General features: G+C 49.6%; 6 protein-coding genes across 8 annotated transcripts; 3 read left to right on the top strand and 3 right to left on the bottom strand.

Moving 5' to 3' along the window:
• The first annotated feature begins 16,241 nt into the window (after positions 1-16,241).
• Positions 16,242-25,300, top strand: THEMIS2 (thymocyte selection associated family member 2). Its single transcript, XM_086626252.1, has 5 exons — positions 16,242-16,335; positions 22,253-22,393; positions 22,493-22,693; positions 23,380-24,510; positions 25,206-25,300. Exons 1-5 carry the CDS (start codon positions 16,242-16,244, stop codon positions 25,298-25,300), a joined length of 1,662 nt encoding a protein of 553 aa, XP_086482378.1.
• A 3,997-nt stretch (positions 25,301-29,297) lies between these two features.
• RPA2 (replication protein A2) lies at positions 29,298-34,010 on the bottom strand. Its single transcript, XM_086626159.1, has 9 exons — positions 33,995-34,010; positions 33,727-33,839; positions 33,545-33,646; positions 33,345-33,458; positions 32,452-32,526; positions 31,688-31,801; positions 30,828-30,938; positions 30,551-30,645; positions 29,298-29,906 (listed from the first exon to the last, which is right to left on the bottom strand). The coding sequence occupies exons 1-9, from the start codon at positions 34,008-34,010 to the stop codon at positions 29,822-29,824; spliced, it is 825 nt and encodes a 274-aa protein (XP_086482285.1). The 3' UTR covers positions 29,298-29,821.
• A 439-nt stretch (positions 34,011-34,449) lies between these two features.
• Positions 34,450-40,509, top strand: SMPDL3B (sphingomyelin phosphodiesterase acid like 3B). Its single transcript, XM_086625884.1, has 8 exons — positions 34,450-34,513; positions 34,629-34,842; positions 36,407-36,504; positions 37,071-37,214; positions 37,808-37,980; positions 38,131-38,311; positions 38,914-39,047; positions 40,114-40,509. The coding sequence occupies exons 1-8, from the start codon at positions 34,450-34,452 to the stop codon at positions 40,507-40,509; spliced, it is 1,404 nt and encodes a 467-aa protein (XP_086482010.1).
• A 1,694-nt stretch (positions 40,510-42,203) lies between these two features.
• XKR8 (XK related 8) lies at positions 42,204-45,165 on the top strand. The gene is made up of 3 exons (XM_086626192.1): positions 42,204-42,505; positions 43,229-43,425; positions 44,216-45,165. The coding sequence occupies exons 1-3, from the start codon at positions 42,210-42,212 to the stop codon at positions 44,953-44,955; spliced, it is 1,233 nt and encodes a 410-aa protein (XP_086482318.1). The 5' UTR covers positions 42,204-42,209; the 3' UTR covers positions 44,956-45,165.
• Positions 45,166-49,943: 4,778 nt separating this feature from the next.
• On the bottom strand, positions 49,944-115,172 carry EYA3 (EYA transcriptional coactivator and phosphatase 3). 3 transcript variants are annotated; one of them, XM_086625951.1, is made up of 18 exons: positions 115,129-115,172; positions 87,185-87,277; positions 80,254-80,297; positions 77,599-77,678; positions 74,864-74,930; positions 73,917-74,059; positions 68,632-68,769; positions 63,997-64,079; positions 61,646-61,829; positions 59,363-59,502; positions 57,439-57,522; positions 56,779-56,868; positions 54,975-55,033; positions 53,918-54,078; positions 52,242-52,356; positions 51,676-51,797; positions 51,307-51,407; positions 49,944-50,506 (listed from the first exon to the last, which is right to left on the bottom strand). In XM_086625951.1, exons 2-18 carry the CDS (start codon positions 87,215-87,217, stop codon positions 50,426-50,428), a joined length of 1,725 nt encoding a protein of 574 aa, XP_086482077.1. In that variant the 5' UTR covers positions 87,218-87,277; positions 115,129-115,172; the 3' UTR covers positions 49,944-50,425. The 3 variants fall into 3 exon arrangements, with proteins under 3 accessions (XP_086482077.1, XP_086482075.1, XP_086482076.1); XM_086625949.1 differs by lacking the exons at positions 68,632-68,769; positions 115,129-115,172 and having other exon boundaries at positions 87,185-87,266; XM_086625950.1 differs by lacking the exons at positions 68,632-68,769; positions 73,917-74,059; positions 74,864-74,930; positions 115,129-115,172 and having other exon boundaries at positions 87,185-87,266.
• Positions 115,173-117,565: 2,393 nt separating this feature from the next.
• PTAFR (platelet activating factor receptor) lies at positions 117,566-123,322 on the bottom strand. The gene is made up of 2 exons (XM_009986611.2): positions 123,172-123,322; positions 117,566-119,404 (listed from the first exon to the last, which is right to left on the bottom strand). The coding sequence occupies exon 2, from the start codon at positions 119,344-119,346 to the stop codon at positions 118,285-118,287; it is 1,062 nt and encodes a 353-aa protein (XP_009984913.1). The 5' UTR covers positions 119,347-119,404; positions 123,172-123,322; the 3' UTR covers positions 117,566-118,284.
• Positions 123,323-140,008: the final 16,686 nt, after the last annotated feature.

Raw genomic sequence — 140,008 nt, 5'->3', positions numbered from 1 at the left:
AATCTAAGCGTTGTGTTATATCAGCCACATAAGCAGAATCGGTGACCAAATTCAAAGGTACCTGCGAGAACCGTTGAAAGGCCATGGCAACAGCCCTCAGTTCAACCAACTGGGCTGAGCCTGACTCATGGCCTTCCAGCACCTGCCACTCAGATTCCTCCTTCCAGGTAACAATAGCTTTCCCAGTTTTCCCAGACCCATCAGTGAAGACAGTGGGTCCTTGTACTGGCACTCGGCTATTTTTTGGCCGCAAGGTAAAGCTTGTCGATCTTGCCAATTGCAGCAATTTATGGCTAGGCAGATGATATGCAATTTGTCCTGAGAAATTTTCCAGCGCACTTTGGAGAGGAGCACTGTTAGTAAGGCTCCACTCAAAGTATTCCTGCTGTACTGGCAGAACAATTATTGCAGGATCTGCTGCCACCAATTGTAGACAGCGCTGACAGCATTTGATTATCAGACAAGCAATTAATTCAAATAATGTAGATGCTGTCTTTTTTGGTTGGTGCGGCAAAAAGACCCATTCCAGAATATGCAAGGGGTCAGACCACTGTTTGTTCCATTGGCCAATGATACCTGTAGGATGAGAATCTGGAGTGGTAATAAAAACGGTAATATCAATGGAGGGATCTATTCGGTAAACCTGACGAGCAGAAATGGCCTGTTGAACCTCCTCTAGTGCCCGTCGCGCTTCAGGAGTCAATTTTCGAGGTGAATTCAACTCAGGGTCCCCCTTTAAAATATTGAAGAGCGGCGCAAGTTGCGCCGTGGTTAGCCCTAGATAGGGACGTAACCAATTGATGACGCCCAACAGTTTCTGAGCGTCATTCAAGGTCTTAATAGAACTCGAGAATTGCACCTCTTGGTGTTGTATAGTTTGGTCCAAAATTTTGACTCCTAAATATCTCCAAGGAGGATGCTGTTGAACTTTCTCCGGAGCCACTTGCAATCCATAAGAATGCAGAGCAGTGAGTAGCCGAGGCTGTATCTTCAGCAGCTCGTCCTGGGTGGATGCTGCTACCAGGATATCATCCATGTAATGGTAGCAGTATGCTTCAGGGAACTGCTTACGGATTCCGGACAAAGCTTGAGCAACGTACCATTGACAGATAGTCGGGCTGTTCTTCATGCCCTGAGGTAGGACCTTCCATTGATATCTCTTTGCAGGTTCAGCGTTGTTAACCGCAGGTACAGTAAAGGCAAATTTTGGTTTGTCATTAGGATGTAAGGGGATCGTGAAAAAACAGTCCTTCAAGTCAATGATCAAGATTTCCCACCCTGCTGGAATCATGGTGGGTGAGGGCATACCAGGCTGCAATGCCCCCATGCTTTCCATTACTGCATTGATTTTTCGGAGATCTTGTAGCAATCTCCATTTTCCTGATTTCTTCTTAATTACGAAGACAGGCGTATTCCAGGGACTGGTAGAAGGTTCAAGGTGTCCCTGTTGTAATTGTTCCTTAACTAGTTGATGAAGGGCGACTAATTTTTCTTTTGGTAGGGGCCACTGGGGTTGCCAGATGGGTTTGTTTGCTAACCATCGCAAAGGCAACGTAGGATATTGTGCGCCCTTCAGTACAGTGGCCCCCATCAAAAATTTGTCCCGATACGTACTCCCCAGGCTGCCAAGACATCTCGCCCCCAGAGGTTGAGTGGAGCTGTAGTGACATAGGGCCGAATTGTAGCTGTTTGACCCTCTGCGTTCTTTACCACCACAGGTCGTTCGCTTCGATAACTCTGTGTGGTTCCTCCCAGTCCTGCAATGGCTGACCCTGCGGGGGCTAAAGGCCATGTAGGAGGCCATGCGGAGAAGGAGACGATTGTCACATCAGCCCCTGTGTCAATCAAACCTCGGAGCTGAATCCTGGACGGCTGGGCATCTGGCAGTATTAAGGTGCAAGTCATCTGTGGCTTTTGGCTGGAGATATCCGCAGTCCAGTAAACTTGCGGAAGTCCTGTGGAACCAAAACCACCACCTTCACGACTCTGTCGTTTTGCCTTAGGGACACTTGATTTGAAGGGTACAAGTTGAGCGATCCGAGTCTTTTCCGGTATTGTGACAGGGGGGGTGGGCGTGGAAATCATCGCACAGATTTGTCCTGTGAAGTCAGCGTCAATAACTCCTGGGTGAACAAAGATCCCTTGAATGGTGGTACTAGATCTTCCCACCAATAATGCACTTAGCCCATGTCCTAGAGGCCCAAATGCATCCAAGGGAACCTTATAGACCCGACAGGATTCTAAGACGACTGTTGTTGCGGTGCATACATCCACCCCGGCTGATCCCTGGGTGCTGGCTGAAAGCTGGCTGAGTAAGCCTGGGTTGGTATCATGCCCTGGGGAAACATTTCTGTCTGAGCGCACATCCCCATTGCGCTCCTGGGGAAGTTTCCCGAACAAGTCAGGGGTCGGCCATTGGCATGGTATAACGATTCACAATATCTTGCAGAATGGCCTGGCTTATCACATCTGATGCAGCGAGCAGGTCTCCTGTTATCCTTGTTTCTTCTTTGTCTCGTCTGTCTTTGTCTATTGTCCCTCTTAGGTTGTCTTTTCGGTTCCGGGTCAGCATTTTTGGGTTGCATAGGCCGTAGAATTGTGGCCAGAGCAGACTTATAGCTTTCAGATTCTAGCTTAGAGCATGCTTCGATCATTTCTGTTAGTGTAGGCTCCCCTGGCATGGAATTTATGATTTTTCTACATTCTTCATTGGCATTGTCTTTTGCCAGCTGCTTACATAGTAGTTGTCTCAGGTTTTCATCTTCGACCTGTTTTTCGAGGGCTGCAGCAACTTTCTCTACGAAAGATAAAAAGTGTTCTTTCTGCCCCTGATAAATCTTCACATACCGTGTTTTTGGAGCAGCCATATCTATGCCCTTTAATAGAGCTCCCACGCCGATCTTTTGGGCTTGCTCAAGAACTTGGGGGTGCCATGTAGCTTGAAAATCAGGGTCAGCGAAAGCATTGGCTCCCAGTAGAGCATCTGCTGGAGCTCCGTATCTGGGGTCAGTTGGGGGTAATTGCATATTTCCGGCTGCAGCTCTCTCAGCCATTCTTCTCCAATTGGCCTCAAAGACCGTATATTGTACTGGTTGAAATAATACCTGACCTAGATGTTTAATGTCGAATGGGGAGAGTAGGTCAGTATTTAATATCCTGATGATCTGCATGACCTGAGGAGAGTCTAAACCATATTGTGCTACCTTGGTTTGCAGGTCTTGGACTACCTTCCAGGCGATGGTTTCATGTTTGTCAATTTGACCTGAGTTAGGAAGCGCCTTTTGTACTGGGAAGGCTTGGATAAGATCCTCTGTTCGTTCATTACTTCCCTGAACAATCTGCTCAGACCCCTTTTCAGGCAACCCAACTTTTTCTATTAGATCCCAGTCGCCAGCCTCCAGAGCCCGCCTCTTGACTTCTTCCCAGAACCGTTTTGAATTTTTTGGGCGCACAGTCACCTTGCATTCGGGAAGCGTCCAGGGACAGTTGTGGGCTGGCCATGTTTGTTGTTGTCTGACTGTCGCCACGGCTTCCTGCAGTGATGAAACATTATCAGGCAGGGGTGTGTCCAATGGCTTCTGACAGGATGCAGACGCTGGGCCAACGGGTCGTGTAAAGGCGGAGGCTGTGGCCGGTTGTGGAACAGTCCATGGAGATGCAGTCTGGGTTGCGGAAACTTGTGTCGGCACCACTGTCTGTGAAGGTGCCACTGCTGTTGTCAGTGGCATGCTTGGCGCCACTTCCGGGGTCGTTGCTGGGCCGGTTGGAACGGCCAGCCCAGGTTGTCCCGGTACAGATTCGGCAGCAATAACCTGCCGCAACATTTCCATCAATGCCGTTAGTTGTTGCGACATTCCTTGCAAACCTGCCATAACCTGCTGTATTATGAAATGCGTTGTTCGGGGTTGCTCCATTTGTGCCCGTGGCAGATAGCCGGGCGCTATGGGTGATGCCGCAGGACATGAGGTTGCAGTAAACCAGGGTGCCATGCCTGGGAACTGTCCTTGTGGTGCCTGGTCTGGTTGAGGGGCCAATGGCGGAGCAGTAGGAAGAACACATTCTGCTGTAATGGCTGAAGTAGCTGGTTGAGATGCAGAAGAAGGGGAGGCTGTTGGGGCGAAGGGTGGGGGACGCTCCGATGCTTTGTCTTGTCCGGAGGAGCATTCCCGCAAAAAATCACAAGGAGGACACTTGGGTTGGACATAATCTCGCAGGGAGGGGTAAAGCTTCTGTGCAGTCCCCACAACTTTCTCCATATCTGAGGACAGCGGGGGCACAACTGGTGCACTACCCGTGGTCAGTCCCCTTTCAGATAATTCATCGTCCCCTTCAGAAACTTCACTTGTGGATTCATCAGAATCTGGCAATACTTTTTCCTTCCTTTCTACCGTCCATGTCTGCATTACATCATATACAGTTCCCCAAATACGTAGCAGACCAGTCAGGTTCTTTCATCCAAATACTGTTTCATAGATTAGCTTATCCCCTAGCTGCTTCCACGCTTCAGAGCTAAAGGGGGTGTTGAGGTCAGTCAGGCATTCATGCTCTGCCGCCCAATCTAACAGCTCACAGAGAGCTTCATCACTTATTTTAGCCCCTGCGACTGTCATTGCAGGTTTGAGAATGGAAAACATCATGCTTTCTTTTGTGGAGCTTTGTCCCATCATTCTAATTTGCAGTTCGTCCCTTGGAGCCCCGTGTACGGAAGCACGTACCTTCAGATCTTAGTTGCGGCTGGATCACGTCGGGGTCACCAGTTGTCGCAGCTGGAAGTCTTCAGGCGGCTCCAAGCAGACCAATGTTCTAATGCGAAGGCTTTAGGCTCTACTCTAAGGAAGACCCACACTCCTCTAAGGCTCAGGAGAAAATGCCTCACCCTTAGAAGTAAACACCCTGCCTTAAATAGTCAGGAGTCACATGGTTTGCTAGATGGGTCAAGGCTATTGGTCACTTGACCATCCATCTCCCAGAGTGATTGGCTGAATGCTACAGCACCTGTTTCAAGGTAACTTTCCCAGTGTAACGAGCCACAGGTGTTTTAGTTAACCTGCATAGGGAAAGAACCTTCACAGGATGCTGCAGCAGCCAAAAGATTTCTCCACATTTTCACACTTTCTGTTGAGCTTTTTACCTGTAACCTTTACTATGTCGTAAATTAAATGCAGATTTTGCCAGTTGGGAGAGTGTGTGTTCGTTCCCAGTCTACACTTCTGCAGTTGGGACTGTACATTCTTTTGTGGCTTCCTGAAGGGTTTCTGCCGTGACAAAGTGCAGCTGTCACTGCAGGTCTTGTTCTTAGGGGCTGGCTCAGGCTGCAGCTCTTAAAGCTGCTCCAGCTTCTTTGCTTGTGACCTGCTTTGCTGCCTTGTGCTGCTGTGCATTGCGTTTTTGTGCACAAGGGTGACATTTCACAGCTGATTTTGAACAGCAGTAGCCTTTGTTTTCTGAGTGAAGTTTTGTCTGGTTCTAGCATAATCTTATCTCTGCAAAAGTTATACGTTAGAGCCCAACTTTGCTCTTTTCATCGCCAGCTTGCTGCTCCTGGCATACAGAGTGGCCTTCAGCAGTCTCAATGCACCGTCCTTTGTCACACGGCGTCTTTGCAGCTTGTCCTCGGCTCACTGGGGAGAGCTGTATTGAAAAACAGTGAACTGGGACCTGGTTAAAGGTCCCTGCAGTGCAGAGTTGAGAGGGATTCCCAAATTTTGCTGAATTCCGTAATATTTAAGCTATAGATGAGTGTTTCTTCTCAATTGAGCAATATCCTTTAAGCAGCTGGGGCAGGTAGATTTTCATTCCCATGTGTCAGCAGAAGACAATCTTCACAATTCATACGGAAGCTGCTGATCTGCCGTAGGTAGAAAAGGTTGGTACAGGTTAAGTAGTTAATTTTGTGGTCTGACATTTTAACTGTCGGTGTGGTTAGCAGTTAATTTCTGGTATTAAAGGAAGTATTAAAAAGGAGTCAGCTTGTGTGATAATCTGAAGCACTCTCTGCGATGTGGAATGCGGAAATGGGAATGAAGAAGTGGAGAAGAATTTGCAGCTGAACAAATTGAGCTGAAAAATAATGGCAGTGTTTTCCAGGAACATCCGTCCTTGCAGCGTTGGAGTTTGTCATTGTAACCCCTCTTCTCTCTTTTGGTTTTGAAATACAAGAGCGTGGCGCCCAGCTGGCGTCCCAAGAGCTGGCAATGACTGACACTATTCCCAGTGTGCTGTACAGTAAGATACCGGTGTGTTAGACCTGTGACAGCACGTCTGAGAGAGCGACTGTTCTTGGAGTGTGGGATAGTTTGATGGGGGGGGTGTTCTGGCGGCAGGGGAGGGGATTTGCTCCCTGTGCCACCAGATCTGAGTCCCATCCCCCGCGGGGGGTTGAGCCAAATCGGCGCCTCTGCGAATGGCCCTATTTAAGTTGGGACAAAGGGGCGGGAGGACGGTCTTTTCGCGGTCTTTTGCCCAGGGGCGAGGAGAGGGGCGGGGGCCGCTGCCCTCGCTCCCGGCTCCCGGCCGGCGCCACGTGCTCAGGATGGCGCCGGGGGAGCCGCACGGGGGGCTCGGGAAGCGCCCCGCTCCCGGGGTGCCGCCGGGCCGAGCTCCCCCAGAGAGGGTTAAGAGCTGAGGGAAAACAGCCACAGCGACCCGGTCAGTCAGGATGGAGCGGGAGGAGCTGTGCTGGGGCTGAGGTTTCCCTCGCAATCGGTGTGAAGATGGCGGGCGGCCCCCTGCAGCCAGGGTGTGCTCGGCGGGGCAGAGACCCACTCGCGGCCCGTGGAGAAACCCACGTCGGGGAAGGGATGCCTGAGCCCAGGAGAGGCCGTGGAGCAGGGGATGCGCGACCAGGTACTGTTGATAATGGGCAGGGGATGCACGGCGGGGTCGTGGGGGCATCTGGAGTCCGTGGGACGCCCCACGCCGACGCGAGTGGCAGCAGCTCCCTGAGGGGCCAAGACTGGTAAAGCCCGAACTGGTGCGATCCATGGGGAAGGATGGCAATCCTGCGGGCAGGACTGTTATAGGCTAATTTCAATAGTTTGGCGAGAAAATGATTCTCAACAGCCAATAACTGTAAAATTAATAGTTAAAATTTATTTAGGGCAAGCAAGCAAACAGCGCTGGGTGCGCTGGGAGTCTCCGCTCCACCAAGACGCCCCCCCGCCGTGGCAGTTTTCTTGTATTTATACAAACACACTCATAGCCCCCCCCCCCAACGTCAGTCTCTCCCAGGAAATCATTTCCATAGTCCCCGCCTCAGGATCCGCCTCAGGCTCCTCCTCGACACACCTCCTGGTGGTCGTGGGCAGGGGTCTTCAGGATGAAGGCCGGAGGTCTTCCTCACTGTGTACTTTTCACCTCTTCCCTAAAATCCCTGCTTTGGCTGAGCTTGCAGAGCCAAACTGGTTCCAGCCTGGTCTGTCCTTGAGTGGACATCTGGTCGCCTTGCCTGTCACTATCTGAAGACAAATGTCAGTTTTTATTAGCCCTTATCTTTCCTACACGGGCCAGTTTCTGTGCATCCCTTCCTCCCTGCAGAGGTGTGAGACGTGAGTCCCAGCCTTGCCGGAGTCCGTCTGATCTGTCTTGGCTTTTCCCACCAGCCTCCTCCTGGGCAGCTCGTATTTTACAGCAGGGACCAGCACTTTACAACTTCTAACATTTTACAGCAATAAACCATACAACAGTTAATGTGACAGTGAGTATTTAAACGATAATTGGTTAGTATTTAATATTTAAACAATAACTAATATTTATCTTAGCTAGTTCCTGAGAGATGGTGGTTTCTATTTGATTGGCAAATTCTAATATATTACTTATTACAGGACTTAACGCTGGAAAAGTTTGGGGACTTTTTCCTCGTGAGTAGGGGATCCACCGAAGCAAGGGAAAAATGGTGTAAGGACTCCTCCTCCTTTGAGAAAGGAGCGGCAGGAACATCATGGATGAACTGACCTGCACCCCCCATTCCCTGTGCCCCTGCGCCGCCGGGGGGAGGTAGAGCCGGGAACGAAAGGAAATAGGGGGTAGGGAGGTGTTGTTTTAAGATCTGGCCTTGTTTTCTCTTTCTCCTCTCAAGTAACCGGTTTCGTTCCCTTATGTCTCCTGTTAAGTAACTCTTAATAAATTGTTTTGTTTTATGAAGAAAGCCTCAGTCCTGTTTTGCCCGGGAGCGTGGTTGGTGGGTGCTCCCTCTCGGTTTTTGTCTCGACCCTCAGTCGAAAAACCACGACAGAGTGGAGGTGCCTTCTCCCTGGGGCCTTTCAGGAGAGCAGGAATAGCTTCCAGCGCAGAACAGGTGAGTGTGCCAGCTGAAGTATGCGCTCGTGCAACCATACCAAGTGCTTCAGAACACTCTGTGGCATGGGGCAACACTACAGTAGAGGGCTGGGCTGGAAGACATGGTCTAGGACAAGCCAAAGAACTGGAGCTATGTCATGGCTATTGCTGAACTCGGAGGTCAGATGCTGTTTAAGATGTTTTTTTCAAAAGCAGTTTAATACAATTGGGTAATTTGTAGGTTCTTTGAACTCAAAACTCTGTCTTAATCTAGCAGGGCTAGGTAAAGGGGAAAAAAGTTTTTGCTTTTGCTTCTGCTCAACACCAGGAACAGCTCCTCCTTTGTATGAGCGATGTGGCATCACTGGGACCTACCTGCTTGGTGCAGGGGACGGGAAAGCTGGTGCAAAACAGAGAGCATGAAGATTCTGGCAAGTTCAGGATAGGCAGCTGTGTGTTTTGAGTCACAGTTTCTAAATTAGCCTTCCCTGAAGGCCTGTAACCACAAGCAGTAGGAGGTATCTCACATGCTGGTATCACCTCAGTGCCTGAGACCAACCATGGTGTCCCCCTGCCTCCCTCAGAGGTCCCGGCTGCTCCACAAAAGCAACAGCTTTCCAGCCCGTTGATGGTTGCTTTGGTGTTTCTTTTGCTGCTGAGGAATTTCTCAGAACTCATGTCCTCTTCAGAGAAGCTTTAATGGAGAAGCATCTAAAAAGCCCAAATCTTTGCTGTCCGCCCTCTTGCACGGAGCTGTCTGTCTTGTCCTATGTCCTGGCGTACCTCTGCGAAAAGTTTCAGTCACGTTTGCAGAATGGTAGAGGAGGGACTCTTAAAAACTAGAGCTTAAGTACTGCTCTGGTGAGCCTAACACATCTCGCCGTGGCCCGAGCTGTTTACTGTCCTCTTGCAAAGACCCCTGCTGGGGAGCTGCCTGCGTGCGTGCTGGCCTTTGAAGGTCTGGCCAGTAGTACTGGACTGACCCAGCAGCTCTGGTCGTGGCTGGCCACAGAGGCTTTTCTGACTTGTATCTTGGCTGCAATGGGTCATTTCCTGCCTGAGGTTCTCCATCTGCTTCTAGATCTGTCAAAGAGGCCTTTCCATGCTTGAGCCTGGAGGAACTGGAAGCAGCGTTTCTCCTGGTGGATGAGCAATGGTGTGTTTATGCCCGTGTCACCCGAGGGCAAGTCCTTTTTGAAATGCACAACCAGTTTTCACAGAATCACAGAATGTCAGGGATTGGAAGGGACCTCAAAGGATCATCTAGTCCAATCCCCCTGCCGGAGCAGGACCGCCTAGATCAGATCACACCAGAACGCGTCCAGGCAGGTTTGGAACATCTCCAGAGAAGGAGACTCCACAGCCTCTCTGGGCAGCCTGTTCCAGTGTTCTGCTACCCTTACTGGGAAGAAGTTCTTCCTCATGTTTAAGCGGAACCTCCTGTGTTCCAGCTTATTTCCATTTCCCCTTGTCCTATCCCTGGATGCCACTGAGAAGAGCCTGGCTCCATTCTCATGACAGTCACCCTTTCCATATTCATAAACATTAATGAGCTCCCCCCTCAGTCTCCTCCAAGCTAAAGAGACCCAGCTTCCTCAGCCTTTCCAGTTTTCTCCAGTGTCTTTGTAAAAGTACTGGTTTTATAACTCGAAGAGCTGGCAGGAGCTCCTTCTCCATTAACCTCTCCCATAGAGGCTTACCAGGGCGCTCAGTTACTTTGATAACAGTTTGGGGGTTCAGTGAAGATGAGGAAAAGGCTGGAAAGGGGCTGTTTAAGCAGTGGTTCCACTGCCTGCTTCAGCTCGGCTTCCTCTGGCTCTGACAATTCTTTCTTGTTGACAGATCAAAGGTTTGTGGTCTGCTGCAGGGAGCATTACAGACCTTCACGGTGAGGATGCTTCAGGCTGAGACACCAGTTTTCCTGGTATCCTGGCAGCTGATGTGGTCCCCTGGCTTGCCATGTCTCCTGTGCTCGCCTGTCGGGGGCCTTGCTTGTGGGATCACAGCTGCTCCTGCTTGGGGAGCTCTGACCTCCCGCATGATGTACCTTCAGGCCCCCAGCTGTAGCCACCCTGCAGCAAAGTTTAGGACTCTGAGATGACTTGGGAACTGCCTAAAATCCGTGGAAGGTCCAGTTGTCTGGCTGATGCCCTGCAAGGCAATTCCTTTACGCAATATTTATGTTTCCCCAGTTAAGTCTGGACACCAGAAGAGCAGGCAGACAACTTTCTTTACCGTAGCTCTCAGGATTGGTGTGATTTTTGTCCCCCTGACCTGAGGTTGGCCTGTTCAAGGCTTATTCCTGGCTTCTCCATGGAAGCTTTTTTCTGTCCTACAGCACAGGGATCATCTGCCTGTCCCCGAATGCCTCTGCTTCTGTGTTTCTGCGTCACTTACCCTTTCTTCCAGTGATGCCACGTGAAGAAAATGGAGACTTAAACCCTACAGGCAGGAGGACTGGTGCAATGAAGGGTGCTGAAAGCTAAACATCTTGCCTGTCCGAGCCCAGGAATGCTGTCCAGAGGCCACGGTAACAGCTGAAACGGGCAGAGTAGGAAAATGAGTGTCACAAGCCCAGGTGAGAAGTTTGAAGACTAGGAATAAGTGGTAATAAAACCTCTGACGTCAAGTGCAACAGAATGATACCCAGTGGGTGAGAACAGGAAACCAGTTGTGCGTTTTCCCAGTAGCTCTATCCACCAGCTGTCACCTGAGCAGTGGGGACATGACAACATCGTTGTGTCTCCCTGAGCACGTCGGTGGGGAGTCCAGCGGGGACTGGAGGAGCAGTAGGGCAGCCTGCAGCCCTGCGCACGTCGGTGGGTCAGTGGAGGGTGTCCCGTGCCCCCAGGGGCTGCCCTGAAGGCAGAGCGCCCGGTTGGCGGCTGTTCCAGGGCACATCCTGAAGCATCGTTCAGGGCACAGCATAGCAGAGGGGTTTACCCAGGGCTCAGGGTTTCAGTAGCACCAGGAACTGTCACCTCCACCTGATACCAAGTACCACCCGTGGCAAGCAGCAGGGAGGTAGCTTACAGCGTGCTTGGAATCGTTTCAAGACAAATGCAGGACTCTGGGTACGATCAACCAGTCCTGACTGGAGAAGACAGAACCACGAGCTCAGTGACCATGACTGCACTGTAGAGCTTATCTGTCTCCTGGCAGCACCAGCTGCCAAAAAGCTCTTTGCAGAGCATGGACCGGCTGCGAATGCTCCTGCTCTGACTAGTGGCAGTTGCTAGCCACCAGTTTTTCTTCATTTGGTATCACTGGGCCCATCTGTTAGAAAGCTTTTATGTTTTTCTTGTTATCTCTTAACAACTTTATCTCAGTTACTCAGTATGCAGAATACAACTCGTTGTGCTAAGACACAGGCTTTACAGTTGCTGCCGAACAGAATCCTGGTCAAGACCATCACTCGTACCTAGTTCAGCATTTGAATTTCTGCAAACCATTTCCAGCAGACTTTTCACCTCTATTTGTCCATGATGTTAACAAGGAGTGTCTTCTGCTCTGCTGGGGCAAATGCACAATGGGAGGGGGAAAAAAGCAATTGCATCGTTCCTTGGCTCACTGCACGGGGCAGAAAGTGGCAACTTCCTCTGATGCAATTTCCCTGTTCCTGCTGCTGTCCATCCTCACCCGTGTTAGAGCCTCAGCAGGGTAAGAAACAAAACCACTGTGGGTCCTGGCTCGCCCAGCACCCTCTGATGTGCTCCGTGGTGATACATCATTGCTTGAAGAAGGAGGGGATCCCTTTGCAGGGAGATACTGTCTCAGCTGGGTCCTGTGTCGGGCACTGACCCCGGAGAACGTACGGACAGATGATGCTGGTCAGCCCTAGCACAGGGCTGGGTGGTGAATGGCCGGGAGGTGCCTGTGAGCTTTGACAGGTGAGTATGGACAGTGTCATCAAGGCGCTGTAGATGACCCTGCAGTGCCATCAGGGGCCTCTGCTACTGACCTTCCTTCTTTCTTGGCCTTTCTGCTGCACAGCTCCTCTGACCTTGGCAATGAGCTGGCTCCTTCCAGGGCTGAGCAGTTTTATCACTTGGTGCTCTGATTTCTTTTGCTGCACGTGCTGCTGAGTTGGAGCATCTCTACGTACTGCCCTGCTGTCACAGGTGACCCCTCTGAAATTAAAACTGGGGAGGTGGAGACGGTGCTCAGAGAGGACCCTGAGTCCAGGGGCTGTGTGCCTGGAGTCAGCCTCAGCCATCCCAATGTCAGGCCCCGGGTGGCCGATGTGGAAATATCTGCTCTGGGGACAAAATGGTCTTTCGTCAGCACCTGCAGAACGCTGGCTGGCTGTGGGGAAGTGAGGGCTGTTCCTGGAAGGGACTGGGCTGGTTTTGGTTAGTGTGTGAAATAAAGCTGCAGCTCTCGGCACGCTGTGGTGGGTGCCCTGTCCCTCCCTCGCTGGCGGAGCGGGCGAGTGCACGCCCGGCTGGTGGCAAGCAGGAGGAAGTGAAAACGCTCCACTCTGTTCAGCTCAGGGCTTTGACTGTGTGTGGGATGATGGAGCCCTGAGGGGTTGGCTGCCTTTTCCTCCTCCAACTGCTCTGTTGTTCCTGGAGGCATCCCAGACCTCACGGGTGTTACACATGCTTCTGGCGAGCTGCAAAGCAACAACCTCCTTCACCCAGCCCTGATGACATCGGGCTTGAGGCTCAGCCACCAGGAGAGGGTAGCAGGTATGGTTGGCCCCAGAGCCCCTTGGCCCGTAGTCAGCTGTCTTGAACATGGCCCTGCCTCTCCTCACTCCCCTTTCCTTGCAGCTTTTCTCCATCCCTGAGGACATGCTGCTTTCTACTTGGCTCTGACTCACTGTGGCCAAGCCCTGGCTCCTTGCTGCTGGAGCTCAGCAGTCTGGAGACCTGCTCCTAGAAGCCTCTTTCAGGCAAGAGCCAGTGAGCTGACCATTGTTGCTGTCCACGGCCATGCTCATTGTAGCTGTGTCCAGGGCTTGGACCGCCTCCATGACCCCTTTTATTTTTCCCAACTTCCCGTGGAGATTTGCACACTGGGTCCTCAGATGCCCTTTCTTTCACAGCCATGCTCTGCAGCTGGGGTAGCAGCATCCCCCTTGAGGGTGTTTCCCCATAGCGCTCACCTGCCCTGGGAGTCAGGGGCTGCTGAACCAGCAGCACCCAGCAACATCCCAGCAACGTGCCAACGAGCAGAGCTCCGGGGAGCTGCACTAGCGCTGTGCCTTTGCTCTGTGCCAGCTCTTCCCAGTGTTAGCACGTCCCTCGGAGCAAACCTCAGCAAAGAGCGGTCTGCGCTCTCTTCTCCAGCCACAACCAGCTTCTTACATGCTGAACCATGGGCTGCTGAGCTGTCCAGTTTAGGCCACTGTATGTTGCTGGTTCCTGAAGTGACCTTTTCTTTTTAGACGTATTTTTCTGTGACTGATTTTTAAACTAATTCCTTCTGTTCCTTGTTCCCTTCCCGTTTTCCCCAGACTGGTAGCAAAGCACAGGTATGCAGGGGTGACTGTGGCCAGGCTCTTCTGGTTTTAGCTAGACAAGCACATCAGCTGGGGAAAACCTCATTCTCTTCCTGCAGCTGCAAACTTATGTCTCAGTGGTACCAAAATCCACGCTCTGCTTTGCCAGGCATGTCCACCACAACCACAGTCACCTCTTCCCTGCAGCCCTGCCATCAGGGTTTCAGGCTGTCTAGGTGCATCGCTGGTTCTTTAGGGCCTGTTTGGGAATGGAGGGACAGATACTTGGCGTGCAGAGACATTTGCTGTTGGCTCTTCCACTTACCCTGTGATTTCCAGAGCAATACATCTGTTCACCTCCTCCCTGGACTCTGACTTAGGGCAGCAAAACAATCCCAGAGGGACAAGCTCTGCAGGTTTGGGGGCTTCTCTATACTATATTGAGAGTTTCCTGACTTCCCGTAGTTAGTCTGGTCCTGCCCTTCAGGGACATTGTTTGGTACAATAAAATACACTTTCTTCCCAGCTGTTGGTACAAAGGATATTTCTCCTAGGCACTGTGTCCCATTCCCATTTCATGCTGATAAAGCTGATGGCATCTAAACTTCTGCTGCTTGGGCTCTTCTACCCACTTCAGCTTCACTCCTCTAGTCCCACATGGGATGTGTGCCGCTGCCCAGCTGTGACTCTTGCAGTGTCCCATCAGCATGGGCTCAGCACCTGCACACCTTCTGTGGTCGTGCTGAGCTTGCCTGCCTGGCTGGGACAGCCTGGCCCCTCCAAAGCGGGGCTGATACACGGCACTTCCCATATATTTTCCCCCATATCCTCAGTCTTAAATGTGCAACACCACACCTGTGTTCTTGCTGTGAACAGGGCAAACCATGGGCAGGACTAAGACCAGATCATGGCTGACAGATCAAGGGAAGGTATCCGTGCTGCCTGGCTGCACTGGGAATAGCAGACCCAGTGTTGAACCCTGAGTTCAGCAAGAAGGATGTAGGAGAGGGACCACCAAAGGGCAACCAAGATGGTCATGGGGCTGAGCACACAACCTGTGAGGAGTGTTTGTGGGAGCTGGGCCGGTTTTGTCTGGTGATGAGGAGGAAAAGGGCAATCAAACAGCAGTCCACAACTGCTTGAAGTACAGTTTTGCTGATAATGGAGCTGAATTCTTCCCAGCCATGGCAGACATGGTAGTAAGGGCCAACGGCCACATCCATAGCTTGGGAGATGCAGGCTGGGCATTAGGAAAACATCTCCTCTGGGAGGGTGGTGCAGTCCTTTCACCAGAGAGGTGGAAGATCTCCATCCTCGTAGGTTGTCAAGACCTTGACACATCTGACTTGCTCTGGTGCCAAGGACAGTCCAGCTCCAAGTGTCAGTTTGGCCTGAAATCCTCTAGCCATCCCTGCTGCTATGACTCCCTGCGTGGCGAGCTGAAATCGCCCTGCGCAGGGAATCGGGATGCACCAGCATGCTCTGTCCCTCAGATTGCTTCGTACTGAATAACGGGAAACCCAAATTCCCATTAAGTGCAGCTGGAGTCAAAGCAGCAAGGCCTTTTTTTCTGCACCATGTACTTAAAAATAATTTTCTCCAAGTTTCATTTCTACATTAAGCCCATCCTGTTCCTAGCCCGCAGCTTCGGCTTGGTTCCTAGGGCAAGTTCAAGGAAAATCGTCACAAAGATGAAGCTCCTCAGGAGCAGCAGCTCTCAGAACTGCCCTGTCCACCTTGACGGTCTGTGGGGGTGGCAGCTGCGGGGACCATGTTCGGCTGCTTTGGTGAAGGACAAGCCCCATCTCGCGTGAGCATGAGGCGGGTGCTGCTGCCTGTCCTGGAGCTGTGGGAATTTGGCTCTGCGTTTCCCACGGCTGGCACTGCCGTGCAGTCCAGGCTCACGGGCTGCCCTCTCCTCCGCACGCTGAGCCACGAGTCGGGGTGTGGGATGGCTGTGCCAGGGGCAAGTAGGGTCTGACAGCCCAGAGGTGAGCGGGATGGAGGTGCCTGTGTGCTCGTAAGGGGTGAGGGCTGTCTGGACACAACTCCTCCCTTTCTCTGGCGTGGTCCACCAGGACCTGTCCTTTGCTCCACAGCACCTTTGCTCTGCCTGGCCCCAGCCGCCGAGGGGTAGGGCAGGCTGGTGCATGGGAGATGTGTGATGGGGACAGCCTGGGTGGGACAGGTGGGGGCATCGGTCCAGCCAGGACCACACCACGGCAGAGCTGGGGGTTCCAAGCCACCCTCAGCACCAGCAGCACCACCAGGGCTGGGACTGGGGGACACCAAGCCGTGATGGGTGATAAGGGCCAGGAAGAGGCTCGTCCCAGCAGCGCATGGGTCACTCTGTGCAGGCTGGAGAGCTGCCAGCAGTGCGGGTCTATGGACAGAGAGGGAACCTACCACTGTGAGAAGCAGAAGTGAAAGGCAGGCAGAAGTGAAAGCAGAGCCCAGAGCTGCTTCCCACACAGTTCCCCTCTCTGCAGAGTGCCCCAAAGCGCCCAGCAGTACGGCCATGGAGCCCCTCTCCTTCCAGGAATACATCTGCTCCCTGGACCCTGCCACCCTGCCCCGCATCCTCAGGATTTGCTCTGGTGTCTACTTCCAAGGTGAGTGCTGGGTGCCCACTGCCTGCAAAGGGTGCCCCAAGGCTGTGCCACCTCCTCCCCACTGTGCCACTGCAGCCCAGGCTCCCTCCTCCTGCCTTGAAGGTGGCTGGTCCCCTGCTGCTGGGGTGCCCATGCCCAGGGAGAGGCACAGGTCCTTGTGCCACCAACAGACACTGGTGCCTATGGCACAGCTGCCTGCAAAAAACTTTCTCTTCTACACCCAGTGCCCACCCAGCTGAGTGCCCCCGTGCATTCAGTCGTGCTACTGGGAAAGTGGTGGGGCACCAAAAACCATCCAAGCTGGTTCTCCATGCACAGCTCTCGTCCCAACCAGTGAATCACCTGCTGACGGTGGATCTGGCAGGGATGGAGCCACACGCCCAGTGGCTGGAGGAAGGTGGGATGGATTTGCTCCTGGTACCTGTGCAAGGCATCCAGAAAGGGTGCAGAGAGCAGCTTGATCTGAGCTCTCGGCATCCTCCTGGGCTGTGTCCCTGGAGACATCTTAGGTCGAGGAGAAGCCTTGACGAACATGGCTTCCTCAGCTGGTGGCAATGATGGTGGTGAAACGGAGCCAGAAATTCGCAAATACCTTTGCTGGATTTCTGGGGCTCCTCAAAAAGCTGGGAATGCACAGCAGGATCCTGGCAGCACCGATGTGGCAATTACCATCAGGACTTATAGGATTTGTACCATTTGTTGAGGTTACGCTGGCTTTTAAAGAGCAGGAGAAGTGGTTGGGGTGGTCTCGCTTTGCTTCTCTGTAGCTCAGTTGGGGTGGATGTTTAGCTTTCCCAAGGACTTCTGCTGGCCTTGGTAACATCTTAACATGGCTAAACAAGTGAGAACGCTGCTGCTCCAACTGCAGCAGTCGATTTGTTCAGCAGCTGCTGGTAGTGGTGGTGAGGTAGTTGTAGTTGGTGCTTTCTGCTTCGTATAACAAGGTGTTTGTTACGAGTTCATCCCAGGGAGGGAGAGCGTTGGGGCTGCACTGAAGGCTTGGTGGCAGCTCAATGAATGCAGAGATTGAAGGGCAGACAGGGGCATTGCTGGTGTTGGAGGGTTCATCATGAGGTGCCAAGCCAGAGGAGCTCCTGCTCCAGGAAAGGCTTCAGCTCCAGGAAAGGCTTCAGCTCCAGGAAAGGCACATCTACCTCATCCCTTCGCAGCATGATCAAGCACTGAATCTTTCCTGCTGCATTGCTCGTCTGAGTTACATCGGTTCAGCCTCCAGCCCTTCCCACCGTGCTCTTCTGCACTGCTTTTCTCCTCTGTTATGACCCCTGCACAGCTGCCCCTGCTGGAATCTTTCCAGGGCATGGGCTCTACAAGCTTCCAGGTGTTCCTGATTCCTTAGAAATAAACATCAGCCCAACAACGACCCCTCAACCGTCCTCCTGGGTGGGTGTTCCCGTGGCTGCTGAATGGTGCTGGATCTCACTGACAGATCAGAGTGCACTGGGGATCGATCAGCGTTGCACCCTGCAGATGTGCCATCCTGCACTGACGATGTTTCTCCAACACTTCTGCATTTCCTGCCATTACAGACAATCTTGTTACTTCTGGGGTTTTGTCAGCAAAAATTTTGATGAGTCCCCAAAATGTTAATCAAAACGGCTGCTGCTCTCGGTCCCTTCCTGGGCTCCTCTCCCAGCCACGTGCTCCTCACCTCCTCTGCATTCTTGGTCCTGTTTAATGTTGGAAAACTACTCTGGCTTGGTGGGGACCTGGCCCACGTGTGTCTGTGTGTCAGTGCCAGGCGAGGGGCCAGCGGTGCCACATGTGCACGGAGTTAACAAGGTCTCTGCACCCGGGGGGTGGCGGGTCTCTGTGCACGGGCCGTGCAGCCCGGCTGTGGGCTTCCTCACTCCAGATCATGCCCTCGCCGCTGTCGGTGTGCCAGAGCACAGGAGGGCTGGAGGAGGGGACCGGGGCTTGCACAACACACAACGCTTTATGAAACTTCCTAGCTTTCATCCACCTCTTCCTGTGGTGGTTTTTTCACACTTATTTTCACTTCGAGGCCACGAGTCAGCCCCCTTCCCGCTGCCGCAGGGACCTCAGCACAGCTGGCCCAGCAGAGGGGCCCCCACCATGTACGTGGGGTTTGCCAGTAGCACACGGCCTGACCACCTGCGCTGGGATTCACTGCATCACCGAGACGGCCAGGGACCTCTCGGGATCATCCCGGCCAAACCCCAGCTCCGGCAGGGAGACACACAGGTCTATGGGGCTGGATGAGGTCTACCCAAGGGCACTGAGGGAGCTGGTGAAAGTGCTCACCAGGCCACTTTCCTTCATTTATCAGCAGTCCTGGCTAACCAGGGAGGTCCCGGTTGACCAGAGGTTAGAAAATGTGACTCCCATCTACAAGAAGGGCTGGAAGGAGGATCTGGGGAACTACAGGACGATTGTCTGAGGTTCAACAAGGCCAAGTTCCATGTCCTGCACTGGGGTCACAACCACCCCACCCAACGCTACAGGCTGGGGGAAGAGTAGCTGGAAAGCTGCCTGGTGGAAAAGGACCTGGGGATGCATCGTGGTTTATCCCAGTCCGCAGCTGAACACCACACAGCCACTCGCTCTCCCTCCCCCACCCATGGGGAAAGGGGAAGAGAATTGAAGGGAAAGGGAAGGAGACTTGTGGGTAAACGTAAAGTAATAATATGTGAATATATATGCGTATTATGATAATAAGATGTACAAACAAGGGGTGCAGGGTGTAATTGCTCACCACTTGGTGGCCAATGCCTGTCTTGTCCCAGCAAGTGATCCCGAAAGAGATAAATCCCCACAGCATCATCTCGGAAAAGCGAAAGGCCCGAAAAGAGAGTGAGAGAGAGAGAGAGAGAACACTCTGAGAGTCCAAGAGAGGCCTTGGGAGAGAGTTTCCAGAAGAGCAAAAGCACTTTTTCCCAGTCAACCCTCATCTGTATACTGGGCATGACGCTGCATGATACGGAACACTCCCTTGGCCAATTTGCCCCTCAGTTCTCAGTCTCAGTTCAAATCCTAAGGGCAGTTGTGGACCCCCCATCCCAGCCATGCCCCCCCAGCCTGTTGTGTTCCTGCACACCGGCAAAACACGGGAAGCTGAAAGGTCCTTGATGTCTCACCACCAACTGTAAACGTCAACATTCTTCTCATAAGGAATCTCGGACTGAGACCAAAACACAGAGCTCTTCCAGCTGCTAAAAAGAAAAACTAACTCTGTCCTAGTGAAAACCAGGACGGGGTGTTGGTCGACAGCCAGCTGAGTATGAGCCAGCAGTGTGGCCAGGTGGCCAAGAAGGCCAATAGCATCCTGGCTTGTATCAGCAATAGTGTGACCAGCAGGACCAGGGCAGTGATCGCTCCCCTGTACTGGGCACTGGTGAGGCTGCACCTCAAATACTGTGCTGAGTTTTGGGCCCCTCACTACAAGAAGGACATTGAGGAGCTGGAACGTGTCCAGAGAAGGGCAATGGAGCTGGTGAAGGGTCTGGAGCACAAGTGTTACGAGGAGCAGCTGAGGGAACTGGGGCTGCTCAGCCTGGAGAAAAGGAGGCTGAGGGGAGACCTTCTCACTCTCTACAACTACCTGAAAGGAGGTTGTAGCAAGGTGGGGGTTGGTCTCTTCTCCCAAGTAACCGATGATAGAACAAGAGGAAACACCCTCAAATTGCACGAGAGGAGTTTTAGATTGGATTTTAGGAAGAATTTCTTCACCGAAAGGGTTGTCAAGCATTGGAACAGGCTGCCCAGAGAAGTGGTGGAGTCACCATCCCTGGAGGTGTTTAAAAGATGTGTAGACGTGGCGTTAGGGACATGGTTTAGTGGTGGACTTGGCAGTGCTAGATTAACAGTTGGACTTGATGATCTTCAAGGTCTTTTCCAACCTAAATGATTCTAGGGTTCTATGATCTCCATAACCTCTCTGGGCAACCTGTCCCAGTCCTTGAGCACAGTAAAAAAGCGGTTTCTTACGTTCAGAGGAAGTTTCATGTGTTCCAGTTTGTGCCCATTGCCTCTGGTCTTGGTACTGGGCGCCACTGAGAAGAGCATGGCTTTGCATCCTCCCTTCAGATATTTGCATACGTTGATGATATTCCCCCCAAGATTTGTCTTCTCCAGTTTGAACAGTCCCAGCTCTCAGCCTTTCCTCACAGGAGAGATGCTCCAGTCTCTTCATCATCCTTGTTTGGGAGACAGCACTCCAGATGTGGCCTCACCAGCGCTGAGCAGAGGGCAAGGATCACCTCCCTCGACCTGCTGGCAGTGCTTTGCCTAATGCAGCCCAGGACACCATTCACCTTCTTTGCAGCAAGGGCATGTTGTTAGCTCACGTTCAACCTGGTGTCCACCAGAACCTCCAGGTTCTTTTCTGCCGAGCTACTTTCCAGCTGGGTGGCCCCCAGCGCGTGCTGGTGCATGGGATTGTTCCTTCCCTGGGCTAGGACTTTGCATGTCTCCGTGTTGAACTGCATGAGGTTCCTGTTAGCTCGTTTCTCCAGCCTGTCCAGGTCTCACTGGTTGGCAGCACGACCCTCTGGCATATCAGCCTCTCCTCCCGTTTTGTGTCATTTACACACTCACTGCGGGTGCACTCTGCCCCGTCAGCCAGATCATTAATCAGTAAGTTAAACAAGATTGGACCCAGCATTGATACATGGGGCATACCAGTGGTGACTGGCCTCCAACTCTACTTGCTGCCACTGATCACCACTCTTTGGGCCCAGAGGTTCAGCCAGGTTTCAGTCCACCCCAGTGTCTGCTCATCCAGACCATTCTTCATCAGCTTCTCTATGAGGATGTGATGGGATGTAGTGCCAAAAGCCTTACTGAAGTCAAGGTAAACAATCCTCATTGCCCTCCCCTCGCCCACCAAGCCCAGCACCTCGTTGAAGGAGGTGATCAGGTTGGATAAGCGTGATTTCCTCACACTGACTAATCCCAATCACCTTTTCATCCCTCATGTGTCTGGTAATGGTTTCCAGAATTACCTGCTCCAGCGCTTTCCCAGGGTTTGAGAGGAGCATGAGAGGCCTGTAGGTCCCTCTCTTGAACGTCAGAAGATAAGAATGGCATTTGCTTTTTTTCTCTGTCTTCAGGAACTTCTCTCGATTGCCCATGACTTCTCAAAGATCATAGAGAATGGCCTCACAAAGCCCAGCACTCATAGGTGCATCCTGACATGGGCTGAATCTGTTGAGGGATCTGTATCTCCACTCTGTTTAGATAGAGAGTGGCCTTCTTCCACCAAGGGTAGGTCTTCCTTGCTCCAGACTTTTCCCCTGGTGTCAGGGGGATTCCTGGTCAGAGCTGTAAAGACCGAGGTCAAGAAGGTGTTGAGCACATCAGCCTTTGCTGTGTCCTTTGTCACCAGGTCCACTGCCCCATTCAGCAGCAGATCTGCATTTTCCCCAGTCTTGCCTTTGCTGTTGATGTACTCGTAGAAGCCTTTCTTGTTGCCCTTCACATCTCCCAACAGATTCAGCTCCAGGCAGGCTTTGGCTTTGCTAACCCTGTCCCTGCATGCTAAACCATGTCTCTGTGCTCCTTCTCAGCCAACTGCCCCTGCTGCCGCCTCTCATGCACCTCCGTTGCATGTTTGAGTCCAGTCAGGAGCTCCCAAGTGTTGGACAGGAGCACCAGCCACCTGCAGGTATTCCGAGGAGGCAGTAAAGGACGGGTTACAGAGGGTGCTGAGGCTCCGGAACAGGTTGCCCAGAGAAGCTGTGAATGCCCCATCCCGGGAAGCGTTCAAGGTCAGGTTGGACTTGGAGCAACCTGATCTGGTGAAAGACGTCCCTGCCCATGGCAGGGGAGTTGGACCAAACAATCTTTGAAGGCCCCTTCTGACCCAAACCATTCTGTGATTCCATGAAACGCCAGTAGAGACATTTTCTTTATGGAAATCTCCCTCCCCACCCTGCAGGGTCCGTGTACGAGATCTCAGGCAACGAATGCTGCTTGTCGACGGGCGACCTGCTGAAAGTCATGGCTGTGGCACTGCAGAAGGCCGTTTGTGAGGACACAGAGACAGGGCAGACAACGGAGCTGCCACTGACCTTTAAGGGTGAGCGCAGCTGCACTGCCCCGGCCCACATCCCACGGGTGCCCTCCTGCCAGGGAAGAGCTTTGCGGCCCCCGTGGGCTCAGCCTCCTTGTCCCACAGGTCTTTTTCAGCCTGCCCCAGCCCGGGGCACGTACCCAGCACCACGGGGGCCCTTCGCGGAGGGTGGCAGGCAGCGGGGCCTGACCCTGCGCCAGGTGCTGCAGCGGAGGGACAGCCCGCCGCAGCCCATGCTGTGCCCTGCCATCGGCCCCCGCGCCGTGCTCCTGCACCCCGTCTACGAGGTGCAGGCCGCCATGCACCGTGAGTCCGGGCAGGGCCGGTGGGGAGGGGATGCTGCGGGATTCAGGGCAGGAATGCTGCGGGGTCAGGGTGGAGATGCTGCAGGATTCAGGGCAGGAATGCTGCGGGGTTGGGTCAAGGACGCTGCAGAGGCAGGGCAGGGGTGCTGTGGGGCTGGAGGGCAGTGCTGGGGGATCAGGGCAGGGGTGTTGCAGGGCTGGGATAGGGTGCTGTGTGGCTGGGATGGGGTGCTGTGGGGCTGGGATGGGGTGCTGCAAGACTGGGATGGGGGTGCTGCGGGGCTGGGATGGGGGTGCTGCGGGGCTATGATGGGGTGCTGCAGGGCTAGGATAAGGTGCTGTGGGGCTGGGATGGGGTGCTGCAGGACTGGGATAGGGTGCTGTGGGGCTGGGATGGGGTGCTGTGGGGCTGGGATGGGGTGCTGCAGGGCTGGGATGGGGTGCTCCAGGACTGGGATGGGGTACTGTGGGGCTGGGATGGGGGTGCTGCAGGACTGGGATGGGGTGCTCCAGGACTGGGATGGGGTACTGTGGGGCCGGGATGGGGGTGCTGCAGGACTGGGAGCCTACACCAGTTTGGCGCCGGACGCTGATGCACGGGGTGTGGGGGACACGCGGGGGGGGTCCTCTCCCAGGCGGGGCCGGGGCCGGGCCGAGCGCGGGGTGAGGGCAGCCGTGCCCCCGCAGTGCGCCGGGACGTGGTGAAGATCCCCTCCACGCTGGAGGTGGACGTGGCGGACGTCACGGAGGAGGCGGAGGACGCCCGCTTCGCGCGGCCGCTGCTGCTGAGCGAGGTGCTGGCCATGGCGGCGGCGCTGCCGGCGCAGGCGGAGATCCTGGAGGCTCCCCCCGGCCCCGCCGTCTTCCAGAGCGCCTGGGAGCGGCGGCTGCGGCGGGGGCAGCGGCTGCAGCTGCACGGCTGCGCGGGCGCCTGGCGGGTGCTGGCCTCGGCGCCGGGCGGCGGCCGCTTCTTCCTGCTCTCCAGCGCCTACGAGGGCCGGTTCCGCCGGCGGCCCCGGCGCTTCGCGGGGGTGCGGGAGCTGGCGGCGGGGCTGCGGCCGGGGCGGCGGCTGCGCGTGCTGGTGACGCAGGACTGCGAGGGCGGCGCGCACGGCGCGCTCCCGCTCGGCGCGCTCCCGCTGGGCGCGGGAGACCGGCTGGAGGCGCGGGGGCTGCAGGGGGACGGCCCCGGGGCGCGGCTGCTGTGCCGCCGCCGCGGCGGGGAGGAGGAGGAGGAGGAGGGCGAGGAGCTGCTGCTGCCGCTGGACCTGGGGGGCGGCTTCATGGAGGAGGCGTGCGACAGCGCCAAGTACGCGCTGGCGGAGCTGCTGGAGCGGTGCCCGCTGCCCTGCGAGGTGCGGGTGGTGGTGCCGGACCCGCGGCTGGAGCGGGACGCGCTGGGCGCGCTGCCCGCCCTGCGGCTGGAGGCGCGCCTGGAGCAGCCCTTCGTGGTGGGCAGCTTCTGCGAGGAGCCGGAGGAAGGCTTCGAGATCCCGCCGCGGTGGCTGGACTTCCCGCTCCTGCTCAGCGAGGCGCCCGCCCGCCCCGCCGCCCCCCGCACCCACCGCTCCCGCGTGGAGGAGCTGACCGAGGCTTTCTACTACCGTCTGCTGGCGCAGCTGCCCGGCAGCGCGGCCCCGCCGCCCCCGCGGCCCCCCAAGCCGGCGCGGGCACGGACGGGCCGTCGGGGAGGGCACCCCCCAGCCTCCGGGTCCCCGGACTCCGACTGCCCAGCGCCGAGCGCCCGCCTGGCTCCTCCGCTGCCGGCCGCGCCCCGGCCGAGCGCTCCCGGCCAGCGGGGACCCCCCGAGGATGCAGGTGAGGCCGCCGGTGCATCCCACGGCCCGGCCCCTTCGCGCTGCCCTGGCGGGAGGATGGCCCCCAGCAGCGTTAGCGGGTCGTGCCCAGCTGGGGTTGCCGGTGGCCACCGCCTCCCCAGGGCTGTGCTCACCGGGGCTCGGGGCAGGGGTGCTGGGCTGGGGGCACCGGCACCCCCTACAAGCCCCCACGGGGGCTGCAATGCCTCATCCCCTCGTCCCAGATGTAGGGAGGGACCCATGAGGGGGACGGATGGTGGTGCTTCCTCATCCCCTTGTGCCACATGCGGGAGGAACCATGGAGGGGGCTGCACTACCCCCTTGTCCTGCATGGAGAGGGTGACACATGGGGAGGCCACTCCACCTGCTTGTCCCATATGGGGACCATGGCATAGGGGAAGCAAGGCTTGACCTCAGGGGTGATGGCGTGGTGAACATCATCTGCCATCAAACACCTCCCCACCCGCCCCAGATCACAGGGACCCGTGGCCCCAGGGGCTGGTTGGTGTCCGCAGTGGCAGAGCAGCTGCCACCGCCCCACGAGAGGCCCTTCTGCCCCCACCCCCTCGGTGCCTGCCATGTCGGGTGCAGCTCAGGGCAGGGAGGTGGGGAGGGCAGACTGGGACATCCCCCGGGGGTTCTGCCACGGTCCGTGGAGGTGCAAGTCCACAGGCAGTGCTCTCTCTTCCCTTCCAGGCACGGAGAGCGACAGCGCTGAGCACGATTACGAAACTGTTGATGACAATGTTCAAAAGACAATTCGCAAAATGCAGGCAGTTTTTCCTTTCTAGCCCTCTGGTTTCTAGAAGCCATCCAGCCTCCAAATACTCTGAGGCCTTACGTGACAGTGGTTACTTGCAGAGGCTAAATCTAGCTGAAACCAGGACAACAGTGCACCCTCCAACTGCCTCGATCCTGCAGAAAGGTGCCCGCTTTCCCTGGAGGCAGCTGCCCATGTGCCGTCAGGACAGCCCCCAGCACAGAATAAATCCCCCTGTTGTGCTGTGGGCTGTGTCCTCAGCTCTCACACATGGGACTCTCCAACAGCACCGGACCAGCACGCGGCTGGGTGGCCACCAAGATACCACTGAGATGCCAGCCCAGGCCCTGGGACACGGATCTGACTCTGCTCCGCTGCATTACCGCAGCATCTAGGCTGGGATTACGAGCGCTTCCAGATGGAGATGCTTCGGGGCCAGCGCGTCCAGACACTGCTTGGCACATGGGGTGGGATGGGGTTAGGAGGAGACATGACAAGGAGCTTCACACAGTGCAGTCAACGCCCCGGCTGGGGCTCAGCCCTCCGAGTGACACATTTTTGCACATCAGAAACCCACTTTCACAAGGCCAAAGCTGCATTTTTCTCAAGCACAGCCAAACTCACTTATCACTCTGGCCTGTTTTCTCACCAAGGGTGCAGAAACATGTAAAAATATTGCAGCCTAAAGTTTTGCTGACATTCTCATCTGGTTTTAACTGCACTTGCAACTGGGAGCAATGTCTGTCCTGGAGCTCCATGGCCTCTTGCTTGCAAGCATGCTTGTTGAACTCTTGCAGAGTCTTGGCGCCTACAAAGGCCCCTGCTGCACTTGTGGCATTGGATGCAAAAAATGACCTGAAAACCAAACAAGGACCAAAGGTCGACTCTTTTTTCGCGGAAGTTTGGCAAAGCCCTGGGAAAGTGACAGAGACAAAGATCTCATAGTGCAGATGTGCCTTAACAGAGGAGAGCTCTCGAGGGGAGAGCTTTACACCAAAACCAAGCAGGTGTTTCACTCCTGCATCACATACTGCGCTCCTCTTTCAAATCAAAGCTGGAAAATAAATTTTAAATTTCACTGAAGATGGAACTGTTGGGTACTTTTTCCCCTCTCTCAGTGAAGAGTAGGTTTGGGTTCAGTTTTTCAGTTCATGTCGTTGCTCACTCAGCGCCTAGGGCAGCGTCCCAACGCTGCAGAAGGATGACAGGATCTCATTCATTCGAGCCTGGCTCGAGCCTAGCTTGGGTTTGGGCTGGTGTTCTCTGGCTCTGGTTCTGCCCTGGCATTTACACTCGATATTGCCACTGTCTCCTCAAATCACTATTGCTGCTGAGGTCCTTTCACGCAACACTCACCCCAGGAGGGAGAACACAGCTCCCACCTGCAAACAGGCGCTCGCCATTCGTTAACAGCACCTAAATCGTGGTGTCAGTGTCACATTGTGATATGATGTCAGGTCAATGGAGGACAGAGAGAGGGACTACCACGAGTCCTTCTCAGTCTGACCAGTCTCCAGTTTTCCAATACAGACGAGACCCGTGTACCCAACCCGCCTGCCGCACCCCAGTTAAGGGGAAGGGGGGTCACCTTGAACCCTTTACAATGTGACCGGTCCGTCAGGCTCACGCTGACAGTGTCACTGGGACAGATCCCTCTGGGCAGCCCGCTGAGTCGGAGGGTGTTCGTCTGACCTGCTCAGGGACCCTCACAGGCAGTGCACCGGGCCAAAGCCCTTCTATCCCCAGTATCAATTGTCAAAATTTCCGGTCAAAATTTCCGGAAACTTATGTTTATAGCAGATAAATTTTATTACATATATTGACAGGATACAGATTCGAAGACAGCGGTGATAGGGACTGACTGCGAAACCAGAACTGATTCAATATAAACCCAGAACTGCTCAGTGACAATACTCAACAGCCGCAAGGTGTTAGTAGCTAATCGTGCGTAACACAGAGCTCTGACCCACAGGTGTCCCTGTGGGGGGGGAAGGGAGGTCCAGCCCATCGACTGATCCCAGATGTTCCGATGGAGGGCTTCCCCCAACACCCCCTTTCTCCTAAGCCATTTTTATAATTTTAGACGAGGCTCGAGTGACTAGTCATACATACCTTTGTCAGGATTGGTGTAAATTTTCCTTGCTTTGATTTAAAGGTATAGGCTAGAAGAATTCCAGAGTGCATGCTCAGTGAGGGGTGGTTGCAGCCCAGAGGTGGGTAGCTTTTGGGATGGAGGTGTGTTTTGGTATGATAGTGACATTATAATGAGCAAAGTTCAGCTTCAGGACACAATTTCACCATCATTGCTGAGGCAGTAGTTGCGATCCATCTTTCTTGATGCTAACTATGCGGTTATCTTCACCGGACATTCTTTGTTCCTCATAACAGGGATGAGCTGCAGTACCTCCGTACCACTCTGTTCCCCATTTCAAGGATATTGCACATTCCGTTCGACCAGATGCAGGCCTTGTCCATTCCAAGTGCATTCCGTTCCTGGGAGCAGCAACTGTCTCACCTCAAAGCTGCTCTAATATTACAGCTTGTGTTAAGATGTAAGCTGAACTTTGGGGGATTGTAAGCATTCTGAGTTTGGATTTCACTGTTAGTTCACAGATAGTTTTAAATGCAAACTTTCTGTGAAGCAGCCAACACTCTGTCCCCTAAGACCTGTTCCAAATTGTCTCTCCATCCAGACAACAGCAGATGCTCCTGGATGCTTTGAAGATCAAGCAGCAAATGGAGAGTAGGCAAAGACTGAAACTCCCTCCTTGGCCAACGAGTTTTTCCTCTCCAGTCACACCACAAGTGTTTTGTCCAGTTGCACAACTCCTCTCTTAACTGCAAGCAATTGCATTCATCTTCCCTTCCCAAAATCATCAGGGATTTTCTTCCTAACCTGCACGCCTCCTGTAAAAGGGAAATGACAGCACTTTTGGCTTCTAGATCCTGGGAGTTCACCTCTTAGACATTTATAGCACAGTTGAGCCCCAGAGGTGCACCGTGGGCCAAAGCTGCGCCACTCTCTGCACCTGAGCACATCAGCAGGGTTTGCCCCAGCATTAAGCCAGAAGCAGAAGTCCTGGGCCCAGCAACCTGCCCCACAGATGTGCAAAGAACCACTTTTTCAAAGCCAGGTCCCTTCACCAGTCCCTAGCAACAAAAACCCGATGACTGGCAGCTCCTGTGGCACCCAGAGTCAACCAGCTCATGAGCCCACCAGCATCAGCCCTGGCTGCACAGGGTGCTTTTCCAGCAGGCTGCTGGGAACTCAGCAGGCAGCAAAGGACAGGTCAGCACAGCACAGCAGGCTCTCATCTGCACATGTTCACCACCACATCCATGGTTCCTCCTATGAGGACAGCTACACACCTTGGGACTTCACCGGGTCATGGTGAAAAAGGCTCCTAAATATTTATGAACTCCTGAAACGCTCCCATTAGCAAATGCAAAACAATTCCCAGAAGGTGGTTTTCAGCTTTGTGTTTTATGTAACAGGAAATATATAACAGCTAAGAGGACAGAAACACGCTGAAGGAACTGGCCTCAGCATGCTGCCTCCTGGAACAATGCAGGACTGTGCAGAGAAACACGAGATGCAAATCTTCTACCTCCACCCAGATATATCAGCAGTATCAACCCTGCTCTTTCCTAATTTAGTGTTTTCCTCTGTTACACTTTAAGAATAGTTTAAAAAAGAAAAACTTCTTCCACATGATGTAATTCATTCTGAGCTTCAGCTACTTTTGGTGGCAGAAATGATCCTGGGTGTATGTGCAACACTGATACAACATGTAGCTTCCTCCAGTAGTACAACTATTTAATTTCTTAGTATCCAGACGTTCATTTCAGTTTGACCTTTCAAAGCAATTTCCTGCAAAAGCTAAGGAAAAAATAAGCATAATTAAAGAAACTCTGAAAGGATGGGCTGTGCTTTTACCCACATGATTAAGTTCTGTCAACACAGATGTTCTTCTTCAGGGCAGAAGAAAAGCCTCTAGAGCCACACAACGCAGGCAAGATTACCCAAGTTAAAGTTTTATTGGAAACATCCAAAAGCTCTAGTAACAAGATCAGCTCATAGTACAAAAACCAGATTTAAATGTGTAAACTAAACCAATTAAAAATGTATTCATCATGATTGTACATTAATGGAATATTACTTTTGGAATACTACCCACTTTGTGAATGAAATGGAATGAAAGCTGAGTTAGGAGAAACAGCAACAGAAACAAAAGACAATCTGTCCTGAACAAGACCAAAAAGAGGTGGTTCTAACACAGGCATCCTCTAAGGAGACAAAATCAAACTGGACGCTCTGAAGCTTGGAGTTGTTCAGTTTTCCTGTGTCAGTCATGTGGCATATAATCGAGACCAGTTAACAGAATCCTACACGTTCTGCTTGTCCTTGAATTCCAAGGAGGCCCTTGTGGAGTAACTGAGGCTCTCACAGGCTAGAAAGAGTAAAGATCACCTCCCGTGTCACAAAGCTCGGCAGGATAACTCGGTACACGGAAAAGCATTTGCTTTGAACTAAATCCATCTGGAAGTAACCTCACTCAGCATCCGTTGACTTATAGTGATCGTCGTCCACAGTGGAGTAGATGTGTCCCTCACTGCTAAGGAACTCAACAGCTTGCCTTTGAAGGAAAAAAATAGAAAAAAGGAAGCAAGAACTAGTTAGCAATTATCAACCCCCTTCTCTCAGGGATATCCTGTTTATAGACTCCATCCCTACTGTTCCCTTCTGGCACCACCCGCCAAGGGAAGCTCTTGGTGGCTCTATCCTGTTAGAGTTTAAGTGCTGCTCCACCAGCCAGTAGGTACAGAAGGTTTCTCCACAGCTATGGCAGTATGCTCCCCAGCAGCTCTTAGACTGCCTGCCACAGAGGGGAAGGCCACCACGTCTCAGGTAACAGTGCTGACAACTCTGCTTCCAAGGGGACAGAACACGGAAAAATAATGGATGTTATTCACTGTCTTTAGAGAAAATACTTGTGAGGCACTGCAGTACTCCCAGGTACCTACTGCTTTGCTACCGAACTGCTAACAGCTTGTTTTGAAAAGAGGGAACGAAGCATTTTATCGCCCCTTCAACTGGCTCATTCGAAGTGGCTGAAAACTTCAAAAGCTCTGGCTCACTACCGCATCCTACTGGAATATCTGGAATTACTAGCGCTGTCGAACAAGTAAGGATCTGGACTTGCCCACTATTTTCCTCTGTGTTCTTTTATCAGACTCCAGGACAGACTGCCTGGATTTCCAGAACATCCTACACACTTACTTGATTGTTGACATGCTCATATTGTGGAGCTGAAGTTTCAGCTCTTGGAGACTCATACCTTCTGGGACAGGGCAGTTTTTGATCAAGTTCAGCACCTGGAAAAGCAAGAACGACCAGAAGTAGGCAGCTAAGCTTCTCCATCAACGAGAAACAGCAAGGTCAAGGAAGAACCATCCGTCTTCCAAGAGTAACTGAGCTTGCATTCCTGTGTCCTACACCACACCACAGCAGCATCTGCTGTGGCCGCTGTGTTCCTGGAGAAGCTGCTTGCACCCACCTGACTCTGATGCACTGAGAGTCCATTCACTGGCAGGCTGCTCCCTCTTCCATAGTCCCCCATGTCACCAATCCCAGTGGAGGAAAACGACTGGGGCACTCTTGATGCTGACTGCAATTATGAATAAAATTGCTGCAGTTACACAGGCTGCCGCAAGCCCACGGCATTAAAGACTCAGAGAAATAATAATAAAAAATAGACTCCCAAAAGAAACTGCTGGAAATGGACTGCAACACAACCTCTCTCCAAGGAAGCCAGGATTCCAGTTACACCTTCACTGTAGCCCTCCAACAGCTTCAAGCTTTCCAGCCCCACAACTGGTGAACAATTAGATGATCCGAGGGCTGGAACATCTCTGCTATGAAGACAGGCTGGGAGAGTTGGGGCTGTTCAGCCTGGAGAAGAGAAGGCTCCAGGGTGATCTTATTGCAGCTTTCCAGTACCTAAAGGGGCTACAGGAAAGCTGGAGAGGGGCTTTGGACAACAGTGTGTAGTGACAGGACAAGGGGCAATGGGTTTAAACTGAAAGAGGGGAGATTTAGATTAGATATAAGGAAGAAATTTTTCACTCTGAGGGTGGTGAGGCACTGGCACAGGTTGCCCAGAGAAGTTGTGGCTGCCCCATCCCTGGAAGCGTTCAAGGCCAGGTTGGATGAGGCTTTGAGCAACCTGGTGTAGTGGAGGGTGTCCCTGCCCATGGCAGGGGGGTTGGAACTGGATGATCTTTGAGGTCCCTTTCAACCCAAACCATTCTATTCTATTCTATTAAAATTTCCCCAACGAACCCCAAGGTCTCTCATTGGGAGATAACCAGTAGCCCAGGAAGGGTCAAGATGAAATCAAGATCTTCAAGTACATACCATAAGATTTTTTCTGAGGATCATATGCGCATTGACAATCTCTAGTATGTGTGTGGTGAACTCATTCATGTTTTCCAGAGGCATGATCTTAAATGCCACCAAGCTTTTCTTATTCTTTCAGAGAGAAAAAAAAAAAAGCAAAGAAAAAAATTGACATCATAGCCACAGGAACATGCTTAACAACCAATCCAACCATTCTTTCCAGTGGGCAGGGAGCTTATCTGCACATAACTAGTGCAAAATTTTCTGACCTATGATTTTAAACATGATTTTGCAAGATGCCGCAGCCAGGGTAACTTCTATTTCTAACCAGCTGGTAATTAATTGCACTTTACTTTAACACATGTACCATTATTTGAATATTTACTCACATATTTAGTTACAATATTTAGTTATGAGGCAACCACATCACATCATGTGCTACAAGACACGTCCCATTAACCAGAACCCCATCTAAGCTCTGCAGCACGAACACTGGAGAACCTGGTGGCCAGTACTCTATTCTGCTGAAAACAATGCCCTGATGAAAAGTGGCATTTTAAAATGGGTCCTCTGTCCTGTGCATTGAGGAACAACTCAAGTGTTATTAAATACAGCTCTGGCAAAAACATTTGAGGATTTGCTCCCGGGAAAGGGCGAGCACAGACCGTAATGAAGTGGATATTCCGAAGGGAGCCCAGCTAACACTGTGCCAGATCACCAATCCCTCATGCTGCTGACCCAGCCTTACGGCTTCGAATTGGACACAGGTAACGTGATCTTACCTGGAAAGATCGAAGATGACCAGCTACTTCCACATAAGTTCCCGGAGGTACCACAACATTCTCGCCACCTGCCTCCTAATAGAGAGGAAAAGGAGAAAGGAATTGCTGATTCACACTTCCATTTCTCCATTATCACGATAAGTGACTTTGGCAAGGCAGCTTATCTCAAGCGAACACAAACAGCATGCATGCCTATGTCTAGTAAAGGCAGTTAGGTAAACATAACTGTAAATGAAAAATGGAGAAAAAAATTGCTCATTTGAAACACTGTACACGACAGCAGTCAAAGCCAGTCGCCTGCTTCGCTGTCTCTGTCCACATCCGAGGGATTTGCATAGATTAACAAGAGGAAAAAACCTTCAAATAATGAGTGTCTTAATTACTCTCCCAAAGTTTTCAACTGAACTCAGCAGTTTGCCTTCCAGTATGTGTTGCGGTAACATGGGATAGCTTTAAAGGCCTGCTATACCAGCAGTGAAAATTACCAGCACTTCGGGAGGCACACATCAGAAAACAAGACAATATTCATCAGTACACGTTTGCCTCCATCGCTGAGCCACACAGGAACGTCTCTGTTCACTCCCTCTCCTTGCATTTCCACACAGAGGTGCTGACCATGCCCCTCCCCGTTCAGCCATGAAGTCAACAGTTGAGCTTCAGCAGCTGAAGTGACAGATTCCAAGTGACTCGGTGTAGAACCACAGACAAATTACAAACAGGGCAGAGTCAGGTGCAGCACTGCTGATCTCTGCGACAGCAGCATCTCCCTTGGCTTGCAGAGGCGTGAATGTCTTAAAACGCTGTTCAGAACAGCCACTTTTTGATGAGTTCTCTCTCTCCACTGCTCCCAAAAGCTTTTAAAGCAGCATGTTCATAAGGAATCTGGTGCTTACATCAGTATCGACCCACTGCCTGACATCCATCGGGGCCGCCGTCATGTCATCCACTTTGTAGAGAATGTTGGTCGGTGCTTTCTCGGCGTGCCGAATTATGCCCATGATGGTGACCTGCGTTGGAAGAGGGAGGCCTTTACCCGGGATGGCCTTTGTTTCACGCGCGGCCTTCCCGCCGGCCGCCCTGCCCCGGCGCCCACCTGGGAGATCTCCACGTCGTGGATGCGGAAGGTCTCGTCGACCTGCTCGGCTGCCAGCAGCTGCGACACGGTGCAGGGCACGATGTTCTGCGAGCGCATCCGCTGCGGGGGACGGCGGGGCTGTCAGCGCCGCGGGGAGCGGCCCCGCGCCCCGCCCAGCCGCCGCCCCGCTCCCGGCCTACCTGCTTCTTCTCCGCCGCGGTGCCGGCGGGGGAGCCGAAGCCGCCCGGAGACTGCACGTAGCCGCCCGCGGGCGCCGAGGTGCCCACGGTGCCATACCCGCCGTCGAAGGTACCTGGAGGGGGACAGGGAGAGCCCGTGAGCCGGTGGCGGTAACGCGCCCCCCGCCCCCGCCGCCCCGGTCATCATGGTGCGCGGCGGCGGTCTCAGGCCCCCCCGCCCCCGGGCGCCCCGCGCTGCCCCCGGTGCCGCCCCCGGCCCGGCCCGCACCGTGCCCGCTCCACATGGCGCCGCCCGACCCTTCTGCGCCCGCCGGCCCGCGCGCGCCGCCGCAACTGCCTAATCCGTGAGCGCCGCTCCGCCGGCCGGCAGCCAATCGCGACACTCCGTCTTCCAGCTTCTTCCAATAGGAGGAGGCCCTGGCGAGGCGGCCGGCGCCATTTTGAGTGCGGGCGCTGCCCGGACGCGCTCAGATGCGTGTGGCTCTAGGGGAGGCGGGGCGAGGGGAGGTGGGGCGGGGCGGCTGGGCTGGGCTGGGCTGGGCTGGGCTGGGCTGGGCTGGGCTGGGCTCGGCTCGGCTCGGCTCGGCTCGGCTCGGCTCGGCTCCGCTCGGCTCCGCTCGGCTCGGCCCGGCTCGGCTCCGCTCGGCTCCGCTCGGCTCCGCTCGGCTCGGCTCCGCTCGGCTCGGCCCGGCCCGGCTCAGCTCGGCTCGGCTCCTGGCCGCTATGCAGCCCGTGGCGCAGCCCGTCCTGCTCCTCCTGCTCTGCCCGCTGGCCGCGGCCCTGCCAGGTAAGGGCTGGCAGCGCACCCCGCTCGCCGGCCGGGCGGGGGGACCCGAGCGATGCCCGGCGGCAGCTCCGCGCCCCCCGCCCCGCTGAGCCTCGTCGCCTCCCGGCGGGTGTAGGGCGCTTCTGGCACGTCACCGACCTCCACTGGGACCCCGACTACGACGCGGCGGCGGGTGCCGGGCAGGTGTGCCCCTCGGGCGGCTCCCGCGCCGTGCCCGCCGCCGGGCCCTGGGGCAGCTACCTCTGCGACGCGCCCTGGCGCCTGCTCGTCTCCGCAGCCCGCGCCATGGCGAACATCCTGCCGCGGCCGGACTTCGTCCTCTGGACCGGGTGAGGATGGGCCGGGAGCCGCTGCGCAGCGGCGGTCGGACGGGCTCTGACCCGCGCCCTGTCGGGGCTCCCCTCGGATCGCCGCCCTGTGCCCCCGCTGCCGTCCCGCGGACCGTGTGTGCCTCTGCAGCGGGAGCCGCTCCGGGGGGAGACGTGCCGAACAGGGCAGGGGGGGCTCGGGGGCTGCGTGCTGCTCCAAGCAGTGCCGGGTTCGGTGGGAGAAGGGGCGGCTGGAGGCCGTGGGGAGCGGGGGGGACCGGGGCTTGCTGGGGGGTAAGAGGAGACGGGAGATACGGATGAGATGTGGATGTGAGGGAGAGCGTGTCCGTGAGGAGGCCTCTCGGCACCAGCGACAGGTTCCCAGCAAGCCCCAGCAGCGAGAAGCAGGTAAGGAAAGGATCATCATTCACCGTCCTTCCTGTTCTTGCCAGTTGTTGCCAGCCCCGTCTGACTTGGCACAAATCCTGGGTGCCTGAAACGCTCGGGGGAGCAGGACGTGTTTGCACCAAGTTCTGCCTGTTACGAGGCAGTGGGAGGAGAGCATTGCTAAACAGGCTCGTGGCATTTCTTCAAACCATAAAGAGGCACCTGGGAGACTTGTCTGAAAAACAGGCGGTTTTGCTTTAGAAGTATGAAGAACATCCCCAAATTGAGCATGTTTTCTCCTAGTATGGTCTCCAGAAGCAGGTACCCTATTCTGCAGGAGGCCTCAATAGCAATTATAAGCAGTAAAAGCTTTATTTTGCGTAGTTATTGTAAGTGCGTATGTCCTCTTGTAATGTTTGCTTTTTTCCTAACAGTGCAACATCGACCTGTGGTTTGCTGTCACCTCCAGTCCCAGTTGGCAGGGCTGTTGCCTGCCCCCGTGTTTTCATTTTCTATCTCTGCGGATCATTGATCCTGCTTAGAAGTGGTTATTGGTCCTTATGACTGTGTGTTGATTTTTCTTTTTCCTTCAAACTGTTTACCCCAGTTCTTTGGCATAATTCTGAATTTTGATCTTCCTCTTCAATGGTCTTATTGACAGTCCAGCATCATCTACAAATGCTGGAAGCACGTAAGTGGAAACACAGAAGTGTGTGTTTGCTGTGTTTTGGGAGGCAGACCTTAACGATCACTGCCTTACTGGCGGCATTCCTTTGTTTCATTTTCATGAGAGTTGTTATCCTGCTGTTCCAACAGCCGTGCAGACAGCTTTGCTTCACTATTGCTGATCAGATGTTGACCTGAGATTGCAAAATGCTGTTCCTTGCAATATTTCCAGTCAACTTTAGTGTCTATTAAATGCACTGAGGCAGTGAGCCTCGACTTCCTGTGCTTCTGTATAGGTTTTTCAAGGCAGAATAAAGTAGAGCCTGTTTTCACTTTGAGCAATTCCTTGAAAACTCCTTTAGTGCTCTGAACAGTCAACATAGCACTGGTTCCTGCCCCCAAAAGCTTCAACTTTATCTTTATTTTCTAGGAGACACAAAGAGAAGTAAGCAAGTTTCTCTGCCTTGCTTCTCGTTTTAAACACATGCCCTATTAGTCACAGACAGTGACTGTGCTGCTTTTATTTTTCTAGAGATGATACTCCTCATGTCCCCAATGAGAAGCTTGGAGAAGAAAAGGTTCTGCACATCATAGAAAATCTGACTTCTCTGATAAAGGAGACATTTCCAGGTAGGATTTGACAGGATGAGAAGGGGAGAGGGGCACAGAGCCTCGTGGGAAGAGCTTACTGGTGTGGAGAAACGAGGGCACTGGGAAGGGGAAAGGCACAGAAGGACTGTATTTTTGGGAGTTGTTTGTCTTCTTTGTAGTTGTGTATGGTATGAGGCGTGTCTGAATTGAGGTGTCTGATGCACACTCATTGTTTCATGTTATCTCACTCAGAAGAGAGGAAAAGAAACGTTTCTGTAATTAGTCATTAAGACAGAAAAGGCTGCAAGATTTCCTCACACTTAATCCTGGTCAGCAGTGGGGGAAGGAGTCTTACTGATGGCAAAAGCTCTCTGAGTCATCTATAAAGCCGTGGCTCTGGGGTGGCTTGTCCTGAGGAGGGATGGTTTTGAGTGTTGCACCCCCAGTCAGTGCAGCCACCTAGCTGTGGGGTGGATGATTCACTTTTGCAAAGCTCTCAAGCCATGCTGTTCTTTCCAAGCCTGTGAGTGCTTCAGGAAGCTTTAGTGCTGAGGAGCTCTGAAGCAAGCACGGATTCCTCTGTGTCTCCTTTTCGCTGTCGTTAGATACTAAAGTCTACGCGGCGATGGGCAATCATGACTTCCACCCCAAGAATCAGTTTCCGGGGAAGGAGCACAGGATCTACAACCGAACGGCTGAACTGTGGCGTCCCTGGCTGAATGATACTTCCATTCCTCTTTTCAGAGCAGGTATGGCACCACTGGCTCACGCTGGCAGCACTCTGGGGAGATGGGTGTGGTTAGGAGAACACCACCAACGGTTTTCCCTGCTTCTATGCTCAGAGCAACAGTATTTGTAGAGTATTGCAGAGGAAGGGTCCAATTTAATGCTGATTTCTGGCCCTGAGTTCTCCTGCTTGTGAGAAAAGAAATTTCTTTATGCTTTAGTCAGTCCTGCTTTCCTTGAGCTACTGGAAAGTGTCCCTACAGCGAATGCAGAGTGGTGAGCTTCAGTGGAAGAAAAAAGATCTTTTAAGAAAGCTGCTGTGCAGGCCAGCACTGGCTCTCCAGAGCTGCCCAGCTCCTGGTGCTGCACACTGTCCCCGTGCAGGGTCTCCCTTCACCTTGAGAGGCAGAAGCACGACAAGAGGCACACGGGGGAAGAGTCGCTCCAAATCCCCATCCTGGAGCAGTCGGAGCACTGCTGGCACCTTGTCCAGACCGTGACTCTGCTGTGGCCCATGCCAAGGGGAGCTGAGAGGGATGAAAACAAAGGGATCTGGGGTCACAGCAACCAGCGTGACCAGACCTCCAGCTTTTTTCCTGACGGTTGTGTTTTTCAGGAGCTTTCTACAGCGAGAAGCTGCCCAGCCCAAGTACGAGGGGGCGAATGGTTGTCCTCAATACCAATCTGTACTATGACCAGAACAATGAGACAGCTGGTGAGGAAGATCCTGGAGGGCAGTTCCAGTGGCTGGAAGAAACACTGACCAACGCCTCTAGAGCAAATGAAATGGTATTAAAAGAAATGAATAGACAAACTTTGTAGAGGGCTTCTCCCAGCCTGGAAGCTCTTCTCGCTCCTGCTCTCCCCTCTGTGCAGTCCCGGCAAGCCAGTGCTCTTGGGAAGCGTGGGCTTTGTTCAGTGCAGCTCTCGCTTTTGTAGGTCTATATTGTCGGGCACATCCCTCCTGGCTTCTTTGAGAAGAAACGAGGCAAGCCGTGGTTCCGGAGTGGGTTTAATGAACGATACTTGAAAATCGTGCAGAAGCACCACGGAGTGATTGCAGCCCAGTTTTTTGGGCACCATCACACGGACAGCTTTCGGATGTTTTACAGCGATACAGGTACTGGTTCTGGCCACCCAGGCATTTGTGTGATAGCTCTTCCAACCTCCAGAAAATTACTGTTGAGGAGAGTTTTCAGTGGCTGTTAGCTGAATGCAGCTGAGAAGCCAAAAAAGGCTTGTAAAATGCCTTGGTCAACAAGAAACAACAGTGCTTCTGATCTCTACCCTCAGCCTGTAGCTCCAGCCCTTCTTGCTGTTTACCCTCAAATGTTGTTGTTTCCCCTCAGTGCCTCGCACCTTCTTGCCTTCTCCCTCTTGGTGGGTTTTGGGCATCAGCTGAGACACAGGGGAGCGATGACGAATCTTTGCAGTGGGGTTACAGGCAGTGCGCTGGGTTTCCTTTGCTGAGGGTGGTTCTCCTGTTCACTCCCTACAAAAGTCTTCGACAGCAGTGGAAAGCCTGTTCTCAGCTGCAGCAGCCCCACGTTCAGTCCCTGATGCTGTTCAATGTGCTGATCTTTGTGTGTGCTGGTGTAACTCAGCAGGTGACAAAGCTGCTGTTTGCAGTGTCGTGGGTTCCTGGGGTGTCACTGCAATGCAGACAGCGTGTGGTACAAGCCAGGGTCTCCCGTTCATGGGATGTTTTGCCTTTCTGTGAAGGTTCTCCAATCAATGTCATGTTCCTGGCCCCTGGAGTGACTCCGTGGAAAACAACATTACCTGGAGTGAACAATGGAGCAAACAACCCTGGGATTCGAGTGATCGACTATGATCCAGACACCCTTCAAGTGCTGGTAGGGATCCTTGTGTGCTGCACACTGCAGTTTTAGAAAGGTGCTTTATTCCTCCATCCAGTTTTAAGAGGCAGGACTATAGGAGCCAAGCAGGCCTGTAGGAGAGGACCTCAGGCAAGTTGTTTCAGCCTCATGGCTAGCACAAAGATTTAGTAAGCGTGTCAGTGAGAAAGGCAGGGCGACCGCCATCAGCTGGCTCAGGCCTTCTGCTGGGACGAGTTCCCCAGGGAAGAGTAGGACATGTTGTCGTGTTCTTCATGTCTTCAGCTGGTCTCCTTTGACACTTGCTTTACTACCCAGGTAATGTGGATTGCAGAACTTCCTTTTGGGGGCTGACAGACCTGTCAACCCCCCTCCAAAAACTTTTAAACAACTGGAAAATTGTTTGGGTCCCTCTGCTTGATAAATTGATCCATTTGTAATGGATCTGGAGTCAGGTTCCATTTTCTCTGTCTCTTATTTGCAGAGAGGTAGGGGTTGGGGTGTTTGTGCCTCTCGTGGTAAAGCAGCTCTTTAGATGCTCTGTGTGCGTGTTTGTAGCATGAGAAACTGATGTTAAAATACACTGTGGCAGGCTGGGGAGCTACTGAAGCAGAGAGAAAAAGGGCAAGACACTGACAACAGAAGTTGTGAAAAACTTCATTCTTTAGTTTCTTCACAGTTGAGAAAATAACGTCGCTCCGTAAGTATCCAGCCCTTGCTTCTGCCAGCGGACAGCGGAGATAGTAAATCACGGTGGTTTTGAAGCAGGCTGGGCTCAAAATTCCTGATATTTGGAGACAAAAGCCAAGCAGAGAAAAGCAATCTCTTCATCCCTTATGAAACAGGACACTTTTGTGAGGAGGTCTGGAGGCTCTCACCGGAGATGTCTGTCCCCAGCAAGCACCTGTCGGGCGGCAGCTCGCCCTGGCTGGGCAGGGAGATGCACTGCCTGCGGAATACACGTGTCCGTGGTGCTGCACAGCAGCGGCTGGGAGAAGGGGTTGATGGCATCCTAGCCATCAAGTTTCTCTCAAGGGCTGATCCTTTCCTGATCTGTCCTTGCTCTGGTTTTCTTTCCCTGCAGGATATGATTACTTACTACTTGAACCTAACTCATGCCAACATGATGGCCTCAACGTGGGAAAGAGAGGTCCCAACGTGGGAGGAAGAGTACAGGCTGACAGAAGCCTTTCAAGTCCCCGATGGCTCTGCGCGCTCCATGGGCGCGGTGCTGGAGAGAATATCGACGGACCCGCACTATCTGCAGCGGTACTACGAGTTTAACTCCGTCAGGTACGACCTGGCCCTGTGCGAGGAGGCCTGCCGCATCGACCACGTTTGTGCCATCAGGGAAGTGGATTTTACAAACTACCACGAGTGCGTTAAGACCAGCAGCTCTGCCCCTGCTGTCATCAGTGTTTGGCTTTTCTTGTTCTGCTTGCTCTTGGGACTTTGGAGTCCCCAGTGCACGCTGGGATGACAGAGCAAGCAAGAAATGGAGAGAGCACAGGTTCACCAGACAGATGATTCAGCAGTTGTTAATGATTTTGGCATTGGCCGCTTGCTCAGACCAAGGCCAAATCAGTGGCTTTTACTAAAAGCTCTACCATGTTGATTTGAAATCTTCTAGAAAAGCTGGATGTATCAGGGAAGGGCAGTGATTGCTGCAAAGTCTTTTGTGCCAGACTGACTTCCATCCGGGAGTCTTGTCTCCTGCTCTGACTTCTGAGGTAGTCTCACAGATGAGATGAAGACCAGGCCTTCCTGTGGACTTTAACTTGCCATGGACGAGAGCTGTGAGCTTCCACGTGTTCCCACGGAGTCTGTGGCTAGGTGGGTTCCTGATGTCAGTGCACACTGCTCTTCTGGTAAGACCACACATCTGGTGGCCTGGGAGGTCTTGGTTTTGGTGGCCTCGTACAGCAGCAGCCTCACATTTGACTGCCTGGGGTTAGTTCTTCCTTTGACAGTGTGTGAACTTCAAGTTTGGGCCGTGAGTTTCACGTGTCAGTGCCCAAGATGAGGCTCTTGGGTAAGAAGCTTGATAATGTTTTTTTTTAAATTTTATTTATTTTTTTCCCTCAAATTGCTGCTCATAAACAGCTCTTCCCTTCTGTGCTCTCTTAACTTGCATCCACTTAGTTTCTTCCTTCAGCTGGGCCTTGCCCCTGACTGCTTGGGCGTCAAGAAACGCTCAACGCTTTGGTGGTTACCAGCCTTGGGCTTTGCTAGATTCTCCGAGAGCCTCGAGAGAACCAGTACAAAGTGGTGTTACTGGGCCCTTTAGGTACGGGTGAATGCGGTGCAGAAAAAATATTTGTTTTCTGTACAAGGCGGCTCTGAGCTCCCAGGGGTCTGCTGAGCACAGAGCAGGAGCTCGCGGGGCCGTGAGGTGTCACACTGGGAACATGGAGCCTGAGCCTGCCCTGGGTCAGTGCCGGCTCCGGTAGCTCCTGTGGGTCATCTGCGTGCTGCCCGGGGACCGGGCTGCCCCTGGAGCAGGCTGCCAGTGGACTGGGCTGCCAGAAGGGCACGGGGTGCTTCCAGCTGGCGCTGGGGCAGCCGGTTCGGTGCAGGAGCTGGGTGACAGCCGGGGCCCTCCTGCTGCCCAGTGCCCCCAGCTCCGCACCGGAGCTCCCCAGAGCCAGGGCGGGTGGCGATGGTTGGGTGTTCGGGCTTTGCCGTGTCCCGGAACCTTCCCGTTTGCACCAGCGTTGCGCTGGTGCCAGTGCCGGTGTCCGGCAGCCGCGGTGCGGGAGCGGGCGGAGCCAGAGGTTCGAAAGGGTGCGGGAAAACGGCGGCGGTGCGCGCGGGTGCACGCGCCGAGGCGGCGGTGGGCGGCACGGACGGGGCGTGAGCCGGGCGGGGCGGGCGGCGGCGGCGGCTTCCCGGGACGGGACGGGACGGGACGGGAGCGCCGCGGGCCCCTTCCCGAGGCGCGGGCGGGCGCGGTGCGGGGAGAGGCCGGGACGGGCCTCTGCGGGGGGCGGCGCTGGGGCGGCCCGGGGGGTGCGGGGAGCGACTGGGGGCGGGTGCGGGGGGCGACCCGGGGGGGCGGGCGGGGAGCGCTGCACCGCCCGGCGAGGCTGGGGGCGGGGCCCGCAAGGGGGCGGGCCCGTCCCGGGGCGGGCGCGGGAAGTGGGCGTGTCCGCGCCGGGGCGGGCGGTACCGGCCCCGCCGATGGCGCCGCGGGCCGCCCCGCCGCCGTTCGGGCCGCTGCAGCTGGTGCTGGCGGCGGCGGGGACGGCGGCGGCGGCGCTGGACGTGTGCTTCGACGGGTGGGCGGCGGCGGAGTACGCGTGGGGCGGGCAGCCCGGCTGGGCCGCGCTGGTCGTGGCGCCGCTGGCCGCCGCCTCGGTCGCCACCCAGGCCTGCAGCTGGCTCTGGCTGCGCTCCGACCCGCCCGCCCTGCGCCCCGGCGTGCCCCGGTGGCTGCTCGTCGCCCTCCACCTTCTGCAGCTCGGCTTCCTCTTCAGGTAGGGCATTCCCCCTACTGCGTTCCTCCGGCATCTCCCGGGCATCCCGCGGGCATCGCTCCGGTACTTCTCACCCACTCCCGGCACCCCCACGGCATCCCCGGGGCATCCCCCGCCAGCATCACCCCGCCGCCCCCACCCACCCCGCCCCAGCCTCTCCTCCTGCCCCCCCAGGCTGCTCCTGCGGGTGGACGGGGAGTCGCGTCCCCCCCATCCCCGGGTATCGGGATGGCCGAGGGGCTCCCTGGCACAGCGGTTTGGCCCAGCCCCGGGTTGGAGCCCGGTGGAAACGTGTCGGTGGGAGCGTCCCTGCGGCCGAAGTTTCCCACCCGCATCCCGAAGCACCGGCTTTGCTCCATCTCCTGGTGCCGTTGCAGCTGCCGGAGCGCTCCGGGCACACCGGGCGGGTGCTGCAGCCCGCGGAGCAGTGAGCGCCCCGGAGCCTTGTCTCGGCCTCAGCTCTCCCGAGGAGGAGATTTGGGAAGTGGTGTGGCCGCCCCGTCCCCCTCCCGGGGGAAGGACATGATCCGGCTGCCCCTGCCGAGGGCCGTGCTTGGTTTCACGCTTGAACTTCCCGCAGCCCTGGGCACCCTGTGGGTGCTGCGGGGCTTGGCTTGGGACGGGGGAGGGGGTTACAGCTGCCTGCCAGGGCAGCGTGCGGGCGGAGGGACGTGCTGCAATGCCCCTGGGCAGCCCCTCACCACCGGCTGGGTCCCCACACAGGTGCCTCTACGCTCTGAAGGTGGGCTGGAAGGTGTGCTGGGCAAAGGCAGAGGAAGAGGAGGAGCAGAGGCGCATGGCCTTCCTCTCCCATGACATCAGCATGCTGCGCCTCTTCGAGACTTTCCTGGAGAACACCCCGCAGCTCACCCTGCTCCTCTATGTTATCGTGCGGACAAACAAGTTAGAGTTCTTCCAGGGTGAGGGGTCTGGGGCCCGGGGAGGGAGGCTGCGGGGCTGCAGGCCCGAGGTCAAACTGGGCTTGGACAGGACAGACCGGATGGGCTCTCCATGGGCTGCAGGACCCAGCCAGACACTGTTCTTTTGTCCTTGAGGTTCTCCAGTGTCATTCTTTTCCCACATCACTCCTTCCCTTGATGTAGCACTCGGGAGAGTGGACCCCTGTCCTGCGCTTGCATGCCCCAGTGGACTATGCTGGGCCTGGGATGGGAGGGTTGAAACTGGGGGATCTCTGTGGTCTTTCCCTTATGTGCCCCAGGAGAGGCTGAGTGTCAGGAGGCACGTTGGGAACCTGCTGGGGAGCGGGGAGGTGCTGTTGTGGATGTGGATGTGCATGGAAGGTGGAGCGGAGCCCACCCAGGAGGTACTTTGGTGCCTGTCCTGGGGTGGGGAAGAGCCAGGTGTCACTGCAGTGAAATGGGGAGCTCAGCCATGTGCTGGTTGGGTAGAGTCAGTGCTTGTCTCCTGCTCTTGTGGGCTGGGGGGCTTCCCTGGCTGGGAGACGGGTTCTGCAGAGTCGCTCGGTCCCATCTCTTCTTCCCCATCTCCTGGGCAAGACCGGGCACCAGCCGCCTCCTCGGGGAGGGCAGGAGGCCGAGGAGAGGAGCAGTGGCTGTGGCGCTGACCCTTGGCAGCAGCTGCTTTGCGAGCTGGTGGGAAGCTCGTTGTAGCAACGCTGAGCAGGGGGAGGTTTGAACCAGCTGAGCCCTCCTTGATCTGCCCTCAGCATCTCCACTGCTGTGTTTGCAGGACTGGGGCTCTGCACTGCGTTCTTGTGTGTGACCTGGTCTCTGCTGGACTACCACCAGTCCCTGCGCTCCTTCTTGCAAGACAAGTACGAGCTGAGCCTGGCCTCCTCCATCATCTACTTCCTGTGGAACCTTTTCCTCATCTGCCCCCGCATCCTTGCGGTCGCTGTCTTCGCCCTGCTCTGGCCCTACGGCGTGGCGGTCCACTTCCCGCTCGTGTGGCTGGCGATGTTCCTCTGGGTCAGCCTGCAGGGCACGGACTTCATGGAGTCACCTGGCCCTGAGCAGCTCTACCGGGCCATGGTGGCTGTGATCCTCTACTTCAGCTGGTTCAACGTGGCACAGGGCAGGACGCTGTACCGCAGCATCATCTATCACGGCTTCATCCTGGTGGACAGCACGCTGCTATCCCTGGCCTGGCTCTGGTGCCGGTCCCCCTCTGACGGGCCCTCGTACCTCGTCCCGCTGCTCTCGGCCGCCCTGCCCTGCTACCTGCTGGGGCTGGTGCTGAGGGTCACCTACTACGAGTGGCTGCACCCAAACGTGCGGGCGCAGCAAGGGGGCAGCTACGATGAGGTGGATGCCAACGGGAGGACTGACGGGCCGGAGCTCCGCTCGTTCTCGGTGCCAGACCCCGTGAACAGGCGGATGCAGTGCCTGGCCCAGGCTCAGTTCCCCATCTCCCGGCCGGCGGGGCAGCGCTCCCTGAATGGGGCTGCTGCTGTTGAGTCTGCTGTCTGAGGCCGGCTCCTCCAAAGTGACTTGCCAGGAAGGTAGATTTGTTAGTCCTGCTCCCAGTTCTTCCCCTGGGCTGTTCTGGGCAGCTGGAGGGGCCTGGCAGAAAGCAGGGGTGAGTCTCACGGCACGCAGCTGCCATGGCCGAGCTGCTGGAGCCACGGTGTTCATGGGGGTCCAGCACGTTGTGGCTGCACTGCTGTGTCAGCTTCTCATTATTTATTATTGGCTTTTTCAAAAAAAAAAAAAGAAGCAACAGTTTGTTCTCTGTGTCTGTTCTTCCCGTGCCCGCTGCTGCCGTTGCAGCTTAGGGAGGTGGATGCTGGTGGGGGAGAGCTCGTTCCTCCTGTGCAGCAGCCATCTGATCTTTGTGTTGGCAGCCAGGATTCTCCTCCTCCTGTTTTGCTGTTAAGGTCAAAGAGTGCCCGTTATCACCGTGTTCAGGGAGGGACAGGGAAGGAGGCAGTGACTCCCCTGCCCTGGGCAGGCGGGGTGACAGGGTGCCCCCAACCTGGGGAGGGCATTGCAGGGCTGTGCAGGGTCAGGGCGCGTGGGGGCTGTGCTGCTGCCTTGTGGCAGTGCTTTGCCCCTTCGCAAACCGGGAAGTGCATTCCGGTGTGAGTTCTCTGTGGACAGAAACTCTGGCTCTGCCCTTTGCCACGGCTGCCAGGTCCCTCCCTGCTGCGGGCTGAGAGAGGGGGACAGAGCTGAAGCTTCATGCTCGAAGCTGGCTCTGGGGCCTGGGCACGTCACCCCTTTGCTGCTACCCCAGACGGTCGCTTTCCTCCTTCAAGCCGCAGATGCTGTTGGGGGGGTGGGGTGCTGGCAGGGTGCAGCAGCTCCGTGGCACTCCATCCTCCCCAGGGAGGGGCAGGGCTGTGTCCTGGTGCATGGCTGCAGCGTGGCTCAGCACTTCTGGCTCATTATGGACACCTCGTGGTCCCTTTGTTGGCATTTCCACCACCACACCCTGACACCATGCCCGGGCTGGAGTTGTCCATGACCAGTTTCTCAGCTGTACGTGGCTCTTGGTGTGGCCGGGGTGGGGCTGTGCTGACACCCGCTGTTTCCCAGGTGGGGCTGCCCCCGGCTCCGTGCCAAAACCTGAGCAGGCTCCCAAATGAACCCCGGGCTCTTTTTGCTATTACCCTGCCAGCAGCTGTGGCACATCCTGGCAGCCCCTGGCATTGGCACGTGGCCTTTTCCCCTCGTCTCCATCACCCACTCTCCTGTCAGGACCCTGTCCCAGGAGGAGATCCCCCCACCCCGTACCAGCGGAGGCAGCAGGAGTGGCTGAAACACTCCTTTCCTTGCCATTCCTATAAGGAGATAAGCCCACGGCCAAGGGCAGTGGCACCGCAGTAGAGGCTGGGAGGAGGGGTGGTTGTTGGCCTTGTGCGAAAGAAAAAGGAAAGGGAAGGCGTGTGTGGGACTAGCCCAGTACCATGTGCCTTCCCTGGGCACCACAGCAGCACCAAGGAGCTGGCATCTCCACTGCTGGCATCTCCACTGCTGGCTCCCACAGGCTGCTCCAGCGATACAGGGTCTCCAGTGGCTGCTTGTGCCCGCAGCTGCAGTGGGACCTGTGGCACCATCACCCTGAATGCTGCTGGTACCACCGAGCCCAGTCCAGGCCGTCACAGGGGACAGGGACCGACTGCATGGGTGTCAGAGAACAGGCTGAAGCAGTGACTATAGAAAATAAAGACTTTTTTTTTTTTTTTTTTTTTTTTCCCAGTTCATAGGACAGTTCCCATTATGCAGACCATGAACTGGCAAAAGCTCTGTGGCAGGCAGTGCCCAGGCCTCACCCCTCTCCCGCTGCCAAGGGGTGGGTAATGCAGCACGGGCTGTTGTGGGCTCCGGGGGTCTTGCTGCTCTCCAGGAGCACCAGCATGGACGTCTCCTAGAGGGCTCTCGGAGGCAGCAGATATTAGTGGAGCAGGTGTTTTTTTTTAAAAAAAAAGGTGGGCTCAGCACCAGTGCCCTGGGCCAGCTGTCAGGCTGTCACCAGTTCAGCTACAGCCAGGTCAGGGTAATGGGAGAACACAGAGACAGCAGAAAACCAGTGCTTGGATAGAGATGCTGTTCCTGCCACACAAGAGACAGGAAAAGTCTTAAAATTCAGCCAGCAGAGGGAAAAATAAAATAGCCAGGTCAACCTTTATTAAACATAAACACAGAAATGTACCATCAACCTCCTGTTATAAAAGTACTTTACATACATTCAGGGAGACATCGTATAAATATCAGTATGAAATATCACTGGCTGCAAGAATTCCACACTCAGCTAAAATTTTGCTGACATCTTAAAATTTCCTTAAAACATTTTAAAGTAAACAAACACAAAGCAAAGCCAGCCAGCTGCTGGGCTGCTTGGTACCTTGGGTCCAGCACTCACTGCGAGTGCCTGGGCAAAACGCGTCCCACCCCCAGCATGGCTCTCCTGCAAGCTGCTTTGGTCGTTAGTGAAGCCAAGGGGCTGCTCGGCCATGCCGGATGGTAGGAGGTTAAGGCACAGGTTTTAATCCCAAAGTTCAGCTGGCCAGAGAACAAGATGTGCTCTGAACAGGCTGTTACACAGGCTGGGGTATCTCCCAAGCCTGCTTACAGGAGACCTTCAGATGAGCTGAGGACCTGCAGAGATGTTCAGGATCCAGCACAGACTCTTCTGTGACTGTATCGTGATCTTCTGGTAACATTTCCGACCCTGGGAGCAACGGGGCTGCTTCTCAGCACGGCTCACTTCCTACCAGATCCGCTCTGGCTGCTGCAGTAACGACACTTCTCGAGGACTACAGATGAACTGGACTCTCTGTGGACCCAGCAGTAACGGAGCTGTCGCCCTGTAGCATCTCTCCCTGCTGTGAAACACGAGCACACACCCTCACGGGTACCCCAGCTGCCTGGGAACACTCAGTAACACACCTGAGCTCTCCACCTGCGCACACGGCAGATGGGAGAACATCCCCCGCAGGCTCCTGCCCCTGATTCTCTTCCAAACCTGCTGCTGAGCGCTGCCCAGTTATTTCCAGCACACCCCAGCTTGTGCCAGGGGCTCTGCTGGGCCAGCAGCTGGGAGCGGAGCGGCAGCTGTCAGTGCGGCTGAGACATCCCCTTCACTGCAGCAGAAAGTGGCTCCTCTGATTTTTCTAACGGGACAAGAGGTCGCGTTGCTCGCAGGCAGCTGCTGCTACACAGCGTGCTCCTGAAGCAGAGAATTCCTGGGAAAATACGCAGACCCAGAGTGCCCGCCTGAGAGCAGAGCACAAGGTCAACACCTAGCAAGGAGCTGGATAGAAACCAGACCACTCCCGACTCCTGTGACCACCCTGGCGAAAGAGAAACTCCTCCAATTTTCATTTTTTAAAACCAAAACCAAACCTGGAGCTAGAAATACGTGAAACAGACACCTCTGTGTCCAGTCCCTTAGCTCTGGGGATGCAAACCACTTGCTCTAGACACCTCCTCCACCGTGCTGACCGGAGCTGGCACAGGAACAGACACTCCCAGGGCACAGCAGAGCTGATGGAAATTATTCCTCAGGAATCAGTGCCATGAAAGGAATGCAGCAAACATCACCTGCTTCTCTGGACACAGCCTGAAGCGGGTCAGCATCCTCCCTGAAGCAACACGCTTTCAGATCAGTCCCCTGTGGGTCCCAGACGGGCCATGCTGGGCTGGAGACGAGAGATCCGGGGGGTTTTGGGTGCAGCTGCGGCGTTTGGCTCAGCAGGAGCAGCAGAGGCGTGCGGTGCGGCACAGCGGACAGCTTCCTCCATGCAGAAACCCATAAATGATGTGCCAGCTTTTGCGCTTTGTGTCTTTTGCCGCTTTTGCTCTTTTGTGCTTGCTGCGCTGTTGCTCTATTGCCTTTTTTTTTCCCCTCTCTCTCCCAGTACTCCCACTCTCGGAGTACTCTCTCTCTCTCTCTCTCCCCCCCTCTCTATTTCGGGGCCTCGCGTTCGTCTGGGATTGCAGCTTCGGGACGAGACGGGCTTCGCATACGAGGGGGTGGTGAGCACCTACCCTGTGTATTAAATCATCTGTACTAAATTGTTCTTATCTCAACCCACGGGTATCCCATTTCTCCTTTAATTCTCTCCCTCATTCCTGGGGGTGGGGAGGGGGAGTGACCGGCTGTGTGGGTTCAGTTGCTGGAGTGGCCTGACCCACAACAGTCTTAATTGGCTGATTTTGCCATCGGGGTACAGGGAGGAGGCAGATGTCACTGAACACAGCCTCACCTGGCACAAAACCAGCACCCTGTGCCAACCCCGAGTCTCCAGCTGGCTATTTCTGGCTAGTGGTACTGCAGGTCACTGACTCCAGCCTTTTTTCCGAGATGGTAGCAGAAAAATCAGTGTAAGCATCCCTCTCAAGGCCAGCGTGCTGCAGGCTGCCAAGTCACAGTGTCTCAGAAAATTAAGTCCCTCTTAACAAGGGTTTTGTTTCTAACTATGTAGTTAGGCTAGCGTAAAGAAGAATACAAGAAAATTGCATCTGATTCTACTAAAAAGAACTCACTCTCACAAATGGAATCAGGAAAGCAGAGGTGAAGGTCAATAACCATCCCCTTCTTTGTATCATTCATGAGAATTTAGTTCTCTCAGATTATTTCCAGGCCAGACGAGGATGCTGTTCGCATCTGAGCAGTCTGCAGTAAAGTTGTGCTGTATCTAATGTTCGCAGGCAGTTTTGTTTCCTTTTACAGGGAAAATCTACGGGATCTATGGTCTGGGTCATGGACAGCTGGAATCCAATGATCTCCTATTTGTTAACAGGGCTCGTGCACACATTGACTAGAAGCCACCAGGATCAACTCAGAACACCGACACTTTCCTCTACGAGGAACCACGTATCTCAGAAACATTCCCTTATCTTGCTATTTTCCAGTAATCCCACGTTGAGGAAATAACATAAGGACATTGTAATAAATTAACTGCTTTGAACAGCCAGGGAAGGAGAGAGGACACATTTCACAGCAATAGAGGTATTTTTGACATTTTCATTAATATTTCCCATGGAAAAAAAAACATAGCTCTTTTTGGCTTTGCGAAACAAGGGAGGTTCAGCTCTGCCATCAGTATTTTTCTATAAAAATAACATTTTGTGTTTACTTGGGTTCTACAACTAAGCTGAATAGAAAGGAGAAGGCTCTTACAAATACTTCTGTTGTATCACCCCCTCCCTCTGGAGACTACCTGCCAGAGGAATTCAGCTGGCTTCTGTAAGTCTCTTCTTCAGACAAGCTCTAGCTCTGCTGAGCCTAGTGCTTCTTTATGGGACACCTTTGTACTTGGCAGGGCCTGTGCTCCTGAGGAAATGACCTGCTGTCATGTTCTACTGTACAGTTTGCATTAGGTATGTTTTCTTCATCAAGCTGAAAAGTGAGTCCCCAAAGGTATGAGATTTCTGCCTCCCCAGTGATGGAGAGGGCTTGCAGGAGCTGCAGTCACGCCTTTGCTGCAACTTCTTACAGGAAGTCTAACTCGAGGGCTTGGTGAAGGGACACGAGGTCTGCGTGATTTGTGATCCTCCAGAAAGGCATGTTGTGCTGTAACAGAGAGACGACAGAGTCAGGTTCAATCAGTGATTTCACAAGGAGGTGGAAGCAGTCAAGGTACACACCTGCAGGGCTGTGCAACACCGTGTTTGCGGCAGCACTGTCTGAGCACACCATCTTCAGGAAGGACCTCAGCTGTATGCACACAGGTATCTGAAGCTTATCTGCACATCTGCTTATGACAGGCACCAGCACTGGCTATCAGCTGCTTCATGATGGAAACCTCAGTGCTCAGCTGTGAGCTGCTGCTTAACCCAGGAAAGCCTTCCCAGGGCTCCCAGGGAACCTGCGTAGGTGACAACTCTAGCACGTGGCAGACAGTGTGACATGCAGAGCCGATGTCCTGACAGTAATCTATGCACCTCACTGCCTTTCATTGGCATGACTGAATCACCTAGTCAGGCCTGTCCAAATCAATCAAACTGTTTGCTCCCTATTTTTAATTCAGACTAATGACAGATGCTGTGTATTGGTCTGGCAAATGAGTCCTGACTCTGAGAACTCGCATGATCCTAACTCATAGCTGCATACTGTGATCAAGACATGCTACATCAAGATACTGTTTCACAGGGACAATGTTATACGCAATCCTAAAGAGTAGAACAGAAACTTTAAACCCTGAAGAGCCAGAAAACTCCCAATCTTAACATAGTGAAAGATCTCTTGCATGAAAGGCAAAGTTTCCTCTGGCTTCCCCTGGCCTGAAGAGTTCAGCTGTGGAAAAAGAGTCTCCGCAGAAAAAGACTGCGGCAGCAGCTTCCCTTTGCACCCCCCCAGAGGCAGAAACCCACCTGCTTGGCTGCCACCTCTTCGTCACGCCCATCTCCAATCACCACATAGGTGACTTTCTTTCCGAATCGTGACACGATCCTCTCAAAACAGCTCTCTTTACCTGCCAGAAGACAATCCCATTAGAATGAGCCCTAGGCAGAGTAGCAGAAGCTCCAACAGGTCCCTTCTTCCCAGTACAGAAACACTTTCTTGTCTTACTGGGAAGGGGATAACACCCAGTTCAGCTCATGAGGCCACCACTATTGCATGGCCAGCTGGATCACAGCAGCCACGGGGGCTGCTCAGCTGCAGAAATTTTATTTCCTGTGTAAAAACCCCAGTAACCCGCTGCGACCCCTCTCTGCCAGGTACTCAGCACGACCCCTTACCTATTTTTGTAGCACTATAAATATTTTCGATGGGAAACACCTCGCCCAATCCATACAGCAGAACTTTGGCAAGAGCTGGCACCAGTTGTGTGGTTGTGATCAGGATGTTCACACAGTTTTTTCTAAAAGACAAAAAACACTTGTAAAAGCACCTCTGTGGCCAGTGGTGCCCAGGGCTGCTCTGGGCAGCTTCCTGGGCTTTCCACAGTGCCATGTGCTTTGTTGTCCAAAGCCAAGAGGCTTTTAAGGCCAAGATTTCGATTCATGGTTTTTGTTTGTTTGCTTTTTGTTTTAAGCAGAAATTCTCTGGCAGAAATGTAATTTTGCGAGCACAGTCCTATTTTGGGGACCTTCTTAACAACACATGTTGCAGCAGAAAAATCCCAATGGGTGCTCAGGAATGGAGTTCCTGCACCCGCTCACTTTGCTTCCCAGCACCTGTGACCAGCAGCTCTCAGTAGTATTACACATGGACACTGCTGCAACACAGCACTGCATCCACTGCATGTGAATGTGAGTGAGCGGCCGGGCTGAGAAAGCAACACACACATTTCCAGTTTCCCCACCTGGACTGTATGAGTAGCAGGGACTTCAGTGCAGTTTCCAGCCAGGAATCCGTCAGCACTTCTATATCGGTCCGCAGTCGCTGCAGCGCTTCCCTCTTCTGCGGGCTGAGAAGCCCTGGAAGACAAGCAACACACGTTTTCCCAGCTGCCAACAGGATTTGCCATCCCCTAATTTAACAGCTGCCTGTTCAGCAACAAATAACACGGTACTGAAGGCATCTGGAAGTTGAGACTGTCTCGAGGCAATAAAAGAAACCAGCTTCCAGTGACACGGATGAGCCCAGACACCCATCTGTGACTGACAGTAGGGAACTGGGAAGATACTTTTCTCTGATTATTTCAAACCATTTCTCAGGATACATGCAACAAAATGCACTTCTCTTGTACAAAGCACTCACGACAGCAGATGTTGTCCAAGGCCACAGGCAACAGGGAAGGGAACTCCTGCATTCACCCTGTCTGACCTCCTGCTCCCCACAGGCACAAGGACCGTTCCCACTTCAGGCTCTTTTAGGTATCTTTTTTATCCCTTATTTTAAATCCCTGTATTTTTTTATCCCTTTTAGATATCATTTTCTCAAAGCATCCACTTCTGGATTAAAAGCAGACAGAAATGGAGGCCATAACTCAAACCTGCTTCCGTCATTAAACCCAACAAGAAAGGAGCATCTTGAGTCTGAACCTCTCTCCACCCAATTTCCAGCCATGACGTATGAAACCCCTACCTCACTCCAGCCCTCTGACACTGAGGCCACGGGGAACCCACTGTGGGCTGCACTGCTAACTGCTTTACCATGTGGCTTTAGACAGGTCTTGAAAAACTTTGCATCCAGGTTTCCCATGTGCAAAAATATGGAATAATGGTCTGATCCCTACCAGAAATAAGGTAATTGCAGTATACAGAAATGCAGACTTACACTGACGGATTTTCAAGGCTGAATGTTATCGTTTTGAACACCTGGTTTGTAGAAAATACATCCCAGAAAATGTTCTATCAAGGATTTTTTTTGTGTAGGCAAAGGGTACCCAAACCCACAACCCAGCAGGCCACGTCACCCTGCCAGGTGAGCTGCTTCAGCAGCACCTCTTTCCCAGGGATGTCAATGGCAAGATTCAGACCAAGCAGAAAATTTCTCTACATTTGGTATTTGTGGTTTGCATCATTGTTACTACTTTGGCATTGGAAGGGAAGCAAAACTAGAAGACCTCAAGTGACTTCGTGAACCGATGGTATAGATGCCATGTCAGACTATGAGCACAACAGTCAAAAGATGAACACTATTTCTTGACAATGGCATGATAAAAGGTATTTTGTGAAGACACAAGTGAAAAGACCTCCTAAGCAGCACGACATGTAAGTCATGCAGGCCCATTCCAAGCAGAGTGACAGACAGCCTTTCATACAAAATTAGCAAAGGGACACTGCTGGCACCAAAATTTTCTCTCAGATACAGGATTGACTGACCATTCCTATCTACACGATAACTCACAGAGTGCACTCAGTTTTGGAAGACGTACCCTCTTAGATTCCATGGAGATCTGATCCCACACAGCACTCAGAGAATGGCTACTTTTCATACCCAAACATTCAGGGAAGCAAAAGCTCCGAGGAAGGATGGAGAATGGCACCACAAACTCCATTTAGTGCTCAGGTGTCGGTGCAGGTGAACACTCACCTCCAACGTTGCTTTTGTACTTGTCGTAGATCTCTCGCACTCGGCGGTAGCGGAAGGCCAGTTTTTTCATCCAGTCCACTCCACTCTGGACACCAACTGACGAGCTGTGATTTGTGTTACTTCCTGAGCCACTGAAGCCATCCGTGGAGAAATTGTAGTTGCTGTTCCAGAAAAGCAGAGCTGTTACGTGTGCCACAGAAACAGAATCACCGCAGCTTTCCTGGTGGGGATGTAGACTCCAGCTCTCACAGCAGCTGGAAAAGCATCTCAGAGAGGAACTCTGCACAACCACCACTGCACCTCGACAGCAGAGACCAACTTCTATGGGCAATGTACTCTGATACCCAACTAATTTGCTCCCAGTTCTGAACTGCTGGACTGAAACGTACTGATGCAACTCCGCTTTTGCACAAAACCTTCCTTTGCCCTTTGGTGCTCACTCCTCTGTGACGGAGAGCATCCTTCCCACTATCACTTTCTCATCCTGCAGTGATAAACTCCAGCACAGTATTTTCCAAACATGACATCTGTGTCTTTACATCACAGCTGCAGCTCCACAAGCAGATGAGCTGCTTTACTGGCTCATGACTGCAGGAAACAGGTCCTGCTTCACCACCTTTCCCATATTTCTTTCTCCCTGGCAGACAGGCACTTCTCAGACCTTTCCATCAGCCCATTCAGCTCATTAATGCAGCAGAAAACTTAACCTCACCCCGCCTGATAGCGCCCACGATCAGCTCACAGAGGGATGCAAGTCACAGACAGACTTTAAAAGGTCAAGACGTGAAGTTTGGAGTGTTGGTTCTCCGTTCAGGACACACCGCTGAGCACATAGGCAACATTCAACAGTGGACAATATAACTCACATCTTAATTCCAAAAGTCTTAATGTTTCGTAGGTCTTCAAAGAAATACCACCCAGCAAACAAACACCATTTGCCAAGTTTCACTCCCTGCACAATACTGACCTCCAACCCTTAACCCCATTTGGGTCTGAAGTCCCCAGAAAAAAACAGATTACATCAGCTATACGTCTCATGCATTCATCAGTACACCACCTTAAATCTTGGCCATTGTCATCTGATGCCACGTCTTCTATGTGTACCTGGTCACATTCCTGTTTAAGAAAAAAATAAAGTCACACTGTAACCCAGAAACATACTGAAATTTGCAGATTAAAGCAAGCATGATATAAAACAATCCCTCACATTTCCCAACAGCAACAAGCCATGCCATACTGCCTCCACAGACTTATACATAAGCTTCAGCTAGCTTTGTTTTCCAGCACTAGGTTTTACTTCTCAGCACCTTCAGGTCCTTGCCAAGACTGGGATTTGAAGTACCAGAAAAGTCTGAAAAAAACATGTTTCTATGACACTTTGAGTTGCTTGCAAAAAAGGAACTTCGATGCTTACTAAGCAGGCTGGGCTCAAAGCTCACTTGTCATTTGAAACCCAAAAGGGGAAAAAGCCATTTCACCAAACCAAACCAAAAATACCCCAAACCCACATTATCTGGTCAAGTATTGATATTTCATTTCATTAACGTAACGGTCAGATCCGTTACCAGAGAGCCACAGCACAAACCACGGAGTGAAACATCAGCGTGGTGGCACTGTCGAGACTCCGGCGCTCGGCACAGCCGATTTAACCCCGAGATAAGCTGCAATTACTTTAGCACAAGATGTTCATTTTCCCACTGCTGCTACTAACCAACACCTACAGCAATAAGTGCTGTTGTTGATCACATAGTTAACGTATCAATGAGTCCCTTTCTAGCACAAAAGACTGTATTTGTAGGGTTTTTTTTTTCTGGGGCAGGGAGGTAACTGTCATTACCACGTTAGCAAGTCCACAGCTGCCAGGAGTCACAGCCACAAATGGAAACTTCATTTAAGTTTCTGTTTGCATCAACAAAAGCATGTTGTTTTCCAAAAATGTGCACCAGTGATGCATCTATGATTAATTATTCACTGTTCATATTCAGCCTTCCTAAGCTTTAAACTAGTCCTGTAAATTCTGCAAATTAGGTTCGTGAGTCCATATTTGTGGACTTATATCAAAGAAGCCATGAGTGTGGAAGCTTGCTGTTTCCAACCATTTCATTCTGGATTCTGGCATAACTTCATACCTTCTCATACAGGTCGCATTACTGTGCCCATTATTATCTGATAACATATCATAGCACAGCACAGGGTATGGTCATGATTAAAGCAAAGATTTATATTCGACTTCTATGGTGGTGGTGCAGAACAGTGAGGTGTTAACTTGGCAAAGAATACTGCACATGAAGGAGGATGGGAGCTTATCAGCAGTCCTTGAGGCAGGACGGGAACAGGAGAGCAGCAAAGAGCTTGCAGGAAACAAAACAGAGGGTGCTGTGGGACCTCCATGTGTACAGCACGCTTGCCCTGGTCCTTCATGGCTGTTACACAGCCAACGTAACCTACCCAGACACTGGCTGAAATGCACAAGTTGTATTTTGTCCTTGGCTTAGTCAAAGCCCCCAAGAACTGACGTTCTCAAGGTCACCTTTTTCCCCATATCTCTGGTCTTCATTTCAAAACAGGATCAGCAAAAGCAAAGTGCTTACCAGTCCAGAATGCAAATATCGCTCTTTTATTTATACAGATTCAAGTAGAAACCCATAACAGAGCTAATGACACTAGAAGTCTGCAGAATGTCTGTCTCCAATAAAAGAGTAAATCTCTTTCATTTGGTTGTGTTTAGAGCCACTTCAGTTTTTGTAGACTGTTATGTTGCAGCACTAAGTGGCTCTGAAGCACAACTGCCCTCAAAAACGGGGCAGTGCAATTCTAATTCTAACGTGGAGTCACGCCTTTCGAAAACATTTGCCATGTACCTCCAAGTCATTGAAAAACAAGTGAGTATCAGCTACTTCAAAAATCATCTCCTCCATTGACAGACCCGAGCCAATCACTAGGGTTGGATCCTGGCAAAACAAAAAGAGAAAACGTAAATTCCCTGTGGTTACAGGCAGAAGTAAACTGTGATAAATCTTTCCACTGTGTATCGAGCCTGATGCAATTGCATCTGCATTCAGTGGTGTGAACTGCCATTTCCCTAGTATTTTAAACAGCTCAATTAAAAAAAAAATTCCACATTTTGGTAATACAGTGACCCAAAATTTAACAAAACACTTCAGTACTGCATTTTCAGAGGCAACACAAAAAAAACCTTCAAAAATCTTCAATATATTTTGAAGGAGAAAAAAAATCATTCTTGTCACTAGGTGCTATGACCTCAATAATTCCCAATGAGGATAAAAACAGTTTGACATTTTAAGACTTGTATTATTAGAAGGGAAGTGTTTGTGATGTTCATATCCTAGCTCTGTATAAAGACAAATTTAGTGTTCTTTCCCCACCCCAAACTTCCAACAAGTTAAAAGTATCACCTCGTACGTTTAAAACAAAATACAATTTTCTATTCCTTTCCCAAAGAATAAATTTACTTCTGCATGATGGATATGTTTTTTCTTCCACAGAAAAGACAGTATTACCTTGCCATACTTCTGAGCATAAGACCCTGTGAGAAGTGAATGGAAGATTATGATGGTCTCATCCAGGTCCCAGAGAAACACTCGCTGCGCAGAGAATAAAAGCAGGTTAGAGCTGAGATATTTCAAGCACTGAGCTATAATAAAGGCAAGTTTTAGGGTTAATTTTTGTGGCTAGCTTGCAGTATGCTTTTAACAGAGATGAACAACAGTATTCATCTTACAGGCTGAACACATTATTAATTAAACAATTTCATTTTAGCGCAGTGAAGTTTATATACCACTACAGTGCACCTATATGCTCAGAGTAACGCTCTCTTGGTCAAACTATTTCAAAAGCTTCTCCTGCTTTTTTAGTTACAAAAGCAAAAAAGGAACTTCAGAGCCCTGCTAGGGTAGAAGTTTAGTGTCTGTGATCTGGAGAGCACCAGGTAAATGACCTTGGTGTTATTCAGAGACACTTTTGTTGTAAGTAAGCGCGATCGGCTGCCATGAGGAACAGCAGAGTTTCAGTACAGAAGGACTTTCTTAGATAAACTTGAAAACTAGGCCAAGAGGAACTACAAGTCGTGCAATAACTGCAGATTCTGCATGTAGGGTAGAATAACCCTTTGTATTGGTCCAGGCTGGAAGGAGCTGGAGGGTACAGTGGACATGAGGCGCAGCATGAGCCAGCAGCACCCTCTCCGTGTGGATAAGAACAACTGCATGCTGGAGAACACTAAGCATGCCCAGCTGATAGAAGGTGCTGTATCACCCTCCTTGGCACCGGGAAGGTCACCCCAGATTGCATCCCCAGTTCCAGAGGTATGTGAAGAAACGGCCAGCAAAAGGCTGTCGAGATGCTCAGCAGCCTGGAGAAGAGGCTGGGAGCGCTGTGATGGTTTATCTTGGCAAAGAGAAGACTAAGGGTGATTTAATAGCAGACCACAACTAATTGAAAGGGAACTGCAAAGATGATGGAGACAAATTCTTCTCAGTAGTAGCAGATGGAAAATTGCCACGGAAGAAGAAAGGGAAATTTGCAGCCTGGGAGATTCCAGTTGGAAACAGAAAACCCCCTTCCCCAGGTGGACATGGTAGTTCTTGGACAGGATCTCCAACCTTGGAGGTTCTAAAGACTCAGCTAGACAAAGCCATGGTCCTAATGCTGGGAGACAGTCAAGAGGAGACTGTCCTCTGGGCAGGAGGCTGTACTAGAGACATCCAAATGTCTCCTCCACTGATGCGCCACTATGAATCCAAGACATATTTAAGTGATGTTTGTTTGTCAAGGACCACTGAAGAACTCACTTGTGCCAGTTCTCAGATAACATAGGTCATGGGAATTTCCCAAATTATCTCTCAGTACAGGAAAGACTGTTGGAGCAAGTCCAGAGGAAGCCACAAAAGTTAATCATCAGAGGGCTAGAACACCTCTTCTGTGAAGAAAGGCTGAGAGACTTGGGATTGTTCAGCCTGGAGAAGGCTCCAGGGAAACTTTACAGTAGCCTTTCAGTACTTAAATGGGGCTTATAAGAAAGATGCAGACACACTTTTTATGGACTGTAGTGATAGGACAAGGGGTAATAGTTTTAAACTAAAAGAGGGTAGGTTCAGACAAGATCTAATGAAGAAATTTTTTATGATGAGGGTGGTGAGGCACTGGAACAAGTTGCCCAGAGAGGTGGTAGATGCCCCATCCCTGGAAGCGTTCAAGGTCAGATTGGACAGGGCTGTGAGCAACCTGATCTACTTGAAGATGTCCCTGCACATGGCAGGGGGTTTGGACTAGATGACCTTTAAAAGTCCCTTCCAACCCAAACTATTCTATGATTCAAATCATCCCCTTCCATTTCCATGGAGACAAGATGAAATAAAGAGAGAAGGACTTTTACCACCATACTAGTCTGCAATGCTACCTGTAGAAAACAAGGTTACTACTTACTTCCAGTTCACTGTCCTGTGATGAGGAGGTATCTGCTTTCCTCTTCCCCCTGTTCTTCCCAGGGATGTGTTTTCTTGCCTGCTCATCTAACTCTTTACTTGCTGTTGCTCTTGACAATGAAGGACTTGTGGATGCATCTCCTAGAAGAAACAAATCACACAGCTCTCACCCTCTCATGTCTCAGAATAAACACCAACATAAAGCTTACAGCATTTGGCCACAAAGCTCCTTTGCAAAAGGTTAAGATGTTATCTTGCTTTATTGATGCAGTAGTAGTTGAACCCTTATTGCAACATAAAACATGATTTCTTTGTCCCATCATTTCAAAACAGCTCTGTCTCCTCAATTCAGTCCACCAGGACTGAGCTACTTACTGCATCCTGCCTGCAGGACAAAGCCAAAGACAGAGCACCCTCCGTCCTAAGACCTGTAACCCATCAGATGTCTCACTGCCCTGGAGCTGCTTTATTACTTTATTACTTTTATTACTTTTTGAGAGAGCACCAGAAACCCTTGGTCTGGAATGAGTGTACAAAGGAAAGTATTTAACGATGCATCTCCCTCCCAGATTTCCCAGAAAGCAACACTACACAAGGCACGCTGTTCCCACCTCCACATACACTTCCTGCTCCTGTGTCACTGTGAGCCTTCGACTAGCAGTGAAATGACAGCACAGCGTTATCTGGAGCATGTTCATCACACACAAATCCACAGTGTGCTAACTGTGAAAGACAGACTACAGCTCCATGGACCTATCCAAGAATTAGGAAAGAATAAGGGATGATCTCAGCCCTGGAGACACAGACTTGGCCAAGCACCGTGGCCACAACTGACAAGGAGACGTAGGGAGCCTATTCTGTTACTAGTCAGAACATCCTTCCCAGGGAAAGAGTAAAGCACCACCATAAAAAAAAAAAAAATCAATGCTTTGATGCACAGAATATTACAACCGTGATGGGAGATACTCTCTGAAGCCTTTAGTAACAGTTCAGGCAGGAGAGATCTGGTTTTCATTGCTGAACATGACATTATAAATTATGGTGAGCTCAGGTCAGCTGTCCCAGCTATGTCACCTTCCAGGTTCTTGTCCACCCCAATTCTGCTTGCTGGTGGGTTGTGGAGGAGAGAATGCCTTGACAGTGTGCAAGCACTGTTCAGCAGCAGCCAAAACACTGCTGTGTTATCAATGCTGCTTTAGCCACAAATCCAAAACGCAGCACCAGTACAGCTGTTATGAAGAAAGTTAACTCCATCCTGGCCAGACCCAGGTCACCAACAAAAATGAAAAGAATCTGTTGTGTTTTTTTTTTTTTTTCCCCAGCCTATCAATCTGCAACAGGCAGCAGACTTCAATTTAAAACTGTTCAACGACACAAGAATAATCTCAGAACTCCTTCCGTAAGACACTGGAAGGAGCACTAAGTCTTTATTCTTGTCCTTGTTCAGTTTAGAAAACTGTGGGTTTGGTGAGGAAATGTTAGTCAGCAGCACTGCGGCTGGTACATGACACGGCATTAGTGGCAAGGTCAGCCAAAGACGTGACTGCTCCAGAACAGTCGGCCAAACCTTTTCAGTCCACTTGGGACATCTCTGCTCTTACCAGCTAAAACCTCCCCTGGCCAAGCGACAGGTGACGAACGCTGTGCAGATGCAGATCTGCTCACAGGCAAAGCACAGCAGAACAGCTGTCATTTCAAACATGGTTTATGCCATGAAGCAGAAGAAAGGAAAGGATGTACCCCTGGGCACATCAGAGACCCACTCATCCATGGTGAAGGCCGAACTACAGCTCTTGAAAATGCATGAGCAGTCCCAGAGGACTCCCATAACGGACTGGCAGCTATATCATGGCTGTCAGGCAATCTGAACGCCTGGCTGCGGGAGGAAAAGAGCTGGCATGAGCTATTGAGACTGGATATCATCAACTGCCTTGTAGACCAAGTGAACATTCAGCCCAGCACACTGACAGAACCAATGGTCCTCAAGGAGCTGCGGCTGGCAACTCTTCAGTCACCATGGGAATTGCCTCTCCCTTGGGCATTCAGAGCATGTGGCAGCTGCTTCCTGAATCGCGGCAGGATAAGAGTTCCAAAAGGTAAGTTTGGCTGGCCCACCACAGTACTCCGCACACCAGTGAGGCCGGGCTGCAGGCAGATGTCCTGCCCAGCCCAGCACGCAAAGGTGCTGCAATTACCTTTTGGAAAAACGTCTTCCCCATGTCTGCACACCGTACTGTCTATCACAGGCATTTTGCAGCCACCCTGCTAAAGATCCAGCCATTACCGGAGGAATGTCGCTGCGCTGTCCGCGTAGGCACCATGGCGTTTGGTTTTTCAACCGAATACGTGGCTGTTGCTAACGCGCTGCTCTCCGTGTTGCTGTCTGCTGGTGTTACGACTCCAAAGCCAGAACTCGGGTAGCACGTCTGGTACTGACTTTGGCCAAGGATGGTGTACGTAGGATATTCCTGTTGGAGGAAAGGATTGGTTATGACAGGACACTTCTTTCAGAAAACACTCGACATGAAGATGACTTTTATGGTAGAACGTGCCAGTCAGAGAGCAATCCCAGCCAGAGCAGAGCCTGGCTCCATGCCATTTCTCTCTGCGTATGTAAGACACCCCCACACGGGCTGAGAGCTCTGACGCCCAATGCCCCTGCACAGGCAGGTTCTGCAGACAGGAGGCCACTCCTCTGCCTCCAGTTTCTTCAAAAATGCATTCACTCTGAATGGTGTGACAGTAACAGGGGAGTACTGAGTGGATGCCAAGGCATCAGCCCACTCTGTGCTCTGGAATTTGTGGTTTTGTCTTGCATTCTACCTTCTGATACCAGATGTACTGACAACAACAGAAGGCCGTCTTGGCACTGGCTGAGGGTGCACTCCAGCCACAGGAGCTCCATGTCCTGCCTTCAGCAAGCAATTATTTTGCATGCTGTGATGAAAGGTATCTGTCCTGGGGTTGACTGGGACAGAGCTTTTCTTTTTAGCAGCTGGAAGAGCTCTGTGTTTTATATTTACGCTGGGATTTCTTGCGAGAAGAATGTTGACAGCACACACTGATGTTTACAGTTGGTGGTGAGACATGAAGGACCTTTCAGCTTCCCGTGTTTTGCCGGTGTGCAGGAACACAACAGGCTGGGGGGGCATGGCTGGGATGGGGGGTCCACAACTGCCCTTAGGATTTGAACTGAGACTGAGAACTGAGGGGCAAATTGGCCAAGGGAGTGTTCCGTATCATGCAGCGTCATGCCCAGTATGTAGACGAGGGTTGACTGGGAAGAAGGGCTTTTGCTCTTTCAGGAACTCTCTTCCGAGGGCTCTCTCGAAGTACTCTCTCTCTCCCTCTCTCGCTCTCTTTTCGGGTCTCTCACTTGTCTGGGATTGCAGTTTTGGGACTTACCTGTTTCAGAATCGTTTGCTGGGACGGGACAGGCATCGGTCACCGAGTGGTGAGCAATTACACTGTGCATCACTTGTTTGTACATATTAGTATCATTATACACACATATATAATTTTATTATTATTTGTCATTATTATTAATAAATTATTCTTATCTCAACCCACGAGTCTCCTTCCCTTTTCCCCTCTAATTCCCTTTCCCGTTCCCCGGGGTGGGGGAGGCTGAATGAGCAGCTTAGTTGGCTGGGCTAAACCACAACAGTACCCATTGATGAAGACCAGACTATTTACTCATTTAGGAGATCACTAAGCATCTGAAGCCGTGCTTGAGGATTTTAATCTCTGCTACTGATACTAAAGAAAGCAGTCACCCCAAATGTCGTGTCACATTCTTCTGGCACACTGTGCACTCCCTGTTCCCTCAAAAAACAACCTGGATTTGTGAACCAGGTACCTTGGGCTGCACTACTGAAAGAAAATATTTTTTGCTCTTACAGCTCCAAGCAAGTTTATGTTAATGAAAAAACCTTAAAAAGCAACGGCATGAGCATACAAGGATTTTTGTGCATCCATTGCATTTTCCACACTTCTTATTCTCTTTCTGCAAAGTTGTGACACTGAGGGTTCTTTTGCTTATCTAAATATTCTGAATGACAGGTAACCGCTGACAGGGCTATACATTACCCACAGCAGGTCGCAGCCAGCGGGAAGGGCTCTGCTCTATCCGCAGGGCTTTCTGACTTTGTTTTATTCTAGCACCATCAGAAAGCATCTCCTCTTTTCTGTTTTGTTTGTTTGTTTTGTTTGTGTACAACCTATTTTCCTCTTCTTGCTGAGGGAGAACAAAGGCATTTAAAAAACATTCACCTATAATCCTCCCTGTAGGTTTGGTTCTCAAAATAGTTCTACTATTTTTTCTCCACTGTCTCACTTGCAGAGATCTCAGTACCCTGTTTAAGATCCACCACACAATCTGCAGACAAGGAAACAGCTCTGAACAGAGGAAGTGAGTTTGTTGCGAAGGCCTAAGGGAAAAGTGTCATGGTCAAAGAGAGAGCAAGAGTAATTTTGCTGACGTTGAGGTACATACTGGTCCCTGTAACTCCAGTACCCACTGTGCTCTATTTGAAGTGATGCAAATATTTGGCCTTCCTTTGTTAGTTTTGGGCAAGGTGTTAAACAAAGGTGAAGGAGGTGCTGCACGTAAATATAATGAGGAAGAAATTTTACCTGTGAGATGCTGGCTACTGCTGATGTGGAAATATTGACAACAGTCGAGGATGTAGAGACTGGACTGGCGTTAGTAGTTGATGCTGTAAAATCAAGAATTACTGCATTAAATGCTTCTAGAAAAGCACAAGAGTTGAGACCAATCCAAGCTGTGAAATAAGTACTTACTAGGCTCATGTGCAAGCATTTGTGCTTCGCACTCTGCTTGTAGCAGCCAACAAAGAGTTGGGGTGTATTTTGAAACCAGTTAGATTTCAACTGGGCTTACAGGGAAGGAGAGCTAGCATGTCTTTAAAAACAGTACTTTCAAATGTTTCAGAAACCTTTTCCCTCCATGCCTGCTAAGCAACTGGAATACAAACAAAATGGTTTCACATCTTTACTAAAAGTTTTGAGAAGACAACGATCACATTCTGATGTTCGATCAGCAACAGTTGAAAACTAATCAGAATAAATCAGTAAAATGGATTTGAATGTGTCTAAATCAGCTCTGACAAAAAAAATTCTCTCTGTATTGGACTTGGCATACTTAGTGTAATTAGATAAAAAAAATTAAGGAAACAGTAAAAATGTTTCAAATAGTATAAAAAAAGTGCTTCCGACTGGAGAAAGTAAACATATCTCCCCATATCCCAGTGAGACAACTGTTTTTTAGAGGACACTTTTTGAAATAATTTGTCAACAGCTTGTAGGACAACTTATTAGAGACATGTAGTAGTTAGTATGAATTTTAAGACATTTAATAGCCTTTAGGTCACTGCATTCAGTTCTTCCAAAACACAGAAGAGGCTGCTAGAGCATCATCTGGGAACACCACTCATTTAGCAGATTTTGTGGTTTTACAGCTACTCCATTAAACGTTACTCCACATGGGGTTTTGGGACCCTCAAGGATTAGTGAAAACAAATAATGAAATCAGCATGAACAAAATCAGGATGTACTAAACCAGGAGCCACCAAGAAATGCTTTCTTTTGCTAAACCTTCTTTCTCTGAACACAAATAGAAACAAGAATTGCTTTTAGATGCTTATGAAAAGACTTGCAGAAATCCACCGTATCGCCTATTTTACCATTACTCTGAGAAAAGCTCTCACTTTCTGCAACTAACACCCATGCAGAATTCACCCCAAGACCCAAGCTTCCAAAGGCTTCAGTCCTACCCCAGGGAACCAGACCCCACCACAAACTCTTTATCAATGTATGTTGTGTGATGGCAAGCACAGATACTACCTGGTGAACAGCTCCTGGAAAGAGGAATGGATCCAAAATATGCCTCAAAAAAGATGAAAACCAAAAGAAAATATCTTAAAAGAGGTGCAGAAATACACAGTATTTACAAGAGGTGAGAAATATGAAAGGCGGCATCTCTGCAGAAGCAAAAACCAGGGTAAGTGATTAGTCCCTGGGAATCCCCTCATAGAAGGAGCAGCAGTGTTGAAAAATAGATGGGAGAGAATTTTGGAGGGAGAATATTTAGAAAAAGGAAAAAAGGCTGCACTGAACAGCAATAATGGTACTGAAGATACTCATTACCTACAGTAACTCTGCAGCTACTAGAAGCACAGCTGTGAGAGTAAGGTACCCATCAGATACTCCTCAGAAGCAACTGCTACAGAACAGAGGTGAGTTTCCAAATCAAACTGCTTTCAACTATATATGTCAGGGAAACGATCAAGGCTGTTATTACCTTAAGAAAAAGTCACTTCCTAGGGCACTGCAAAGAGCAGCTCTCCAGAAAACATCCTCACTAATGCAGAACAAACCTGCTGCAAAGCCAGAGGAGATGAACTATCTAGAAGACAGATTATTCTACCACCTCTCTCAAGATTATCACGGAGAGCAAACAGCAAGCAGTTCTCACCTGTAGTGCTCTGAAGTGGCTGCCTCTCCACCGAGACAGATGGCAGAAGTTAAGAAATCACAGAAAAATATTCCAAGTGCTGAGATTCTGGTAAAAACACGGATTCCCTCATATGAACTTCATTGTTTATCTTAAATCTGTTCTCCTTCCAACATTTCTTTTTTAATTACCCTTTATCTGTACAGTGTTACACACCAGATCTTTACAAACAGCTCCCACTACACGGATTAACCAATTCTTTCTGCACTGTGGGTCAGTTCCTTTTACCTGTGAATGGGCCAAAAACATGCAAAAATGTTTGGCACAGATGAGCCAAAAGGGACCACTTCATGGTCTCAGGTTCAAAAAAGCAGAAAACTCAAGTATTGCCTTGAAGCTGCTGTGACTTTTTCTCTTCTCCTCTCTTTCTTCCTCACTTCCAGACCTCATCCTCAGATCTTATATCCCTACCTCCCCTGCCTTATTCATCCCATTCGCTTTTGCTTCAATTGTTTTCAAAGATGTTTCAATCTCCTTCATGTGCTGGGAGAAGAAATTGCAATGAATGCATTTTATGTTTCACTTGGCTGCTTTGCTCTCCCAGGGAAGGAAGAGGCGAGGCAAGAAGCAGTCATTCCTCCCACGTCACTCCCAGTGCTTCCAAGCACCTCTGCGACGTACCACCATGGCCTCAGCTCACGTGAGTACAAAAAGCAAAATTCTCAGTCACCAAGTGCCTCTGACCATTTACCAGGGTTCAAATATCACAGTACTTCAGTCCAGCATCTGCAGACTACACTATATCCACGCATGGAAATAACCTCCAGAGGGACAGCAGCATTGTACAACTGTGTGTCACCCTCTTATTTTGACTGGAGAGAAAAGAGAGATTTTCAAGAGATGACTAACAAAGCAACTTTGCTCCAGCCCAAGTACTGACCTGACCCCTCAGCAGGCTGCTTGCTAATTTGATGAAAAGGAAACGTAACAAATCCAAAAAAAGGAAGAGTTTCCTGCCAGTTTGCAAAAAGTTTTCTGAAAAGCAATAGTATTTACACCATTCAGGTGACTTTTTCACACCTTCAAAGAGCAGCCTGAAGGGAAACTCTCCTCAAGTCCCACATGCTCAGGGCAGCATGGATCAAATGTTTTAAAATCCTTGTGTGCAGCGAGGCCCCCGGCACCTCACCGGTCCGCAGGGATTCACGTGCTCGCCATGGGGCATCACTGGCCAACCTGCCAGGGCTCATGTTGTGCAGAACCATTTCTGACCCTTGGCAATTAACGCTGGTGCGATGAAACACTATAATCCATTCTGCTGGTGAGAGAACCTGGAGAAAAGTTACGTTTGAAGCAATGTAGTATATCCAGTGTTGTATTACTCATGTCATGGGCATGAAAAGCAAATTAAGAATAAACATTACACTGGGCCATTTGCTGTCACAATGATGCACGCTGAGCGAGTAGCATGACATAGCACATGGCCTTCCCACCAGTGGGAGATATGCTAAAACCCACTTACTGCTAATTTTAAAAGTTTTTCCCCTTTACTTAGCACTCATTAGACCACGTTTGGAGATGGCATTCAGTTTGAGGCCTCAAGCACAAGAAATACGTTCATAAAATTCAGTGGTTCTGGCAAAGAGCCACCAAAACAGGGAGCTGGAACACATGCCCTGCAAGGGGCAGCTGGGGGGAGTGGGACTGTCCAGCCTGGAGAAGAGATGGCTTTGGGGCATCTGACAGCAGCCTGCTGGTACCTGCACGGAGCATCAAGAAGACAGTGCCAGGCTCTTTTTGCCGGTGCAAAGCAGGAGAAGGAGAGAAACAGTCACAATGTGGAAGAGGAGGTGCTCTGAGTTGACGAAAGAAAAAAAGTTTCACCATGATGACAGTCAGGCACAGGAACTGGCGAAATCTCCACCCTCAGAGGTTTTTGAGACCCAACCGGATAAAGCCCTGAGCAAACTGTTTCTGAATTCAGTGTTAACTCTTCTTTGAGCAGGAGGCTGAACTAAAGATCCCCTGAAGTCCCAGAATTATTCTATGAAAATATCACACAGGAAATAGATTAAGAATTTTTGAAATGCTTTTTTTAAAACTACAGAGACACGTTTTCACAATTCATCACCCAAACATAAATGGCAAAAATTCTCCCTAAAAAAAAAAATATCAGTTTGCACATATTTGCCATAAGCAACAATATTCCATTATTCAGCTATCTAGAACACTTACTCCTAAAAACTGCATTGGAAGCTGGTGAAATTCAGCACCTGGCTTCTTAGATATGGCACTTCCAGCAGTTGTAATATGTGTAGGCTAGTTCTATACTAAGAAATTAACTTTCTAGCAGATCCACCACGTTGGGGGAGTGTGTGTGTATGTGTGTGCGTGTAATACATGAGAGCCATCTACCTCCAGAAGTAATTAATTAAAAAAAAAAAAATCCAGTGTCAGTCAGCATATTTCTTGACATCAAGCTAAAGACCACCAAGAAAGAGCTTGAGCTGCAAGAGCATTCCCAGTAAAGGCATGCAAGAATACAACATTTAGTCTCCTTTCCCCTTCCCATTTGCTCCTCACCCTGTGAAGTCCATCAGCATGGCACCAACAAGCCAGCCTGGTGCATACAGAGGTACGTAGCAAATACAAAACCAAACACACACACAAAGAGAAAAGAGACAAAGCATAAAGAAGCATGCACAAACCAAGAACAAACGTGCAAGCCTCTCTATTTGTGGTATCTGGACTCAATTAGGTGGAGAGAGATGCAGATAAAAACCATGCCAAGTTACCTTCAATGGAATAAGAATAATGTGCTGGGCTGGGCTGGCTTGTGGTTAACCCTGTAGTGCAGGTAAGAACACTGTGCTGACTTGTAGATGGAGTCTGAATTAAACCACTTTCAGGTTTCATACCTGGCCACAGTGCACCTGAATCAGATAAATTGGACCAGTTACAAACAAATATGCTGGGACCAAAGAGCATGCTGCTACCTCAGATTAAGATTTTTGCTTGTCACAAAAGCAAGTTACAAATCACACATGGAAAATGTTTAATTTCTGCAAAAGTAAATGCTGACTGTCAGGCTGTGCACGGATTAGAGCTGCTGACAAAACGGGCTGAAAAAGAGAAAATTAAAAGCACCAACAAGACCAATTTCCAAAGCTTCCAACTACAAATCTGTCGGTGTCAGTATGACTCACTGCCACGTCGGTGTAAACGGACAATCCCTCTGACGCTGGGCTGAGGTGCGCAGCGCTGCAAACCACCCCAGCTATTGCACAGCGAGGGCAGCAATCTCCACCGACTGACAACTGCAAATACAGAGCTCAAAAAAAAAAAAAGGAAAAAAGTTCTAAATGTTTCTTCTAGATGTCCTGCCATTCTGGAAAGCATTTGTCACCACACTGGCAAAGCACAGAGCCAGCACAGTGACTGTGACTCATCTGTACAAGGCACACGCAAGCAATGTGGTTCCAGGTCACCGTGTTGAGGTGTCGTCTACTGCACTAACAGTGGAGAAACAGCAACCAACTGCAGCAGCTCAGCTCCGGCTGGTTCTTCAGGGCTCCTCAGGCTTTTGTTTAAGTTAAGCCCAGACCAAAGGCATTTCTCCTTGGTCCTGGTTAGAAAGCCAGCATCAGTTGAGAGATCTACTTAAAACCAAGCAGGGCTGCGCAAAGCGGAGGGACAAAGGACATTTGGTGCTAGACACAAAGCTCAGGGCCAGAAGAAGGACCATCCGCCTTCTTAAACTCCCAAAAAACTGTACCAAGGCTGCGAAAGCCACCTGCAGTCTTTCATCCACTCCGGCAGGACAAGCCACGGGCTATGAGTCTCTCACCCAGAAGACGTGAGACACTATTGAGCTGGACAAGAGCAGCCACTCCAACAGCTCACTCCATGCTGCAGCTTTGTCAGAATTAAATTCTGCAATGGCTCTTTGATTTATTTACATACTTCATCTCAAACTGTCACCTATGAGTCAAATCAAGTCATTCACCTCGACTTGACACAGCCACGCCAGGGTTTTGAATCTTTGACTCTGAAGTTGAGTCTTCATTCCTGTTTCAAACCTCTAGAACGGTAATAATTAGCAACTAGAAGGGAAAGATTGATTTAAGAAAGACTATAGATGCATTGCAGAAACTCTAGAAAAAAATGTATGAGAAACAGATCCTCTAAGGAGAGTGGGAGTAGTTGTATTTGTTCAGTCTGGAAAGGGAGTGTCACAGTTTTCCAATAAGTGAGCAGTTTTCAGAAGGAACAGTAACCAACAGCTCCTCGCAGTGCAAGACAGACGGACAAGAAGCAGACGGCAACATAACCAGATGGTCCCAGGACACAGATGTGCCTAATAACTGTGACAACGAAGCACAAACCAACTCTGAAGGCTGTGGGATAATTATCACACAAGGAGTGTAACACCAGCTCAGACACACGTGTCGGGGGTGTTCACAGGGTTGGTGGGGTGCAAGTGGAGCGGCTGACTCAGGTTGTGTGTTAAGGCATCTTCCAGCCCCTGCTTTCCATGGCTGTCTCTTTGTCATCTCCTAGGATAGACACGTTTTACCTTCCAAGAGCAAGGCACGCTCTTGCCCTGGTGGCACGCATCCTTGCTTCTTGCTCTGCAAGGCAGCACTGATGAGCTAGCACAGCCTCGCGGGTGACAGAGGGGAAGCCGGGCGAGGGGGATGAGACCCCTCCATGTCCAAGAGCGGCGCCAGCGCTGGGGCAGAAGAACGTCACAGCACATGTGTACGTATGTGGAAAGGCTTCACACAGGATAGTCCATCACTTGCAGTTTTTTAATGTAAACCATCACAGCCACAGCATTTCTAACACCAACTTACAGCCACACATATGCAGCTTGTATGTCACTACTATTATTTTAATGCTTCTTTAACAAAATCTCTCCAGACTACAAGTATGTCCCATGCAGAATAATGCACTAGCCACCACCAAAAGAGTATTACAGCACAAGTAGAGGTGACAAGCAGCATCATGACCTCAAGTCTAGGCTTGTGTTTGTCAGCTTGCTTGAATTTCATCCTTAAAATGTATCTGCTTTGTTCCAGTTAAATAATCCACGATGCCTTCTTTCTGGCATACAAAGGAATACACAGTAGAAGGTCATGCAAACCTCTGGAACAGGCCCTTTGATGCTGGTAAAACATCTGGCCAAGGTGGCTGAGTCCTCACCTGCTCAACAGAGGTTTTGTGAGCAGAAACAATTTGCAGAATTTCCTCTGCAATCTTCATGTTCAGTCCTCTACTCTCCACCTGTCCATCGCACCACGCAAGGTCAGTATGATCAAGCAGGTTCCACTCCAGTATGATTTCCATCACTGGAAATACGACTTTTAACATCTTCCTAACACTTAAATTCAGACTAAAAATGTGGGTATTTAATAACAGATCTCAAAATCCATACCAAGACGTTTCAGTAACTGATCACGTTTCAGAAGATGTTTAATAGACAAAAGTTCCTATGAAGCCAACCGAAAATGCTGATCTCTTTCCTAGGTCTTCAAAGAATTTTTACTGTTACATTCAGACTATAACAGTGAAGCAGCTAAGTACCCCCAAAATCCAGAGCCTTTGAATTAAAAAAAAAACAAACATCCAAATACAGCCACACAAAACACAAACAAAACCCCCTACATCCTCCCTCCCCTCCCAAAAATTTAGAGATAAGTCTAAACCACCTTTTTAAAAATCTTGGCCTAATGCTTCAAGAGAGTATTCCACATATTTACAGATATTTACCTTAAAAAAAAAAAAGCAACACAGTAAAATACCAAAGAACAGACAAAGCAGCCTCAGTTCGCTGTTCACAACAAACTATCAACAAACACCAAATAAAAGAAAGAAAGGAAACCACCAGCCACTGTTCAGATACAGCAGAAACCAGCGCACCAAGACACTGAAATCGAAGTGCAGGCACCCCGGGAAGAGAAGCACATTCCAGCCACCCAGCGTGGGGTCGGGCACAGTTTGTGGGTAACGGACCGTCACGACAACACCCAACACGACAACCAGAAAAAAAGGCAAGGAACAGACTGCTTAGAGAGCCAGCAGACAAAGTGCACCGGCAACTGAAGACCTGGGTACGGCCACGGCATCAGGCTTCACCGCACTGGTTCAGCTTTCCAGGGACGAGCTCTCCTGGAGGAACGAGGGAGCTCAGAAAGCACAACAGGCAAAGGCCTCTGGCTCCCCAGGACGAGCCAGCGCGGTCCTCGCCCACGAGAAATCCTGCGACCACTATCACGACAGGTGGTTGTTTTTAAAAACCTCCAAAAGGGCAGTCATACTTGAACCCTACTGGCAGGGACTAGGCAAATACCAACAGCCACCCAAACGACTCTGTTCTCCTCAAGCTCCTTCAGCTGCTGATAAAACAGCCCAACAGACGCCGCAAAGCTTCCACTCTATGGTACCCAAGTGATCGGTCAGAACAACCTATCTCAGCATCAATATAGTGCGAACGAGATCTGGGACATACTGTCTGATCAAACCCTTGTGTCCCAGTTACTACAAAACCATCATTTTCTTCCTAAGGATCCCTCAACCACAAGAAAACTCCTTTTCATGAATCCCAGGTGTATATATCTGAAGAAAAAAAAAAACAGGTAGGTAGATTTGTTTTACATATTGACTTTTCTAATAAAGATAATGATTTGTGCCACATTACTTAGTAATGTAACTCATGTCTAATAAAACTGAGCCTAGTTGTATCATCTCTTCTATACCATCTTTCAAAAATACCATGATAAATCTTTTTTTATGTTATCTTTTTTATGTTTTTACTTCATATAAAAGTCCTTGCTCTGTCAGCAACTACCAAAAGCCATAAATGTCGCTGGTTTTACTCAAAGACATCTAGTTCTTCAGCTAAGGAAAAATTCATCCTTTTACACTTCAAGATGCTGAGATTTTAGCACTACAGGTGAATCTGCAAGGTGGTCTGTTCGTTCAGTTACGCAGCACGACGACAAACCCCGCCAACACTCCATGGCCATCTCAGAGCTGCGCAGCTCAGCGACAGCACACCTGGGGCTGCCCCGGGGTACCTGCACAGACGGGTGATGCTCTCCCCTAGAGCTGGGTGCTATGGGGTAAAATGGTCTCTGTCACCAGATATTTCTGAGAGCTGGCAATGTTACACAATATTTACATATGAAATCAAGCAGGGAAACATTAAAAATGAAAAGAGAAGTTAAAACGTTAATTTTTAATAATCAGTTATAAAATTTCATACACCCAAGGCATAGTCAATCGTGGTTTTTTCCACCAGTACAAGGAAAGATCAGGTGGTTCCTTTCACTAGCTAACCCACCCAGAAGTTAGATGTTTCTGTCTGCACTACTCATCCTCAACTCCCTTATACATCATGGAGGAAGATGGCCATTATCTTCTAGAACAGACCAACAGCCCAGCAGTGTGTCTGTTCCTCCAGGCGCTACAAAGGAAGCACGGGCTGAAGCTCATACCCTGTCCTTGAGCCTTAGCTGCTCAGTTACAACAGGACTCTGACCCTTCAATCGTTTGCAAAAAAACTGGAATGGCTAACAGAGGGCTCAAGTGTTGGAGCAACTTCAGCAAACTATTTGCCTAGTAAACTTGGACACATTTTACCATGAAATCTATATTTGGTGAAAGATGAAGTAAGAAAAAAAGTCTTAATCCTGACCAGCAAAAAGGAAACGAAAAATGCCTTCAGCAGAGATGAAGGGTCTTGTTTAATTTCACTTACAAGGAAACTGCACAAACACAGCTACACCACAACTGGAGACAATTATGATCCCAAAATAAGAACCATCTGGCAAAGCGTCATGGGGAGACATCCAAATTAATGGCCAGAAAAACAGCTTTGTAAGAAATAATATTTTAAAATATGAAGTCTCATACAGAGATCAGTACTGTAGATACAGATCTACAATGTAACTTAGGCATGTGCTCTCCAAGAAACTCTTCTCTCCAACACACCTGGGTAAGCTTAACATTGGCTTTTTAATGAGACATAGGACAGTAATTGCAGGCACTGAGAAGTCTTTGAAAAGTCACTTCTTACCGAAAGGAGGTAGTCCGTAGGTTTGGGTGGTCTGAGGGTAGATGGTGTAGGGCTGAGACTGCTGTAGTGCTTGGTACTGAGTCTGACCAGTGTAAGGGCTCATTGTTTCCGATACGGGTACAGAAAGGATATGTGCATATGGCCTTAGCAAAAAAAAGGACAAAAGTAAAAAAGAACTATTTACATTATGCATCTTTCAGCCTCCAAACCAGAAGAACCATTAAAAAATTGCTTTAGAAAGAAGAAACAATACACACTAACATATGCTCTTAGTGTAATACCTGCTTGTGTTTCCCAGTCCAACAGGCTCTTGGTTTTATATACGCTGCCTGTTTCTCGCAGTGACACCAGGGGAAACTCTCTCCTCCGTGATACCAGAGCACCAATCAGTGCTCATTCCAAGACTGGGAGGGCAGGGTGAGGGAAGAACAAACTCCCCGTTCCAACAGGCACGAGCAATTAGTTTCCCTTATCATGCCTCACACCACCAAATCCTAAAGCTACTACGATATAGCAGCATATGTCAGAACTCCTGGAACACACACAGAGACTTTACCAATCAGGCACGGGGGATCAAGGCCTCCGCGGCTGCAATGGGAAGACGTATTAAGATCCCCAAATGTGGTGAATGGTGAGAAAATGTTCTACTCCCCTTATATTCATTTATGACCAGTTTGTTTATTTTTCAAATAGCATGGGCATTACTCGACAAGACTATTGTGTTGTTAATTACTTGAAGGGACTCATTTATTCTTGTCATCATAAAACAACACCCCCTGAAGCCAAAGGCTGACTTCTATCAGCTTCAGTATCTGCAACAAAGAGTATCTGTTACCAGCAGATACAAATGTGTGATTTACAGCATTATAGAAATGCATAAAGATGCAAAAAGATTACTTCAGAAAGAAGTAAGAGTTATAGAATTTAGTAATAATTGTTTGACTTACTTTGCAGAATACATTTGTGAGGTATAATCACTTGATGACCTTGAGATATAATCAGTGCATGTCATAACTGAAAAAAAAGTACTTTGCATAATTACACAGGCAATTTCAAAACCCAACAAATAATGACAATTAAATATCAGCATGCACACTACATTTTAATGAAGACATAGGATTTTAAAAGGTTTTTTAGTGCCTTGAATATCTGTTTCAAAGTAAATTCTCCAAAAACACACTGTTCAAATGGCACAAAAATGTTTTTCTTGCCAATTCACAGCAGGGAGATGATTCAGTCAACACGATTTCTCCCTTTGTAACAGGGCTCTTTCTCTTTACCAGCTGGTACTGTCACCTTTTGCAACCGTCATAATAAAACTTGGATTTCAGCCCTGCCCAAAACTTTGCATATGCTAAAGAGACTTCATCTGCACCAAGTTTAACACTTCCTTTCTGTGCCCCAGAGAGAGCAGAGACCAAAGCAGATGCTTGTTTTGCCAAGCTTTCCTCTTCCTCTGCCCTTTTCTACATACTATACCCAGAACATGGCTCCAGCAGTCCGTCTTCCCTTTAAAAAGGAGCAGCTCCCAGCTCAACAACCTTAATGCCACACTTCAAGTGACAACAGGCTGAGCTGTAGTGCACAAGGCTCTGAGTTCAGATGACCTCTAAAGAAATTTGGCAGTTACATTTTTAACGGGACGTTTCCATTTTTCTGCTTGACTAAATCCGCAGCAATTACACTCTAAAACTGGTAAGAAAGAGTCACTCAGGCAGCAAATCCAAGGAGGAAATCTTAAAAATCTCCTTACTTAGCATCACCTATGGCTTTAGTATACCCCATACGAGACAGTTCTTAACTACAGCATTCTGGTTTGGGTGGAGAAGGGGGTGTGGGGCTGGCATGTCTTAACCCAAGAGCCATTAAAAAGAACATCCTCGATTCAAATTAGATGACCTGATAAATATTCAGTTGCCCATCAAACCAGGACAGTAAGGATGTGCAGGACCCTTGGCACAGAACTTTGCACTGTGCAGCCCCTCTGGCACATGCCACCCCCATACCGCAGTATGCGGCGGTGATCTCCAGGCTAGATGACCTTTATGACTGTAAATCTGGACAGTACTTGGGTGTACCAGTTTGGATCTACAAGCACCATACCCAAATTCTTAGCAAACACAGCTGTGCTGCTGTGGATCCAGCCTATCCATCTGCAGCCAGTCTGGAAGGAGGCAAAGCACACAAGCTCCAGCCCTGCCTAGGAGGGCATCCAGGCAAGCAGCATATCTCTTGTATGGGTTCAGGGGCCTGGCTCCTCCATCACTAACGTTACAAGCGACTGCACTTTCCCTCTCCCTTCTAGAACAACTCCAGTAATGGCCTTCAAAAAGAAATACGGTCATGCATGGCAGCATACTTTGCCTTGGGATTTGCTCCAGGTGCCAGTGATGTGCTGCAATAAGTCAGGCTTTCCCTATCTGGAGCAATCCTACGTTATTGCTCTTGTATCATCATGTAGTTAACTCTCTTATCAGTTACAGCCACTAAGGGGAGCAAGTCAGTTTGCACTGGCAACCCTAACTCTAATACTCTAATGTTAATTTGCATTCTGCTACTTAGATAACCTCCTCTTAATGTAATCTGAGCATAAGCTGCTGAGAAATACAAACCATCAGCCACATGCTCTGAGCCTCTGAACGCTCCTTGAATCACCTCCCGCTGGTCCCCAGCATTTGTCTACTCACGGTGAGAAGCCCATGTAGCACAAAGATACGACAGGAAACGCAAACTGGGAACTTCTGGACCTAAAGGCTTTCATTGAACACTTGTTGGATATTCTCACATCCCTCCTGCAAAAATGCTGTTTGTTTGGGTTTTTTTAAAGACTGTCAATATTCATCCGAATAGTAATGGAGTAATGGTATTTCTAGAATTCTTATTTTTAAAATAGCATCTAAAGAATTAGCTAATGGTGTAAAAAAGAACTACCACAATATTACTACATGCAACTTCTGGAATTTGTAAATTACTTTTCCAGTTAGGCAGCAGATTTTGTAGGCTAAAACTTCTGGTAACTCCTCCAACTGCAACATCACAGCACATTGTTTAAAACAGTAAAGATGCAATCAGTTAACAACGGAAAGTTACACGTTACATATTTTCAGTCAAGTTGAGTATGGGCAGTCAAAGGTATTCTATACAGGAATCTGACTTTCGTAATAACCTCCAGTCCTCTTTTTCCAGAAGAAAGGATACATTCCACCTCTCACTTACTATGCAACCTTCTTATTTTTCTGCCTCAGTTTCCCCTCTATTTCATAAAGAATTTCTGCAGACATTCAATACAGTTCAGAGTCTAAGATTAACTGTATGGCATATTATTACAAAAGACTTAACCAGCTGTGTAAAGATAATGATTTATAAAAAGAACATATTTTATAATAGGCATTATTATTGATCAACTCAATCCCTTCCATCAAGAAAAATCATGTATAAGGCAGATAAGACATGGCAGTTGGGGGGCAGTGACACAAAAATATTCGTTAGAGATATGTGCTTACCATCAGGCATTAACACCTTGTAAGCACCACAGCAAACTTTCACTCTACAACTGAGAGTGAGGGCAGGCTTGTGATTACAAGGAGGGGACAAAACTTGTGCTTGATGAAGCAAAGTAATGAGACCAGTGGAACTAAAAAGGAGAGACAGTGGGAGCAGAAGAACTCCAGAAGATACTTACTCTCACTAGACATGGGAAGGTTTGAACCAAGACTTGAAGATTCAGGTTTCTGATCGCTGACTTCTGCGTTGCTCACATGACTGCCAGGACAAACGAAGGCTAATGATTAGCATTATGAACTCTCTTGGGTATCACAACCCATGGGTTCAACCTGCCTGACTGAGGCAAACTGGCTCTTAACAGAAACTAGCTCTGCACTCTTTGATGTTTCACACAGAGATCCCCAGAGAGATTTGCAGCTCTAATTAGACATTAAACTCCCATCATCTCCAGCATGTTTACTCACCAACTGGTCTCAAGATAAGGCTGTAGTTTCACTGACAGCTCAGACGACCTCAGAGCTTGGCGCTGCCATCTGCAGCGGAACGTACAAACCTTCTCTCCTCCTGCCTGGGCACGGCCTCCCGCTGCCCTGCATCAGCTCAAGCACCCATCAGGATCTCCAAGACAGTTTCATTTGCTCACCCAGCACAAAAGCTGTCCAGTTATTTTTGCCGAGATACTGAATAGACTCAGGTCATGGAGGGATCCAGCGAGCACCATGCTTGGTGCACACTAGAGCTACAAGCAGAACTCCCCCTCTCAGCAGCAATAAGCAGTTTTATCGGCTCCTTCACCCTGTAAAACTGCAGCCTAAGGACATCAGAATAACACACAGATGCCTCAAAACTTCATGAGAAGCTGTGTTGCAGAACTAGCAATAATAAACCTGAAGCCAACAAGGCAGTCAACAAGCAGGTGCAGCTTTCCTGGGACAGGGTAAGGAGGGAGCTGGCTAGTGAGTGCCATGGGTTTGGTTACATGGCACGTGATTTTCCTTCCTTTGGCTGGTGAGAGGGAGTGAAGCTTAATCAAAATGCAGAATCCGGCTTTTTCCCCCTGAAAACCTTTACAGAAATCTTTCTCAATGCTAGTAGCTAAACAGGCTTCCATAATAAAGCCTGAGTTTTGCAAGAAAATACATTTCTACGCAGACTCGGGGCATCTGTCTACTATTATTCTTGGTGGAAAAAAAAATGCTGCGATTCTGCGGCACAGATAGTCAATCTGGGCTGTCCAACAGCATGCAGTGTGCAAACAGGTTGAGAGCTGTTTGTTCTGATTGCTTCCTGTGGAAAACATAACAGATAAAATAACATTTCTGACCATACTCTACCAGCCCATGTTTCTGCTCTCTTTCTCACTGCTGCTCCTCAACACATGCTCCAGTGGCTCTTGGGACACATTCATCCCGCATCTCTTATTCTCCATCGCTCACAACTTTACAAATCTCATGGACTCAGAGAAAAATTCTCACTTGCACTGTGGCTGCCTTACACCACCGAGAGCACCAGACCAGCTGGGCCAGCAGCACACACTGTATTCACAGAAGGGTTACAACTCTTAGGGATGCTTAATGCTCCCAAGAGAGATGACCCTCACTGGGTACAGCTCCTCCCTTCCCCACTTCCACAATCCAGCTAAAACAAACATAGCCAGAGTACTGGCATCAACTTAAAATCATGCTGGCTAAGGAGAAATAAGTCTAACAAATTATTTTAAACTATTCCATAGGTCAAACTTAAAATGATATATAGTTTTATCAAAATGGAGCCAGAATATTTAAACAGAATATTTAAGCAGGTTAGAAATGCAATTTTATCCCTCCCTCCCATTCTATTTTTATATACTGCACAAGGATGTTTACACTCAAATCTTGAGGCTACTGGTGCCTGAAGGAAGGCTGCGATTGCACCACAGAAGGGTGATGTGCTGAAGGAGAATTGACATCTTTTGCTCCAGCATGTTCAGACCTGGCTGCCCTACACTCCTTCGTAGCCAACAGAGAGAAAAAATCCTCCTAGGACATGGTTCATCTCACCTCATCCCAGCTAGAAGGGGAGCTTGCAGTGATTAGCTCAGAGTTCTAAGTTTTAGATGTGTAATGAGTTTCACACACTGTTTCCTGTTAAAGTATTCCCTTCAATTTAAAAGAAAAAAAAAATGTATTAATGTCCCCAGTCAGGGCCTCAATATACCACATCCACTCCTGCATGAATGGCACACACAGTGTTTCCTCCTCACAAACATTTGGGTATCAGAGGCTCCAAAACCGAATCTTTTGACACAGTATTTGCTACTACTAACAGGAACAGAATAAACCCTAATAACACAATTCTCACTATATGTAATAATAGTGATTAATTCCTAAATACATCAGAAAGAACCTACTGAGGCTAAAATAGTATAACATAACAGCTTTAAACAGAAGAGGCTATCAATTTGAGAGGGTTTAATTTCTCAAAACAGTTATCCACATAGTTTTGCTGAGAATCATAGCACAAGTATTATTAACATATTCTGAGTCTCACCAGCATAAATGCATGTTATGTGCAGTACATGACAGTCTTATCAGATTCTGTGAAAAACAGGATGTTTGATGATGCAATTAAGTCTCTTTGTAACCACTTTTATAAAAGCTTAAAACCAAAGGGCTAGTTTTGTTGGTTTTTTTTTTTTTTGTTGGGAACTTAATCTCAAAATTGTATCAAATACAAAAAGTGACTTATCTTTGCCCTATCTCTGTGAAAAATAAAACAACAGGTAAGCTTCTGAAATGGAAGCCTATAATGATAATAACTGTTCCACACTAAAATTAAATTCAAAATTACGTACCTCAAGCTTTGTTCTCTGGATTCCTGCATCTTGGCTTTTTTCACCTGCAAAGACAAAACCATTCAGAGACACAACTACTGGGAGCCGTCCTTGACAGAATCCACGCACACAGACCTCCACCACCAGTTACCACAGAGCTCCCATTAGTGTTCAAATTCAGAAAGTGTTGCACTGAACTCCAGAGCTCACCACTGCGACCACGGGCTCTTCATCTCAAAACAAGCTTTTTCCTCATTAGAAAACAAGTGCTAAAGCTGAATGTGTGAGCAAAATTGCCTTGTTATTTAAATAAGTAACAGGTGATGGGATATACAGCTACAAATGTCTGATAATGAATAAAACAGCATAAATATTAAGAAAATCTTACTCTGCATAGATTCAGCACAACTGTCACAAACTCGAGTCCTTTCCCTTTTCCCCCCTCAGTATTTAAATACTATATAAAGATAGGAACTTGAACATTTTTTCTATAATAACTTAGGAGTTCCAATTTTCATTTCTAAGTAAAAACAATACAGCATTTATTCTGTTTCTGCAGGTGACCAGCTGGATCCAGTTCGTGTACAGGGTATTACAGAACGGAAAGCACTGGCCTGAACACACATTCAGTTTTCCATACGCAGGCTACAAACACTTTTTGAAATCGCCAGCAGGATGACAGGGTTAGTTTCTGCAGCCTGCAGTCTTTCGAGCGAGATGTTCCTGTGACACACTGGCTTTTCTTTCCTCCCCCTTCTCCTTCTAGCAGAAAGTTTTACAGCCTTCCATGTTTCTAGAGCATGTCTAGATGCCAAACTCGCTGCTTCAGTACCCAGCCGCATCTACCCTTCACCCCAGACCCCACAGGGCACTTGGCAGACAGCCCTGCACAGCACATGTATGTGAATGGGGTCCGGGAAGGCACGTCCCGGGATTACAGCCCCCAACTCGGGTACAGCAGTCAAAGAAAGACTGCTGCCACATATTCAAAGCCACTAGCAGAAAGGCTTCGCCATGTTAGAATCATAGCATGGTTTGAATTGGAAGGGACCTCAAAGATCATCTAGTTCCAATCCCCTGCCATGGGCAGGGACACCCTCCACTACACCAGGTTGCCCAAAGCCTCATCCAACCTGGCCTTGAACACTGCCAGGGATGGGGCAGCCACAGCTTCTCTGGCCAACCTGGTCCAGTGCTTCACCACCCTCATTGTAAAAAATTTCTTCCTTAAATCTAACCTAAATCTCCCCTCTTTCAGTTTAAAGCCATTGCCCCTCGTCCTGTCACTGCACACCCTTGTCCAAAGCCCCTCTCCAGCTTTCCTGTAGGAAACGCTTTCCTTTTCCTTTAGGTAGTGGAAGGTGCTGGAAGGTCTCCCCAGAGCCTTCTCTTCTCCAGGCTGAACAGCCCCAACTCTCTCAGCCTGTCTCCATAGCAGAGGTGCTCCATGCTATTCAAGTTTGTCTCTCTCAGGTGAGTATAAACAAAAAGGTAGGAAAATGCAATCTGAGCATAAGAGGTCAAAACATGCTCAGAAAGTTTTTTAGAAAATAAATTAATAAAACACAGGTGAATTCCTGGTGGGCAGTGGGAGATGAGCAGCAGAGGTACCAAAAAAAGATAAAGGCTCAATGCAGCTGTGAGGGGAAGGAGTAAACAAACAGTAAGGATGGAAAGGAGAAAGTTGAAAGGACAGTCTTCTCTCCCTGATGAAGTTATCAGTATTTTAGAGCTTAGTCTGTTTGCACCTCTGTACTGGACTTGCCAGCGGCTATTCCCTCTGGGATTTCACAGCAGAACACTACAAACTTCACCAGCACTCATCTCACACAAAATGGCAAAGGCAATGACCAAAGGCTATGGCAGCACAACAGCTCGGATATCGCACCGGCACTCATCACTTCGCCCTGAGCAAAGAGCTGGGAACACTGGCACTGACATTAACTCCTGTTACGGTTCTTCGGCCCCACAGCTTCCCAGACTTCTCCAGAGCCCTTCTCCTGCCTGGCCGGGAATACATGCTACTTCTGGTCCCCACTGTCCAGGGCCTAAAGGAGCTGCATCACTCTTCCCCACCTCAAGACAACGTTAACACAGGGACAGCAGATTAGCGTTCTCTCAGCTCCCTCGGGCACCAGCTTATCAGAGCATGGCTGCTGCCCATCCACGGTGCCCCTCAACTCCTTTCCGTGACCTTCTGTCTCACAGCAGGTGCTCCAGCTTTTCCCTGGGACTGTCACCCGCTCCTGAGCCACCAACACCGCACCAGATCGCTCAGGGTGCCAAACCGCCTGCAGAGCTCTTAGGTAAAGGAGATACAAAAAAAATTAATCACATCAAAAAAGAAGTAGCAAACTGTTTCAGACCAAAACTACACTGAGGATAAAAATAAAAAGAAACTTAGAGTTGGCAGCTTGAATTTCAGATTTGACAGAAGGAATGCTGCTGTTTCCAGTCAGGTACTCAATAAGATCTGGCTTTGTCATGGTTTGATGTGGAGGGGGTGGGGGTTCTGGTGGCAGGAGAGGGGCTTTGCTCCCTGTGACCTCCCCAGTTTTGGAACCGGGTCAGACCTGGTTCCGGCCACCAGATCAGACTGCCATCCCCCTCGGGGTTGAGCCAATAGGGCGCCTCTGCGAATTGCCCTATTTAAGTCAGGACAAGGGAACCGGAAAAGGTGCTTCGCCCAGGGTCGAGCAGAGAAGGGAGGAGGGCGCTGCCCCCGCTCCCTGGCTCCCGGCCGGGCAGCTGCCTGCGTCGGGCCGGCGCCGCCCACGGAGAATGGCGGCGGCGGAGCCAGCTGGGGAACTCGGGGGCACCCCACTCCCGGGGTGCCCACTGGGCTGAGTTCACCTGGAGAGGACTGAGATCTGAGAGAAACAGCCGCATCGACAGCAGGTCAGTGAGGATGGAGCGGGAGGAGGTGCCGGAGCCGAGTTTCCCCTGCGGCTGATGGTGAGATGGCAGGCGGCCCCCCTGCAAACCAGGACGGCCTCGGTGGAGCAGAGACCCACTCGCAGCCCGTGGGGAGAAGATGCCTGAGCCTGAGGATGGTCGTGTTGGGGTGCACGACGAGGCAGAAAGGCATCTGGAGTCTGCGTGACGACCCACGCCGGAGCGAGTGGCTACAGCTCCCTAAGTACCCGAGACTGTGGTAAAGCCCACACCGGAGCAATCTGTGGGGAAGGATTGTTTCCAGTGGGCTGGACTCACGCTGGAGAAGTTTGAGGATTTTTCCTCATGGGTAGGGGATCCACTGGAGCAGGGGAAAAGGGTGTAAGGACTCCTTCTCCTTTAAGAAAGAAGCAGCAGTAACAGCACGGAATGAACTGACCTGCACTCCCCCAGTCCCTGCCCCCTGTGCTGCTTGGGTGGGGGGGGTCCATGAGGCTATCATGTCCCTGCCTCAACGGGGCAGCCTTGGCTAGTCCCCATCTCTGCAGGTTTTTAAAAGGAATTCTCCCTAATGTCTTAATGCTAAGAAGTAACATTTACAATATCTTGACACTTCTGTGAGATGGCAACCCCATTTTCTACCCGTCGCTAATGCCCGCAATTTACACTACAAATTGAAGTGGGAGGGAACAGTTTTAACCACACTCTATCATGGGCTTGGAAAGCATTTCCCTTCTCTCCTGTCGCATGCCATAAAACATATTTAATGCACCCAGTAATAATAACTTAGGGATGATGGTCAGGGCACGACGAGAGTGCTGCCATGACACGTTGCACTCTCAGCCGAGCCCTGCACAACCCCACTCCAACTCCAACCCCTACATGGGGCACCTATTCATCCTTTCCTGCATGAGCCTTAGAAAAGGCTTCTGAAACCTCCTCAAACGCCTTCTTTCAACACGTATTCCCCTCTGAAAACCTCTGCAGAAACACTGAGGGGTTTTTTGTCTCCTCTCAAGTGACAGGACACAATTTGAAGACTTTTCAGGCAGGAGAAGTGAATTAACTCTATTTAAAAATAAGAAAAAAGAAAGAAATTAAACCAATGAAGAAGATGTGCTCTCCCTCAGTGATTCAAGCTTCAGCTTTAGCAACCTCAGACATTATCTCACTAAGCTGCTCTGCTGCACTACAATGAACGACATGTCTCGTAAGGTACATCTTTGCTCCTGCCTCCATCTTTTTATTTCACTATCAGTTTGGGGCTTATGTTAATTTCTTTTTTTTAAAAAAAAAGGTGGAAAAAAAAAGTCAAGTGATACACTCTAGCTGACCCCTGCTCCCAAATAACAAATTTCTATAACTGAAAATCCAAATTATCCTTTGTGCCAGAAAACTGTTTCTGCCCCAGATCTACCAGTATCAGAGTTCAGTCGTATTTACAGAGTCAGAATCAAAGCAGAAACACAGCTTTCCTCCTGACGTTGCTCTACAACAGAATGCAACCCTCAGACTGATATTCATACACTATTTCCAAGCCTGAGCAGACCCAGGGAAACCCTCCCGCTCACAGCCAGCCAAGGAGCAAGGCGGTGACTTGCTGGAGCAAACGCTGCCAAAGCCACTCAGACGGCAGCAACGCCGCTGCGACCGGACGACTGCACACAAGGCAGGAACGCAGAATTATTGCAAACCCTTTGCCAATTTCAATTAAGAAAAATCTTCAGCCCAAACACATGACCATCATTCTTCTCTATATTTTTGGCAGTGTTGGGTCTTTCTGGAGCCCTTTCCATGTTCTCCAAACCACTGACCAGCTTGTTGTTCTTGTCTGATGCAAGTGGTTGTTGCAAGCAGAGAGCAACCCAGTGAACGCCTGCAGTGAGCGCAACACTAATTCACCATCCCTTATAAATAGATTTGTGTCATTTCCTAGCATTAAGGATTAAATAAAGTCTTATAAAAATCAACTACCTGCATCCACAACACATTCAACAAGTGAGAGATTACTATAGAGGATTACTTCTAAAAACTAATCTAGATTAATAATTTATCTTTTTTTTTTTTTTCCCCATGAGAAGGTCAGGGGGTCACTTTCCAATCATTCTCCCCCAAACTTCCCTTTGCTCTCTTATTCCCCATGTCTGTTTCTGCCTTCTATCACTGTGACTGCACAGAAACTTTTCCATTCTAATTCGGACCTGAAAAGGGAAGAAACGTCCAAAAAACAGGTACAAAAGATGTGCCTGTTTAAGACGCCAAGCGGCCGCACGTGGGTAAGTGACCGGTCCAACATCCATTTAGTCTGTACACATTTGGAGCAGTTATCACCATGAGTCCACACCAACGCCAGAAAATGACCCCATTTCTTTTTTTTTTTTTAAGTAAAATACATTAAACTCAAAGCTTGATGACTCCTCTATAGGCTCCCTTCCGGATTCAGTTATCAATACATTGCCATAAACATTATTTTCTGAAGAAACATGCTAATCTTGTTCCCATGATTCAGAAAAGCAAAATCATTTGGGAAAGAAAACAAGTTTGTCTCTTGTCACTGCTGGGCTACCAGGCAGAGAAGATTTTGCAAAACTGACTTCATTTTTTTCGTTTGGGCTTGGTTGTTTGGGGTTTGTTTGTTTGTTTGTTTTAGGATGTTTGTTTTCATGGATGGTCCCACTATAAAAAAAAAAAAAAAAAGGCAATATTGTTTTTTTCATTTCCTCCTGCAGCAATGTGCCACTATATTCAAAATCTCACCTCACTTACTAGTTGTGATCAATACAGTCTCCTGTCTCAGAATGACTGACTGGCATAAGATACTTAAAAGAAATTATGAAGAAAATCTTCAGCTGAAAATTACAGTCAAATCTGCTCACAGAGGATGCTTTAATGTACCAAAAATTAGCTGTATACTGTCTCTCATGCCCTGAAGAATAAAATTTTATAAAGGCAGTTTTCATTACATAAAGATGTAATTACAGATGTTTCCTTTTCTAGCAGACACAGTTGATTAATTTTTAAACCCCACACAATATCTGAAGTTCACATTATATGCTTTCACTGGTTAGTTTTATGTTTTGTGCATATTGACTCAGGCACACAATTTGCATGTTGCGTCAAGCAATATTTTGAACAACTGTAAATTTACATTTCCATTCCATTCAGCTTTGTTTCTAAGACATAAAATTGCATAAATGACATTACAATGTATTTTCTAACTAGTTAACTAAAGAACATAAAATTCTCACACTAAAAAAAGGATCAAAATCTTTTCAATAGCAACAATTCCAAACTGTCCTCATTCCTATTACTCTATTTTTGAAAAGGTCTCCAAAATTAAAATAAGCTTCAAACTCAAAGTAACTTGACAACTTCTTGTTGAGTTTGTATCACGTTAAATTTGGGAATACAACATTAATACAAACTTTTTTGTTTAATTCCTACACTACTGTGTTTTAGATACACAAATCTAACTTCATATCATACTGTATTAATAATCGCTCTACTCAAAACTTCTGTGACCCGGTATTATCAGTTACTGATAACAGAGACAGTATTACAAGTATCTAAGATTTCTGGACACCATTTTTAAACTTCAGACATGTTTCCCTAGTTGACCACACTGTTAAATTAAGAATTAAAAAAAATGCTTTCCCTTGGAGATGATGGATCATGGGATCTTCTCAAGATCTTAAGCACAAGAAGAATTAAAGACTACATACACTGTGATAACCAGCATGCTGATTCTGTCATTAAAATACTGAATTTTAATTTCTCTAGAATAGGCTTGAAATGGTCTGGGTTTCTGAGCATAACAAATAGTTACTGGGCATAATTTTACATAGAAACGTTACAGAGTTCAAGCCCACATAACCATTTCTTGTAGTACAATTGCCTGTACGATTATAGTAAATGAAATGCACAACACATTTTATTAACAGTAAAATGATTTTTCACCTCTTATTTTCCATTATGAATTAAAATAGCTACACACTGAATTTGTGAGCTCACCAATTTGTTTTATATGTTCATTTTAAGCCTTTCAAAATGTACTTACTGGTTGTTCGGGTAAGTCCTGTGGCTCTTCCATGGGTATTACTATTTTAATGCTTAAATGATTCAAAACGTGTTCCTCAGCAGTCTTCAAAGCCTGTCAAAAAAAGGTGGTCATAGCTTTATGTACTTTTGGGGGGGCTTATCATTTAGGCTATCGGAGAACATTAATTGTCATATATTCCACCCACAAGCTTTCTAAACTCCTGTTACATCTCCCAAGTAAAAGACGAAATCCATATACGGAAAGATTTCATAAACAAGGGATTTATCTTTAAGCTTCAAGAGACAAACAGACGTTTTTATGCACGTGGCACATTTCTTCATCATTTACTTGTCTTATACTGACTACAGAAGCTAACGTATCAATCAGACACGTGTACCACGATTCTAAAGACACTTTAAATGATCAAGTCTGGCCTACTAGGTCAGTAAACAGCATGATTCAATCTAACCTGATCTAACCTGTTTTAATTTAGAACATTTATATAACGAACAAAAAAAAAAAATTAGGACAAGAGTGTACACCTAAATGTATTTACATGCAGTATTGTTTATTGCCCAATTCACAAAGCAAGTTTATTATTTCAATTGCACTCTTCAAACAGAGAAGTTTGATGAAAATTTATAAAATGATTTTTATTATGGAAGTTGAGTAACCCGGTAGCATTTAGCACAGAGACCTTGTATACTATACAACAGTTGCTATCCCCCAGGATTCTAAAAAGATGAAAAGGAAATTTCAGAGATTACCATCACAACCATATGAATTTTTGGAATTTGCTGGGCAAAAGATAAGGCACGTGTCCTCCACGGCTTCCCCCTGTGCCTGACCAATGTTCATGAACAGTCTGACCTACACATTCGATTGCTCTTCTTTCACTTTCATCTCAGAGCCAGTTTATTAGAAACAAACCCTAAGCTCTTCAGACAAGCTCCATCTCAACTGCCCCAAAAGCAAGCAGGTGCTTCCCCTCCCATCCCAGCAGAGCTCTCTTCCATATGCACACGCGTGCAGTATTGCACCCGGAGCAGAACCTAAGCGGATTACAGAAATTAGAAGAAATGCTGGAAAACTCCTAGTGGTTTGGAAGAAATTCAGTACAGCAGCTTTCTGTGCTGAGGTTCTATGATTCTACTCCTGCCTCCGTGGCCATGGAAGTTTTGCTGTAAATCTCAGTGGAAATGCAAAGGGCCATTAACCCCGCTCAGCTCTCTATGCCTTTCTGTTTTCCCATCCCAGCTGGAGCAGTCAGGCACCTCCGCATCACGGAGCCCTCCCCATGCAAAGTGATTAAACAAGTTAACAGAAACAACTTTCCAGTGTCCTAAAAAACCTGCTATTCCCCTCTTCCTGGCCCCTGCCAGACCTACTTAAACTCCGAGCACGTGCCGCCAGCCTGCGGCAGAGCGCCACGTGCCGAGCACGGGGATGCTCTGCAGCCCGGAATAATTTCATATTAACCATGAAAACACAAAGGATTTCTTCTCCCTCATTTGAGGGCAGGTACAGGTCTTACAGGCCGGGGTGTATCGTGTTTGTCAGGGTAAAATGTCACTGAGGGTTCGAGATTTTCCAAGACTGCCTTCCCTAATCAAAGCTACTTCTCTTTATTGCCTTAACTGTAAATCAACTGAATTTACTGTAAGGCTCCTCAATAACTCGGCTTCTTTTGAAATGACCCTGTTCACACCACACACAAGAAAGTATACAAGTACTACTGGCACCATTCCAGTTTTTCCTCCAACAGTTTTAATACATTTTATTTTAAATATAAAAGCTTATTTCCTTTTTACTTTTTGTAAGAATAACAGAGAAAAATCAAGACTTAAGGTAGACTACTGCATTCTAACATTATGAAGTGTTGAACACAATGGCCAACAGCAAGAATATTTTAAATTGGTATCAACAGGTCCCCTCCTGTCCCTTGTCCTTCAGTTTTCTTACTTGACACTGTTTCATTGTGAAATTTCTTAGAAAATTCCCAAACTAAACTCTTTAGTATGGAAAAAGATTTCAAATAACACTTTGATCCATACAGCAGTAACTTCCCATTCCATGCTTTGTTTAAAAGCTGTGAGCAGTTCTTTAATTTTGTTTTTGAGAAGGATCTAAATAATTAGAAAGATTCTCAGAGTCACATCAGAATGGTTGTTGCACTTGTTAACAAAACTCTCTTCTCAAATGAGTAAGGCATTTTGTAGCACCTGGAAGCAAATGAATGAACCACAGCAGCAACTGCTTGCCTGGACAGCAAGTGAAAACTTGACCTCTGGTGTCTTCACGCTTTCTTCTAGAGAAACTCCACACCTCTAGAAACAGCAGCTTGGGCAGAAGACATCTGGCAAGGACCTAGCGCTCGTAATTACTGTTACACAGGAGCAGGCAGAAAAACTTGAAGCAGCATCATGTATTTCTAGATGAAAGCAATGTACTTAGCTGGTACCCCCGACCAGTCAGGAGTGATGGGCTCTTGCCAGTAAAGGCCTCCTACCCCACAAACAGTTCAAGCTGCTGCTGAAGGAAGAGCTCCTGCCCCTCCTTACCTCCAGCAACCCACTTGTGCTTCCTTTGTGGCCATCAAAGCATCTGTGTGGCTGAACAGCACTCTCGATCTGGGACCTGACCATCTTCCAAGGAAAAAGGAGAAAAAGGAAAAAAAAAAGGTGGCACCCAAGCACAATCTTTCTGCTAAGCTGCTCTAAGTGGGACCAGCTCTGTCCCACGCAGCTCCGTGCTGGGGGGAGCCAGCAGGCTGGGGAACAGGCAGAGCACGCAAGCTGGGCAGCAGGATGCTCTCTTTCAGCAACAGCCACAGTAAACGAAACCATAATTTTACCACATTATTTATGTTTGACTTTGGCAAACCGGAGGACGTATGTCACAGTGATGTACATACTTTCAACCTGTATCACCCACCCAATTGCCAAGTTCTCCTGCAGAGCTGCCACACGACTTCTCACGGCCGGGCACGGAAAGCAGCTGGACCATGAGAACGGCCAGAGCCTCTCCCTGCCAAGACCCCCGCGAGCGCGGAGCCGGGGAGGGAGCTGCCCGCTGCTCCTCCTGCACCGAGGGGCTGAGCGAAGCTGCTGACAGCTTCAGCCACAAAGCCCTGGGCAGGAGGATCCAGGGAGTAGCTGCTCCAGCCACACTCTTTGCCCTAACAGCCCCTCCAACACGGCAAATCCGCCCAGCACCGCCCATCAGCCGATCCAGCCCTCGGGCAGGCGCACACCCGGGGCAGCGCACCCTGCCCTCCGCCAGCCTGGGCACCCCTGGGTGCTGTGATCCACCTCCTTGCCCCGGAGGACAGCTACACACCGATGTACCACCCCAGGCTTGGGTTTCCAAAAACCAAACCCAGTACCCTACACCTGCTCAGCCTGAGCCACCTCAGTGTATGACCTTACTGAGCAAGCAGCTCGCCAGGGACAAAGCTGATTTTTAAAAATTGAAGATAAACAACACTGATTTTTTTTTGTGTGTGTGTATATGTGTGGCATCTCAAAATTAGATTTTTAACTTGTATAAAACTCAAGGTGACTGTGCTTCAGATAAGCTTATCACACATTTTCTACCATGGAACATTTTCAAACCCTAAGTGACCCCAAGAGAAGAGAGACCAAAGCAGATCTTCGGTATCTTCAGTTCCACAGAGTCCAAACTGCTGCAGCTGCACCATGACAGCAGGTGCCACCGCGAGCGCCGGGCAGGAGAGCGGTGCCGGCCGCCAGTCCTGCCCATCCCACGCAAAGCCACAGCCTCCCGAGGGTGGCTGACACTTGCTGACTCAGCGGGGCTTTGGTCACTCTGTCCATCTATATGTCTACTTTATTTTCTTCTTTTGTGTGAGAGAGAAGTCTGAAAAGTAGATTCTGGAGAACACTTCTGTCGGCCACTGGGCTTGTAAATGAGAAAACCGGGAAAAAATGCAACTGAGTGTGCAACAAGCCATCAAATGGGTTCCAGCAATGACAGAAACATTCAGAAAAACAAGTGTTACATTTCCAAAAACCAGCAAAATATCATAGTTTTTTTCCTTTATCAGGTGGTTTTCATTATTTACCTGATGAAAATTATTTTGTAATATTGGAATTAAACAACATTTTTTATTTAATCTAGATTTGTTTTGAATAGCCGTCCTGGTTTAATTCCAACTTGTGCAGAACACCAACAACGAAAAATATTAAGGCTAGGCGTTTTGGACATCGTTGTATTTTGTTTGCTCAATTTGTGGAGACATATTATCCAAACTGTCAAAGCAGAGGAATGGGCTGCAGAATCACCCAGACCAGTCGCCTGCCTTCTGCTCTGCACAAGGCTGCTATGCCAACAACTCCCTATCAAAAGCCCTGGCCATCGACATACATTTTCTTGCACTAAATCCTGTTTTAAAAATCACAAAGTCTGCTTGGTCAGACTCTCTCGAACTAGACACTATGGATACAATTTCAGAAAGCTACCCACTCCTAGCACCAGGCTAGACTGCTATTTTCTTTCATTCTGTTCTTTTCAAGCCCACCTGCCTTGGCTTGGAATATAAAAATTCGGACAAGGAACAGTTCTTCTCTCAAGCTGCAAATAACTAAATTCAAGGATACTGTGATCAAACCAAGAAGCTGTAACTATATTGCTTAGAAAAAAAGCTGTTAGAATATGGTTTTATACTACTTTAGCTGCTACTTCTCTAAGAACAAAGCTTTAGTTAGTGTAATGAAATTATATCTATTAAACAAAGTTAGAATGTTTTGTATGCACAACGTAATCTGTAGTTATTTCCACTCCTTTTTGACTCGAGGGTCAGCACCTTGCCATGAACAGCAATGAATACAGGAATTAAGCAGCAGCAGAACAGCATAAACTTCCAGATTTTCCAGTGGAGCGTATCATAGAATGGCACAGGCTGGAAGGGACCTCAGAGATCATCTAATCCAACCTCCCTGTCATGGGCAGGGACGCCTCTCAACTAGACCAGGCTACGCAAGGCTCCGTCCAGTCTGGCCTTGAACACCTCCAGGGAGGGGGCATCCACAACCTCTCTGGGCAATTTATTCCAAAGTCTCACCACCCTCGTACTGAAGAATTTCTTCCTAAGATCTAATCTAAGTGTGTTCTCCTTCAACTTAAACCCATTTCCCCCTGTCCTATCAGTGGACACTCTTGTAAAAAGTCCCTCCCCAGCCTTCCTGCAGGTTGCCTTCAGGTATTGGAAGGCAGCTCTTAGGTCCCCCCGAAGTCTTCTCTTTTCAAGGCTGAAGATGAGTGTCATGGTAAGCTGCCCCGTGCTGCCACACTACGCGCACACGGGATCGGAGCACGCAGCCGAAGCGACCTTAGCCATCACCAGCTGGAGTGGGGTTTTTCCTTGCAATACGCTTTTACTCCGTGTCACTCACCACGTGACAAACCACTTCTTTCAGACAGGAGCGGAACTTGGCACAGTGGGATGTGGTGGGCACCCCCACTTTTTTTTTTTTTAATTTAATTAAAAACACTCAAAGAAATAAATACAAAAAGTGAAGCGAGAAGAGGCACACACTGACATTACTCGGCACTGCACGGCTGTCGGGTGCTTTTTATGCTGAAGGTTTATGACTTAAATTCTGATCTTCAGGCAAAATATGCTGTCAGCATATCAGCGATCTGTGCCCTTCCACAGCAGGGCGTGAGTGGGCATATGGATAGAACCTCCTTGTTCCACAGGGAAGTTTCTTTACAATTTTATCCTTCCTGTCATGGCCAGTTTGGGTCAGCTGTCCTGGCTATGCTTCCTCCCAGCTTCTTGTGCATCTCCTCGGTCCTCAGAGCAGGGGAAGCTGACAGTCCTTGACTTAGGATAAGCACTACTTAGCAACAACCAAAACATCAGTGTGCTATCAACATTATTCTCATGCTAGATCAAAAACACAGCACTATACCAGCTACTTGGAAGAAAATTAACTCTATCCCAGCCAAAACCAGGACACTTCCCCATACCTCAGCATTCCTATATCCAACTGTGGTAATATTCATAGAATCATAGAGTGGTTTGGGTTGGAAGGGACCTCAAACATCATCCAGTTCCAACCCCCCTGCCATGGGCAGGGACACCTTCCACTACACCAGGTGGTTCAAAGCCTCACCCAACCTGGCCTTGAACACTTCCAGGGATGGGGCAGCCACAGCTTCTCTGGGCAACCCGGTCCAGTGCTTCACCACCCTCAGTGTAAAAAATTTCTTCCTTAGATCTAATCTAAATCTCCCCTCTTTCAGTTTAAAGCCATTGCCCCTTGTCCTCGTCATTATGTGCCCTTGTCAAAATTCCCTCTCCAGCTTTCCTGCAGGTCCCCTTCAGGAAGACTGCTAGAAGATCATCCCGGAGCCTTTCAGCCAAGCTGCTGAAATATTTCCAACTTGCTATTCAACATAGCCAATCTAGCGTTCTGCCTACACCAAGCAAGCAAACCCATTCTGCTGCCTGCTCCTACCAGATCTCTACGAGGATTTGGCAAAAACAGGCATTCTCTAAAGTTTTGAAGAATCTCTCATTTTGTTTTTAAACAGCTTGATTAAGGATCACAGGAAATGACAGCATCAACCTGGTTTCTAGCTTGGCCTGTGTAATAAAACAGTCACTTAAAGAGTTGTCAGGAATTGAACAATTTTGTGTACTAAGCTTCGTTTTTCCTTCCTTCAGGCAAAAAAAAGATAATGGAAATTCTTCATGATGTTGCACCATCACAATGATGCAAACAAAATGAGTGAGTAAATAGATGCCTGAGTGTGTAAAACGTTCTGTCTGGTGAGTCTGAATACAAACTCAAAAGCTTCAAAGATACTTTAAAGAAAAGGGAATCACAGTATTTAATATGCTAATGCAACGCCAGCAACATGCCAAGGAAGGCACAGAAGAGGAGGGACCCATCTAGCTTTCCTCCTCCACTAAAGAATGGAATACTTAATACAAATCATGTGCTTTCACAAGTAGGCCTGCAAGTAACACAAGGAACCATCTCCTTCCCGTGGCGCTCACAAGTTAACTTATAAACATCATATTAAGGCTGCAGGTTCAGTATCTGACAGTCATCCCGTGGCTGCCAAGGTGCATTACTCTGGTGTTTGAAAATAGAAATGAGGTAAGAGGGAAAAGGGATTCAGGCTTCTAACTTCAAATTGTGACACTCCCAAATCCTACTTCCTAACACTATCAACAACCAACTCCTCAGACAATAGTCTTGCTCTCCAAAACAATTCTTAAATACTCCCTCTGAAATCCAGCTTCAAGGCACCGTATCTCAAGCTGTTTTGCTAAATGAATGAGTCAACAAATGAAAGCTGTGCTACACACCACGCCGCTGATTTCCTATCTTTAACAAATCCAGTGGATTTCATGGCACAGATTTATACTGTGCTATTTTTTGTTTTTTCTCACTCTCCATGCACACATCCACGCACTCAGATACGCACACACACCCCACACACGGCTATTCGCAAAATACTGGGATGAATGCTGAAGAATGAACTTTTGCCGTGAGATCCTCTGGAGCATTTACTGCTCTCTATCCATGCTCTCTTCCCTTCTTTATTAACCAGGAAGACTCAAAACAAAACACTGTAAAAGTTATGGAGAAGGCAGATAGTACACGTCATTTTTGAACCCCAGAAACATTTAGGTAGGAAAAGACATTTAACGTCATCAAGTCCAACTGTTAATCTAGCACTGCCAAGTCCACCACTAAACCATGTCCCTAACGCCACGTCTACACATCTTTTAAACACCTCCAGGGATGGTGACTCCACCACTTCTCTGAGCAATCTGTTCCAATGCTTGACAACCCTTCCAGTGAAGAAATTCTTCCTAATATCCAATCTAAACCTCCTTTGGTGCTACTAGAGGCTGTGTCCTCTTGTCCTATCACTCATTGCTACAACCTCCTTTCAGGTAGTTGTAGAGAGTGAGAAGGTCTCCCCTCAGCCTCCTTTTCTCCAGGCTGAGCAGCCCCAGTTCCCTCAGCTGCTCCTCGTAACACTTGTGCTCCAGACCCTTCACCAGCTCCATTGCCCTTCTCTGGACACGCTCCAGCACCTCAATGTCTGTCTTGGAGGGAGGGACCCAAAACTCAACACAGGTTGAGGTGCAGCCTCACCAGTGCCCAGTACAGCGGAACGATCACTGCCCTGGTCCTGCTGGCCACACTATTGCTGATACAAGCCAGGATGCTCTCGGCCACCTTGGCCACACTGCTGGCTCATACTCAGCCGGCTGTCGACCAACACCCCCAGCTCCTTTTCCACCAGGCAGCTTTCCAGCCGCTCTCCCCCAAGCCTGTAGTGTTGTGTGGGGTTGTTGTGACCCAGTGTAGGGCCCAGCACTCGGCATTGTTGAACCTCAGACAACTGGCCTCAACCCATAGATCCAGCCCATGCAGATCCCTCTGCAGAGCCTTCCTACCCTCAAGCAGATCAATGCTCCCAACCAACTTGGTGGTGTCTGCAAACTCACTGAGGGTGTGCTGGATCCCCTCATCCAGGTCATTGACACAGATACTGAACAGAACCGGTCCTGATACTCAGCCCTGGGGAACACCACTGGTGATCGGCTGCCGACTGGATTTAACTCCATTCACCACAACTCTTTGGGCCCGGACAGCTGGTCAGTTCTTTAGCCAGCAAAGAGTACACCCAGCCAAGCCATGAACAGCCGTTTTCTCCAAGAGAATTCTGTGGGAAATGGTGTCAAAGGCTTTACTAAAGTCCAGGTAGACAACATCCACAGTCTCTCCCTCATCCACTATGCGAGTCGCCTTGTCATAGAAGGAGATCAGGTCAGTCAAGCAGGACCTGCCTTTCACAAACTCATGCTGACTAGGTCTGATCAACTGATTGTCCTGTACATACTGTCTGATGGCACTCAAGATGATCTGCTCCATAATCTTCCCTTGCAACAAGGTCAGACTGACAGATCTGTAGTTCCCCTGATCCTCCTTCCAGCCCTTCTTGTAGATGGGTGTCACGTTTGCTAACCTCCGGTCAACTCAGAGCTCCCTGGTTAGTGAGGACTGCTGATAAATGAAGGAAAGTGGCCTGGTGAGCACTTTCACCTGCTCCCTCAGTGCCCTTGGGTAGACCCCATCCAGCCCCATAGACCTGTGTGTGTCTCAGTGGTGTAGCAGGTCACAAACCACTTCCCCTTGGATTACGGGGGCTCTATTCTGCTCCGCGTCCCTATCTACCAGCCCCAGGGGCTGCACACCTGGAGAACGACTGTTCTTACTATTAAAGACGAGGCGAAGAAGGCATTAAGGATCTCAGCCTTTTCCTCATCCTTTGTCACTATGTTTCCCCCCGGACCCAGTAAGAACGGAGGTTCTCCTTAGCCCACCTTTTGTTGTGAATGTATTCATAGAAACATTTTTTATTGTCTCTTAGGCAGCAGCCAGATGAAATTCTAGTTGGGCTTCTGGCTGTGCCCCTGCACAACCTCACGGCATTTTTGTAGTCCTCCTGAGTGTCCTGACCCTTCTTCCAAAGGTGATAAACTCTCATTTCTTCCTGAGTTCTAGTCAAAGTGCTCTGTTTAGCCAAGCTGGTCTTCTTCCCCACTGGCTCACCTTTCAGTGGGGACAGCCCGCTCCTGCGCCTCTAAGATTTCCTTCTTGAAGTATGTCCAGTGTTCCTGGACTCCCGTGCCCTTCAGGACTGCCTCTCAAGGGACTCTGTCAACCAGACTCCCTAAAAAGCCAAAGTCTGCCCTCCAGAAGTCCAAGGTAGCAGTTCTGCTGACCCCCCTCCTTACTTCTCCAAGAACCAAAAACTTGTATCATTTCATGATCACTGTGTCCAAGACGGCCTCCAACCATCACATCACTCACAAGTCCTTCTCTGTTCACAAACAACAGGCCCAGCAGGGTGCCCTCCCTAGCTGGCTGGCTCACCAGTGGTGTCAGGAAGTTATCTTCCACACCCTCCTAGACTGTCTCGTCTCTGCTGTATTTTATTTCCAGCAGACATCTGGTAAGTTGAAGTCCCCCATGAGAACAAGGGCAAGTGATTGTGAGACTTCTCCCAGCTCTTACAAAATATTTTGTCTGCCTCTTTGTCCTGGACAGGTGGTCTATAACAGACTCCCACCACGTTATGTGCCTTGTCGGCCTTCCCCGATTCTTACCCATAAACACTCAAACACTATCATCACCATCATTAAGCTCTAGACAATCAAAACACTCCCTAACATACAGGGCTACTCCACTGCCTCTCCCTGCTTGCTATTCTGAAGAGTTTGTATCGCCATCCATTCCAGCACTCCAGTTGTCCAAGTCATCCCACCACACTTCTGTGACGGCAACTATATCATCGTTTTCCGGCTGCACAATGGCTTCCAGCTCCTCCTGTTTGTTGCCCATGCTGCATGTATTGGTGTAGATATATTTCAGTTGGGCTATTGACCCTGCCACCTTTTTGAGGGGAGAAGCCCTAATTCCTAAATCCAAAAATCTGCCGGTGACACCAGGCTCAGAGCCGGTGTTGATCTGCTGGCTCTTCAGGTTTCTTCCCTCATCATCCTCTGCAACCAGAAGGATGGAGAACACTACCTGTGCTCCTGACCCCTTAACCAGTTGTCCCAAGGCCCTGATGTCTCTCTTGATTGCCCTTGGACTTCTTGTTGCAACCTCATCGTTGTCTACCTGAAAAATCAATAACAGATAATAATCTGAGGGCCGTACCAGGGTAGGAAGTCTTCTCTTCACATCTTTAACCCAGGCCCCAGGGAGGGGCAGCCTTCCCCAAGCAGCGGGGCTGATCTGCACGTTGGGCCCGCTGTTCCCTTCAGAAGGCACTCTCCCAAGAAAATGGCCTGTCTTTTTTTCTTTATGGAAGTAGTTTTGACACAGAGGCTGACTTAACCTCAGCGACACCTCTAGGCTACATAAGCCATCGTCCTTGTTAATTGTTCCGTTCCACTTGCAGAGCCTATTTTCCAAGGGCCCCGGGAAGGTGGGTCAGTCACAGAGGTGACACACCTGCTGCGCTGGGCAGGACCTTGTCCCCATTGCCCTTTTGCCTTAAGTCACCATGCTCAGCCAGGCAGAGAGAGGACAGGGCATCCTCTGTGCCATGTGTCCTGTCTGCCCGAGCTCTGTCCCAGGGAAGGCAGGGTGCAATTCCAGCAGCCTGTCTCTCTCTTGAGCTCCCTGATGCTCCTCAACCTACTGACCTCCTCCTGGAGCTCCGTCTCTACGTGGAGCAGTTCTCCTCCCCAGTGCAGCTCCCGCAGGCGTGCACACTGCTGCTGTGCCATACGGGCGCGAGAGCAGGGCACAGGCTGCTGCCACCGCCGGGCTGGCAGCACTCCCACCGGCACTCCGTTGGGGTGGGTGCCGAGCTCAGAGCAGCCACGGCTTTCTGCCAGGTGGATCCAACTGCTCCCTGGTCAAGCTGGCAGAGCTTCAGCGCCCTTCCCACACGCCCTTCCGCGAAAACTGCCGCACCACACCCTGTCTGCCCACTCCATTCGTGGTGCTCCTGGTCGCTGGTGCTCCCCAGGGGCTTCTTTTATAGGTGGGGGGGACTTGGCCATCGCTCCTGGCACCCCCCAGGTCTTGCCAGTCACTGCCGTGTGAGCTGCAGGCTCCTGGTGGCTCTCTGGGCACCCCCTGAGGTCCCCCAGTTTGGGAAACCCCTCTGTGCACCACAGCACTGGAGCTGCTGGCCTCGGCCACTGTGGTACGAGTGGCCATGACAAGCCTGTAAACACAGTCCTGTAGGGCTGAAAAATCATGGTTTGATTAAAATTTCGTAATCTTACACTGGAAGAAAAATAAATGTGTGCTATTTATAAAGTGAGAAAATTACTGAAATTAAATATGATAATGCAAATACAGTTTTACCCTAAGCAATGCCTGTTTCATTAAGAGGAATTTTTTAATAGTTATTTTAAAATTCTTGAAAGGTTATTAACGTTAAGGCTGTCGGCAGTTCACTTCGCTTGAACAATGACACACACGCAGCTTGGCTTCCCACTTCTTAAGCAATTCTGTTAAATTTGATTTTGTAACACAGCAGGGAAATTTTTAATGGGGAAAAGAACTGTTTTCACAAAAGGAAAATTTGGAAATAACAACTTCATCTTTGAGAAAAACAACTCCCACTGAGCCCAGAAACAAGTCAGCAATTTCTTCCAGATAGACCTACCGTGCACAGCTCACACGAGAGGCACAAAACTGCTATTAACCTTTTAGTTACAAAACAAAGTACATCATTTACGTAAAAGCAGAGAAGTCGATCACCTCCTCTGTTCATGAGGATTCAACGTGCCCTGAGACTTGCAGAGACCACAGATAAGATACACAATTTTGTGTTTTAGATAACCAAGTGGCAAATCTCTACAGCTGCAGCTCCAGAAGCAAAAAAAAAGCTGTTTTGTCTTAAAAGCTTTTTAAAACAAACTTTCAAACAGCAGAGCACACTGCCTTTAATTTCTAGAAGCCACTTCAGACGCATTAAAACAGATTAGGAAGTTCCTGAACAAAAGACTGAAATGTTTCATCCTCTGTCAGTCAGACAGCAAATCTGCATCACATTAACCACAAAAAAAGGAATTATTTACATTATGCAGCTCTAAACATTATTTCAATGAAATATTTCACTAATACATACCAAAAAGTCATATAGCTACCGCCATGGGCTACCAGGAAATTAATCTAATAGTTCTGTTAGAGAGAAACTGTTTCAGGACTCAATTTTCACCATGATTTTATTAAAAAGGTTGTGACTATGGTAAACGTACTTATTTCTTTTGCTGTTTTGCATTAGAGGCAGCCATGGTATTTATCAGGGCGCCATCAGTTCTAAGAACATCTGTAGCTATTCGTGTCTTAGCAACAACAGCTGCTAGAGTAACTTGCTCCAAAAAGTTTAAGAATAAAGTACTGGATATCTGAGAATTTTACTGGGGAAAAAACAGTTTAAATGCTGGTACTCAAGCTTAGCTGCCCAGTAAGAGCCACTGCTTTTCATTAAGCGTGTTTCTTACAGCATTTGCTTCACACAGCACCAGTCCTGCTGGCAGAGGCAGCTGGGAGCACAGAAACACCCCACTGGGTCAGACAAACGGTTCACCTGGCCCAGCCCAGCCCCAGCTCCGAGGGCAGATGCCAGGGCAGGAGCGCGTGGCCCTGGCCACTCGCCACCACCCCTGCACCCCCCTCCCACAGCCACCAGCCTGCGGCCGCAGAGGGGACATCCCTGCCTCGTCCTCCGGCATCCACTCACGGACCCGTTTCCCACAAATTTGTCCAGTCTCTCTCTGAACCAGCAGCAGCTGGCAGCTCCCACAGCCACCCAGGGCAGCTCGTGACCTGCTGCATGAAGAACTTCTCAGCAGTTTTACAGCAGCTCGTCTCCAAGCGCCTCCAGCCCTAGCACAGCGGGACTGGGAGAGCAGCTCCGCTTTCGGCACATCCCTGCCCTGAGGATCTCATACACCTTCATTACATTCTCTCTCCAAATCAGCCCCAGGCTTCAGCTCCTCTTCTAAGGATCTTCTCCATCCCCTACAATCACTGTTCTGCCCTCCTCCGCTCCCTCTTGAGAAGCAGCGACCAGAACTGCACGCAGTACACGAGATGTGGCTGCAACCACAGCTGTACTACAGAGCAGAAAAGCAACATCTCATTTGTTCCCAACACCCTAACGACAGCCAGCATCCTCGGCTTTCTGTTTGGCTGGTTTACACTGAGTAATCGTTTCAAGGAACCGTCACTGTCCTCAGGTTCTCCTCCTGGAGTCGGAGCTGTCTGCTCTGAGTCCGGCCTTATGTCAATGTGGCTTAGATTGCTTTTCTCTAGAGGAATTACTCATAATTTAGGGAAACCAAGATACACTGTATTTATGCCTTTAATTACCTTAAGTTCTCATGATTCATCTACACTGAAGCTTTCCTGCCACCTTTTTGGTCACTCGGTTTGGCGACGTTCTTCTGCCTCTCATGTGGCTTTTTATGACTCAAAAGTTCAGCAACATCAGTAAACTTGGAGATTTCACTGGTCATTCATTTCTCTGGTAAAAATGCTGGACAAAACCAGCCTAAGCACCAACATTAAGGGTACTACCATGCTGTCCCCACTCCAGTCTTTGAAGTGACCACTAAGCCCTGTCCTCCGCTCCCTCTCTTGCTAAGCAAGCTAGAGGGCTTTTAACTAGTTTTGTAAGGGAAGACCCACCAAGTAGGGGACAGCACACATAAGACAGGGTGACAAAAATGCTTAGACAAACTAGTTCTGCTATGGGATGATGGACAGACCTCTTGCATAGTCAGAACAGGAAGGGTAGCCAAAAAAGTGGAACATAGTGATGGATGTCCACTACAGATCCTCTGCCGAGAAGTGAATGAAGCCATCTTTAAACAGCTGAAGAAACCTGGTGATGACAGACCACAGCCTGCAAGAGGGACTTCAACCACCCCAATATCTGCTGTGAGAGCAACATGGTGGGGCGAACAGAAGTCAGTTTCTCATGCATCAAAGATAATTTTTTTATGTGGTGCTGTGACATGGCAAGAGTTCAAGATCCCAGAAGTGAAGATGACAAGTAACAAAAACAGCCAGATTATGGTTTGTTCAGGAGACTGATCTGATAGGTATGGTACTATGGGAAGGCCTGAAGGAGCAATGCAGCCCAGGAGAGATGGCTGATCCTCAAGAACAGCTTCCCCTAAGCTCAAGAGAATAGTCCATCCCAACACACAGGAAAATGAGCAGATGCAGGAGGACAGTTTGGCTGGACAGTGAACTTCTGACTAAGCTCAAAAAGAAAGCATATGGGAGGTTAAGCAAAGATCAGATACCTGCAAGGAATTCACCAGAACTGGTGAAGCATGCAGAGATCAGAAGCTTGGCTGGCTCAGATCTGGCAGGGGATGCAAAGGCAACAAGAAGGGCTTCTAGGGCTCCTGTGAGAACACTGGCAGCAAAAGATCAAGAGATCACTGGTGGGCTGCTGAGCAAGGCAGGTGACTGACCAAGGACACAGGAAAGGTGGAGGTATTCAGTGTATTCCTTGCTTTGGGCTTTGCCGTCAAGGTCTGCTCTCAGGCCTCCCAAGTCCTTGTGCCTCATGGCAGACCTTAGAGGAAGAAAGTGCCACCTGTCAGGGCCCCAGCAAATATCTCCCCTCCTGGGGGTTTGGTTATCCAGGCTCAGGGTTAAGATAGTACAGCTGGAGACCTTGGGGACAGCTTTTCTAGAAAGCTCTACTGGAGGCTTCAGCGAAGGTCTCCACTCCCTGCCTCAGGAGCTGCTTTTCAGCTGCGGCTCTCACCTTCAGCACCTGCCTGAGCTACAGCCTTGACTTCCCAGCTTGACCTCAAAGTTGTCTCACCATGGACCTGTCCACCAACCCAGGCTCTTGCCTCAACCCAGCTCCGTGCCATCACACAGCTTACCCTGCCCATCCCGTGGGTCCTGAGGCACTGTACCATGCTGGTAAGGCCACTGCTGCTGGTTGCCTGCCTTGCTACCACACTTGGCATCTCTTCCCTTAGGGATGAGCACGTCCCTGCTGCTCCCAGACACTAACAATGGTACAGAAAGATGAAGTTAGAGATCGCCTTAAGAAAATCGGACATACACAAATTTGAAAGACCAAACAGGATGGAGAAGGAGCTGCTCTCTATCATTGCTGAAAGGTCGTATCAATCCAGGGAGGTGACTGACGACTGCAAAAGGGCAGAAGTCACCTCAAGACAGGCAATAAGAGAGAAACAGACCAGCCAGACTCATCTCAGTGTCTCAGAGGACTGTGGGGCAAGTCCATATGGAGACCATCGGCACACAGGTGAAGGAGAAGTGACTGGGAACAAGAAGCATAGATCCACCAAAGACAAATGGTTCCTGGCCAACATGACTGTCCTTTCTGATGAAATTATTTGCTCTGTGAAAGAAGAGAGCTGTAAATATTCTGTATCTTGTTTCAGTAATGCAGAGTCCTTCAGCATCTTTGCAGCCACACTGCGTAGGTATAAACCATGGACAGACTACATGGTGGATGAGAAACCGCCTGGACTGCCAGGTTCAAAGGCCTGTAGTTACAGGTCTACAATCCAATTAGTGGCTGGTAACAAAAAGCTACCTGCAAGAGCTGATAGTGGACACAATATTAACATCTTCATCACGACCAGTGCAACAGGACAAAACATCTGTGGATAAGACCAAACTGGGTGTTGCAGTACAAACGCCTGAGAAGCAGAACCACAATTCAGATGGACTGTGACGTGCTGGAAGATGGGCTGGCAGGAACCTCGTGAAGTTCAACAAGGGCAAGTGCTACGTGCTGCGCTAGGGATGGGGCAACCCCATGCAGCAGGACAGGCTGGAAACAAACAGAGAGGTCACAATTCTGCAGAAAAGAAACTGGATTCTGGTGGACAAGAAGTTCAACATGAGTCAGCTGTGAGCCCTGGCAGCAATGAAGGCTTGCCTCAAGCTAGGCTAAAAAGACATCATAGAAAAGACATAGCCAGACTCACCTCAAGTGTCTAGAGAAGGAGGTAAGGAGGTAATAGTCACAAATTGCAACAAGAAAAATTTCAGTTCGACATAAAGAAAAATTACTTCACTGGGTGGGTGGTCTGCACTGGAAGAGTGACCGACAGAGGTGGTGAAGTGTCCACTCTTGCACATTTTCAAAACCCCAGTGGACAAGACCCTGAACAACCTACCTCCTGTGAGCAGAAAACTGAAGGAGGCCACCTCACAAGGTCCCCTGAAGTCCAAATCTATACTTTCACCAGTGTTCCACTGATAGAGAACTCTCCTCCGAGCTTGGGGAAACTTAGCTTCTTTAACACAACTTTGTCAAATGTTTTCTGAATATTTGATCATACCTGTTGCTTCCCGCCACCCATGCACTTGCAGAACTCCAGTACATTAACAAGGTGGAATTTCCCTCTACAGAAGCCATGCTGACTCTTTTCCAATGGACTGTATTTTCCAGTAAGCAGTGATTTTGTCCTTTATCATCTTATTGCTGCTGGAAGTCAGCCACCTGTATGGTGTTCCCAGGATGTCCTCTAGAGCCCATCTTTAGCAGTGACAGTGACAACGAGGAATTCAGCTGAGCTCTGTTCTGCCTTACCATCCCAGGTGCCTGTTCCATCGCCCTTGGTCTCCAAGCAGTCCCACAAAACCCCTGGGTTCCTACTCTTGATGGACTTAGAGAATGTATTACTACTGGTTTGAACCTCCTGTGCAAGGTGCTCTTCAAATTCCTTTTCTCTCTTTTTAATTCTCCTTTTACATTTCCCCTGCTATGCTACAGACTTCCCTGCTGTCACCCGCCACACTTTCCATTCTCTAAATGCTCATCTTTTCCCCATGACAGCTTTTTAGCTTTTCCCATTGAGCCACGCAGAGATTTTTGAAGGTGTCACTCACCAGCCTGGGCTGCGGCACCAAGGACGCTGTTGCATCCTCCGCAGCCAGGAGGAAATGGCCTGCCTCTTGTAGGCAGGGTCGGTACCTTGAGTTGATTAGTAATTAGTAGTAGTTCATTATCTCAACTCAGTCCAGCTGGATAAGAACGATTGGTGCCATAATTCCCCCTTTTTGTTTTACCATTTTTTGTTTTCACAAAGGCTTTATGGGTGAGCAGAGACCCGGCCCATTCATCCAACTCCAGCACGCTTCCCTCCCGCGAATACCACGTCGGGGCTTGCGGCTTTACCTTCTTCTTCCCGGCTCCGGCTCTTTTGGCTCGGGCTCTCGGCTCGGCGAGGGAGTCGGGGCTTCCCAGGGTCTCACGGATGTATCACATCGGGGTCACCAGTTGTCACTCACCAGCCTGGGCTGCGGCACCAAGGACGCTGTTGCATCCTCTGCAGCCAGGAGGAAATGGCCTGCCTCTTGTGGGCAGGATAGGTACCTTGAGTTGATTAGTAATTAGTAGTAGCTCATTATCTCAACTCAATCCAGCTGGGTAAGAATGACTGGTGCCATATGAAGGAAGACCAATTTCTTCACTTTCAAACGGTGTATCCTGGCACCTGACACTATTTGTTTAACAGACTCCAAGCTCCCTGTAGCCTGCTAACTTTTTGGGCGCATCTTTTTATGGTTTGGGAGATTTTTAAACTACTTGATTCATTTTTAGGTATTTCAGTTTCTTGAAATTGAATATCCATGTGCTGGATTTATTTCATCTGATGTCCCCTTCTACTCAGTTATATCTAATTGTACTGTGGTTGCTATAAGCTCTCCCACTACTAGCTTAAAGTAGGTCCTACGCACCACGACACTCCGCGATGCAGCTTGCAGCTTCTCTTGTCAATGTAAACATGGTCGCTGTAGGAAGCAGTCATGGATTGAGTCAGAGGAATGTTCTCTCTACCTTGCATCCTGATGAGGCACAGAACTGGTCTCTGTCCAGGTAGTTGAAATCTCCCACTATAACTCTCCCAAATTTGCACCTTCTCTGATCTGAATAGCTCCTGATCACTATCACTGCCCTGTGCCAGGGGTTGCCAGTATAATCCCAGTAGTACATTTAAGGTGCGGGATTTCCACCCATACAGACCCAATAGTGCTTCTCTTTTCCTGTATTTGTAACGCTGTTACCCTTTATCAAAACACTACATGCACAGTGCCCATCTCTGACTATCTACCCGACCCCACCACTTCTGTACAGCTGGTACTCCGGCGCTACCGCATCCCAAGGAAAGCTTGGATCTCCTTCCACCACATGTCAGAGGTGCTGGTTACAGCACACAGCATAACCATGGGGTCAGCTCCTCATAACGACCATCAAAAGAACATCCTTAATCACACTTACAATCATTGATATGATTACAATAGCTGGAACTAGTTAATGCTATTGAGTCACAAATCACTCCGAACAGGAGCAAACACATTCCATTTGGAATTCAGCAACCCTAAAACCTACACTTGGCATTACAGTACTATCAACAGGTATCAAACAAATGCAGATTTACAAGGTAAAAGATCCACTGCTTCTTGCTACAGCTCACTGGCAAAACCCTTCTGTCTCTCTGCTCTCCGCAGGTCAGTCAAGTTTCAGGTAAGAATTAGCATCTCACAAACAGAAGCATCATAGAATCATAGAATGGTTAGGGCTGGAAGGGACCTTCAAAGGTCATCTAGTCCAACCCCCCTGCAAGGAACAGGGATATCTCCAACTAGATCAGGTTGCTCAGGGCCTCATCCAACCTGGCCTTGAACGTCTCCAGGGATGGAGCATCCACCACCTCTCTGGGCAACCTGTTCCAGTGTTCTACAACTCTCATGGTAAAAAATTTTTTCCTAATATCCAACCTGAATCTACCTCCCTCTATTTTAAAACCATTACCCCTTGTCCTATCACAACAGGCCCTCCTGAACAGCCTCTCCCCATCTTTCCTGTAGGCCCCCTTGAGGTACTGGAAGACCGCTATAAGGTCACCCCGGAGCCTCCTCTTCTCCAGGCTGAACAGCCCCAACTCTTTCAGCCTGTCCTCATAGGAAAGGTGCTCCAGCCCTCTTATCATCTTCGTGGCCCTCCTCTGGACCCTCTCCAACTGGTCCATGTCCTTCTTATGCTGGGGGCTCCAGAACTGGACGCAGTACTCCAGGTGAGGTCTCACGAGGGCAGAGTAGAGGGGAAGAATCACCTCTCTCGACCTGCTGGCCACGCTCCTCTTGATGCAGCCCAGGACGCGGTTGGCCTTCTGGGCCGCAAGAGCACATTGCCGGCTCATATTGAGCTTCTCGTCCACCAGTACTCCCAAGTCCTTCTCCTCAGGGCTGCTCTCGATCCATTCTCCACCCAGTCTGTATTTGTGCCTGGGATTGCCACGACCCAGATGTAGGACCTTGCATTTGGCCTGGTTGAACTTCATGAGGTTGGTACGGGCCCACCTCTCCAGTCTGTCGAGGTCCCTCTGGATGGCATCCCTCCCTTCCACCGTGTCAACAGCACCACACAGCTTGGTGTCGTCGGCAAACTTGCTGAGGGTGCACTCCATGCCACTGTCCACGTCACCGACAAAGATGTTGAAGAGGGCCGGGCCCAACACGGACCCCTGAGGGACGCCACTCGTGACCGGTCTCCACTTGGACATCGAGCCGTTGACCACCACTCTCTGAGTGCGGCCATTGAGCCAACTCCTTATCCACCGAGTGGTCCATCCATCAAACCCATGCCTCTCTAGTTTAGAGAGAAGAATGTCGTGCAGGACAGTGTCAAAAGCTTTGCACAAGTCCAGGTAGATGATATCCGTTGGTCGACCCTTGTCCACTGATGCTGTCACCCCATCATAAAAGGCCACCAAGTTGGTCAGGCACGATCTGCCTTTGGTGAAGCCATGTTGGCTGTCACCCACCACCTCCTTGCTCTCCATGTGCCTTAGCATGGTTCCCAGGAGAATCTGCTCCATGACCTTGCCAGGCACAGAGGTGAGGCTGACCGGCCTGTAGTTGCCCGGGTCCTCCTTGCTCCCCTTTTTAAAAATGGGGGTTATGTTCCCTCTCTTCCAGTCATCGGGGACCTCGCCAGACCGCCACGACTTCTCAAACACAATAGCCAGTGGCTTGGCAACTTCATCCGCCAGTTCCTTCAGGACCCGCGGATGGATCTCATCAGGTCCCATGGACTTGTGCACCTTCAAGTTCCTCAGATGTTCCCGAACCTGCTCTTCAAGTACAGTGGGTGGTGGTTCATCCTCACAGTCCCTGCTAGTTCTTTCCACAGCTTGGGCGGTAAGACAAGAGGCTTTATCAGTGAAAACTGAGGCAAAAAAGTCATTGAGTACCTCAGCCTTCTCTATGTCCCGGGTAACCAGAGCACCAGTATCCTTCCGGAGGGGGCCTACGTTCTCCTTGGACTTTGTTTTGTCCCCTACATACCTATAGAAGCTTTTCTTATTGCTTTTTATATCCCTTGCCAAATTCAATTCCTTCAGGGCTTTAGCCTTCCTCACCTGATCCCTGGTCACTCGTACAGCTTCTCTGTATTCCTCCCAGGCTATCTGTCTCCGCTTCCACCCTCTGTAGGCTAACCTCTTCATTTTCAGTTGGTCCAGGAGCTCCTTGCTCATCCACGCGGGCTTCCTGGTCTTTTTGCCCGACTTGTTCTTCATCAGGATGCACCTCTGCTGAGCTTGGAGGAGGTGCTCCTTGAATGTGGACCAACTTTCCTGGGCCCCTCGTCCCTCCAGGGCCGCCTCCCATGGCACTTTGCCCATCAGGTCCTTGAAGAGGCTGAAGTCCGCCTTCCTGAAGTCTAGGGCACAGAGCTTGCTGTATAGTTTCCTTGCTGCCCCATGGATCTTGAACTCCACCGTGTCGTGGTCACTGCAGCCAAGGCTGTCCTTAAGTGTCACATCGCCCACCAGTCCCTCTCTGTTGGTGAGCACAAGGTCGAGCATGGCACCCCTCCTTGTTGGCTCCTCTATCACCTGCAGGAGGAAGTTGTCATCCACGCATTCCAGGAACCTCCTGGACTGCCTGTGCCCTGCCGTATTGTCTCTCCAACAGATGTCAGGGTGGTTGAAGTCCCCCATGAGGACCAGGGCTTGTGACCGCGAGGCTGCTTCTATCTGGCTACAAAGCGCCTCATCTGCTCTGTCCTCCTGGCCAGGTGGCCTGTAACAGACTCCTACCGTAACATCCCCTATCCGTCCCCGTCCTCTAATCTTGACCCATAAGCTCTCTGTCAGCTCCTCCTCCAACCCCAGGCAAAGCTCCACGCACTCCAGCTGGTTGCTGACGTAGAGAGCGACACCCCCTCCTCGTCTCCCCTTCCTGTCCTTTCTAAAAAGCTTATACCCCTCCATGTTGACACTCCAGTCATAGGAGTCGTCCCACCACGTCTCCGTGATGCCAATAAGGTCGTAGCCCTGCTCATGTGCACGCATCTCCAGCTCATCATCATCTCCTCTGCTAGGCAGAATTTTGGCAAATAATTTTTTTCCAAATCTACTCTAAAGGTCCCTTTCTCCCAATTTTCTCTTTTTTTCATGTTAGTTCAGGTCCTCTTCAGTACGAACCATAATTAACATGCTATCAGTAACCAACTCCCATGCAACCTAAGCATCTTGGAGCTGATCCTGAGTATGCCATGCATTAGTTTTTAGAAAAGAGAAGGGGCTGTTATTTTTGTACTGTAAGTGCTTCTTGCTTACCTATGCTCCAGACTAGGCCAATCAGTTAAAAGGTACATTCAAATGCACAAAAATAGTACAAAGGTTCTACGCAAGCCTCAAAAGGTCCTGCAGCCAGGACAAGAAAACTTTCACAGTAAAAAACAGATTCATATTTCCTTTCTCTTCCCTGTTGTCATTCCATCTATTACCATTCCCTTTTCTCTCTTTCATGCCATTATTTGAATTATCTGTCAGTCTAGTCATTACATAACTTTTCACATTTAGCCCATACAAAATATTTTCAGTTCAAGAGTACTCAAATGTATTAACTTCTAAAAACAATTACTCATTCCAATTAACTCTCTTCTCCAGAAAACAAAAATATAGTTCTAGACAACAAAATTGTGATGACACAAGCTTTCCGTCTTGGACCTGCCCTACTTGAAACTCTTTGTTTACTACCGAGAAACATAGCTTTTGTTCCCTTCATTCTTCCAAGTCTTCTTCTAAACAGAGACAAGCAGTGCATTCAGCAACCCAACGCCATTACTACTCACTGCAGCAACTAGTGAGCCTCTGGCTTCATTCATGAGCAGCAACACCACGGCGTAGCCAAATGCATCCCTAACTTCTGCGACATCCACAGGAAAATCATGCCAAAGCCTTGAAGGAGTAGGACAACACATACCAAAGCTACAGACCAAAGAAACACAGCAGCAAAGGTCTGACATTTTAATAACATAAGAAGCCTTGTTTGAGATTGTTCTTGACCCACAGAGGTCTCAGTTGGGCTGTTGTACCACATTCAGCCAAACGACAGCTATATATATCACAGAGCAACAAAACGGTCAAGGCAGTTGATGGAGAGCCACCAAGGGGTTTTCGTTTGCTTATTTGGTTGGTTTTGTGTTGTTTGTTTGTGGGTTTTGTTGTTTGAGGTTTTTGGTTTGGTTTGTCGTTTGTTTTTTTTTTTAAAAAAAAAAACTCACTGCGTTTCCTGAGCTACAGCTTTTAAGGAGATTTAAAAAAACAGGTGAGATAAAGAAAAGCATGAGACTTCAAGATTCACACAACTGTGGTCACAAGAAGAGACTCAAACTTTGTGTCTGTAACCTTCCTCCATGTGTGTGTGTTTTCGTCAGGTCAATACTTAAAAAACAAACCAAACCAATGAATTACACTGCTTCAGGCATCATGTAAACCAGGTCCTCTAACCTGGTGTGTGCAAACGTTGCTTGATTCCAGGAGGAAACAAACAACATCATGAAGACATCTTCATTGCTATAAATACATTTTCTTCAGACCTTGTCATTGAGAATTAATCCCTAACCAGACAACAAATAAATCCCAGCAAAAATAGTGCTCTATGTTCTGAAATTTCTGCCCACAATTTCTGTCGCTGTGACCATGTGCCCACCCCAGGGACACCAGCATCCGGGCACTGACCAACAGGGCTGAAGCTCTGCAGAACCAGCAGGGTGACACGTGCCTTCAGGCTAAATGAGAGCCCAAGGAATTAGGATCTTCTGGCTTACCATGTCTAACAGGCAACCTCTGCAAAAGAACAGGCATTTTCTGATGCCTTTTAGCCCCCAAACCTGTCAGTACCAAGAAATTCCCCCAAGGGCTGCCAAAGACTCCCTTGAACTAGTTCACTTTTCACTTCCCTCACCAGGAAAAGAAGCTCCATGACATACACTGGACTCTGATAGCAGTTCAGTGAGAACTAAAGCTTTCAGTAAAGACCAATTATATATGCTTTTTATAACAGCATTCACAAAAAGCTCACTTCATTCAGAGATTAGAGGAACTCACTCAACAACTCGGTGCTGTTTTTCCTTCAGCATAAAGTTAAATACTTTAGGTCTTGGAAAGCTACTACACAGATTAATCATTCAGAGAATTGTTAAACTACTTTTCCTATCTTATTTTAAAATGCTGTCAGCAGTGGTATCATTGACTCATGGGGACTTTTTGGCTTTCTTCAGGTCAGGCAAGAGCAAGTATTTTGTAACTTCCTTTTTTTTTTTTTATGCCAGAAGAATTAATTTTTCTTCATATCCAGAAAGGCCAACACAGCAGCAGGCTTGGGATGAGAGCTAACTACTAGATAGAAAAGAAAAATTATATAGTAGAAAAAGAACAATTAAATCCTGTGTGTCTTTATGGCTCTCCAGAACACCAGCCAAGCTAATGAACAAAAAAAAAAAGTAGTCTCTGTTATCTTTGAGTCCCCTTGTCTTCTAGAAAGGTCAGCTCCCCTCCCTATACCCTAAAAGTTCTGGATGGACAGGAAACGGGCATTTAAAGTACACAGAATAATCCAGGCAATGGCTTCTGTCAAGAGCTCTTACAAAGGTATGGCACAAAACATCAGACATACTGCAAACAGGACCAGGCTTCTACGTAAAACTTCAGAGCCTGGAACAAACTGGGGTGTTTTCTGTGTCAGTATTTGCCCCAACAGGTATATAAGAACTATCTTTTACAAAAAAAGCAGCATGGGGAACTTTTGACAGGAAACCAGTGATCAAGCCTACTTCAGAATACTCCTACATGGTTTTGAAAACAGCTGCCAGTTTCGTTCCTGGGAAGAATAATTAATCACCTACTTTTTCAAATGATCCTGGTCCTGAAAATGCATTTTTCTACCTGATCATCTTAAATCAATAATATTTAAGCAAGAATTTCTTAAGCTCTCTCAAACAGAATAGGGAGAAAAATTGTCACAGAATCATGGAATGGTTGGGGTTGGAAGGGACCTCAAAGATCATCTAGTTCCAACCCCCCTGCCATGGGCAGGGACACCTTCCACTACACCAGGTTGCTCAAAGCCTCATCCAACCTGGCCTTGAAAAGACACTAGTGTGAGACTGATTTGTAAAATCTTCAAAATGGAATTACATATGACAGTACTTTATAGAAATATGAACCATCACCCAAGGTTTAAAGCCACCATACACTTTACCTTATGTTCCGGGGGGTGACGCTCAAACAAGACTGTCAGTATTCAAACACAAACAATGCAAACTTCAAGGCTCAGAAGGAATCCCTTGGGATGGGAGAACAGCTCTGTACACAGGTCTCCACTCAGGAGAGACCCACCTTCTACAGCACTGAAGAACTGTTCAATCACCTGGAAATGAGACTAGCCATACCTTTAGCCCCAAGAGTTAATCTACGGGATGGAAGAAGTTCCAAGTCAGCTTCATCACAATACTAAATTATTTTTCTAAATACAAAGTTTGTTTTCTAGTTATATTGCCCAGTTACAGGACTGGCTGGTGACAACCTGGAAAAGACAAGAGAGCAGTGACTGGTACGGTGTGAATCAAAATGACACCGTACAATGAAGAGCCTGCTATGACATGCTGTGTCTTCTGCCCACAGCACTCCCCTAAACATTGGGTTTGGGTAACACAATAGCAGGAGATCTGACCCCTTGCAGCACCACCCTCACCAAAGCTCCAGAGGCAGCTGCAAGAAGGAAGAAAGGATCTGAAGTTATACCCGCAGGTACTGGAGTGCCCCCAGTCATGGCATCCGCATGAACTACCCTTGAACCACTGCTAGAGAGGGGTCACTGCTGAAGAGATGCTTGTTTTGCTGCCTTCTAACCAATTAAAGGAAAAACTTCCAGACAAATTAGGATGAAAGGAGAAAAAACTAAGGATAAGACAAAGCAAGAAAAAGGTGAAAAGATCTTCCTCAACTTACAACTAACCAGCACGTGCCACTGGTCATGGTTTAGGTGACAAAACCACTCAGGAGCTGCTTCAGCAGACAATGCTGTCTGTAGACACTGCTGGGTGCGAGGTCATACAGAAAATACCAGTTGTTAAATCCTGACACGATTCCATTTAAAGCCTCAAAAGTTTTCTGTACATCTCCATCCTAACAGCTCCTTTTCAATCACAGGGTTTTGTAGACTCAGTACAAGTTTTAACAAATACCCATTTTCCAGGAGCACCTTTCAGTGGAATAAAAAATAATCACAGACTTGTGGGGAAGAAAAAAAAAAATCCCACTACTCATAACTAAGAATACAGGCACTGAGTTACTCATGTCCACAGTGCCGAATTATCTGCTTTAAGCCTTGAATCTGTACGCACACACTACTTGCTAGGCTTTTCATTCAATTAAAATATTTCAGTATATTTTATCCAGTTTTACGTTTAGTCACATATAACTACCCTTTGATACACAAAAGTTAGGAAATCACACGTTAATCTGCTGCAGTTACTCCAATCCATTGGCACAAAACACCGAAGCCCAGTTAATACAGTGCACTCTGACGTATTCGATTCAAAACTCGTTAATCAACATCTGGATATGGACAGGGCAAGGTTGTGAGAAGCTATGAATCCTTCTGAAGTCACTGATTCCTCAGGAATTCTCACAGCTGTTGCACACACCCGTGACCGGGAAGTGCCAGTTTTTCAATCAAACCTGTCACACAACTCCACAGCACACGGTTACCGAAGTGCCGTAGGTGCTGCCGTGGTTGCGTGGAACAGCAGAGCGGGAGGCGAAAGCTGCAGGAGGACACTGTGCAGACATACTAACGGCTTGTGAACTGCCAGTCCTCAACCTCAGCTGCCTTTGAGACACGGCGAGGAGAGAGCGGCCCTGCGCACCATCCTCTGCATGGCAAAAACTGGACGGCAGAGCTGTGCAAGTAGGAAGCATCGCACCACGAAGCCATAAGCGAAAAACCAAAACGTGATGGGTGCAGTCTGATAGGTCAGTCGTTTTGCAAGTTGAGGACACTGCTATCTTCATGCATTTTTAAGAGGAGCTTGTTATGAAAATAACAACTTGAGGCACATGAATTGCCATGGCTCTAAACAAAACCTATCTCATTCAGTATCTTGAATTTAAGATAAATCCCCAACAAAAAAACCCACAAGGAAACCAAACAATAGAGGCAGATCATGACAACTGTAAAAATCTTATCTCAATCAGCATGGCTGACTTTCAATTACCAGTTGGAAGTTACTACACTACAGACTGAGTGCATCACAGAAGCAGAACTCGATCCACACGTAAAGCAGAGTCCACCAAGACTTTTTTGTCCAGTGCTCCATTGAGGGCATTCGTCGCATCAAGGACTAGCTCTAGTCTGGAAACAATTTAGTCGCACCACGCACCGCACAAACCTCACCAATACGGAATGCTGTGCTCGAGCTGGCTCCGCATAAAGCTTCGGCAACTTCGCGCGGCATTCCCAGAACCGGGAACGTCCAGCACAGCCGGTGAAGCTCAGCAGACCCAAGCGGTGACACATGCCCTTGGGCTCGCCTGCAGGAGCTCCAGCGGCCGCGCCTGATCCATCCCAAGCCCAGCAAAGCGCAGACACGTTTAACCGCCCCCTGGCAAAGCCGACACAGTCCGAGCGGGGCTGCGCGGCGAGCGGCCCGGCGCCGGGCCCGGAGCTCTCTCCGGGTCACCCGGCACACGCCGCCCCTCGCCACCCGAGCTACGGGGGTCGGTCAGTGCTTTCTGCACCTTTCGGCGGCTCCCAGCTGCTCCCAGCACCGGCAGGAGCGGTTGGGAAACCGGGACTGCCGGGACGCGGGCCGGTGCCGCGGGGGCAGCGAGCCGCGGGTCCGACCCAGCACCCCGCTCCCGCCGCGGCGCCCCTCGGGCCCTGCTCAGGGCGGGAGCACGCGCTTTACACACGCGCCGTCCCGCCGCCTCCGCCTGCGCCCCCGCGGCCGCCGAGCTCGGGCCCGCCGGGCCTCGGCGCGGCCCGCGGCGGCGAGCGGCGCGGGGGGCAGCGCGCCCAGGGCGGGGGAGGCCCCGCGCCGCCCCCTCCGCCGCGGGCTCTTACCGAGAGGCGGCTCCGCAGCCGGGCCGGGGCGTCCGTTCCGCAGCGGACATGGCAGCGGCGACCCCGCGCCTCCCGCCGCTGCGCCGCCGGAAGCAGACCGCGCGGCGGCGGAAGTGACGCGTGGCCGCGGCCGGGGCCGGGGCCGCCCCGCGCCGTGGCGGTGCCGAGCGCGGCCGCGCTGGGACGCGGTCCCGTCCCGCCGGTGCCCGGCGCCGTGCGGGAGCGGGTGAGCGCGGCGGCGGCTCCGGCCGGGGTCAGCGCCGCCGCCGCGCTCGGGGGGGTTCGGTTGGGTTTGTTGGGTTTTACATTTACGGGGCCGTGTCTCCGGTTCGCTGCCCGGCTGCTGCAGGGGCTGCCATGGAAGTTACTGGGAATGCCTCGCCACTGCCCGGCCGGGGCCGCGGAGCGCTTCCCGCGCGCGGGGCAGCGCTCGGGTGGGTGCGGGCGGTTCTGGCTCCAGCGGCGGTGTCGGAAGGTGTTTCCCAAGCCATTTCTTTCCCCTTTTGGCTGAGCCTTTAGTTCCGCCTCTCCCAGGCGTTGGCCGGGTGGCTTTTAAAAACGAACACCGAACTGGAGCTGTGCCAGGACGGGGCTGAGGCTTTTCTCCGGAGCGCAAATGCAGAAAGATGAGAAGTCGGGAGCAGTTAAAGGGGAAAACACTTGGGGAACACGCTTTATTTGGAAGAACTTTTGAGGATCCGTTTTATTGCAGAGGAAGGCAGAGGAATGCAACGTTGCGGTAAAACCGAGAAAGTAATTCCAGGAACAGAAGTAGTAACTCAGGCTGGTGTTTAGAAACGTGCTGTCGCTGACTTAATTACTGCAACGTGTTCTCCTGAAGTGCCCTCGGGGCTTTTTCCTCCACTTACCCCATTCCTTAGCTGCGAGTTTACATTTGTTCTCTGAGCCCTCCCTGGCCCTACAGCTGTTTTCTGCGGAGCAAAGCGTGTTATTTGCCCACAATAAGTGGCCTAAACTGTAAACTGTTGCAAGCTTTCCAGGAATCAATAGAAGATCACGCATTTACCAGATCTCCACGTAAAATCCCTTTTCCTTTCATCTAAGAGTGGCCACGGTCCATCTGCTCAGTGCTTTAGGAGCTGTGAAGCGAGAGAGCTCTGCTATCACATCGGGTGGCAAAGGGAAGAGGAAAGCCCCGTGCCATCTGCAAGAGCTCCTTGGCCAGAACATGCCATCTGGGGAGGGCGGAATAGTGGCAGATTCCTCCAGCAAGCAGGATTTAGGCTTTTAAACTGCCGAAATCACCCCCGTTGCTGTGTGCTGTGGCTCAGATGACTGCAAGATTCAAGGCAAAACTTTGAACGTGACTGAGGGGTATAGCCAGGGAGTTACCTCTCTGCCAAGAGGTGCCAGCGGGTTTTCTTTGTGGGTAACCATTACTGGACCAAGAGAGAAGTGCATTCACATTTCGATCAGGTTCTTTCCTCTGCCTGGCACTGGGCCTGAAGCACATGGCTGACCCTGGCAGATGGCATTAGAAAAAGAAACATCTTAGTTCTTTTGCTTGTTGGCACAAGTAAGCATAAAAGCTGCCTGAGGGTCTTGCGGAGATACATCTAAAGGACCTGTATCTCCACTGAATACAGGCAAAGTCTGGTACAAACGTTGGTCCTACCTTTGGAAAGACCTGAGCCAATGTTTCACATTCTCTGGTGAGCGTGGGAAGGCTGCTGTCCTTGCATGTGAATAATGAGTGCCACAGGTCAGATAGATCCACTTTTCCTATCATCAACCAGACTCTCCTGTGTAGTTTAGGGAACAAGAAAGTTGTGAAAACACTAAGTACCCTTCTCTTTTTTTGCCCAATTTCCTGTGCTGACTTGAGCAATTGGGTCAGAAAAGGAACCTCAAGGGTCTCATGACTGGTAGCAGAACTTGGCACCCCTGGGAAGTCACGTTGCCCTGGGCCCCAGCTGATTGCAGCCAGCCCTGAGTGAGGGGTCTCCAGCCTTGTCCCAGTGTGTGAATTACGTGTCTGTCCAGTGTGCTGCATCACTGCGCAGCGCTGATTTACCCAGAAAGTGGCTGTGACCTGACCTAATACTTCACTTGTGGTAAGATATCAAGAACTAGTCAGCTTCATTTCTTCATAACAGAAATAGAAAGGCTGGGGGAAGGAGTAATGTACAGTTGCTTGCTACAACCCTAATTTAAATAAATAAGAACAAAGATACTGAAGCATTTTAAGCTTTTTTTCTTCTTCTTGTAATGCCCATGCTGACAATAATCTTCTGTTAACTGGAGCCTCCAAAGTGAGACTGGATTTCTGCAGGTACATGCAGGGAGCCAAAAATTACTAAACTGTGTGCAAGAGGCCACTGGTTTGCCAGTTCTGCTGTCATACAAGAAGCCAGGGCAGACAATAGTCCCCCTTGGACATAGTGCTGATCTGGGGATGGGGACTGAGGCACTGCAAATTTCTCCTCCTTTTCTTGCCTACTAGTCCAGTTGACTGATTCCAGAGCTGGGAGCAAAGGCGAAAGTCCATAACAGCTACTCCCAGACATCTGTCAAGCGTGGACCGCAGCAGACTATGCGAGCAAGTAAGAAGGGATCAGAGGTGCAGATCTCTTCTTTGATGGCATTTGAGGAACTCCTTGGACTACGTCCCTTCTAGCCACTCAAGAGCTTCTTCAGCTTGCACTCTCTTCATGGAACCATGCAAGCTTCTTGGAAAAGTCATTTGATGATGGTGTCAACTCAGTCTGTTCTTCCACGTCTTTTAGAAGTCTCTTACAGCTCTGATACTAGATTCTTCATGGGAGCTAGGCAGGCAAAGGACCAGGGATGGTGCTATCTGGGCTGACACAAGGCTTAACTTCAGTACACCTAGCTTCTAGCTGCTCACTGCAGAGACCCAGTGCCACGTTTCTTTCGTTAAAAGCAGATCGTCTGAGCTGTTCTCAGTGCCCATGAGAACATCAGCCCAGACAGAAGGTCCTTTTCTGCCAGGTTATATTAGGTTTCAGTTCTGCCAGTTGCATGTGATAGAAGAAGTGAGCATCCATTCTTCTTTCTTATGGGAAAATGGAAATGTAATACCCTGGTCTTCTGTTGTGTTCCTCAGTGCCTCTTCTTGAGCAAACATGAGTGACTAATTCACGCATCTCAGTCTGCAATCAGAACAGAGCTGTCCTAGATCCTGATGGCATCATCTTGGTGAATGGTGCCCTCAATCACTGTGTCCGTAGTTTGCCTGGAGCACTTGCGGCTCCCTTTCATGCTTTTCAGGTTTTCTGAAAGATGCTTCTGGAACTTCTTGGTGAGGAAGCAGTAGATGATTGGGTCCAACATGCAGTTCATACTCATGAGACACAAAGTCACCTGGTGAGCATCGTTGAGTTGTTGGTGCAAGTGACAGTTTTCCTTCTTCCACTGCTTCAGAACAGTCAGGGTCCAGGGCAGGTGCACGATGTGGTGAGGTACAAAGCTTACGATGAACACAGCCAGCACCGTGCAAACCATCCAGAGCGCCCTTTGCTTGACCTGAGCACTCTTCCGTGGCTGTGCTGATTTGGAGAACAGGGTCCTGATAATGATAATGTTCCAGCCTAGCATAAAAAGGAAAGTTATGTAGAAGAGGATGCAGATGATTACATGAATAGCAAGAACAGCTGTAACACTGCTAGAAGAGTCATAGTTCTCAAAACACCGTGTGAAATTCTTCGAGTTGATCTCCACCTGATTAGTATTATCATCAAAGAGGTAATATAAAGAGCTGCCCGCTATTACGATCCAGATAGCTGCCGATACGTAGATACCCCTTCTCTGGGTGGTAAGCTGAGCAGCTTTAATGGGATTAGTCACGGCTTGGTAACGGTTGTATGTGATGGCCATCAGAAAGGCAACAGAAGCGTAGGTGTTAACAAAAAATGAACAGCCAGCCACACTACAGAGGAACTCAGGCATGGTCCAGTCTCCATGGCGGTGATAGTAAATAATCCACGTTGGCATCATAAACAGGAAGAGCAGGTCAGCTACTGTCAGGTTCACCATGAAAATCTTGATATCACTGAGTTTCTTGGTGGGGTAAATACGGCTGAAAATCCAGAGCACATAGCAGTTGGCAACAGAGCCCAGAATGAAAACGATGCTGTAGAAAACAGTGAAGAGGTTGTAGCGAAACTCAGAGTCTATGTGGCATGAAATGTAGAAATCAGCACTAACTTCATCACCACCTTTACCCTTTCCAGACATCGTAGTGCGGAGCGAGCGTGTCTGAAACAGAATTTCCTGCCGCAGCTTTTCTTCTTACCTAAAAATATAAAGCATAAAACGAGCTGATCAGTGTGGTGCCATTGCTAAGCCAAAAGCCACCTTTCATTTTCAGCTGTCTGTGACCACAGGAGCTCCGCTTCACGCCTCTGCTCTAGCCACTGACACCTGCCCTGTCCCCTTGGTTCCTTGACACCGTTTCCACACCGTGCTAGCCTGTGTGCCTTCATCCAGCGTTGTGTGCTGCAGTGCCATCTCAGATCACTAATCTCTAATCTCAAAAGACTTTCCTGCCTGAGGGTTCTGAGATAAAATCATCTGTTACTCTGCTTCGTCTGAAGTTTCTTAATCCTTTACTATAAGCAAACAGGTTTTCTGGGTCTCTTTTTTTTTCCCCTGTGGTTCCTAATGCTAACTCACCTAGATTTATTTTTACCCAGAAATTCCAGAAATGAAACAATATCTGCTAAAAATGTCTCACTAGTGCCATTCCAGAGTCACCCTTTACTTGCTGTTTTCTGAGATGTTCCTTCTTACACTTGTAAAGAATGTCTTTGTTTTCTCAGTTGCAGGCACCGTAGGATCCCACGTTCACTTCACAGGCTACCAGAGCTCTCAATTTTTTTTAGTCAGTGAATGATGTAAAAGATGAGTCACTAGCCCTAAAGAGTGATGTTTTGGGGTACATTGTTGATTTTAACTACAGTTTCTCTCTCTTAAAATCCTGGCTGTTGTCTATTGTGCCATCATTTTGATTTCAAGTTGTCATCAAACCAACCTGGCTCCCTTTGCTGTTTTTTTTTCCCCCTGCCATTTCTCCATCAAATGCAAGTGTCAGCAGCAGCAGTTCTGTGCTTTCCTGTGCTGCTGGTGAGGCTGCTGACAGACACTGTCCCTAAAGAGACACCTTCAGGTTTTTAATATTACCAGTCCCCATCTCAGCTAGTATTTCTTCAAGTCTTGCCTACAGGACATATCAAATTCCTGTGTCATCGATACTGTATATGTTCTTGTCTCAGATTTACATGGGTTGGGTCCAATCCCCTCTGTAGTTTAACCTGCTGCCTTTGCCATCCAGAGGACATACACGCCTGTTCTTGGCTCGAGCACCAGCTCATCTCTGACACTGGGCCAGCACTCACCTCTCCATGACACAGTTCTGCAGATCTGCTTGTTTTTCTCTCCCTCTTCCTTCACGGGGAGGTAACCGACTAAAGCACGTAAAGCGGTTTGACAGCCCCCGGCAAGCGCACGAGGTTGCTCACTGATGGGAAACTTGCTGGATGTTTAACCTAATTTGCAGAACGCAGTGGTTTTCCTTGAGCATGAGTAAACTGTACCACCAGTCACGAAGCCTAAACTTCTTGTGTGTTACGATGGAAATGCCGGGTGCTGCACACTGTAAATTGCTTGCCTCAGCTCCACCAGCCCCGTGGACAACAAGCCTTCTCCACCAAAGACTGTTGCCTCCTGAGAAGGCACCCTCCTGCCTCAAAACTTGCTGGATCTTCCTCAGCAGCAGATACTGACATGAATCCCCATCTCACCCTCTCTGGCTGAATCTCTCTTTGTGCCCATGTGCTGTTGGTTCCTCAGTACACATTTGCACTTTTGCAAGATTCCTCTGCAAATGGGGAAGTCAGCTCTAGCTCAAGAAAGCTCTCTCTTTCTTCAAAAAACTCTACAAACACCTTGGTACTTCTTTCCAGGTAGGATAGGAAGGCAATAGTCATCTTCCCAAGCCTGTCCCTCCTCACACCTTACAGGTCCCCTAAGGACAACTACAGATAGCCACAGCTTGTCCTTGGACCTTCACAGGCTGGTGCATGCTGGGCAGCTCTGGGGTCTGAGTGTCTTTAAACTCAATCTTTCAGTCCTGTTCCATGTGAATTAATGAGTAGCTGTGACAGTACTAGTAGTTGGCCAGGTGACACATGTTACTGTCCTCTTTCACCTTGATCTCTGCCACCCTGCTGAGAACCTGTGGACTCTAAAGAGTAGTAGCTGCTGGTAGCCAGGAGGTGAGGATGGTCTGAGCTGTGATGCCTCAGGGTCTGGCTACGGAGGTCTGGCACATCCCTGAGAAGTAACGTGTCACTCCCTGCTGCCCTGCAGAGGTGTCCCAGAGCAGGCAGGTGCCCACACTCTGTTCCCTGTTCTGCCTTTGGTTCATGCAGGACCCAAGGCAAGTCTTACTGGTTGTTTCATGGATCTGTTTCCACACCCTCATCTATGTAGGAAAAGTGGTAACTGTCACAACATGGCCTTAAAACAATGTCCGTGTAAAAGCCCAGCTCTGCCACCACTGAGGGACCATCTCTGGTAAGGACATACGCCAGTTGGAAGGGTTTGCATCTCAGCTCAGGAGGGCACCTAGCAGATGCAGACATTTAGGGAAGGGGTGAGGCTGTGCAGGGGCAGGAGAAACTAGTGGAGAGCTTTGTGTTTGATAACTACTCTGATGTTAGAATAAGAAAAAAAAGGTCATCCTAATTACCTAAGATCATTAGAGAGCTTAGGGTTTTTTCAAATCTGCATCGTAAACCCACTGTGCTGACCATCTGCCAACTTCAACAAGTAGTTCTGGTGCTTGGAGCTGGGATCTTTGCAATGAAAGGCGCTCTATCACTGTAGCACCAGACTTGAATAGACCAAGAGTGGGAAAAAAAAAAGATGATGTGAGGCCCACCTCCGATACCTCGGCACGACTGTTGCTCACGAAGTCCCTCTAGACTGTGCTGTGGGGCACTGTCCATCTACCTCTCCATTTCTGATGCTGTACACAGGCAAGGCAGCCTCCCAGCTTTGCCCAGGAGCTCTGGTGAACTTTCCTGGTGGGGTCTCCAGGCCTGCCCATCGGCTGCCAGATTTAGCAGCTGGGGTGGAAAGGAGAGTGAACCTGCACATCCTTCTCCACTGCAAAGCCCTGCCCAGAAGACAGGTTTGAGCTAAGGGGCTGTGCTCTGACCTGGAGAGATGAATGCAAGGACGTGCTCTACATCACTAAGTCTGCTGGAAGGCTCTGGCAAAGGTGGGCTGTGGGAGATGGCAGTGCTGTCCCCTGGCCACAGCAGCACTTTGTAGAGCTCATCTGTCTTTGCGTTAGCAGGCTGTACAGTGCCAACGCCAAGGTCCTTCGTGGAATCACAAGAGAGTTGTTTTTCCTTTCTCACTTGTCAAGCCAGATATTATACAAAAAACAGCTAGAAGAGAGCATGGCACCATTGCCTACGGAATTTACTCAATAGCCACTTCCCCCTTCAGCCTGAGGAACTCAGGCTCACATCTCCTGTATACTTGTGAGATGTCCTAAGCCCTAGACACTGGGGTACCCTGTGAGAGATCTCACTCAGCCTCTCCTGTTGAAGTGGTTCCCCTTTGTATAAAACACATAAATATTCTCTGTGCCAGCAGAAGGGAGAACAGGTGCCGTGGCCAGGGTGTGGGCTGGTGGGTGAGGGTCCCGTTCTCTGCTGAGCGGGCTGCGCTGCATTGCCAAAATCGCTGGCAACTCCAGCCCAATCCTCTACCTTGTGCACGAGTACATGAGCCAGTAATCCCCAGTGGTTCATATCATCACTCCATTGTATGCAAAGCTGGAGGTGGAAGTACCCGGCTGCGCAGCATGGCTGGGGCAACTGTGGGCGCTGATCTCAGCCTACACTCTCTCCCATGGGCCGTGCGCTCCCGAAGAGGATTTACTGGCTCATGGCTGCAAGCTGCAAAGACCATGCTAATGCAAGCTATGCCGTCAGCAAAAGCATATTCCAAGAGGAATAGTACTAAGAAAGTAGATTTTCTGCTTACCACAATCAAAAGGATTCAGCACGGTATGTCCGTCTTCGGCTTTAGTAGAGCAGTGATGGGTGTTTCACTGAGGATACTTGGTCTTCTTCCAGGTGTTATTTTCTCTGAGCTGGGGCTTGAAGGTCCCTAAGCAGGCAGCTCTCAAAAACGACACCAGAATGGGTGCAACTTCAGCATGACTGCAGAGTCACTAGAGAAGAGGAAACGTGTGACATCAGCTCAAAGGAAATGAGAAATAAAATAAGCTGTAGAGGAAAGGCAATTAACGACAGAAAAGATCTGCAAAGTCCGTAAAACTGTTTCCTCAAAGTATCTCTGCTTCTGATGATCCTGAAAAAGGGCAAAGTTGGTTTTTCCTCTAAAGGCTGAATAGGAATCCACTCCATGTCCTTTAGATCTGGGATTAGGCAGGATTTGAGCATCCTTCTTCCAAACAGATGAATGACAGAAGCCAGAAGAGCTTTCATTTAGTAACTTTGAAGAAAGAAATTGCCGGGAAACTCACATATCCCATGGACAGACTCATACCCTAGCAGAGTCTCCTTCATACTTGTGTTGGGGCTAAACAGACCCAGGAATCCAGCCATCTCAAGTCTCCTTTTATCTCAAGGACCTTCGGTGGAAATTGAGACACCGCAGCATGGCAGGTCTTCACCTGGCCCATCCGCTTTCACATCATGACCACCATTATTTGTGGGAGCCTGAAGACCACTCATCACAGTGATGCAAACTGGTGGGGTGCCCAGGGAGACACCAGTGACGAGCAAAGCTGCACACATGGTCCAAGCTAAGCTGTAAAACCCAAGTTGTATCTCCTATGCTGATGGTAACCTGCCCTCCATGCAGACCCTGCTCTTACACCTGCACACAGTGCAGGTGTGAGCTTGGAGCATCTGCAGCATGTCCTGCACAAAGCTCACACCTGCAGACACCTGCAGAAACTGAAACACTGAGTCTAGTACCTGGGTGCAGTATCAAACATAGGAACGGAGCCACAAAGTCCATCACCAGCACAAAGAGCTGCCTGAGCCTGCAACAAGGCTGCTGAGGAACAACACTTGCCCAAATGGGAGCAGAAGAGGCTGGTCCAGATTGGCACTCTGCTGGGGAAGCTGGCTCTCCTGGCTCTTCTCATGAAATGCCATCTGTGGCAAACAGTCCATGGCAGGCCCTGGCCATGTCCCTGCTGTAAGAGGTACCAGAATCTCCAGTGTGGTGTCATGTCTTCTGAGAGCCACCAGGGACAGGCTGAGGGCTTTGTGCCAGGGGCCACAGCAGCTGAGGGCACCAGCCAGACTTCTCTGAGAGCCAGGAGCTGGCATAGACCCTGGGACACCTTCAAGTCATGGTTTTGCTGTTGGGCTTGTAAGCCCTGGCTCCCTGCTGGCACACAGCAACCTCCTCATCAGCCGGGTGGATAAGGCACTGACAGAGGGGGCAAGGTGGACGGCAGCAAAACTGCTCTGCCCAGATGCTCACTTTTGACCTGCTTGGCCTCAGGCATCTCAAGGTGATGGGCTGTGCAGCGTTGGGACAGTTGGTGCGGTGCCAGAACCCACCATCTGTCTGTGCCAGTGCCTGGACATCCCCAGCCAGGGGCAGGCAAAGCCTCAGCACTGGTCTGGGCCTCTTTGCCTGGGTCAGCTCTTCTCTGGCTCCTCTCCAGAGGGTGCAGATGGCCGTTCCCAGGGCCATTATAGAGGGAAGCACCTGGTGTGCGTTTCAGCATGGTGTCCCGGGGTGAGCAGAGGCAGACTGTGCAGCCAGGTGCCTAAAGCCACCAGGAGCCTCAGTTGAGCTCCAGCCTGGCAGAACGCTGTGCATGTGTTCAGCAGACTGCTGTGCCAGCCAGGATGTCCTGTTGCTCTGGGTCCTGCTCAGGGGCAGCTCCGAAACACCCAGAGGTGCATGGATGCCACTACTGGCACCGCAGCTGGTTGATCCAGCAATCCCTGAGCTGCTGTGGGATCATTCTTATCACCCACAGCAACAGCATGGGTGTTCGAGGGACTTGGAGCCATCTGAGCTGAGCGGGACCCAAACTCCTCCGGCATGAGGGACCCCCCAAGCACCAGCACTGTGCGGGGTGGGAGCCCCTGTGCCGCCCTGCCCTGCCCCAGCGGGCTGCCCGGGGGGTGGCCATGCAGAGCGGGGCACCAGGCACAGCCAGCCTCTGCCTCTGCTGGGCCACATCGGGGTGAGCCGAAGGGTGGGATGAGGCTCTTGCAGCGATGACACATCTCTGCTGGGATGGAGGCTGCAGCAGTCTCCTTCCCTTTGCCACCACCCACTGTCCTCTCTGCTTCCCCCTTCCTCACCAGCTGCTGTAAAGATGGACCAAGGAACCTGACCCTTCATGGACTGGGCAGAGCCCCAGTTATGCCCACAAGATGGCTTCTAGGAGCCCAAATTAAAACCAAAATAAAAGCACGCTAATGAGGTTGGCTGGCAGCCAGGCTGTGCCTTGAGGACGAGCAGCCAGCGAGGATGTGTGGTCACAGAGGGAAGCGGAGTGCTCGCAAAGGCTGTAGCAACGGCCAAACAAAGCTTGCTGTCCGACTGCAGCCAACTTCTTAGAGGAAATGAAAGCCCAGGAGGTTTTGGGCTGGGGAGAACTTCTTGTCAGAAGTCTTCATCCTTCCTCTGCTCTGCACATGTCGCCAAAGTTCAGCGAGAAAGATCTTTCATAAAATCCACAGAATCAAACAACAAAAACATGCCAAGTTCAGAGGTTGAAGACACAAAGAGACCTGATGGGTGGAAGCTCTAGCAGTGACACAAGCTTTGCTTTCTGATTTAAGCACTCCCACCGCAGTCAGGACGCCTCTGACTGCCCTGTGCTGGGATCTGACCATGTCCATGCTGCCCAGTGCCTCCTCGCTGCTCTCCAGCTTTACTCATTTTCCAGCTTTGCCTCAAATGCTGAGGTTGGGCCTCAGGCTGTTGAGATTTACAGAAATGCCCAGAAGAACCGCTTGGTCATGCAGACTGGCCTCTTGCTGGGCTTGCACTTGTCCACCTCTTCATTAGTTGGGGAGTTCCCTTCTTCATCACCTCCGTTTTCAGCTGTTGCGTCTGAAGCATGAAAAGCAGAAGGGGACCCACACTCAGCGCTCCCAGCACTGAGGCAACAGAGAAGGGGTGAGAATGGTCCCCCCTCTCCCTCCTGAACTGCATCGTGTCTGTTTTGCACCGATAGGTCCCGTTACCCCCGCAGAGCGCCGGCAGCCAGCACGCCATCTCGCCTCTCATCCGTGGGGACTCTGCTCCCCGGCGCTCCCGGCACTGCTGCCTGTTTCCGAGCACGTGGCTTTGAAGCCGGCATTAAGATGTGTTTTGTTTGCGGTGGGCTGGCTTGTTGCGCGCTCCTGGCGGTCTTTGACTGCCCTCAGGGTCATGCACCACTCGTCCAGTCTGGGGGATGCACAAAAGTCTGACAGCTCTGAATGCCGCGCAAGGCCAAGTCAAAAAAAGAATCTTGAACACGCCTTCGCTTTTATCAAGCAAACTTGCAATCTAACAAAAAAATAAATAAGCTTCTTTTACTGTAACTGATTCCCGTATGATGCTGTTAAGTAGCAGTAACGACACTTTAGGTTGTTATATTGGGACTCTGGATCCTGGAGCAGCTCCAGGCTGCTTTCTGGGGATAACTTCATGCGAGGTGGCAGCGGGCTGTTGCCTTTGGTTCTGGCACCGTGTCAGCACTCTCATGGCAAGCGCACGCTGCCGTGAAAGATGCACACTGCCTGCTCGTACACACTGTCTGCCTCTGGCACCTTTCCCTGGGGTCGTTTCCTCTGAGATGGAGCCTGTTAGCAACATACTCACTTCGGATGACCACATAGAAATTTTGCAGGTATTGGAAACTCTTCTGTTTTTGAAAATTTAATATTATAAGCAAATATCCAGCGATGTCTTTCCAAGAGCAAAACCACACCGTACTAGTGGATAAGAGCTTTCCATGGAGTGCAAACAGAGGAGCAGCGTTTTAGCCGACAGGCTCTGCGTGCACTGTCAGCTGCCCTGCTCAGCGACAGGAGCTGTGGACGAGGATGAGATGAAACACCAACACGGAGCTTGTGAAAGCGCCAGCCACGGCAGCAGCCTGAGAGCTGTGCGGTGCACACAGCGTGCAGGAGCAGCACCTGGGTGAGCATGATCCCTGCCGCTCCCCGTCACCAGGATGAGTTCTTGAGTGCCAGGACAGGTTTTGGAAAGGACATGAAGTTCCTTTCGAGCCAGAGCGGCTGATGATCTGACGCTAAGCATTACCGTCGGTGAGTTTCCACTACTCATCTCACACCCTCTGCGCAATTTCCTTTTGCTTGTTGCAGGAAAGAAATATTAAATAAACTCTGTAGCTTTCCCCTGCAAGCATTTCAGAGGCCAGGACAACATGTCCCCACCTTATTACCAACTCTGCAGGAATGTGCCCCGGAGCTTGGGTTGCTCAGCTGGGAAATATATCCACCCCAGTGGCCGAGAGCCCCTCGTGGGGCTGAGCAGCGGCTGGTGGCCACTTGACAGCTGCAAAGGCAGAGCACAGCGTCTGCCGCTCGCTGTGGTCCCTCTGGGAGAACCCAGCCTGGCAGGAAATGTCGCTGTTGGGACCTGGGCTGCCTTGCTGGCAGGGGGAGAAGCAGGGAGCAGGGCTGTCTCCAGCTAGTTTTGGCAGGTGGAGCCCAAGTCCAGCCCTGCAGCACCAGGCAGAGGAGTGAGCTCTGTCAGGATCTGTGTGCCACAGCCCCAGGCTGTCCTAGCTCTGCTGGAGAGGAAAGCCATGCCTTTGCTGAGCTGCCCACAGCCTGGCTCACTGTGTTCCCGCTGCTCCAGGCTGCAGGGAGTCACCTCCCGGCAGCAGCTGCCTAATCCTCCACTCTGGGCAGGCTCTGCCCTGTCCCCCTGCTTCAGCCTGGCAGTGGGGTGAGGAACCTGAGCTCCTTGGGAGGCTCTGAGCATTGCCTCCTTTTCCTTACAGGAAGACGGTCGATGGCATCCAAGAAAAGCTGGAGTTGTTCTTGCCACCCAGGAGTGGGACAGGACCCAGACGAGGGCAGTCCCAAAGCCCACAGCCCCAAAGGCAATGGCAGTGCCAGCCTGGCTCACATCATCACAGCACACCTCATCCCTGCCTCCTGGGCACAGGGTGCAGGGGTCTTCCCAGCACACCTGGATGAGGAGGATGAAGGTGGCTCTTAAGCCCCTGGAGATGTCTGAGATGCCATGGCTCAGCGAGGCAGGGGGACGTGCAGCCAGCCCATGTCCTGAGACACCCAGACGCAGAAGGAGCCTGCGGAGCTCCGAAGCGAGGGCAGTACCCTGAGGGAGCAAGCAGAAGCGAAAGGAGCCTCTTACCTCGGGGCCTCAGAGCACCCGGCGCAGCAGATCCAGCCTGCCAGGTCCCTGCCAGGGCCGAGCCGCCCGTGTGCTCCTGCCCGGGAAGAGGCTCTGCCGGGAAGGAGGATGCCGTGCTCGCAGGTGAGTGACTCACTTCCCTCTTGGCGCTTGCAGCACGGCTCAGACATGCCCCGGCTGCGCCTTGAACTCCACATGGACTCCTGTGCCCTTCCTTGAGCCGGCGGTAAGGGAACAGTGGTGGGGGAGCTGCGCTGGCCGGGGCTTGTCCTGCTCCCAGGTCACGCAGTGCCTCGCAGGGCTGCCATGGCACAGCCCTCCCCTGCGGCAGCTCCCAGCCTGGCCAGGCTCACAGAGCTGGTCCAGGCTTGACGAGGGAGGCCAGCACCCTCGGCACATCTGTCCTCTGGGCTTCTCATTCCCTTCCAGATATGGGACCGGGAGCCAGCACAGCAGTGAGTCCTTGTTCAAACGCTTCCGTTGGAGGTGGAGACCTGCTGCAGCCAAAGCACCGGGATGAGACTGCTTTGCTGTGTGGGTTCCCATATGGGGAAACATTAGCCAGAAAAACATTCCAGGCTGTGGCAGCTGATTTCCTTGCCCTTGCATTATAACCCTCCCTTGTTTCTTGTGCTCCTTCAGCCTGGGAAGAAAGGGTGGTGGACACATGGGGGACCCACTCCTTGCTGCCGCAGTCCCGGGGCAGCAGCTCTGGCATTGCTCTGCTGGGGTTTCACATGGTATTTCCCCAGATGTGTACTATGGCACTGGCATCACTTAGGTCATGGGCATAACATCCGCCTGAATCACTTGTGTTATGACAAGAACTCACGTGTTTGTCTGCCCTCTTTGTTCACTGCGGGTGGTGTAACAAGGAAATATTGTTGGGTCTTCCTTGCTGTTAAGAACTGGCACTGGTTTCTGCAAGGAAGGAGGCGTGAAGTTTCTGAGACAGCCCTGAAGGGCCAGACAGTCAAAACTGATCAGTGCATGAAAGCATGCTGAAAGCACATCAGAGGTGGCACACAACCTGCACCGCTCTCAGAAGGAACTGGCTGTTTGCACGTCCTGCAGCCCCCACAGCTCAGCCTGTCAGACACCCAGCTGCAGCATGCAGAGCTACAGCAAATAGCCCCATTTCCCAACGGAACAGAAAAGCTGCATCAATTTATAGTGCAGGTAAGTTACGGCCTTTCTCGACAGAGAAGGTTGCCAGCATCCTCTTGTGAATAAGGAAAACTAGGCTGTGCGAAGGGGAGCATGGCCCGCAGAGCGAGGACAGTTAATATCCCCCCTGCTTGTGCTGGTGATGCTGCACTTGAAACTGTGTGCAACTGGAAAGGGACATGGAGAACTGGAGAGGGACTGGCAGAGAGCTGCCAGCATGGACTGAGCCCTGGGGCACATCCTACAGAGGGAGCTGGGCTGGGATAGCCGGGAGGCTTGGGATAGCCCCGAGTCTTGGGACAGCCCCGAGGCTGAGGGACCATCTGATCGCTCACTACCTGCAGCTGTTGGAAGGGAAATTGCAAAGAGGACGGAAGAAAACTCTTCTCAATAGTGGCAAATGGTGTGACCAGGGGCAGCAGCCACAAACTGGGGTGCAGGACAGTCAGGATGGACACTGGTGAAATGTTTTCGCTAGAAGGACTGTGCTTCCTGGACAGGAACCCAGAGAAGCCAGGGGTCTCACCCTTACCACACGAGTAGATAAAGCCACAGCTGACCTCACCTAGCATTAGTCACAGCCCCACCTCAACCACAAGGTCAGATTAAAGACCTACAGAGGTCCTTCCCAACAGATTTCAGCTCTGTGATTTGAACTGCAACAATTGCACTGGCATGTGTGCCAGTGTTATTTTCCTTTGCGGGTGCTCTCCATGTCATCAAAATGCACTCCTGCAAACCCCGTTACACCCAGAAAAACTGCTACAGAAGTGCCAGACAGGGCCTGCTGGCATTTGAGAAGAAAGCAATTTGACCAGACCTGAGAAGATGGGCGACACATGAATCCCATCGATTATTTTCAGGTTACATCCTTGTTTGCTTCAGCGAGAATCTGATCGTGGTTGTGAAGCAGGGGAATTTGCACCTTCATGTTAACATTAATGCTATGCCTGGACTTTCCTGCTGCTGCAGGATGACTGAATATCCCAGAAAGGGTGTATGAATGAAGCAGGTGGCCAGGGAGGCCAGTAATGCAGGAGAGTCCATTTTAATGGCACTGAATAGGCTGAGGCAGAGATCTGCTACAAAGGAAAGACCAAATTGCCCCAAAGTACGTGTCCATTCTTGCCCTGGGAGTCTGAAGCCCTCTGGCTGGTGTGACAGGGAGGCTTCCTAGTAGGAAGGCTGCCAAGCCTCAACAGCGAGTCAGGCAGCTCAGCTACGTCCTACACCTACCTGAAGCGTGCGTGGTGCTCACTGCGGCCCTGGGAAAGCAGCGTGGGCAGCAGGTCGAGGGAGGTGATTCTGCCCCTCTACTCAGCTCTTGTGAGATCCCACCTGGAATACTGTGTTCAGCTCTGGAGTCCCCAACATAAGAAGGACATGGAGCTACTGGAGCGGGTCCAGAGGAGGCCACAAAAATGATCCGAGGGCTGGAGCACCTCTGCTATGGAGACAGGCTGAGAGAGTTGGGACTGTTCATCCTGGAGAAGAGAAGGCTCCGGGGTGATCTTATTGCAGCCTTCCAGTGCCTAAAGGGGCTACAGGAAAGCTGGAGAGGGGCTTTTTACAAGGGCATGGAGTGACAGGACAAGGGGCAATGGCTTTAAACTGAAAGAGGGTAAATTAGTTTAGATATAAGGAACAAATTTTTCACTCAGAGGGTGGTGAGGTGCTGGAACAGGTTGCCCAGAGAAGTTGTAGCTGCCCCATCCCTGGAAGCGTTCAAGGCCAGGTTGGATGAGGCTTTGGGCAACCTGGTGTAGTCAAGGGTTTCCCTGCCCATGGCAGGGGGTTGAAACCAGATGATCTTTGAGATCCCTTCCAAGCCAAACCATTCTATGATTCTATGATTCTATGATCGGAGCAGGAGAGACAGGAGCCAGCCCAGAGGATCAGCACTCCCAAATATCTGCCCATTTGGTGCATAACATGAAGCCAGGGCTGCGAGACCTTTCCCTTTCAAGGAGCAAAAGGAGTTACCCCCAGAGCTGAAGGCAGGGGAGCTCCCAGCAGCAGGAGATGCGCTGCCAGCAGGAGTTCTAGAAAACGAGGAGGAGGTTCCAAACCCAGCCAGCACAGCCCTACAAACCATCAAGCCCGGGCACACTGTGCTGGTACACAAGACAAGGGACAAGGCCCCTTTTCTGCTTGTGAATTGTAGGGCTCAGCTGCCCCAGCAGGGGAGGTCTGGCTCACACTGCAGCTCGCAAGAAGAAACGGAAGCCAAGACAGCCCACTTGCTTGAGATAACACACCGCAGTGGCCCAGCTGCTTCTGAGGGAAATGGCCTATATCAAGGCCAACCTCTCGCAGTTTCTCTCCAGTTTCAGTTGTTTTAAGAGGGCAGAGAAAGACTAGCAAAGAAACTCTCATCAGGAAAAAGAGGAGAGCACAAGCCCCTGATCTCTCCCACCTGGGTCCCTCTACCCAGCACTATGCTGGCTGTAGTTAATCCCCCAGAACTACAGTTATGCTCTTGAAATACAAACTGCATATAGCAAAAGAGTTGTTACTGCCCAAGGACAAGGGTGGAAGAAGAAGGTTTTTCCATACACTTACAAAGATGGCATCTCTTTGAGGAAGAGGAGGGCTGGAAGAAGGCCCAGTCACACAAACAGCATGAGAACGGCGATGTTGGACCCCAGCCATCTAGTTCAGTACTTGGTGTTCAACAGCAGCCAGCAGATGATGATCAGCGAAGGAAGCAAGCACAGCGCAACACAAGGAGGATAGTTTTCCATTTCAGACTGTCTTTGCCAACAGCACTCTCTGTTTATGCAGTCCCTGTGGCTGAGTGACAAAGAAACAGCTCCTGAGCAGCAGTACCTTGGAGCACATCCCTGTGTCTGCCACGCTAAGATCAATGGTAAATGACACATTGGGTTTTGTCTAATCAAGAATAGATTTCGTCTCTAGCTTGTCACCCAGGCTTTGTATAGCTGCCATGACGTGGTCTGGCCTTTACTGAATAGGTCTTCTACCTGGTGAAATCTAGCTAATCTGGTGAACATCTGGTGAAACCTAGACCGAGGCCTGTCTACATGCTCAGGAGATCCTCCACTCTCATCCTAGACTACAATGAGCATCCTGCATACCATCCCCTTTAATGCACAAGTGAGTAGGTTCCTGTCACAGTTTCCCCAAGAACTCACCATCACGACTGACGAACAGAAGATACACCCTTGCAAATGGCACATGAAGCGGAAGGCAACCCCCCTTGGAAGGGAACCGAGAGCTTCAGGAGAGTCTCCGGACTCCCAGAAAACAGCAAGGAGCTGAGCCGGACTCTGGTAGACCCCTGTGTACAGTCTGTGGGAACTGGGCAGAGAGGACAAGTTACTTCCACAGAAAACCAAAGCCATGACCCCACTGAAAGGTGCTTCTGTAGCAATCTGGTACCTTTTCTCCTTCCAAAAGAAAAAAAAAATTACTCCTTATTCCCACCAATGTATTTTCTTGTCCTGCATATTGAGGACAAGTATTTTAGTCTACGAAGACCACTGATCCAAAACCAGCTCCAAGTAGGAAGGACACCTAGAGATCTCTCCTTCTACAATGTCTCTACCTCTTAAAATCAAACGTTTCATTCAGTCCACCCCACTGCCTCGGTACGCGTTGCAGAGGCCAGGCAACACCCCAGCATCGCGGGAGTTGGGAGTCCATGTGGTGGAGTCTCCATATCACTCTGCTCCCCATTTCAAGGATGTTGTATAGGCCTTGATTGTTCCTGGGAGCAGCAGCTGTGTCCAGCAGGCCGTGTCCGTCCTGGGAGCAGCAATTGTGTTTCACTTCAAAGTTGCTCTAATATTGCAGCCTTTGAGCTAAATTTTGCAAAGCTGTATTTCTCCAATTTTCACCAATTTCGGTTATTTTCCTACATAATCCACCCCATGACTATAGTCACTCGAGTTTCACAATGCCTAAATAGTTTTGGGGATGCCCATAGTATGTGGGACTTCAATTGTGTTATGCGCACTAGATATGGATTCTAAAAAGCTTCTCATCATTGTCCAGATTCTCACATACATCACTATCAATAAAACAAGGCACAGCATAATTAGGATTAAAAGAACAACAACAGGGTAAAGCATTCTGGTGGGAACTCCTGTGGCAGTGGGTGACCATCCAAAAGGGGTATCCCACCATCGGTGTTCTGCATCTCTTCTTACTTGCTCCAGGACACGGTGTATCTCATCGGTGTCATGATGTATGGTAATTAGAGTTCTTTTACCATTGTCCTGAATTTGTTTCAGCAGTTCCTTTAGATCCTGATGTTGTAGCAGCTTTTTCGCCAAGGTAAGATCCATTCCAACAGGCACTGGTGACAGCTCTCGAATCAGGGTGAGATTTGCTTGCAGCAGCTGAGAAGATAGAACTGGTGCTAAACAGGTAAAGTCAATCCTACAATCTCAACAAAATTACACGCGCAAAGATTTGAATAGTTTTTCACATCTATAACAACATTGTCAACTGATATAGAATTACACAAAGTTGTAAGACACACACAGCCTTTGCCGATGTACACAAGCATTGTCTCTGTGCTCTCATTGGGACGGATTTCAAAACGACAGACATTCTTTTCTGTGTCAAGACAGATGTCTTGGGCTTGGATGGTGTTACTTTTGCAAATGAATCCTTGTTGTTCTCGCACAATGCATGAATCGACATCAATTGTTTGCCATTTATCTCCATTTTTTCGGGCCCACACTCTATGCTCTAGAGGGTAGAGTATGGTTCCGTTGTGATTCAGTCCTAATGCAATGATGGGGTGTATCGTGAATACTGAAGCATTGTATATGGTTAGCACAAAAGCTGTGGCTGTGCTTGTGGTGGAATCATAAGTAAAATTTACTAAATACCACCAGGATTGAAATTTCTTTTCGAAGTCAATTGCATTGTCCCAGATTATTTTCCTGATTTCAGTGGGTAAGGTGCCTTCTTCACCTTCCCTTATGATTGAGGCGGTTATTGATTGCATCCATAATTGAGCTTGGATACAGCTGAGAGCCAAGGAAATGTTACTTTGGACTGTGCCAATTGCATCCATGATCAATTTGTGATCTTTTTCATTTATTTCTTGCCAATTTGGTAAGATACCTGTTGAAAGCCATTGATTAGTTCCCAGAGCCAATAAGGAAGGTTGTAAAGGATGTTCTAATTTATTTAAGTCACTGGTTGTAGTCACTAGTTTGTTCATCAATATTTCAGAATCCATGCTATTTAGGACTCCCAATCCTGTTCCCGGGATACCAGTCAGATCTCTTTTTGTTCGTTTTGGGGTTCGTTTCAGCAGCCAGGTTGTCCATCCTTCATAGGAGGTTTTTAGAAATGATGAGCAGGCTGGATGGACTTCTGAAACGTTATTCTGCATTGCTAACTCTACTCGTTTGAGAGACCATGACAGGTTAAACAACACTTGTTGTTGACCTGTATTTCTAATTACATACGGTCCAATTTCAAAGATTTTGGGGTCATTTACAACAAATGGTTTGGCCGTAACATTTATTTTCAGTTCTCCCCAGTGTTTTGGGTGACTTTTGTTGCACATGATCCTATAGGGATTTTGCACAGAGGTTAAATTTAACCAGCAATTTTGGTTTTGGTTTTCACATAGCACGAGAGGGCCTTCGGGTCCAATCCCATAACTATTTACAGGTTTAACGATGGATTCATTGACCAATCTGCATCGTACAATGACGTCATCACCACGTGCTACAATGAAAAACGGTATAATTCCATCTTTGTTATCCAAGGTGATCAGGGTGTTTATGCCATGGTATGTGATTACGGCAACAAGCGTCATTGGGGGACTGGCCACGGTATTCATTCTGAATTTAAATGTTAGGCCCAACGGGACCGGTTGTTTTTGTTGCCAGTGGCATACTACATAAACAGGTTTGACCAAGGTGAAATTGTGCCAACAGTCCCCTTGTTCACTGACACAAGATTTGGTGATTTCAACGTCTACCGTACTAGGGTCTAAGATGTTGCTGCTGTCATGTCGGTTACGACAACAGGTTATGGTGGAATTTTGTTTGATACAATATCCATTCTTTTGTGGAACAGGGTCCAATTACAGTGTTTGGGCTGAATTTCTGCCAGTTTGCTTCCAATAGGTTACTGGAAATTGTAATCTGAGAAGCTTTTTCATGTGCTGATCCACTGATTTTCCTACATCCTATTTGAATGTTTTCTCCAGTTGTTCCAGTTAGAACATGAATCCATTCATTTTTATCCCATTTCCACTCACGTGAGTGGTATATTTCAGTGTCATGCATTCCTACAGTGGCTAAACTTGAAGGATTGCCGCTGGGGTATTGCCCCATGCTGCTTGAGTATCGAATGAAAGCTTGAGACCATGGCCATTCTGGGTCGTTTTGGTTGTGAATCAAGGGTAAAATGCAAAACAATACTACAATTCCAACCTGTTGATTAACCATTTTAAAATTTAGGTTTCCAGATTACCATGATTAACAAGAACAGTATTATTGCTAAAATTAATATTAATAGGCCTTGTGTACAGTCGAGATCTGTGTAGGCATATCCACTTGTCCACGTACAATTTATTCAAAGTTTCTGTAAAAGAGAAAAAAACACACGCTCGGTTGAGAATGCAACCAGCAATTTTGGTTAAAATGAAAGTATTATCCACCGAGTACTGATTCGGTGTATTTTTTCCTGAACAGTCTCTGGCCTCCCAGGCATAAAGATTTTTGGGAGTGGTTAATACCATTGCCACAGTTCCAATTTGAGGCATTTTGACCATCACAGGTTGCCCCGCATGAAAGCTGGTAGGATATTCTCCTGGTTGCACGTCTGCCTTCGGTACCAAAGTTTTGGCAGAAGAGCAGAAAGCTTTCATTTTTGGACACCCATTTCCACTCCATCTGTTGTTCAATTGGTAGATGGCGTTAGGTAGTCGCAGATGCCATCCTGATTCATGAGTTTTAGCAAATTTTTTAACTAGGCCATTTGTTCTTTCAACAATGCCATTAGCCTGGGCATAATACGGCGTATGGAATACCCAGCAAATCCCCTCTTCTTTGGCCCAGTCTTTACAGTAGCTGTAAAATGTGTTCTGTTGTCACTTTGGATTTCCTCGGGAAGAGGGACAGTGCTAAACCATTGCTTTAGACTGTGGACTGTATTTTCTCCAGTAGCAGCTGTAACATCTGTGGCCATAGTGATTCCTGAAATAACTTCTACCCCTACCAGGATATGTTTTTAACCCCCTGAGGGTTTTAAAGGACCTACGTAATCAATTTCCCAGGTGTGCCACAGTGTTTTTCGATCATGGATGTGCAAAGGAGGTGCTTTACTTGGATGGTCTTTGTTAAGTCGGAAACGACATTGTGAGCATGCAGTTATTACTTGCTCACATAACTTTGTTGATATGGGCCATCCTCGGGCTGTGCCTTCTCGGTATAGATCGGCTCGCCCTGTGTGGCCTTGTTTTACATGCAACCATTCAAGTAATCGCTCCCATTCATGGTCATCCTTTACAACATCAATTTTATGCAGTCATGTGAGGCTGTCCACCTGTTGATTAAATTGGGCAGTAATAGAAGTTGACGGATCATGTCCCTTTACCCAACCAACATACAAAACTCTTTGCTTTCCTATTTCTAGTAATTGCTTCCAGCTTTTGGTTTGCCAGGCTGGTGTTCTGTGTACTTGCCAGTCATTTGATGCCCAGTGACCTATCCACTCGATAGCTCCTTTGAAAACTGCATATGAATCGGTGTAAATGTAGCCAGCCCCTTCCTGTGCAGCTAACAGGACTGCTCTAAGCTCCCCTACCTGTGCACTTCCTTTTCCTGTTTCGTTTCGCTTTTTTCCCGTGGCTACTTCCAGTGCCACTGCTTTATAATGCCATTCATCATTTTGTCGATGGGACGATGCATCTGTAAACCACACTCCTGTTAGGTCACTGTCCGCTTCCAGAGGGGGTGCTTCCTGGATTGGGGATGGTTTACTAGGCAAGGTTTGGAATAGCGAATTACTGTCAATGTCTTTTTGTAATTTGGATATTTTAATGATGCCCTCCTTGATTGGCATAATTTCATTTATCCCTTCCAGACAGGCACACCGTTTGCGAACAGCGGGGTTCTGGGCAATGCCAGCGGGTGGCGCCGTGCCCTTGTGGACCATATCCAGGAGATGAAAAGGTCGGCGAAGAGTCAGGCTTTGTTCTTTTCTTATTTGTTCTACCCGCTTTACTGCTCGCACCAGAGACAATAGGCCTTTTTTAAGGTCTGAGTGTCTCGTTTCAGTATCACTAAAGGAGCAGGAGCTGAACTCCAGCGGTCTGTTGGGTCCGTTTGGGCCCTTTTGCCACAAATTACAATGGGAACCGTGTTCACTAAATCCCCACTCTACATAAATAGGGTCTGTAGGGTGGATAGCGCCGAGTTGTCGGAATAACCTCAATTCCTTTATCAAGATCTCTAATGCATCTTCGTGCTGTTTAGTCCAGGCCCATGATTTGCCTTTTTTAAGCAAGTTATACGGGGATGAGCAACAATGGAAAATCCGGGAATGTGCTTACGCCAATAACTTAAGGTTCCCAGGACATGTTGCAGCTCTTTTTTGCTGGAAGGATTTTGTCCATGCTCTATTTTCTCCAGGGTGTCTGGGGGGAACAGAGGCAGCTCATTTGATCCACCAAACTCCTAGGAATTTAGCTTCTTGGGCTGGTCCCTGACATTTAGACAGGGGTGTTTCTAGGCCTAAAGCTGTTCATCTTTCTTGTATAACATTCATGGTTTGCTTGACTGCTTCTGGGTCCTCACCTCCAATTAGTATGTCATCAATACACTGACAAACAGTGACACTTGGAGGGATAGGAATCTTTGTTAAAATTTTTGCTAATGCATTATGTGCAATAGTAGGAGAAGGTTTATACCCTTGAGGCAGTCTATTAAAAGTATATTGTGTTCCTTTCCAAGTGAAAGCAAATTGTGCTTTATCCCCCTTTTCAAGGGGAATCATGAAAAACATATCTTCTATGTCTGAGGCTGCCATCCAGGCATGCACCGCTCCTTGAATTTGGGTCACTAATTCTGCGATATTTGGTACAGCTGCTGTTAGAGGTGCAGTGTTGGCATTTAACTGCCTGTAATCAATAGTGAGCCTCCACTGCCCGTTTGGCTTTTTAACTGGCCAAACTGGAGAGTCGTAGGGTGAGTGAGTGCGGGTAATTATACCTCGCTTCTCTAGGTCTTTTACCACCCCGTCAATTCCTGCCCGCGCTGCAGCTGGCAAAGGGTATTGTTTTGTGTTTGTGACTCGGGATGGGGGCAGGGGAATAGACACTTCTAACAGTTTCAGGCTTACAAAGTCAGAATTAACCTGCGCCTGGTTCCTGTCACTTGGTCCTGCAAAGCTCCACAATGAGCCATCGGGTAATTTCTGTGTCCTCCCACACAACAGACCAAAACCTAAAACGTTAGTGTTGGCAGCTCCGACTTTAGTACGGGTTAATTCCTCCTCTCCCAGCAACCACAGAGTTACTTTGGCTGTCGGCCACTCTTTTACAACTCCTGCAATTCCTACAACTTTCACTTTGCGGCGGCTGGGTTTTATGTTAGTTCCTCAGCTGTTTCCTCAGTTATTACAGACATTTGAGCGCCTGTATCTATTAGGAAATCTGCATAAATTTTCCTTGGTCCAATTGGGATAGATACGATTGGGTCAGAAAGATTGTTATTGAGCCATTGTGTAACTAGTACCTGCCGGAGAGAGTGGCTCACTGTCCTCCCCGGGGATACATGTTTTTTGGCTGGGGTTCTGATAGATCGATCAGGTCCTGCCGCGGTGCAGAAGGAGCGTGTATATTTTGGGGTGGAGGCTTATCGTGCGGTTGTCTTTTACTGCTACCACCATTTCTTGCCGCAGTTAGAGATTGAGTTAATCTGCGGAGACCTTCTGTGTTAATGCCTCGCAGTAAATGCTGAGGCACTCCTAACCCTCGAGCCTGGCTCCACAAATAAGATCGGTCTTTATTATTTTGGAATTTTTTCTCCAATTTAGGATTTGGAGTGATAAGTTGGTGGACTCGACGCACATGATCTGCAGGTTTTTCTAGGGTCGTACTGACCCAGCCTATTCGGCGCCCATAATTAATTACATCCTGTACAAATTCATTCCAGGTCATTACAGAAGTTGGCTGTTGTCTGCGCCACAGGTTTGCATTTCGTTCAGCATTAGCTTGCAAATGATCCTGTATGGCCATGACATATGCTTTCAGACCATCAGGGAGACCACGAATTAGGGGTCCCAATCGTATTGGATCGATGGGAGCCGACAT

The sequence above is a fragment of the Tauraco erythrolophus genome, chromosome 24 (genome assembly GCF_009769465.1).
Source record: "Tauraco erythrolophus isolate bTauEry1 chromosome 24, bTauEry1.pri, whole genome shotgun sequence".
Taxonomy (NCBI): domain Eukaryota; kingdom Metazoa; phylum Chordata; class Aves; order Musophagiformes; family Musophagidae; genus Tauraco; species Tauraco erythrolophus.
This window is presented reverse-complemented; position numbering and strand designations above follow the sequence as displayed.

Excerpts from the sequence above, each read along its gene's own strand:
- THEMIS2 (XM_086626252.1), top strand. The coding sequence starts at position 16,242 with ATGGAGCCCCTCTCCTTCCAGGAATACATCTGCTCCCTGGACCCTGCC. Across the intron at positions 22,394-22,492 it reads GCTGCCACTGACCTTTAAGG|GTCTTTTTCAGCCTGCCCCA; the intron begins GTGAGCGCAGCT and ends CTTGTCCCACAG. Across the intron at positions 22,694-23,379 it reads GGTGCAGGCCGCCATGCACC|TGCGCCGGGACGTGGTGAAG; the intron begins GTGAGTCCGGGC and ends GTGCCCCCGCAG.
- RPA2 (XM_086626159.1), bottom strand. Across the intron at positions 31,802-32,451 it reads GTCATCTTCGATCTTTCCAG|AATAAGAAAAGCTTGGTGGC; the intron begins GTAAGATCACGT and ends TCTCTCTGAAAG. Across the intron at positions 30,646-30,827 it reads TCTCAGTGCATCAGAGTCAG|GTGCTGAACTTGATCAAAAA; the intron begins GTGGGTGCAAGC and ends TTGCTTTTCCAG.
- SMPDL3B (XM_086625884.1), top strand. The coding sequence starts at position 34,450 with ATGCAGCCCGTGGCGCAGCCCGTCCTGCTCCTCCTGCTCTGCCCGCTG. Across the intron at positions 34,514-34,628 it reads GCTGGCCGCGGCCCTGCCAG|GGCGCTTCTGGCACGTCACC; the intron begins GTAAGGGCTGGC and ends CGGCGGGTGTAG. Across the intron at positions 39,048-40,113 it reads CAGACACCCTTCAAGTGCTG|GATATGATTACTTACTACTT; the intron begins GTAGGGATCCTT and ends CTTTCCCTGCAG.
- XKR8 (XM_086626192.1), top strand. The coding sequence starts at position 42,210 with ATGGCGCCGCGGGCCGCCCCGCCGCCGTTCGGGCCGCTGCAGCTGGTG. Across the intron at positions 42,506-43,228 it reads CAGCTCGGCTTCCTCTTCAG|GTGCCTCTACGCTCTGAAGG; the intron begins GTAGGGCATTCC and ends GTCCCCACACAG. Across the intron at positions 43,426-44,215 it reads CAAGTTAGAGTTCTTCCAGG|GACTGGGGCTCTGCACTGCG; the intron begins GTGAGGGGTCTG and ends CTGTGTTTGCAG.
- EYA3 (XM_086625951.1), bottom strand. The coding sequence starts at position 87,217 with ATGGAAGAGCCACAGGACTTACCCGAACAACCA. Across the intron at positions 80,298-87,184 it reads AGGACTTACCCGAACAACCA|GTGAAAAAAGCCAAGATGCA; the intron begins GTAAGTACATTT and ends TTGTCTTTGCAG. Across the intron at positions 55,034-56,778 it reads TGTTTTTCAATGACTTGGAG|GAATGTGACCAGGTACACAT; the intron begins GTACATGGCAAA and ends TTTCTTAAACAG.
- PTAFR (XM_009986611.2), bottom strand. The coding sequence starts at position 119,346 with ATGTCTGGAAAGGGTAAAGGTGGTGATGAAGTTAGTGCTGATTTCTAC.